Source organism: Hoplias malabaricus, chromosome Y (genome assembly GCF_029633855.1).
Source record: "Hoplias malabaricus isolate fHopMal1 chromosome Y, fHopMal1.hap1, whole genome shotgun sequence".
Lineage (NCBI taxonomy): Eukaryota > Metazoa > Chordata > Actinopteri > Characiformes > Erythrinidae > Hoplias > Hoplias malabaricus.
The window spans coordinates 12,506,698-12,631,320 of NC_089820.1; the positions used below are offsets into that span (position 1 = coordinate 12,506,698).

Genomic DNA, 124,623 nt, shown 5'->3' on the forward strand with positions numbered 1-124,623 from the left:
AAAAACATGGGAGCAATGAGGGGAAAGGAAGGAGAGAAAAATTAAAACAAAAAGAGTGAAGAGAGAGACAGATAAAATAATAGTACGGTGTGGAAGAAAATAGGGATTGGAAGTAGGGATAGATATTAAAGGAAGATATTAAAGGGGATGAATGGGGAAAAAAGAGGGTAGGAAAGAGAGTGACAGAGACAGTGAGAGTGCATATGAGCAGAGCAGTGGGAGAAGCAGAAAAACTGAGGAAGAAAAGTGAGAAACCAAAGAAGGAATGATAAATGTGAAGGAAAAGAAGAGATGAAAGAAAGGACAGACTGCACAAAAAAGAACAAGAAAATGAAATTAAATAAAGGTGAGAGAGAGAGAGAGAGAGAAGAAAGAAAGGGATACAGGAAAGAAATAAAATAAATGGTAGAGTCTATTGTGTGTGTGTGTGTGAGAGAGAGAGAGAGAGAGAGAGAGAGAGAGAGAGATGTGTGTGCCTTGAAGAGGAACTGCTCTTTAAAACTCTCCAGTACGTAGTCTAGGGAAATAAGATGGAGAAGAGGGAACAGAATGGTGAAGGGAACAAGAGAAGTATAAAAAAAAAAGTGGTACGAATCCTCTGGCCCTTGCCAGAGGCTTTAGACGTCTGTCTACTGCTCTAAGAAAAAGACAGATAAACACAGCGGGTGGGAAATCTCCCGTATAAGCATGTCCTACACTACTGTCTGGAATCCGTGAGGAATCAGCTTCGTCTTTACTCATTTCCAACCAACCTACCAACTCTTTGGATAATGATAGGGTTAGATTAGTTTAGTGGTGTGTGTGTGTGTGTGTATATCATTTATAATTATTTTAATATTATGCTTGTACTCAGATAATGAGACTGTATTAAAATGAAATGTTGCTCAACAGTTTACAGCAATTAAGCCCCATCCATTCACACTGAAGTTATAAGGAGTGTTTCAACGTTGACTGTTTATTATTAATGAGGCACGAGTATGGAGGTACAGAGTGGTGCATACAGCAGGTCCATGGAAGTATGGTAGAGATTGTATATGATTGTGCGTGTATGTGTGTGTGTGTGTGTGTTAGAGCACATGGGTGTATAATAACTCTCCACTTGTCAGCCTGCGAATAAGTTCTTTCCAGAGCAGCTCTCTCTCGGCCTGAGCTCCCTTCATCACACCTCGGTTCTCTTGAGCTCTCCTGGACAGGTACGGGATCACCTCATTGACTGGTCCATACGGGACGTACTTATACACCGGGAAACCCGCCTGACCTACACACACACACAAAACACACATTTGTTTTTATATATTTTGGGGCCAGTACGTAGATTTCCACTAATTTTGTGTAGAATTACCTTTACATTATTGATAAATACTATTAGCCAAACCCTAACCCTTACCTTACAATATGTTTTCACCATAAAACAAGTATGATTTAGTCTGTGGAAACAATCTTGTGGGATATGTGATCTGTGGTCATTTTTGGATGCAAAGTACCTTAATGATTTGGTTTGTGATTCACCTGCTCACTCACATTTATAAAATGCTCCACAAGGGGCACTATTCAGTATTTCACATTAACGACACTCTTTGTCCTGGTGCTTAGTAGTGAAGTGTATGGCTTTGACTGAATCGGCTGGATGCTCTACTTTATTACTAAGTGATGATAAAGCAAAACAAACTTAATTGGCATATATTATGTAAAACATTATGTAAAATACTAATCTGCATATTCATTCATTCATTGATTGTCTGTAACTGCTTATCCAGTTCAAGGTCGCGGTGGGTCGGGAGCCTACCCGGAATCACTGGGTGCAAGGCGGGAACACACCCTGGAGGGGGTACCAGTTCTTCACAGGGCGACACACACTCAAACCCTCACTCACACCTAGGGGCACTTTTGAGTCGCCAATCCACCTACCAACCTTTGTTTTTGGACCGTGGGAGGAAACCTGAGCACCCGGAGGAAACCCACACAGACACAGGGAGAACACACCAAACTCCTCACACACAGTCACCCGGAGTGGGACTTAAACCCACAATCTCCAGGTCCCTGGAGCTGTGTGACTGCGACACTACCTGCTGCACCACCGTGCTGCCATAATCTGCATATGCTGTGAACTAATAAAGGGGCAAGTCTAGAGATTTGAGAAGGAAATACAACACCCACTACCAGATACGGCATATTCCCGTATCTGTATGTTTCTGTAGTTTAAGGCAGCATTTGATATCTTGAAATGTCTAATTTACACAGTTTGAAAATTGATGGTTCATGATGGCTACTATTTTACTCTAGCTGTAACCATACTCTTGAAAGCAAAAGGGTGCCAATATATTCAAAAGGGTTCTTTTGGAAGCAATGACACAGATGGACCTCTTTTATCTCACAGAAGAACCTTTAAATGAGCTTTTCTCAAAAGAGATTTCATCACTTTAGTTACATTTGCATCACAGCTCAGTGGAAAACTGAAAATGTTACCTTCAGGCCCCAAAATATGTCTTGGCTTATAAACTGAAATTGGAATAAATGATGAAATAGATGACAAAATTCTTTTGCCTGCTTTTGCCTGTACATTTCATACCCAGTGGAAAGCTGATTTGGTCACACATTCCCAGAAGCTGACCAAAGTAGATGTTCTTATCAGATGGCGAAAGGCCCATTTCATTCATCCTATAAAAGGCACCATCAAATAACAAAATTAGATAATATCACACAATTAAAATACTGTAACAATAAAATTAATATCTTAATGAAATTAATATATTGTCACTGTCAAAAACATGTTTTTTCATCATCTGTAACTGCTTATCCAATTCGGGGTCGCGGTGGGTCCAGAGCCTACCTGGAATCATTGGGCGCAAGGCAGGAATACACCCTGGAGGGGGCGCCAGTCCTTCACAGGGCAACACACACACACACACATTCACTCACACACTCACATCTATGGACACTTTTGAGTTGCCAATCCACCTACCAACGTGTGTTTTTGGACTGTGGGAGGAAACCGGAGCGTCTAAAACATGAATCTCCCAAAATAGTATCTTTACAGGAAAAACCTTCTTAGCTTTCATGGAAGTCAATGTATACAGGTTTAATTCCAAGTCATTTTGTTGCATTTCTATTGGTCCATTCATCATGAAATATTAACACAACCTGAAGGGTATCTCCATAGAAGGGTAGCTGCTGTGTTCAAATTTAGTAAACTAAAAATCCACAACAATTGATATACATGTTTTTAATCAGACAGACAATATAGCAAATTCATTGTTATATATATATATATATACACAGAATATATATTAAAATAAATAATAAATAAATAAATAAACACTAAAGAAATCTAACCACTCCCAAGTATCAACCTCAAGACACATCATCAGAAGGAGGTGTTTTAGTCTTTAAAGGAACACTAGGTAGTATTTTTACCTTAAAATTGCAGCTTTAACATGATTGTGAAGATTCACTGAAATGCAATTGGGAGAATAAGATGTTTGTTGTTGCTATTAACTTTTACTATGTAACTTTTGTGGGTGGGTAGGAAACCACCTCCTCTCACTCCCCATTGATTTCAGGGCAATGCTGTAAAAGTGAATTAATTCATTCATTGTTTGTAACCCTTATCCAGTTTAGTGGAGCAGTGGGTCTGGAGCCCACCTGAAATCACTAGGCACAAATCTGGGACACAACCTGGAGGGGACGCCAGTCCTTCACAGGGAAAGACACACTCACACATTCATTCACACTCTCACACCTAGGAACATTTTCAGTTGCCAATCCACCTACCAACATGTCTTTTTTGGACCGTAGGAGGAAACCGGAGCACCCATGGAGTGTAAAAGTGAATTACACTCTACAATTCTAGGGGGAGGCCAGGAGCAAAAATACAAAATCCTAACTAGTGTTCCTTTAAATAGGGAAAGCCAGTTTGGACATGATTGAAACAGCTGTAAGAGGTTGAGTAAACATGTTTACCAAAGGGGTAACAGGTTTAGATCTTTCATTTTTGGCCTGAGTGCCCATTTAATACACACTCATAATGGCTTAATTAAAGAGTAGTGACATTGTAATAGACGCGCACTGTGGTAAATGAGGTGTTAGCCCAAAGCAGTGATTGCACCATGTTAAATAAGATTAGATTTTGGCGCTCATTTGTACGGACTATAACTCACTCATCTGGGGCATCAATCATGGATCTGCTTTTTGGAAACTGTTTGATCTAATAGCTGCCGCCTGTGATGCATTGTTGGATGTGATGGCTAAGACTGAGGCTTAACTACTTAGCTTTGGGCGTGAGTCATGTTCTATTAGTGGCGGGCAGTGAGAGAAAGAGTGTGTAGTGTAGCGTGTAATTCTGATATGGGGTCAGGTCATCAGCCCATAATGCTACACCTCTCTTCCTTTTCTCACAAACGAGTGTGTACTGTGTCTGTGTATATGTGTGTGAGTCAGAGATTTTCGATCTCTGGGGTGTGTGTTTAATGTTTCAGTGTGACGGTGTTGTGTGCGTGAGTCAGAAAGGACTCCCACCTTCGGAGTGTATGCTTGATGGTGTCCATGTTGTGTGACGCCACCATGACATTAGCCTTCCTGTTCCTTTCAATCTCCTCCAACACATGGTCCAGACACCTCCACAAAACAGCAATAGCTCAGTGAGAGGAGGCACAGGTAAGCAATCACACATTCAGACACAAACCTATGTTTTCTTCATGTGATGACGCACAACACATGTCCAAATGTTTGTTGAAACCACATCTACTTACTTTGATGTACACATATAGAATACACAAAACCCCTAAAATACCTATGACTGATTATTAACAAAAAACTCACAGAAATATTCAAAAATTTACTCCAAAGCCTTCTCAAAAGGGTGTGAGGTGCTATTGCAGCATGGATGGACAGTCCTTGATTTAAAAAACTCTTCGTAAGCAGCAGTCCACAAACATTTGGCCTTTAAGTATATATCCAAAAATCCCCATCTACCATTCAAACATCTGGAATAGGCTTAATGTTTTCAATACAAGCCTTGTATATGCTCTGAGGGAGTCGCCTTGCTCACTTGAGGCTAGGACCTGGAATTTATTAAAGCTGCTTTGTGAAACCAATCGTAAAGAGCTCTCTATAAATAAAACTGAACTGAATGGAATTTTATATATAATCCTATAATATAATGTGTTTGCAGATACACAGTCCATCTTTTTTCTGATGCCTGTAATGTTAGGGTTAGTGATTACCAAGTGATTTCAATGACAAATGGTTCCACAATGATACAATGATATAATTATCAACACAGTAAAATACAAATACATTAGGTTTACATTCTGTAGGAGTCTGCACTTTCCTTTTAATCTTTTTTTTTTCTAAAAATACTGCACTGCCCTGCACTGATACGCTTTACTGCTTCACTGCGTCAGCTGTTGAAGTGGCCAGAGACGCTCTCACCTGTGGTACATGTGGTTAGTGGACTCGTAGTCAGGGTTGATTGGGTCTTCATAACTAAGATCTTCTGCTCTGCTTCTCTCCTGGTTTAAATACGCCCCCCGAACCAGCTTAGCCCCGAAACACCAGCCCTCTCTCTTCGACAACTCCACATCCATACATACGTTCTCATAGGCTTCCTTGAATACCAAATAACACAACATATAATCTGTCAAACATATCAGTGAAACAAATATAAATAGCTAATAATATACTTATTTTGTTTTTCTATTGATTTACTATGAAATTCCTTAATCAAATAAATGACCAGGTGGTCGTTACCCAATAATCAGGTCTAAGAGATTTCTAGAAGTTAATCTTCAAAAGTCTGAAGAAATAAAAACTGAGTGTTTGATTGACAGATAACGGAATAGAATAATACCTTTCCTGTGGAAGCAAAACACCAAATTGATAATGTTTCAAAGGTAAAATCCTTCTTAACTTTGATTGAAAGTGAATGGAAAAGTATTTTTCTATTAGTCTATTCATTATGACGTTGTCACAAAATGATGAAGCACTGTTGGAATTTCATGTCAAAAAGGATACAAATGAGAAATAATATGGCAATAACTGTAGACATTAAGTGATTTTCTGAGAGTCATTACAAGACAAATACAATAGCCTTAAAAAAGTAAGCTGTACCTACTGTAAATTCATAATCTGGGGACTCTAATATAATTAACATATAATAAACACTACAATACCAATGCCCAGAAAGCACAGTTTGGCTAATTCATAGTAGAATTTTAACAATGTTGAATTCAGGTTATTTCAGTTTAACAATAGCATTGCATGCTATTGCGACAGCATCTGCTACAACACATTGTCTCCTTCAGTTGTAAAAACTGTGTGCTGTGTGTGATCGTCTCACCTTGAGGTAACACTGGTAGGTGTTGAAGATGACAGGTTTTTGTGTGTTAAAGATTCTCTGTGTCTCCAGCGTAAGGCGACTGATTGCTGGCTGGAAATACGTCTGTTCTGCATCCACCATTAGCCTCACACGGTTCTCTTCAGCACACTGCACACACATATACACTCTATATATCACTCCCTGCAGGGTATATAGCACTACATGTGACATACTGAATGAAACATCAATAGAATGAATGAACCCCATACACTCAAAATGTGATATGTTATGCAGCAACACAAATACGTGTCATTATAACTGTTCAGATGTGTGTGTGTGTGTGTAAATAACAACCGAAAATATCTGAGTAGCTTAGCTTTCTATATATATAGTACACACGTATAAAATGAGAACCTGAGAAACCCTGATATATCAAATTAAAACCTGACAATATTGCACATATAATATTAAATCCTGAAAATATGAAATAAAATAAGCAATATAAATAATTAAATCCTGGGAATACTGAATTATGTACAAAATCCTGATATAATGACCTTAAACTCAAATAAATAATGAGATTACTAAATGAAACCTGAAAATATAAAATATAAATCTGACCTTCATTATCCCTTTAAAACATCTTTTATCCACATAATGGTGTCCCAAGCAGCTTGCCACTAAATTTCCATATACACATTATACTTCCAAAAATGTTTAGAAATGTGTGCCTTCGTGTGTGTGTGTGTGTGTGTGTGTGTGTGTGTGTGTGCATGCATGTGCATTTCCACTATGTATCAAGTCATGCTTTTATCATCATAAAGGACTCAAAAGGGATAAAACTAATGGTGTTTCAGACAGACGGTGAACTAAAGACCAGGTTTAGGGTCAGTTCCAACTCATTCGAGTTCAATCTGAGGTCAGCGAGTTCAGCAAAGAGAAAGATATTTGTCTCATAGCACATCTTCACTCACAGATTATTAAGCCATTTTTTTTATTATTATATAAGTCTTGTAAATTGAATTTACTGATTGAACTGGAGCCCTGTCTAAAGAAAGCCCAGTGTAATTCTGTTTGGACAGAGGCAGAGGGCTGACTCCTGCTGACCTTGTCTTGGTCTATTAAGGCAGTGCACCCTGACCCTGTGACTTTCTCGAAAAGCCTTCATGTCTTGTTTGACCTTAATGCACTTTTCCTGTGTAAAAATAACAGAGAAAGTCTATGTAATAGCTAAAGGTTGCAAGACTGCCCTTCTGTTCCTTTCTTGTCCTCAGAGTACAGCCACCAGACCATGACCTGCTGACCCAGAGCAGGGGTATAATGTAGGACAGTGATGTGTTGAACATGAATGACAAAATCTTTTGAATGGACCTTTAAAGATTTTTTTAGCGTTCTGAATCATTTTTTTCCCTTTTCCCCATTCCCATTCATTCTAAACAAACAGAACTATGTAGTATTTGAGAAGCCCCTCCTAATTCTTTTTATGTCCATGTGGATTTAGAACTTGATATCCAACAACTCAGAGGTGTGATGGTCTGGTGTCAACATACTCTTGGCCATGTACTGCATCTATGATATCATAAAGTCTACATAGCTATGATACTATAAAACAGTATAACTAATGATAGTGTAATACATTGAAACATATTATATTTATTGTACAGGCGGCACGGTGGCGCAGCAGGTAGTGTCGCCGTCACACAGCTCCAGGAACCTGGAGGTTGTGGGTTCAATTCCCGCTCCGGGTGACTTTCTGTGAGGAGTTTGGTGTGTTCTCCCCGTCTCCGCGTGGGTTTCCTCTGGGTGCTCCGGTTTCCTCCCACAGTCCAAAAACACACGTTGGTAGGTGGATTGGCGACTCAAAAGTGTCCGTAGGCGTGAGTGTGTGACTGAATGTGTGAGTGTGTGTGTTGCCCTGTGAAGGACTGGCGCCCCCTCCAGGGTGTATTCCTGCCTTGCACCCAATGATTCCAGGTAGGCTCTGGACCCACCATGACCCTGAATTGGATAAGCGGTTACAGATAATGAATGAATGAATGAATATTTATTGTACATTATTTAAAATATTTATTTAACTATAATAGCTATTTAAATGTCATAATATTTAGTTTGTATATGCTGTTCTGCCTAGCGACAGACTAATAACTGTCTGGACTGTTTGGATTAACATGGTAAACATGAAAATCAAATATAACTACTCACTAATTAATATATTATATACAAACTATCAACAGATTAAAAATGAAAAAAGTCATAAGCCAGAAACTTGAATTTCTTTAGTGTACTGCACAACTAGCGCCACTATTCACCAGGTTTCCTCCATACTCACCTTAGCCAGCACTTCCATCCTCTGCAAAATTCTCTTCATTTGCTTCTCCTCTTCCTCAGTAAATTTCCTCAGAAGGGGCTCCAGACACCCCGTCTGTTCAATCAGAAAGAAGAAAACAGGACAGGAAAACAGAGAATGCATCTGTTAAAGTAAAGGAATTGGTTTTGTTATGTAAAAATGTGTTTCTAAGGGAGGTCTTCTTACACACGCAGGTTTACGTAATGAAAAATTTAAGTAGGTCAGGAAATTCAAAACTGAACACTTTACAAAGAAATGACAGAAATACAGGATAAACAAAACCAGGACACTGAATATTTATTGCTGTATCTCCCCTAAAACTGAAGAGCAGTTTTACTTTCAGTGCAGAAGCTGAATAAATGTCTGTCAACATATCTGATAATCAGAATGAATCCCCATGATGTTTTCTCTTATTAGGGGCCATTTGTCTGCCAATTACACACAGAATGTTATTAACAAAATGTGACCATATTTGTCCAGCACTTGACCACTTATCATCAGGAGATCCTTCATCAGGAGTTCAATCTCTGGTGATGCTTCAGCCATGAGTCCTGGGGAGCAAAATAAGCCTGATACTTCTTTGCTCTTAATGCTAGAGGACAGGGGTATCTGTGAGCTGATGTGACAGATCCGGGCAGTCTGCATTGCAATAAGCTTTTCAGTGTAGTTCCAACACTTCACATATCTCAGAGGAAGCACATGCTCACCCCGACCAACCTCAGGCAGGTGGCAATGAAATCAGGGGAGACTCACTGATGAGTGGATCTGGCAAAAACAAATAACTGGGGGGAAAACTGTTATGTTGTGGAGGCCATTTTGTGGGCATTGTTTGGTTCCTTAGAGAGAGGGTTCACTGTAAGTCAGTACAATGTTATTCTGACTGACAACTCTGTGCTGGACTGTAATACAGTGATAATGCTTTAATCCATTATGTCTAAGGTGCCACAAACCTAAAAAAATGTTTCAATGAGTGAGAATATGAGAGTGAAGATTGAAACATGAGCAATTTGAATTGATGTATCAGACAGCACTCTCCACTGCCATCATTAAATTACTAATTGAAGAGATCTGTTAGAATGAGAGGCTTACAGAGACTTAAAGTTTTATCTATGCCTTTGTCGTCACACAATATCTAACTGAATTACTTTATTTTATTGTATATTTAACACAGCTAGTATATATTTTGTTATTTACACCCTATATCTTTAGCTGAGACTTCAAATACTTCAATAAAATGATCATTTGCATTTAATAACACAGTCTGAGCTTGCAGTCTGGAGTTATCCAGTAATCAAACCTGGAAGACTGCTTTATCAATATAAATGACTTAATGTAACTAATAACGCGTTTTGCTGTGTTTGCGGGGCAACAAAATCAAGTTGACTCAGACTTAACCAGTCTATCATCACAAAGTAAACAAAAATTATATCATGTTATTTTCCATTTGCTCTTTTGGATTACCTGTATAAAATGTACAGCCCTGTTTGGACAGTTTTACTTGGGTAAGTGGGGTAATGTTATTATATCTCCTGGATGTTTATGACTAATTTGTATGAGATAGGATATCTCAGTATAAATGGTAGAGATGGGCAAGACCAGGCAATTAACTAAGTGCTTTCACTCCAAGAAAAGCGTATAAAAAAACAAAAACAAACAAAAATACATTTAACAGTACATTTCTTACCATAAACATGCTACATTAGTGATAGCATTGTTTTATATAACTTTTTAGTGATATGATTGATGAAGATATGAAACAATACTGCACTTATAAGGGCGCTCTTAATATACGCAATGTGTGTGGTTCGAAGTTAGTGCTTGAAGTCCATTTGAAGGCCATATAAGGTGTCGGTGCTTGTTCCATACCTCAAGATTGGGCACCACCAGAAGATCAGATGACTTCATTCGCTCATCAATTAGATTGTTCCAGTCCAATATATCGATAGTGCTTACATGAGCAAAAAAAGGATCAGTTATTATCATTATTTTGTACATTGTTTAAACAGAAAATTGTGTATACGGCACAGGCATTTCGTAAGAGTTCATTAAATAGTACATGTCAATACTTGGGTAATCTGGACAATAAATAATTCATTAAATGAATAACATCTTGGGTGGCACGGTGGAGCAGAGTGTTGCAGTCACACAGCTCCAGGGACCTGGAGGCTGTGGGTTTGAGTCCCGCTCTGGGTGACTGTCTGTGAGGAGTCCTCCGGTTTCCTCCCACAGTCCAAAAACACACATTCTTAATTGGCTTGGTGATTCAAAAGTGTCGGTAGGTGTGAGTGAATGTGTGAGTGTGTGTCGCCCTGTGAAGGACTGGCGCCCCCTCCAGGGTGTGTTCCTGCGTTGCGCCCAGTGATTCCGTAGGTTCCGGACCCACCGCGACCCTGAACCGGATAAGTGGTTACAGAAAATGAATGAATGAATGAATAACATTTGTAAAAACCTATTGTTTATTATCTGTACATTTTACATAGGCCATCATAATGCACACCTGAAATATAGTGTGAATCACTGTGATGTACATGACAAGTGCTTCGGAAAATGCTTAATTTACATTAGTCATTTGTTAATACTGTAGTTTTGATGACTAATTTACCTACCATCAGCTAGAATGATAGATATTTACCAGATACTAGAATGACTTAATAACAGCATTACAGGTGCACTGTAATATTTACGTGTTTGAAAGGCGTACTTATTTTATCGGTATTTTTGCAACATAACATTCAGAACTATGCAGACATGAAAAAAATATATATAAAATACTCGTTACAAGAAACATACATTCTAATCTGATCCTAAAATAGCGTGTAACCTAATTTTTAATTAAAAGAAGAGACTTTAGATGTATGGCTGAATACGGTGAATTACCTAAAAACTTTTTTTCTTTCATCACATCTACAACTATTAAATTAACTCAATTATAAAGAAGATTTCCACTTGTAAAGTGGTACAGTCTCTGAGCCCATTTAAAAGTTTCAGGTATGATAATCTGACGACACGGATACAGCTGACCCTCATTTTTATAAAGTTTTAACAGATATTTCAGACTTGAAGAGCTGGTCTTACCGTGACGAGTGCAGTTTCTCACAAGTGAACCAGCTGTGGATGTTGCCTTTGGCACCAAACTCAGTCAAAAATGCCTGGAAGAGATAACACATGCCTCGGCTGAGATAGCAACACACTGGGAGAGCTTTACAGAAGCTACGGCGTGTCGCACTGAATTTTAATTAATGCATTCTTAAAAGGAAAAAGCTCCTGGTCAAAGCAGGTTCCTCTCACTGACATCAGTGTCTGTTTGTGGCAAGGCTCTGTTTAAATTGATTTCAGACTCGTAAGTACAAGCTGCAAAAACAAGAGCATAAATAGAGTGAAGATCAATAAAAACTGTACAGAATTATTTGGGAAAAAAACACTCCCATTACAAGCTAATGAAGTTCATTATTTCATACTCAGTTATCAGCAACAGAGGATCTCATGAGTGAGCGAATGTGTTCTTTTGACATAAAAACTCTGGTATATTTGTAGCTGCTTCTTGGCTTCTTTTTTTTTTTGTATTGGGTGTGGTGTGTTTATGATTTGTTTATAACTTGGCTTGGGACTGAGACACCGCTGAGAGACTTTCCATCAAGGTAGTGGACTTTGACTGGGCTGCAGAGTTGATAGCCTGAGCCAGGGACCTTCCTACTAAAGTAACTAAAGTACTAAAGTTGATGTCCACACAGCAGCAAAGTTCACAGTGGCAGCAGAGTTGACAGCCATAAGCCAGGGAATTTCTCTCTCTTGGTTGAAACATTGATTGCCAGCCGGGGACATTTTTTCCATGATGACAAAGGTGACAGCCACAAGGTGAGGACTTTTGGACTACAGCAAGGAGCTGATAGCCATGGCCCAGGGACCTTCTTGCAAACTTGGGAATTAATAGGCAAAGACTGGGGAATTTCCCAAAAAGGACTTTTTTTTTTCTTTTTAACTGTGTTGATGGTGTTGATTCTCTGGGATCTAGACTTTTTCACTGTGACAGGGGAGTCTAACTGAGGTGCGGACTTGTATTTTGATCAAGAGTTTTATTTTTTCCCCTCTGTGAGCTGGGGAATTGTTTGTTTGTGGGTCTTGTTTGCTCTACCTTTGTTGTTGTAAAGCAATTTTGAATGAGCTTGCAAAGGGACATTATATAAAAAATGTATTAACACAGCTATGGCAGTGATTACATAAATGTATTTAAACAGCATAGCAAAAATAAGTTTTAATTCCTAACTTCTATGGCTTATACTTTTATCTCTTTGGATAAATGTCTTGGATACTGAAGAGGCTGAGGTTTCAGGTAACGGAACTGAAATATAACTCGCGTTGTGAACCTGAACGCCCTAAAACCAAGTCAGTCGCCCTTATTCCCTCCCTATAACTGATGTGGAGACATTGCTATGCTGAAGTTAAGCCCTAAAGCAGTTCTACACTGATGGGATTACTTCTTTATAGAGCACACATACACAGTGCAGTCATCTCCAACCTTCTGCCTGGAGATCTACCTCCTTGCAAACAACTCATAACTCTGACACAGCTGAGTGTTTTTTTGTTTTTTTTTTAAGATGTTCCCCAAGACCCTGATGAGCTGGAAGATTATACTATAGCATATCATTAAAAAGGACCTTATTTTGCAATCACCACATTGCCTTTTTAATACAGATTCCCACAGAGCCAATCAGTCAATTGGATCTTTTGACCTGATTCCAGTGGCACCCCTGAGGCTCAGCTAAAATGGTATCACATTAGGATTTAATCAGCATGAAATCATTTTTGGGTGTGCCAATATTCACACTCCTGAATCAAAATGGATGATTCCAGGGCTTATCTTGTGGACTATTAGGGTTAGAGCTCTATTACTCTCAAAGACTTGTATACATTATATGTCCAAAATTAAGTACACCTCTTCTAATTTGGGAATTCAGCTATGTTTAGTTGTCCCCCGGCATTTAATTGTATAAACACAGCTTGAACAATCACAGAAAAGAACTGACCAATAGAACGAGAATAAGATCATCAAGCCCAAAGCAAAGCACTGGATAAAGGGGCATAAAAGCCCTCCCCAGCATTGGGCTATGAAACTGCTCTTTGAAGTAATGATACTCCACATAATACCTCTGGGTTCGAGTAGGAGTGACATTTGTGATCCAGAATTAATCATCCAACAGCAGTGTCTGACCTCAGTAAAGTTTATGTGGGCTGTAGAGCAGTGGAACTACATTCTCTGGAGTGATGAAACTCCAAAACCATTTGAGAGGAGTGAACAAAAACTGAACATTCAAACTAACAGAAATGTTCCAACATCTAGCCTTAAGCCTTCCCAGAAGATTAGAGGCTGTTACTGAAGCAAAGGCAGATAAACTTCCCATTAATTCATCTAGTGTCAAAAGAAACACTTGGTGAATAAACCATATCCTGCATCTTAATGAATATATGTTTCTCTAATTTCAGAAATAATGTGCCTGCATCGGCAGAGATGAAGCTGCTCTAGACTGTGAGCCTTAAGAAAAGTCTATGAGCTGTAATGTTTCCGGATCTACAGTAGTCACTGGGGATATGAATTCTGTTTTAGCAAACCTACAGAATGCAATGGATTGTATGCATGCATGAGCAGTAATACTAATCTTCAAACAGAATGTGTCAATTACACATGAGCATAACAGTATTTCTTTAAACTGGATTTTCAGAGCTTACTCAAGAATACTGTATATTAGACACAAATATGTGTCTTTACAATTGTATTGACCACAGAGAGAACTCCAAACGTTGAAAAACACAAACCGTGATGAGGCCATTGCCCTATTCCTGCTCCATCGGTGGGAAATATTGCTTAAATCACTTAAGCTAAAAATGTCTCCAAACTCTATAGATGGCTAACTAAATTACCAAGCGTGCTACAAAACTAAACAACTCGAGTTACAAATGAGTTTCTGTGGTAATACAATGTACAAACCCCCCTCAAACACATCGCTCCACGTTCTGAATGTAAACAACCAGAGAGAACTGCATTTCTCCACAATTATAGACATTCCCTTTAATACTGAATGATATATACAATTTTGGGGGCAACATGCTGCTTATTTCAGTAAGACAAGACCAATCCACATGTTCTACATGGATTACAACAGCATGGCACCTTAGTAAAAGAGTCCAGGTGCTAAACTAGTCTAGACCTGTCACCCACTGAAAAATATTTGTTTCATTATGAAAGGAGAAACACTATAATGGAGACCTGGGGCTGTTGAGCAGCTGAAATCTAATAACAAGCAAGAATGGGAAAACATTTAACTTTCAAAACTACAGCAATTGTGTCTTGAACGTGAGTTAATGTAAATAAATGACCATGTGTAATTGTATCCTGTGTTTTTAAGCTTATTGTTTTGTTCATTTATGATGAAATACTTACGCAATGTAGAAAGCACACGTGAATGTGACCTGAGAACATAAAGACATGTGACATGGCCAAAAAACTCCAGCAAAAACCTCCTAGACCACTCTAATTTTAGGATTCATATATTAGGCTTTGCAGGGATGGTCACAGGCACATTCAAAAATGTCCCTACACACTCAGGAATACTTTTAATTTAAAAAAAATCGTAAGGATTTCTTCTTTAAATACATTTGTGTGTGAATCTACAGAAAGTACTCTAGAGCATCTGGTTCTTCAGAGCTCGTGTTATCCTCTTCTACAGAATATGCTCTGCCCTGGGATTGACCCCCTTCCTCTACCTGCAGCTGCTCCAGATCCAGTTTCTGCTCCAGCACCTCTCGGTCATCTTTCCCCAGTTTAGCAGCGAGGAAACTGAAGAAACGTCTCCATTTCACCAGCACCTCTGAAAACCGCACCTTGAGAGCAAGCAGGGAACAAGAAATGACAAGCTGTGACCAGGCGCCGTGTTAAATTTGGTGCTGCCAAGCTGTTTCCAGACAAATGCCTGGAACATCCGAACCCTTTCTGAACCTCGTCCAAAGGCTCAAATCTCTCTCTTACCAGGAACTTTGGACGTCCCAGTGCAGTCATCTTAATGGCAGCGAAACCATCTTCAGAGCTTCCACCTGAGTGAACAAGCGTGTTTCAGAACAGCTGTGGTAATCCGTTAAGAGTGCTACAAGCTAAATTGGCTTCTCTCTTCAGAGTCACAGGGACTGTTTTTAGAAGTTTGTTAAAATTTAACCTCCTCCACAAACAACATGCGAGACCTAGCATTCACCCTGGAATCAACATGAAAACCTAACCAGCAGTCAGCCAAAAGAGTCTATGGTTTCTATTAATCTTTATCAGTTTTTCCCACACTGCAAACCTTATAATAATTTCAGATCACGTGTAAAGCTGTTGAGGAATTTTAGTATTGCCCAGAATGTTAAGCAATAAATGGATTTCATGATATATATTAGAAAGCTGTGATTATATGAAGTTAAATAACAAATCTCAGTACATTATAAACATATATACACACACTATATGACCAAACATGTGTAGATACTACTTATAACTGGTGTTTTTTCCCCAGAATCTGAAACTTCCAGTTACCCTTTAATTTTCAAAGAAGTTGAACTCTTTTTCATGTACTTCATATTGGCCCTGACCTCAAAGTCACTGATGCGCTGTCCATTTGCAATGGGTCTCATCAAAATTTAAAGCCAGGCGAAAAAAACAAGGCTTGTGTTGTGTGGTAAAATGACTGTTTTGTTCACATAGTTCCCACCTGATGCTCTTATGCACTTCATGAACGTCTCCATGTGCTGGTCACATTTGGCTTCATCGCTGTAAAAGAATGTTTGAGGGCTCCCCACGCCATCCTGGTGATCTTTAAAATGACCCCGGGGCATAAAGTTCCTGCCACTGTGCACTGTTCCTGAAAAAGGAAAGATTTATTCTCTCAGTGTCCTTCATTTATGATTAATTCATTTTAATTTACATGTGTCATTTGTCAGACACTCTTATCCAGACCTATATACAGATGTAGGTCAGAGCAGCTTTAGAAGTCTTGCCCAGTGACTGGTATAGTGCTGTCTTCCTGCTTAAACTAAAAATTCAACCCCAGCTGAATTATCCACTATTCTTTACCAGCATAAGCTACACCAGCCTTTCAATTGCAGTCTTACATTATAGTCACTGAATTATTCAACAAAATGGAGATACTCACCAAGAGTTTCTTCTTCTGCCAATGACACGTCTGACCTAACAAAGAAAGAAATATAATATGAAACTGATGATATCATTCTCTGAATCAACACAGAAGTAAATGTATTCAATTTAAGTCAACTTTACCACTATGTCATAACACCACAGAAGAATACGAAACTAAATTCCTAAGCGCAGTACTTGTCTGTGCTGTCAGTCTTTCAGATTTATACTGTTGTGTGTACTCAACTTAATCTACATGTATAAGCCTAAATGTTTGTCTCCTTTGTTGCAGAGGACCATTATTCTTCTAGATATGCATTACTCTAGATGCTGGAACATTTGGAACATTGTGGTTACGCACTTATAGGCGGTTGTACACAATGTTATGATATCAAGAAAACTGTATTCTGTACATATTCTGTACCTTTAATTAGTGAATATTATTATTTTATTACTGTATGTTTTAAAATTCTGTTGATTTCATACACCCCATCTCCAGGACGTATGTTCTTTTATTTCACCCCTCTCCTTCTGGAGAAGAGAATGTAATGTACCTTTAGGGAGCACAACTGGACGTGAACATCACTTTTGTACTTTTAAAGGTACATTTACATTGTTTGTACCTACAGTGACAATGATGTACCTCTACTGTACCTTTTTTCTGAAAGTATGGAGTGCATTGTCACAATTCCTTTGTCACCCCTCATTACTCACTAACTGCTCAACACAGACAAAACATTACAGTGTTATACACAGAAAGTAAACAGTGTTCTAGCTGCCGGAGAAAAATATAGCCTTAACACTGTTACAATAAAAATGATGTTAATCAACCAATTTTTAAATTATATCTATAGATACTCAACAGGATGCTATCCAAATGCCTCCATTCATTCATCTTCGGCAACCCTTCAATCCTGTTCACGGCTGCAGTGAGTCCAGAACCCATCCAGAATCACTGAACACAAGATGGGTCCACAGCCCAGTCAGATTCATTGAACACAAGGCAGGAACCCACCCTGGACAATGTACCAGCCCATCACATGGCATCACACACTCACCCTCCCACTCACTCACACATTCATACATATGTACATTCTGGTATCATGTGTTTTTGGATTATAGGAGGAAACCTGCTCCGACACATGGAGAACACATGAAACTCCTCACAAACATTGACCTGAAGCGAGGACTGACCTGCTACCCCAGGACCCTGGAGCTTTGTTGCTTTACTGTCCATAAAAGCCATTAAACACTACGTTGTGAAAAGTAATTTTCAGAAAAAAGGTTTTAAACACATTACAGGTGTTGTCGTAATTTAAGCCCCACTGCACCAAACCCAACTCTTTCCAGTCCATTTGTATTCCACAGAGATAGACAGGCGACACTAGTGTTACACATATCGTAGCTAATGGGCTTCATGCCAAACCCAAATGGATAATCCAATCCCCATTCTGCACTTTCACTTACACTCACTGCCTGCATTCTGACACACTCAAAAGTTTAACTGGAAGATATAAAATATTTAGGGTGGAAGTGGTTCCCTTGACTCTAGTAAGGAAACCACAAGCACTCAGACCCCTGTGGTTCCTGTTTTGACATCTGTGAACATGAAGGAAATATGGGAAAACTGTTCATTAGTGGCTATGCTCCACTGGAAAAGGCTTTGAGTGCTTGGCTAACACCTGGGCTCTCTTGTGCTAAGCATGTGCAGAGCAAAAAAACAAAAAAAAACAAACCAACAGACAAACAAACACAAGTGCAGATTCTGCTACAGAATAATTAACAGTTCAGTTTGTTTTTGGCTCTAAATTCACAAACATATATCCAAAGGCTTTCTGAATTTGCAGATGTGCACTAAAACTGGTAAATATGACCAGGAAGCAGAAAGTGGGTTCTAAGTGGGCTGCAGCATACAGAGAATCTTCTAGATTACAAATTATGTTTTTATATTTTGCACTCTGTTTGTGTGTGTATACTGTGTTATATTAAACTGTAATATTACATAGCACAAATCACCAAGTCATTTATTAAGCTCCTATGCTGTGGATGAAATATATTCCTCTTTTAAATCACAGATGGCTTACATTTGGCCTTTATCTGTGGACAATTAATTATTTTCTAAATAAAAGTCTCCCTTAAATATCCTTGGTCAGAGTTATTAACCCACATAAGAAAATGCCACAATTGTTTGTGTACGCCAGTGAGCACTGCTCAATCAATTAATATATAAAAATGAGAACTCTATTATAGCACCCAGTCACAGCCTATACAAAGCCATCCCTCAAAACTCACTACAAGGGCAAGGAGGAGACTTGTGATGGCTAAAGAAGCCATAGAGAGGCCAACAGTCATTCTGAAGCAGCTACAGAGCACTGAAAGCCGAGCTTTGTAAACAGCTGGCTAAAAAAAGGCTTTACTTAATAAAATCCACCTCAAAGCACATCCTGTGCTTGCCAAAAAGCACTAGACTAACTCTGCAAAATATTGGGGTAAGGATTTCTGTGGTCAGATGTGAAAAAACGTGTATGCGCATAATGTGGCAAAATGAACTCTGCCCGTTCCTCAGCAAATACCATCACAAAGCATCCTCCCAGCATGATGGTCGTGTTGTCAGGATGATTTACTACAGGCACTTTGTTAAAATGAAGGGCAGATAGATGCTGCAAAATGAAAGGATTGTCCAGCTCAACAAACTGATTCTGTCTGCTAAATAAAACCTAAACCTCTTGATCAATTCGGGGAACATCCTGAACAAGCTTGAGCAGAGCCCGGGTAAAATGGATGAAAATCACTAACAAATACAGGGCTAAGTGAGTACAAAACATGACATTATATTTACACCATTTAAAAATATATATTTATTTAATGGCGTAATAATAATGTTATATAAATATATAAATCAGCACGAGTATGTTATTAATTAATACTGCAAATAGTTCTAAAAAATAATGCCACATTTTGCACCTCAAATTTATTTTTAAAATATTACAATTTAATTCTCAAAATGTTCTGAATATTGTGTTTGCTGTTGTGATTCTGTAAACTATCTTGGCTCAGTTACATCATAAATCCTCAAAACCTATACTCTCTAAGATAGTGCTGTTACTAACATATTTAAGTTACTCTCCTACCAAACACCTAGGAACAATCTATTTATTGTTATTAATATATTAAACTCAGAAAGGGTGACAGACAGGGCTGGAATGTCCGGTTGACCAGTAGAAATGTCTGCGTATCGGATGCCGACTAATACTCGGATGGCCACATCCTCCGTTTCTTTTTATTGCACTCTGGGTAATGCTGAAAAGCTGAGCACTCACTTCTGCGTAACGTTGTTAGTGCGTCCACCGGGGTGGACAGTAATGCAATACTGATAGAGGCAGAGCCTCTAAAACACATACACATGATGAACATAAATTAGCTTTTATTAGCCAGTGGCCAGCCTGGGTCTTCTGCGGTCGTAAAAAGCATTTCCAATAAATGCTCCATTTCAAGCTTTAGCCCCTGGACAGAGGCATGTGTTGCTACGGTGCCCCCTTCAGGTCCGAGGTGGGTACTGCAGGGGCATTTTTTTAAGACGCCACGGGATTGATCTGCCCGCGTGTAACCTTAGCGGACACTCTCTAAAGTGACTTAGATGTCTGACAGCTGTGTCTAATGTGAGAAGCGGTGACAAGGAAAGAGTAGATTTATTGGAACTCCCTTTATGTTGGGCCTCTTTTTCTTCATGTCACTAAGTGCAAGTCATCTCTCTTTGTCCATCTCATTCCTTCTCTCTCTCTCTCTCTCTCTCTCTCTCTCTGTGTGTGTGTGTGTGGGGGGGGGGGGGGTGTTTTCCATTATATTTCAGCCAGCAGACCTTTAAGGACCGGACTGCATGCTCTCCTATTTGGAAAAGGTCAATAGCTACAATAAATGGTACAATTTACCAGAACCAAATGTCATAATATTGACACCGCAGTGACATAAAGGTGTCGTAAGCCATGATATAATGGTGTTATCGTATTAGAAGCCGAAGCATCCCTGAGGTATTAAAGGAAGAGGTTGTAAGTGTGTTAAACAAATGCCTGTGCAAGCTCTAGCTACTGTATATCATGTGTAACACTCTCCTGAATTCAATAGGGCAGTACACAACTCCTAAACCATTTTCTATTACACTGCTTTTTCTGCTCTTCACCTTACTCTTCCCCTTAAACTACATGATGTTTCAGCATTATTGTTGCATTTACACTGCATGTCCTAAAGTTTTAGTGAGCTCAGCTTTAAAGTTGAATTGTGTATATTCAGTAAGGGACACACAGCTTTTATAAACTCCATACAAAAGCATAAAAACGAGCCAAAGGCCTATTGTCGTCTAGAAAGCTCCCAAGCTCTTGGCTGTGTTGGCTGTCACTGTTTTCTCTGGAGTAACAGAGCACCACTTTATACCCTTGGGAGAAGTGGGAGTGGTGTTTCTAATCAGTTTCAAAACTAGACCTCACTAAGGACCTCGTGGCTTAAAGTTAATACATTTTCATAGAAATGTTTCAAAACCTAAAGTCTTCCCAGAAGATTAGTGACATATTATTAATGATAAATGAATGACACATATATAGCACTGTTCTAATCCTTCAGTGTTTTATATTATTTGGAATATTAGAGAGTCACCTCAATCCCCGCCATTATACAGCATCCACCTTGATTATGTAACGACAGCCGATCCACACCGGTACACTCACCACATAATGAGAAGAGTAGAGGAATGAGAGGGGATGATTAGGAGACAGTGGGAGATACAGCAGGACATTTTGTTAACAGCTGTACACATTCAAAGTAAATGCCACAGGGTCTTTAATGACCTTAGAATAACAGGACCTGTGCTATTTGTTCAGTAAGGTGTCCATTGGGCTCCACACAGGCCACAGGGACAGCACCCCCCTGTTGGCCCCACCAACACAACTTGAAGGATCCACTTTTCCCTGAAGGTCTCCCATCCAAGTACTGGCCAGGCCCAAACCTGCCTAGCTTGAGTGGATTTGTGTGTTCAGGTGTTTGGGTGTTATGGCTACTAGCCATCAGTGGTTATTAATTAATATTAAGATCAAAAGACCAACTTCGGACTTCCCAGACGTATACAAACTCTGAAATGAGGCACGGAAACATAAACGTCTCACTCCAAGTAACAACAGTGGCCTCTGTGAAAATGCTGTGACAAAATTCCCCCAAGAGTGAGCGAGTTGATTGCCCCCATTTCAGCCAATGAGGTGCATTAGGCCTTGATGCATGTGACCAATGGGAAAAGAGCTTTCTATTTTCTGTAATCCTGTTTCTGAATGAGATATTACTGCTCAACCACCAGGGGTTAAACACAGAGACTCCTGATGCAAACCACGTCTCAGGCAGTCACTCAGCTGAAAGAATGATTGCCCATCTGCAGTGCCATTGCTACTGGCAAGTGACTCTGTTTGTGTGCATTCAAAAACAGAGGGGAGCCATCATAATAGTGCATAACTGCTGGGGTTGTGGCCACTAGGGCTTGCAAAATGTCCACATTTGCTGCGAATTACCATTCAGTGAAGTGTTCAAACATTCGCGGAGGGAGATGGAGTAGTTCTTAATGCCCAGCCCCAGGGCTCTAAACAAACTGCACCCGATTTGCACACCTATTTCCTAGATATAAAACGCCATTTCCCTGCCTCCTTGTTTCACTGCAGCTGGGATGCAACAAGCTAGACTAGTATGAAAATTGTTCAGTTCTGCACCAGCAAGATCTTCACAAATCTGCGTGTGCAACAATGCTCATAAACCGTTCACTTTGCTTCGGGGTGCCACACACTGCAAGCGGAGTTCATGTTATCCAAGACACTGGCTTTCTTTTTTAGGTATACAATGAATCTGATGCACAGCATGAAGCCCATGCACAACTATTAAATTTACAGTGCTTTTGCAAAGCCCCGTGTGTAAAAACTGAATTTTAGAAACAAAAGAAGCTGAAGTATTATTTAGCATTGTTAAAAATGCCAAGCTGTGCCGTTCTCAGTTCATGAACAGAAACTAATCTATAAATACCCATTCTGAAATCCTCATGATTGTGATGTCACTAAAGCCACCACAACTCATTTGCATGTGTGAAAGTTTCATGATGACCAATAGAAATGCTCCACAATTGCATGGAATATTTTTTTTTTACATTGATTGCCATTGAAGTTGAAGGTTTTTCCTTCTCTTTTAATGTTACTATATTGGAGATACATGTTTTTCTTTGGCCAATGATGTTATTCAGGCCATTACTAGAACGAACACAGAATGATTTGTACCGCTTTAAAAATGAGGCACAGAAAAGGCAGCCAATCAAAACAGGGGTTTCTACACACACACACACACACACACACACACACACACACACACACACATATATACATATCCCCATTTTGCTGAAGCATCTGCTTCTTTACACTGCACACTAGAAACTTTCTGTCAGGTTTTGATTGCATTCAGTGAAGAGAGCATGAGTGAGGTCAGGTACTGATGTTGCATGATTATTTCTGCATCATAAAACTCCACTCCTTGTCTCTTGTCTATTTGGCAAAATATACACAACATATATGGCTCAGCCAATCAGAATTTAGAATCTGATTGTGTCGCTTTCACATAGCTCCAGGGTCCTGTGGGTCCGAGTCCAGCTCTGTGTGACTGTCTGTGAGGAGTTTGGTGTGTTCTCCCTGTGTCTGCGTGGGTTTCCTCCGGGTGCTCCGGTTTCCTCCCATGGTCCAAAAACACACGTTGGTAGGTGGGTTCCTGCCTTGCGACCAGTGATTCCAGATAGGCTGCAGACCCACAGCGAGCCTTAACTGGATAAACGGTTACAGACAATAAACGAGGTAATTTTAACATAAGTACCTCATTTCTTTCCTCCTAGTTCCTTCCTGAGAGATGTCTTCCTCTACACTGTAGTCAAGCACACTTCCCACTCCAAATGTCCTGTTCTTCTGAATCAAAGGCTTGATAGACTGGTGGTCCTCTCCAGCCACAAACTGACCATAGAATGTCATTTTCATCAGCTGCTCGAAGGCCTTCTGACCCAGAAGCATTTTGCTCAGGTCCATTATCTGTGGAGGGGAACAAGAGGCACTTACACAGTACAGGTATAGGACGGCTTGCTGCTCACACCTGCTCCTCAGAGATAACAATAGCACACAGTTATAAGACAGTGTTATGGCTGTCAAGATAAATGACATCATAATACACTTTTCTGAGAGCAATTTGGTAATAAACACCAGATGTGTAACACTGAACAAGTACAAAATACAAAGGACAGAGTTAGACCATCACAGAGTGTAAACAACAAAACTATGTGTAGTAGCAGTGTATAGCTACGCAAAGTACACAGTTACAAACAGATGATGACACGACAGCCCATTTACTTATTACATGTTTGTTTTTGCAAGTCATTATTTGACAATGTATTCTAGTTCATTCATTTGTTCAGACGATTTTTAACATAGCATTATAATTTCTGCCAAAACAAGGCCACACCAAAAGGTCATCACGCCTCACTAAACCACTATGGCACCTATTACAGTGGAACAAAGAACATGATAGGTCATACTGATATTGTGATTTTTAAACAATTATCTTTTACAATAAATTAAACGACAATGCTGACCTGACCAGAATATCTATGCTACTTTTCTGGCCTGAGCTAGACTGCCAGTAATGACTGTGTTATCACCTACGAGGCACATGGTCGTCGGTTCCTTTTGTTTAGTCTATTCTACAGGCAGATTAAATTCTGTTTAATGTTCCAATTTGTTTCACTTAAAGGTAGTTCAATGAAAGGTATATAAGGTAAATAAGTTTGACATTGCAACTTCAGCTAAATGACTATAATATGTATTTTTTTTTCTAATTCTGTAGCAGAAAAGCAACAAAAGGTAACAACGAGTACACATCATACAGGAGGCAAGTTGTATATTTCATTAGATCAGCAGACCTTTGGTGTTTTGAGCCTGAGTTTTAATTAAATAGCACATATTCATTCTGTTGTCATTTAAATGTACATATTAAAAAAATATTTTAATGAATAACTGTACTAGATAGATAGATAGATAGATAGATAGATAGATAGATAGATAGATAGATATCAACATGAGCGTGTGTATCTAGGTTTGCATATTTGAACATAAGTAGTTTGTTCACTTCAAGCCATCTACATCAGTTTGGTAATGCTACGCTGGACATGGGACTGGTGTGATGTGCACCACAGATCAAAGGAAATTTCTGGAAATCCACAGGCAGTCCTGAATGACAGGTTTGCTTGATGTTCAAATGGGAAATGTGTTTACATCCTTTTAATTTTGTCAATATACCCATTTGGACTCCAGCTTAAGTTAAAGTTAGACATGGAGACAGAAGCGGGAATATCCATAGGGCAGCCATGGCCTAATGGCTAGAGAAGAAGACTTAGGATTGATAGATTGTTGGTTCGATTCCCACAACTGGCAGAAAAGTTGGGGCTGGTGGGAGTGAAGGAACAGCACTGTCCTCCCTCAATCCATGGCTGAGCTGCTCTTGAGCAAGGCACCTACCCACAACTGCTCCCTGCTGCTCTAGTGTGTGTTCATGGCCGCTAGTGCACTAGTGTGTGTGTGTGTGTGTGTGTGTGTGTTCATGGCCGCTAGTGCACTAGTGTGTGTGTGTTCACTGTCGCTGATGGTTTAAATGGAAACAACACATATAGGTTGCACAATGACATATAACATTTATATGTGCATTTTTTAAATTTAATTTAATTTCATACTGAATGAAACTGAAGGTGTATATCAATGTCTGTCTTATCACTGTCATAAGGTGATTTTTTTATATTTATTATACTTATGTATAATTAAGTTCACACCATTTCTATAGAATTATATTATGATGCCAACATACCAAAAAAAATTAACCTTTTTAAATACCTTACCTCTTTACTATTATCAACCAAAGCGTCATATGAGCAGAGCTTTAAAACCAAGAGGTTTCTGAGCAGCTCCAGGGTGGCTTTGCTCTTGTAGGCATCTTTGGTCTGGTCAAAGTCAACAGAAAATGCAGGGTCAGAAGCATGTCGCCCATAGTCTACAAAACGACGGCTGAGGGGCGAGGCTCCTCTAAAACACGGGCGAAAACAGACATAAACGCTTCTACCGAGCGACATTTGTTTCACTAGTCAACTAGATCCACACACAGACTGCCAAGAACGAACCAAGTCGACCTAGCGGTGTCCAGAACTACTACAAACAGCAACTCTTGTTTCTCCTCTGTTTGCTGGGCAGTGTCCAATAAGCAGCACGCTCATTGGTCTAAAAGTGCGTGACGTCGATGTTTAGTAACATAGCCGTGCACGTGCTGTTATTTTGAGGCACTAAAACTTATATATATCATTTTTTTTGTTACGAAACCATATTCTAATGCATGTATCCACTTCAAACGTGCAGATATGTTGACGCCGTACAAGTAGAAAGAGACCAGAAAGAGCCACGAGGCGTATTTATAAACAACAACGTATTTAGACGTTGTCAGTGCTTCTTCGCAAAGAATTGTGGTTAATTTTAGTTTCGCGTCGACTTTTCCAGGATTTAATTTCGACCCATTTCTCTTAGCACATTGTCCAGATATTTGTGTTATACTATATTAAATCTAATGAAATGTTTGTTATACAAATAAACATGAAAAACATGCTACCCCTTAGTGTGATCAGTAAACTGGAGGACACACCAGCTAATACATTTAATATAAAGCTTCTGAGAACAGAAAGATAGGCTATTTAATTAATTTGATATGTGTGCTAGGTCAAGAGATTATCACATCAGTTTACCACCAGTTTACCAAGTATTTGGAACACCTTGTTCTTTTGAGGTCCAATGAGATTTAGGCCTTGTTAGCAATGTACAGAGATTTAAAATGTTTATGTTTGTTTATTTAATACAGATTAATATCATAATGCACAGTCATCACACATTCTTAAGGTTCCTGTGAGCAGCCTGCACTTCATTTGCTTATCTGTGTGTTGTGTAAGTCCTGAAAGTCAAACGGAGGAGGGCGCTGTTGAGTTGCAGTTGTTTTTCCTTCTTTGGGGTTGGGGGGGATCACTAATGGTTCTTTTGATGTATGAAATTTTCATATCATCCCTGCATCATACAAATAACTTTTTCCATTCGGTATTATTTTGGTGGTGACCCGGGTACCCAGGAGGAAGGCAAGTCATGTCATAACTATAAATAAAAATAAATAAATATAATAAATAAATAATGTAAAAATAAAGAAAGTAACAACGAAGAGAAGCATACGTTTAATTAAAACTGAAAATGTTGCTTACTTATAAATAAAATAACAATGTGTGTGTGTGTGTGTGTGTGTGTGTGTCCCAGTAAACAAGGAACGTCCCTGGACGTTCAAAATAGGTCTAAAAGTAGTCTGTCCGTCAAGGACATGTTTTAAACGTCAATGGACGTCCAAAATCCATCTTAATAAGTTAGTTAAGTGGTGACCAATCGATAACGTCAGTGGACGTCCAAAATGCGTTTTATACAAGTAAGTTATTTCGGGACCAATTAATAACGTCAATGGACGTCCAAAATACGTCTAATAGTCGTCTTTTCAATGTCTGTGTTTGGACGTCTTTTCAACCTTCATTCTCAACCTTAAGAGAACGTTGATTAGACGGCAGTCATTGCGTTATTTCAACGTTGGATCAACGGCTAAAGGTTTACTGGTGTGTGTGTGTGTGGGTGTTATCTGTAATACTAGCAAATAAATAGAAATTCTAGTAAAGTAAGCTAGGATTTGCTATATTTAAGTTCTTTTTTGAGGATGTGTAATTTTTTTGCCAAGTGTTTTTCATACGTTTACATATTACTTTTTTGTATATAAATCATGCATGCATGCATAACAATTTAATATTTCAAGGTACATTTCTGGCTGCAGTACTAAAACTGAGACAAGTATCTGGACGTAGACAAGAAACTGGAACAGGAACTTGTCAGAGAACACAATTCCACTGCCCCACAGCATCGTGCTGAGGGTCTGTACCCTTCTAGTCCACACACACTGAGCATGGGGGGTCACTAACGCAGCCCAGAAGTATCAACTGGCGCCCCGTCTTTCAAGGGACTGAAGAGGGCAGTTCTTCAGCTGCGTTAGAACTTTGGACACACCCACACACTTTTACGTGTGGCTTCAGCCAAAAGTGAGAAAAGTCTCAGACTCGAAGGAAAAGCTTAGCTGAAGTCTGTGGACAGCACAAGCCAGAAGCAGCGAACTTTATTTTCTGCGGGCCTGAAAATGAAAATACCCACGCGAATGGAGCCATTTTGAACTCGCGCGACTTGGACTGGCGGGAATATTTTACTCTTCAAGACTTCGTCCAGTGGGTTCAGGTTTTCTGGAGTTTACTGACCAAACTAGACGGAAAAACGATTTTTTTTTACTTTTGTGATTTTCCTCCGAGATGTTGAATTTACAAGACTGTGAGAACGTTCCTCCTTTTGACACGATTTAGATTTTTTAAGGACAAACTCTGGTTATCGCTTGGTTCTTCCAAGATACGTCTCTCTCTCTCTCTCTCTCTCTCTCTATCTCAGATGGTGTCGTAGCCCATTTTTCATACACAAACAAAAAGAAAAGTCGACCTTTTCTGGATAAAACATCTTCTGAAGTACGTCGTTAAAAGTTAAAAGCCAAAAGTAACTGGACACGACCCTCGCCCTGTAGACGGACTTCCACTTGTGGCCTCTGACTGAAAGGAATGCTCAGTGTAAGGGCCTGGAAGGATGCTGTCTCTGAAGGGCACTTTAGCAGCTGGGGCTTTGGTTTTGCTTCTCCTCTTTTGTCCTGCATTTTGCCAGGAACTCAACCCAAAGGGCAGGAATGTGTGCAGAGTGCCGGGGTAAGTGTTCATTTGTTCACCAGGCGTGTGTGGTGCTTTATGTCTAAAAGTTCCCAAACTGTCCTTTTGTATTTTAATTTCGTTCCCCAGTATTTTTTAATAGTAAATAAACCCAACAGTAACGTCTTACTATTTTAACCAGAGCAGTTCAGTATCTGATAAAACAGCCAGATGTTCACATCTGGAGCGGCACTGTCGCGAGTGAACGCTAGAAGGTGCCGCTAAGACCTGGGAGCAGGACTGAAGTCGTGGCACTAAACCTGCACATTCGAACTTGAGCTAAATGCAACTTTTATTTTCATTTAGTTGAAGTGTTTTATTCCGTTTTTAGTTTTTAAGGTGTAAGATAAGCCGTTTTTTTACTTGAAAGTTCTAAACTCTGAATTTTCACTGTGGTGGTGATAGGAACCAGACATCTTGTGAATTAAAAAAAATTAGATGAGGTTTGGACTACAAAAGCCACTCCAGTTCATCACACTGGTAATAGACGATGCTCCATCACTCCAGAGAACAGCGTTCATCTCCCCTAGGCCTGTGGGTCACTCCAGCACATCCCAAGGTTGTTAAGTGGAGCTCCATCACTCAGGAGACAATGGACGGGACAGTGCTTCTGCTGCATTAGGAAAAGTGTTTGGTCAAACCCACACAGAATTGTAATGAACACATTGTATGATATCTAAAATAAGGTTTATGATAGGTTTGACATGAGCCTTTGGACTATATTTTCAAATTTTATTGTATTTTAATATTGTTGACATTACACCAAATACCCAAGACACATGCATGTTCATGAGTGGATTAAAGGTTATATTTGTAATACACACATTCCGATCACCACATCTGTGGGTAAGTTTCTCTACACAGAAATATAAACATACCACTCGGAACAAGTTTGTTTACATCTCATTGAATTATATAGAAATGTAGATCAATGAAATTTCCCTTAAAGCTTTAATATCATTGATTTAATAACAAATGTTCTCTGTGTAGTTCACTAGGCTTTAGTTTACTGTGCAAAAATTGTAACTGAGAAAACGATCCGTGAACCTACTTGACTGGGCAGTAGTTTTTAATTAATTTTAGAAAAAAAAACATTAATCACAGAGTAAATTCACATAAATGTTTGCTTGTTCAGCTTTTCCATTTCCTGAGCTGTATTTAAAGATGTCCAGTGTTTAGAGTAGACTTACTTACCAATATATAGTATATTTAACACCCACTTACTGCAGGGATAAATAGTTTTTACCATTGACTGCGCAGTGTATTAAAAACTGACCCTGTTGTTCTAGATATATTTTAAAGACCACTGGACTTTGAAGCTCTAACTTAGCCCTTATAATTATGTTTTGTTGAGCAGGAAGTGGTTGTGTGGGTGTGTGCCTTGTGTTTGTGGAGGATTTGCAACTGTTCTGCTAAAAATCTCTGAAACAGGCTAGGGGTCAGCTAAAAAAAAGTCATTTTGGTGACCTAGCTATTGTAGTGCAGTTTGAATAATTGATGGCCAGTGATTGTATGATCACAACCACGTGGGATAATGGTTAAAAGCAAGCATTTGTTCTACTACCCATTCTGCCGCAGGACACTGAAATGTTTGGGTTTGTCCAATAGGAAAAGCCCCTTCGCTCTCCTCCTAGCGAAATCTAATGACTTGGGTTTAAGTTGTCAGGCTAACTGCTTATTTGTGGAATAAAACCGACAAACATATTTTTAAAATAATAAAAAAAATGTTTTCAGTGGGTGGAAGGATGTTTTGTTTTTAATCTCTAGTTTTCAGTGCTTTACCCTTCAGGACAGGAATGAGCTTTCTTTGTTTTTCCTTGAGAAAGTTGTTTTGCATTTTGTTTGTGGTCTTAACCCACTTTCAAATCTGCCTCCAACTTACATGATTTAAAGAAGTCATTTGGTAATTTGAGTTTTTTTTTTTTAAATACACACCCCATTTCCAGAAAAGCTGGGACATTTTGTAAAATGCAGTGTAAACATGAATCTGTGATTTGTTCAATGTCAAGAGTGGACAAATATACAAAGAATATATTTCCAGTGTTTTCACTGACCAACTTGATTGTGCTTCGTAAACATAAACACATTTAGAATCTGGTGCCTTCTACACATTCCAAAGATGCTGGGAAAGGGCAAAATAAGAGTGAAAATATAATAGGAAATTCATGTAACACTGTTCTGAAGTGGGTGAAAGAAGCTCTCAATAAAGACTCAGTTTTGCAAGCATTTAGATTTAGCATGCCAGCATTTAGATACCTGGTACCTAATTCAGTTTTACACTACCACAGCTCCCCCCTGAACTGTAGCTAAAACACTGTCAATTACAGGAACAACATGCTTTGGAAACCACAACAATGCTAGTTACCTCTGTGTTTCCATTGTGTATTTTTGCATGTTGTTTTTATTTGTTGGGAGTAGTTCAGACAGACCATTGTTTTTTGTTAGTTAGTTTGTTTGTTTTTGTTACACAATCCAGCCACCAATCCAAACAACATTTGAACCTGTGTAATACACCTCAGCCTAACTATGTGAGCTGCTGTTTGCCGGATAAAAACACGTTATCACTTTTGTGCCATGGGGATATTACAAATAGATATTTTACAGTCTATATTTTCTAGTGTAGCGTGATGATTCTCTCTGGAGAGTATGGCTCACATGGAACCAGGAGTGAGCAGGCACTAAAAAAGGTACCCAGTTCTAGTTACTGAATTTGCCTAATGGACAAGCAAACATGCTTGAGTAGAGTCAAGAAGAGTAAGTACAATTCACTGTAAAAGTGATAAAAATTGTTAATTATTCCTCACTTTTTTAAGGTTTGAGGGAGAGTTTGCAACCATTGAAAACAGAACATATGTTAATTCAAGATTCCAGACGATTTATGTCTTTCACCATCTACAGTTAATAATATTACTAAAAGATTCAAGGGCTCGAGGGGAATATCTGTGTATAAAGGTGAATGTTGGAAACTGCTGCTGAATGTTCATGACCATCGAGCCCTCAGACAGTGTTTTTTGGCAAACTGTCATGCTACAGTAATGGACAATGCCACACACTTATAAATATATAGGTGCTATGAAAGGTTCTTTGAGCGATGTTAAAGACCATCCAGACTGTTCCCAAGGAAAAGTGTGAAAACCAGGTTCTGATGACATGGGAGACATCAGGAGGACAATGTCAAGCCTCATTCTGTGTAAGGTACAACAGCATGGCTTTGTAGCAGAATCTGTGTGCTTGACTGTCCTGCCTTCAGTCCAAATCTGTCTCCTATTGAAAATGTATGGCGCATCATGAAGTGGAGAATTACCCAACGGCCACAGACACCTAGCAGCTCAAGTCTTGTATACAGCAAGAACGGGTAAAATTTCAATTTGCAAAACCGCAACAATTAGTGTCTTCAAAAGTACAAATGAAAAAATGTAGATGAGAGCTACAATAAAAAAAGTGATGTGTGGAAAGTCTGCCTCTGTCCCAGCATTTTTATTTGTTGTGAAATAAATGGTTGACTGAATTTTAAAAACTACAGATTGCAACTTTTGTTGCATTTTTCAAAATGTCCCAACGTTTCTGGAAATGGGTTTATATAAGTAACCTAAAGCAAACTGGGTTGAAGTAACACAAGTTTCCTGTTCTCGTTTGACACATTTGGGTTAATTTATTTTAAGGCAGTGCTGAGCATTTTCTCCGGACATGTTTATTTTTAATACTTCCAGTGACAAACTGGAACAGTGAATTAGAAATGAAGAAACAGGAGCAACATACAGATACAGACATGGTATACACCCTCGTTCACGATGGTAAAATATCTAAACTGCATGCATATTTACTATAATAGAAGCTTATATATAATATGTGTTATTCAGGTTATTAGCAGTAATATTAGCTAAGGCCCCGGTGTTTGTCAGTCCCAAGAAGATTAGCGCACAAAAACAAATCCAGTGTATAGTTATTTGTAGTCAGATAATCTAAGTCTGGACCCAAATATTTGGCTGTTCATTTATTGGGTAGGTATTCGATTTTTAATTTTCAGATTTGGATGTGGGTTTTTTGGGAAAAAAAATAAATAAATAAACAAAAAAAAAATGTTCTCCTCACACAGCATTCCACCCGTATTCAGCCTCGTCAACATGAAAGTCCCAAATGGAGTGTAAAAGACCATAACAATCTATTTACAATGAAGTGTGATGAAGCTACAGTTCATTATATCAGCTTTATACCTCGATTTAGACCTGACCACCTTCACAAAGCTCTGGTTAATTTGTGTACTCTGTGACCTTAGCTGCACAGTGTATGTGTAACGTAGAGGGAGGTGCAGGATTTTCTGAACGACAACCCCCCCCCCTATGCTTGCATACAGAATATTCGAATATTTGCCGAATTATGCGACTGAAGCTCCGAAGCCCAGAAAATGGTATTTGGGACAGCCGTAAAATAATCACTCATAGAATCCAAAATAGTTGGAATTCTGTGTAACAAAAGACCACAGTAACATGTGAGGTGGAAATTTTTGGATGTAATCAAAAGTGTAATTTAATGGATTAATGCAAAGCGTGACTTAGCAACACGAAAGAAATAGAGGAAAATAATAAAATACAGAATAAATCAGATATAATACAGTTCAAGTTTAACTTCTAGTAATTATTATTTGGGGGTATATGCCCATGCTATATTTATTAAGGGAGTGTAATCCCCTTCAAATATATATGTATTTTTATGTGTGTAACTCCATAGCATTACATTGTTCTTTCCCAAATAATTTAAAATCATATTCAAGTAAAATACAGAGTGAGTCAAAAGTCTCAGGGCACCCTTTTATTTCAGAAACAAAAGGGAAAATGACATATCTGAATACCCCAGCAAGTAATGGGTGAGGGGACTGATCTCTTAGACTATATCCGGAACACGGCTGCCATCTTGAAATTCGCCATAGTGGATCAAGAGATGGAAAAGTGGAAAAGTGGTCATGTAGCATATCATGTAGCATACCAAAATTTCCTCAGAAAATGACTGCTTCAATCAGATTTCGGTCTGTGTCCGTTTCTCAGTAAGGGTTTCTTGACAACTCCCCATCCTTTCAGATGTCTTTCAGCTTGTCCTTCAGATTGAACAGAAACACATGGCTTTTTAAAGCTGTAAATAAGTGCTGAGCTGCAGTCTCTCTAGGATAAGACCTCTGCCAGGTCTTGCATTTCTTAACTACAGTTTCACAAATGTCTGTATTTTACTGAATTTCCTCTGAACTTCATATTATACATCCCACAACTCAGGCCAGATTTTTAGGGGAATTTTGACCTAAGCATTTGTTTCTGAAAAAGCCAAGCCTGTTGTTTTGAAGCTTATTTACTTTGGGTAGATAATATATTCGTCATTGTAGATAGATATCAGTGTACTTGAATGGGAACACAGTTCCCCAAAAATATTCTGGTGTGGGAACAAAAAATCAATAAATAAATAAATAAAGTGCGCTGGCAGGAAGTTGGCTCTGGTTTTGTGGATTACTCAGACTTTCCACTTAGTTCTCGATTGTTGCTGAATCAAGTTGAACCCTGTTAGATGATTGATGTTCAATTTCCATTCACTTCAGCTTTTATCCCTCTAAAAGCATCAAACAAATGCGGTTTTGAATATACTCTCCTTCTCTGTCTGTCTGTCTGTCTCTCTCTCTCTCTCTCTCTCTCTCTCTCTCTCTCTCTCTCTCTCTCTCTCTTTCTTTCTCGATGGGGCATGTGTAGTTTGACATACAGCAGGGATGTCAAGGTTGTGGTGGGACATACACACACATACACAACCCCCCTCATCCACACACAGATCCTAAACAAACTTTGACTAAAGGCAGAGCAGAACCCGATGCTCTGCAGGAAGCAAATGTGTGGACAGGGCCTCACAGGGGTCACATGTGGTGGAGGATGAGGTGCAGCATCTGTGTCCCATCCAACCAGATTAAGGGGGAGACATAGGCCAGCGAGATCCAAGCCTGGATTCCCTGCGTTCTGCAGTAGTAACAGAGAGCTAGTACTTAACCTCCTGTGGTGTAAACCAGCAGCGCACACAAAATGAAAGAGAAGGACTTATTAAGAGCCTTTGGGTGGAACCGATTGACACTGACGGACACCCAAAATCTGTGGGATGAACAGTGTCCCAAAACTTTTGCTTTTCTTTTTAGTTATTTTTGGCTAAGACTGAAAAAAGCTGCAGTCACTGAAAATAATAATAACATTGACCATTCCATGGTTGGCCCACAAATAGTGACTGTCGCTAGGTTGGACAAGCTTTTAAACGCAATTCAGCCCAAGATTTGAGGTTAAATTTTAGAGTCACTGTGTAATGATGAGTTCCCAATTTAAGATTCTTAGCCACCATGACAAACAGGGACATTACAATAAGCTGAAAATGGCATGTCTCACTTTACTTTTCTTTAGAAAGGGCTTTATTTTCCTCAGGTGTTATTGAAGATTAATAAGTGTCCATCTAAATAACATCAACAGTGTTATTGTGCTCATACAAGACCAGGCTTCTGTCTCTTTGAACAGGCTGAGACCTTTAAACTAATCTGAAACTACTGGTAAAATCTCATACATTTCAAAAACACATACATATATTGTAGCATAGTGCACAGCTCAACATCCATGAGATGTAAACACTTCAGACCTCTACCTTTGTGAACAGTTCTGACTGTATTTATTTTCATCATCATTATTATTATTATTATTATTATCCTTTTTTAACTACTAATAGAATTGTTCACTTTACTAATTGCAACTTAATAAAAATAATAAAAAAATACATGGCCTGGCAAATGTTTGGCCTGTCCTCTGAAAAGCAGCATTTGAAGCAGCTAAATTAATACGTTTATCATCATAGTTCAATGCCATTATTGTCAACCTTTGGCTAGAGGTCAGTAAAGCATGTCAAAAACTTCAGACAGGGGAGGTGAGGTCTGAGAAGTTTGGGTGTAGTTCTGTGTGGTTACAATGTCAACTGATTGTAGTGGGTATGTGGGAAATATCGATGTGGGTGCACTTTGCTGTGTTCGTCCTGAGACATAGTAGAGGTGTCCTTGTCACGGGGCTGAAGATGCTCTAAAAGGAAGACCAGAAAAACGGCCAATTACTGAGGGGATCTGTCACAGATGAGTATGAAACAGTGGTGTGAGATGTTCCATCTGGTTTCTGTGGTGAAGAGCCTATGTGGTGAGTGTGCTGAGACTTTGAGTCATAGGAGGTCAACGTGAGGTTCATAATGACTGAAAGGTGATTGTAATTTGAATGAGTAGAATAGACTTTCCAAATTGTTGTCTTGGTTCATTAGATAATGAAGAATGGTAAGGTCAGAAATTAAATGGAGAAATGGAATGAATGTGGTGTGTAGTCTGAACATCTGAGGAAGCTGAAGGATGTGAGGAGAACCATGGCTTGCAGGGTGATGGGATTTGCAGGTGAGCAGTATCCATTGTAAAGAAACATCTGAATTTATAGGTAAATGTTGTAATGGAAGACAGGGTTCACTTTTGTAATCATTTAAAGGGGATGTTCCCAATATTAATTCAATATGTTTATTTTAATTCAGAGACGGTTTTCTCACCCTTTGGTTCACCACTAGCTCTTTGGTTTTGTTAGTGCACTGGAAAAAATGTCTGGTGTTTGTATGGAGCCCTGGCTCTGTAATAGTCCTTTTTTGTGGTTGATATATTGTCCCATAAATAATGACAATAAATTATATCACATGTGTAACTCCATAGCATTACATTGTTCTTTCCCAAATAATTTAAAATCATATTCAAGTAAAATACAGAGTGAGTCAAAAGTCTCAGGGCACCCTTTTATTTCAGAAACAAAAGGGAAAATGACATATCTGAATACCCCAGCAAGTAATGGGTGAGGGGACTGATCTCTTAGACTATATCCGGAACACGGCTGCCATCTTGAAATTCGCCATAGTGGATCAAGAGATGGAAAAGTGGAAAAGTGGTCATGTAGCATATCATGTAGCATACCAAAATTTCCTCAGAAAATGACTGCTTCAATCAGATTTCGGTCTGTGTCCGTTTCTCAGTAAGGGTTTCTTGACAACTCCCCATCCTTTCAGATGTCTTTCAGCTTGTCCTTCAGATTGAACAGAAACACATGGCTTTTTAAAGCTGTAAATAAGTGCTGAGCTGCAGTCTCTCTAGGATAAGACCTCTGCCAGGTCTTGCATTTCTTAACTACAGTTTCACAAATGTCTGTATTTTACAGGTGCAGGTGAGCAGTATCCATTGTCATTTTAAGAAAATATATTTGCCAACTTCTAAAAACACATTAAGAATATTCAGAAATTGGATTTGCTATATAAAAGAACAATATTAGTTTCAATATCCTAAATAAGTAAAACCACTCTTTTCAAACAAATCGATATAACAGCCCCAGAATAGAGAGACCAGAGAAAACCAGGGAAGAAAACAATGTGACCGGCTAAAACATTGGTGATTTTCTTCTTATGTAAACAAACATGCATATAAACACAATGGACAATATTGAAATCACCTAAAATTATTAAGAAAATTCTCATATATTGTACAGTATGTTGATAATATTATTATTGTGAGAGGCCTCCTTGGTATATAGGGCCCAAACTAAATACCTTGGTCCAAATTGGCAGTTCCCTCTTTGTTGCCCACTGGGTATCTGAAGCGTGAAAAGAGATGAGGATGTTGCACTATTCCTGCTCCATGGGTGGGTAAAACTAACTTATTTTTGCTGTTACACTAGCATTAGTTAAGGAGGAACTGATTCCAAATTCAGGAGATCACTGGAGTGTGCGATATGATGATATCACATCGTGAAGTATAAGAATTTGTCCATGATACACCATCACAAGGAGATGGTTGGATCGTGCCAATGCACATTCAGTCCACTGCAGTTCTTATAAGATGTTTACGTACTGTGTACATATTACACATCAGTCGAATGGGCAGACTATCAAATACCGATAATGTAAGTCAATACTCTAAAATGTATGACTAATGAATTAAAACAAAAAGAATTCCTTATTCCATACATGAGATCTCACAAAAATTTAAACAAAACTGTGGCGCCATGAAGCCTGAAGAGCCCACTAGCGATTCACACATACACACAAAGCACACCAGCACTTACATAGCTTGTCCCCTTCAAACAAGGCCTAATTAGAGTCTTTCCATCAGTCCACTCGTTAGTAATCCTCATGTATGTGTAAAGAGTACTTGTAAAAGAAAAAAAAGCAACAGTTCAAATTAAGTACAACAAATTAAAAAATAATTAAAATACGTTCCCCGTGGAGCTCTGCTCACGTCAGTTTGTAGACCAATCAGGGCTGATGCTCAACCAATGAGGCAGGGAAGCAACTGTTTTCGGCGCCTAACCGACGCGTACCGCAAAAGACGATGCAGACAGTTTTATATGGCAACCACAGTAAACAACAATCAAAACAATAAATACGTTTTCATCCCTTTCCCTGTCTGTCCTTTCCCTACTGAGACCATTTAAACACAGGAGGGGAGTGAGTAAGGCGGCCTCACTCTACAGCCAATCAGGGAAAGCTCCCTCCTTCCAGCATGTCTGGCCTTAAAGGGTACTGGGTTAGAAACATGACTAAATATCAGAATAAATCTAAGTGAGTCAGAAAGTTTCCTGTTTGCTGAAGGTAAAAAGCCATTTGGAGATGTGCATGACTTTGTCATGGACTTCTGTCATGTCATATATAATTTATAACTTTCCTTATGGAGAGGTCGGGGTCTTTGAAGATTCCAAAGGATGATTTCAAAGAAGGTCCCGAATTAAATGGAGTGCCTAAAATGTTTTGTTGTTTTGATCACATTTTGACAACTAAAGATTTATTTCAGAAAATGGAAAAAAAAACACCTGTTAAGAGTGTTAAGAAGTTAAAAACCAGCATGGAAAAAGTAATAGAGATAAAATCAAGATTGTGACCCTGCAAAAAAACAAAAAACAATTATTTTTGCCTTATCGCCCAAGGAGAGTGTTGATAGCAGTTTAGGACTGACCAATAGAAGATAGGGATTGAGAAGGGATTGCATTTAAAATCACTTGTTCATTGTAGTAGGAGCTGACAGCCATGGGTTTAGTAGATGGTTTGAGAAAATGGTGTTTAATGCAGTTCTTCTTGAGGAGCCAAGGCTCTGAATTTCTGAAGTTTGAGATAAGATTTTCCTTTCATGCCCCAAAAGAAGTACAGTGGCAATGACGTTATAGAGCAGCAAAAAAGTGGCCAAACCCAGGCGAATGATGAAGTTCAAGGTGAAGTTGCCAAGCCATGGGGAAGCAAACTATGGCAGAAGCCACCAAACCTGACAGGAAGAACCACGTCAAGCAGTAGGTGGGCACTGCAGGGGGCAGGTGCGGATGGGCCATGGGTCGAGGAAGGAAGAGTGAATATTGAGCAGGAAGAGGCCAGTAACTTAAAGGACGTACTAAAGGACATACACAATGCATAAGTTCCAGGTCTGGGCCCTGTGTTAAATTCCGCTGTGAAAGCAGAGCGATGATACCAACGGAGAACAGGGGTTGATACTTTGAGATCAAAACAGAAAATGGCAATGTGATGGTTCTTCGGTTCCTGGGGCTGGACCATGGTCCAGTATGATAAGCTTGGGAGCTAAGAGTTTCAACCACACTCATGCAAACATGTAGGAGCAGTGGTGACCATGGGAGCAACTGTAGTCACAGGCACAGAGTCTGGGTGTATGGTGCTGGAGAGATGAGACCCAGTTCTGATGGCGCTGTAGACTAAGCAGGAAAAGTGAAAATAGATCTGGGCCAAGGGGGAGCAGGGCTTCCACCTGTGAGTAAGTCATTGTCCATAGCGATGATATCAAGTCCAGGGCAGGATAAGCAAAACAGGAAACATGAAGGCTGCAACTTGATCTGTTTGAGGCTTTTGAGAATGTGATATTAAACAGAAATGTAATTAACTAATATAATCCATATAATGTGTAGGACAAGGGGCTTTGAGAGTGGACCTTTGCCTAAACATTAAGGCATCGTAGATGATTCTGGAGAACTACTGTCTCACAACAAAACAAACTCCCCCACTGTTTGTGTTCATTCAGAAGCTCTGTATCTTTTAATGTGGAAGAAAAGGTACAGTAGAGGTACATTATTGGTCACTAAAGGTACAAACATTGTAAATGTACCTTTAAAGGTACAACAGTGTTTAAAAGTTCAGATGTGTTCCCTAAAGGTACATTACATTCTCTTCTCGAAGGAGAGGTGAATTTTTGTTTTTCATTATAGAACTTTGTCAAATAAAAAACCATAATATAAGTCTTGGAGATGAAATGGGGTCTATCAACATAACTTTATAATCTACAACTGTAGCACCGTAAGGTACAATTATGAGGGTACCACCTCAGAGACAAATGTTCTGACAGTGTACGTGACTAAAGTGTAACTTATCTGCACATTTTAGTCACTGCTTCAGTTACCACAGAAAGCTGTTTAGTTTTGTAGCACATTCTGTATGTGTTTACTTTCATGCAGTTGGTGGTCTCTATCATTCAGAGTCCTCTCTTTAAGTATTTACCTATGGGGTAGGAATAATATCCTCAGCACTTTCCTGCTTTTCAGTGTTCTAACGTCTCTCTAAAATACAGACACATCCAGCCTGAGCTATTTCAGAGAGAGACCCTTAAATTTGTCCCTATTTACCAAGCTAGGACTGCTCATAAACACCAGAACCTCTGTAAATTTTTTGGAATAAAATAGCAAACATGCATAAATCTATTTGATAAACATTCACTTTAGTAAATAGTATTTGCAATTGTCTGGCTATAAGGTGTTAACATTGTCATAACACACTACTTACTGTGTGTATGTCCATGTTTTAATGTCATAATTTTGCTGTATCAACTACTCTTAGATTTGGAACTCCAACAAGTACGATACAGTACAAGAATAATGACATAAAGAGAGATTTGACAGAGAGAGAAGGAAGGATTCCATGTAGAGTTCCAGAGTTTTCTTCAAGAAACTTTGCTTTCACTGTCCTCACCCTCTGTGTTCTGTCTCCTACCGAACTCTTTACTTATTTCCCTTTGAGCCAGTCTTTTCGGAATCAAGGTTTTGGGACAGAGTGTGGTGGGACTAATCTCATCAGTATGTGGCCTTCTTCTGAACCACTCTGTCACTGTGACTCCATGTCACATGATCTCCGGAGGCCTTGGCTTCAAACGCAGTGTTTAGTTTGCATGTCAGCTGCTTAACAGACAGTGAGCGCTTAGTGGAACAGCCGTTTAGTGTGTGTGTGTGTGTGTGTGTGTATGTGTATGTGTGTATATACACTTCTCTATTAGCATCTGTGTTTGTGTGTGATTGTATGTGGGTGATATTCAAAGCATCTGCCGCCGTGTTTGAGGAAAGCTGCAGATGGTGCCCAGACATCTCAAATATTCCGTGCGAACAACATGAATGATCAGACCTACAGCAAGATCACTCAGGGACAAAAGGAATTTAGGTCAGAGGCACCGCAACATCTGCTGATGCTAGCTAGCATTTAATTGTGTTTGCTAGTCAATGGCGCTAAAGGCAAATGTCTCAGTACCAATTAATAAAGTCTGCCATATTGAATTTCATGGATTGGTGCATTTTATGTTGAGGGAAATATTGTGGAATTCAGAGTTTTCTTCTCGTCTTTAAACAGCATTAAAGCTCAATTTTCTAATTGTGTTAAGATTGTAGGAACTCAAAGTATTTCTTAAAAATAAGATTTCAATGTTTACAAAATGGCTGATTGAGTTTACAGTTCACTATGTGAATTGGGGATCAATACCAAGCATTGTTAATGATAAAATGTCATATGATGAAACAACATTAATTCTGAAATTAACTTTCTTACGAAAAGAAGGATATTTATAAGCGTTTAGGGTGAATCCCATTTCTTACTTTTATACCTACCCCTTGTTTTTGAGTGTTATCATGAGTTACAATATGTAGTGATTAAGCTTTTGTCAGTCCTATGTTACCACCCACACCTAATTCTCTGTGATGAAGCTGAATTCAGCTGATTATTTAGTGGCTTTCTGTTCAGAACTTCATATGTCAGAATGTTACTGCTTTTACTACATTTAAGGTGGAACTGGAAATTTACTAGCTAACTACCAAGCCATTGTGATTCTACTAGTGATGTTTATCACAGTTTTTAAAGGAAAAATACTGACATTTGCCAGTGATTTACAAGGCATTTGTAGCTCTTGGTTTGAATTGTGCTCCTGAAAAATCTCTAGTTTAAGGGTTATGTAGCCCTACCCCTTGACCCTACAACTCTTTCACAACAAGAATTGAGACACCCTACGCCTAGGCAAAACAGAGGACTAGGGCTAAGTGGTAAAATTGGGATTTATCTCCTTTAGCTGCAGCAATTTTTTTTTTTTCTGGGAAGGCTCCGGGATAGATATTAGACTTAGATAGATATTATTACTCTGAGGATGTACTGCATTTAATCTCAAGGACATTAGCACGGTCAGGTACTGATATTGGACAATTAGTTCTGAAACACAAAAGCTACTCCAGCTCTTTCTGGAAGACATAAAACGATATTAAATCAGTCCAGAGGATGAGCTTACATTTTTCCACAGCCCAGTGATGGTGGAGTTTTATATCCCTCTAGCTATTTCTAGGCATCAAGCATGATAAACTTGGGCTCATATGTGGGTGCTCCAGAGCACGTTCTATTGGCAGTGCTTTTCTATAGATTATTATAGTATTAGATTTACAAGGTGTGCAGCTTAAATTCTTTTTTGCACAATTGGTGCTGACTTTACTAATTACAAGGGGTGTTCTCAATGTTTTTTCTGAAATTGTATTCTCTCAAAATAGAGAATATGGGATTAAAGTATGATTTTTTATGTATTTCTTTCCCCTTACATTAGTAGAAATATTAACACATGCTCTTTTTGTAGGACACCAGGGTTTGTGTGCTGCAGTGGTTGGGGACAACTAGGAGATGAGTGTTTAACACGTAAGAAACACTTTTCCTACTTACTTTCCTTTACACTTATGAACAAGAAGGTTTAGAAATGCTTCTTAAAATGGATATAAAGGTTTAAGACAGCCTTTAATGTTGATGGGAGACAAATGGTGTTCTTTCATTACATCAACAAAGAAATCTGTCTTTTCTGATAAACGTTTGTGTCTACAAATGTGGACAAAATTAAAGTTTCAAGATGGCTGCTTTTTAAATACTTTTTATAGGTAACAATGTTCTGATCAGACTAACAGAACTGTGTTTTCAAAACAGCTGCTGAAAATGTCATGGTCAATGTTCCAGGATAACTTGGAAACATCCTGTTCCAATGATTTTTTCCTCCTGTTAAGTTGCTATTTTGGAGATACAATGTCTTTTGTCAGTTGGATAAAGGTCTGTTTTAGTAAGTGTGAACTGTCAGAAATGCCACTTTAGTCTATTTTACGGACAGGTGTTACAACAACTGACACTTTATATCAGTCACCGTGCAAAGCTTATATATGTGTCTCATTGTTAAATGAATGGTGCCCTTCAGTAAAAACTTACCGCTACGTTTATTTTTCAGAACAGAGTTTGTTAAGGATTTTCTTATACACATCTTATTAAAAATCACATTTGTTGAGTCTTTCTCCCATAACCTTTGTATTTATTTATTTGCCAGCGCTTTGTGAAGGCAATTTCACCTGCAAGGAGAACGAGGTGTGTGTCCGACCTAATGAATGCCGCTGCCGTCATGGATATTTTGGAGCCAGCTGTGACACCAGTAAGCGGCACTTTTGTGTGGGCACTTCCTTCCTTACTGACATTTTTGGCATTCCTTATAAATTAGTATGGATATGTCAGCTGCGTAATTCATGATTGCATCTAAATCCGCCTGAATACATTTCTTTGTATATTTACATACAAAAAGGCTACAGAAACTTTTAAGGATAGCTATTTTGGATGGGTTACAGTCCGTAAGGTCACTGAAGAAATATTTGATGCTACATTTTTAGTTATAATTATTTAATCAAAATAAAAATCTGAGGTTTCAGTTTATTAGATCCACACTAGCCACAGAATTACAGACCTCTTTCTTCCCCTTCTGTCAATGAGGCCACTGGTGATTACCCATGGAAACAGTAAAGGCACATTATATATCATATATCAGTAATTGTAAACTTAAAATCTACACCAATATACTTCTGAATACATAATTTTTTTTCTGTTGGACATAAGTGGATCAGTGCATTACATCGGTGGTTCTCAAACTGTGGTACACGTACAGCAAGAGGTGCAATGTCAGAACAAGGAATTTATTAATAACTGAAAATCTGAAGTTTTCATGTGTAAATTACATAATATTTCACAGTTTTCATAATTACGCTTTAATGAAATTGATTTGTGTTCAAAAAAATACAACATGGGCTACGCATACACCGTAGTTCGTTATGTCTGGAAGGGAATGTGGAGAGGGACAGCTTTTTTCCAGGAACGGAATGCTATGCCCTAGTATTCCGAGTTATGTAAAGTGTTATGGCAGTTGTTTAAGTGCCACCAGGAATTAAGACCGTGATTCAAAATGACTCCAGGCCCAAGGAGAAATCAGAGGAATAAAGACACAGAGTCAAGCATTCTCTCCAATCTCTAGTTTACTCTAGTTACTCTTACATCATCTCTTAGATTACAGTATTGTTCTGTCAGCGCATTCCATAAATTAGACCATACCTCTGTTCTGTTACCATCTACAGTCTCACTTCTCCCTAGTTCCCCATCTCGTCTTGAAGATCAGGTCAGATCAGGTCACCCTCTTCAGAACAGGATGCACAGTGACATTGCGGTTATGTTTGCATAAATCTAACTAAAAATAATACTTCCCTAAATCTAAATTTAAGAATCAAATAAAGAAAGTGCACTTTCAGCTGCTTACTTTCTGGGGGTAAGTAAAGGCAATTTGGATTTTATCACAAAAAGAGCAAGCAGAAAATGAGAAAAAACCTGCTGAGGCTAAGTCCAAGAAATACTTCAGAAGGGCAAAATCCAAAGGCAAACATACAGACAAATAAAGCAAGAACTCTGTAGACCTGAAGACACAATAGAAGAAAACGCTCAACTAAAGGAAAAACAAAGTGGACAATCTTCGCATCACAGTCCTTAAACACTGTTTAACACTACAAGCGCTATGCCTCCTTGACCTACTGAGAGAGCACGAGAGCCGCTGTGAGCATCTGCTCCAAGCGCCATGCTGTTTTCACTTAGCCAATTATTCTCCAGTCTAACAATAGCTTATTAAAGCACTTAACTGATGTTAAATTCACTTCTTTTAATTTTGTTTCTTGCAAAACGCTTATTTCCAATAATTTTTAGTACAGTATATTTCTTCATTAAAACAAAAAACATGACATTATCAAAAATAAAACTCATGCACCTATGAATATATTAATAATATCAATATTAATATTTTTAAACTAAATTTAGGGTTTTAGTGAAATGAACTGGGGGTGGCACGGTGGCGCAGCAGGTTAGTGTCGCAGTCACACAGCTCCAGGGACCTGGAGGTTGTGGGTTCAATTCCTGCTCCAGGTGCTCCGGTTTCCTCCCACAGTCCAAAAACACACGTTGGTAGGTGGATTGGCGACTCAAAAGTGTCCGTAGGTGTGAGTGAATGTGTGTGTGTCTGTGTTGCCCTGTGAAGGACTGGTGCCCCCTCCAGGGTGTATTCCCGCCTTGCGCCCAATGATTCCAGTTAGGCTCTGGACCCACCACGCTTACAGATAATGAATGAATGAAATGAACTGACAGCAGTGCCCTCTAATGAATGTCAGTCAGTGAGAGATGCTGTGAATTATGTGTATTAATATATTGAAATTTGTTAAAATCATATCATTGTTATTGGAACATTTTAGATAGTGATATATACTAATACTGAATTATTCTAAACTTGTAATATTATTTTTCATCACAAGAGATAGAAGCAGTAAAACATGTATATCCTACATTTCCCTGTCTTCCCCTCCAGAGTGCCCTCCTCAGTTCTGGGGTCCCGACTGCAAGGGCAAGTGCACGTGCCACCCCAATGGAAAGTGCGACGATGTAACGGGCAAGTGCACATGCCACCCGAACCGCTGGGGCGAGAACTGCGAGAAGGCCTGCCCATGCCAGAAGGGCAAGTGTGACCAGGAGACGGGCAAGTGCACATGCCACACAGGCTTCTGGGGGCCGCACTGCAGCAACAACTGCTACTGCAGCATCAACTCTGTGTGCGACCAGAGCACTGGCCGCTGCACATGCAGCCCTGGCTGGTATGGACGCAACTGCGGTGCTCAATGCAGCTGCAACAATTCACCCTGTGAGCAGTTTACAGGCCGCTGCCAGTGCCGGGAAAGGCTTTGGGGAACCAACTGCGAGCGCTATTGCCAGTGTGTCCATGGAAAATGCAACCAAGTTGATGGATCATGCACCTGCAAGCCCGGCTACAGAGGAAAGTTCTGTAGGGAACCCTGTCCAGCTGGCTTCTATGGGCAGAACTGCAGGAACAAGTAAGGCAGAGCAATGTCATAACTTCAAGTGCACTTGCATATACAAGTAATTGTCTAATGAAATTAATTTTAATGGTAAATACCAAATATGAATGGCAAATTAAAGCATACAAATAATGTTTTTGGGGGTGGAAATAACAATAAGTCTTTAATATGAAACAGTGACCTTTTAATAGCTAAAGGTGCCCGCTTGTGGATATGTGTAGTTTGCTAAATGTGAGTGAGTTACAAGGCAGTTTACATTTACATTACAGTTAGCATTCTCGAATTTGACACGAGTTCCACCTTAAGTTATCAGAGAAAGCAAATGTGAGTCAATTTTACCCACCATATGGAGCAGGAATATACAATATCCTCATCTCGGTTAGTGCTTTTGAACATTTGGAGTTCACTCCATTGTCAAAAAAACCTCAGATGCCTTTTCTGTGCCATGAGCAGAGAGAGGAAGCCTAGCTGGACTGAGAATTAGTTTTTTTTTTACCAATTTACAGACACTGGGGCTTCGTAAACACATTAGACCGGTTTCGATCAAGCAAACATAGCGAATGATGAGGAAACATCCTCAGAATTTTATAAAAAGTGATTTTAAAATTGTGAATGTCACCTTTTAATGATAAAACTAGACTCAGTGTTTGAAGACATTGGGACTGTTTTTCATTCCCTAACACAGCTGATGAAAGATCTTCAAGATCTTCCAGGTACATTCACCCCTGTTTTCTTCTGACACTAGGTGTGGTCACTGTAAGGGTCAGCAGCCTTGTAAGGTCACAGAAGGACGCTGCGTTACATGTGAGAAAGGCTGGAATGGCACCAAATGTGACCAGATGTGTGCTCCAGGCTTTTTCGGGGAGAACTGCAAAGATGAGTGTCCACCATGCAAAGATGGTCATTACTGTGACCGCGTTGATGGGAAATGTTCTCACTGCAATCCTGGCTGGACCGGAGATAGGTAGGAGTCTAACAAGGCTTTTATTGTTTGTTTATTGTTTATTGTTTTACTGTTTAATGACTTCTGTTGTGATACAAATAAAAATGCAACCTAATCCATGACCTAATCCATCTCTGTCTCTCTCTCTCTCTCTCTCTTTCTCTCTCTCTCTCTGTAGCTGTAAAGATCGCTGTACCAATGGCACGTATGGAGATAACTGTGCAAATGACTGTAGTCACTGCTTTAATGGAGACTGCCACTTTGCTACAGGAGAGTGCTTATGTGTCCCAGGCTTTCATGGGACCTTGTAAGTCTGCTACTGTCTTTCTGAGTTCAAGGCTTGCACATGCTTGACTGGAGCTTGCAGTTGTGACACAGATATGATCAGAAATGGTGGAAATTAAATCTTTAAAAAGACATGCCTTTTATTATCTGCACTTCTAGAATCCCTTAATGGTTTGACCCTTCTGAAATCCCTTACTGTCGTTGTAGTTCTGGAATCTCTATAAGGGTTTCACCATTTTGGAATTTCTGAAGGTCTTTGAAATATCAGGGGCCGGTTGCACAAAACACCTAAGGTATGACACTTAAGGCCTAATTTCTCCAAATCAGTGAGTTATTCGTGCGATGATTGCATAGAATGAAAGCTCCAGTAATTGTGTTATTTTACTGGTGATTTGGTTTTTTTGGGTGTAAGAGAATACAGGCACATGCAACATATTGTTTTGTCTTATTTTTTTCCCGCTGTTTATAGGGTAAATAATCAGAATAATGTTTTATTACGACTGTCTGCGTTCATAACATCTCTGATTTGGCTTAAAGTTTAATAAAGTAGCTCTCCTTTTCTGAATATGTAATTTATTTTCGAAAGCCAAGCCTAAATCCCAAATGTCTCCTTAAACCCTCTGTAGGGCACAGTGTAGGTCATAATATAATGCACTCACATAGTGTTGAAAATCATTTTCAGTCAGCTGTAAATGTTTTCCTGTTAAATAAGTGTCTAATTACTGTTTTGGTGCAGTATTTTTTAGGTTTACTCTGATGTGCACTATGTAGGGAGTGTGGTGCTATTTAGGACCACTCCTTGCTGCTTTTACGGTCTTTATTAACTGTTTACAAACGTGACACGGGTAAATGCTTTGACCTTTTTAGAATCCAAGAAGGTCTTTGCGGTTCTGTAATCAATAAAACTTGACATTTCCAGAATCCCTGAAATTATTTGGGAATCTGTTAATGAACCTTTCAGAGTTGCCATGGGTGTGTCAAAGCAGTTAAACTTCTAAAGTGTGCAGGGCAGGGTATGTCCAGGACCAGGGTTGAGAAAAACTGCACTAGTCCAATCCCAAAATTGCAATTTACACTTACCCAGAATCGTTGGCTTTATTTTGACACTATATTGTCCCTGAAGTCTTTTGCCTTTCTAGGATCTTTGAAGTTATTTGCCTTTCTAGAATTCCCAAAGTTCAGAAAGCTTTTAGTATTTTGGAATGTGTGTTGACTTCCAGAGGCGTGGAGCCCTGCATTCCAGGAAGAGCTGCAGATGCTTGTGGTTTTAATGCAACTCAGCACATAATAAACCGATTAAGGCCTTGATCTGGATGGTTTTGGATAAATTAAACCTGAACATAGTTAAACATTTTTTTGTCTATAAATTCATAACTGAAACCAGCACCAAAGCTTTGCAGATGGAAAACAGGTCAAAGATAAATACCAGATGAAATGGAGTCGATCCAGTACCAGTCAGCTGTGAGATAAATGAAATGTGAAAATGCAAAAGAGGTTCAAACAAAGTCCTGACAAAGACTTCTATCAACAGTTTGGTTTTTTATGCTCTTTGTTGGAATGATTTTAGAATTCATTTTAAAACATGCCAGTTTTTACATCTATGTGTATCTGCAGAAATGCTCATTTGGCACAAATCACGCACTAGAGCCACACAGGTTTTCATAATGGAAAGCGTATTCTAAACGTTAGGGAACGGTAACAGAGGCTCTCTCTTGCCAAGGAACATTTTTCCCGAGAGGCCACAGCCCAAGCAAAGGATTTTGAGTAGAACGGCTCTTAAATTCCATCGCTCAAGTCATAAAACACTTTTGAAGCTGAATTCACACTTGGGTCATGTAAAAAGACAGAAGGAATGTTTTCTTTACTCACTGTGTAGTTCCATTTATTTCACTGACTTTGTATTTCCTAAGTTCACATTTAACTTAAGGTTCATTTGAGAAATCCTTAAATACCACAGTGTTAATACAATAGACCTAAAAAGTTGTGGACACCTGTTCATTGAACATTTCTTCTTAAACGAAGAGTGATCCGTTCCACAGAGATCTGCTCCCCTTCTGCAGCTGAAAGTCACTACGTATCTGAGAAGGTGCTAGACGTAGTGGAACAGTACTATGAGTAATTGATAGCATTCAACCATGAGAATATTAATGAGGCCTTGTTATTATATTTTATCTGATATATGTGTGGGTGGCACGGTGGTGCAGCAGGTAGTGCCGCAGTCACACAGCTCCAGGGGCCTGGAGGTTGTGGATTTGATTCCCGCTCTGGGTGACTGTCTGTGAGGAGTTTGGTGTGTTCTCCCTGTGTCTGCGTGGCTTTCCTCCCACAGTCCAAAAACACACATTATTAGTGTCCGTAGGTGTGAGAGTGTGTGTTGCCCTGTGAAGGACTGGCGCCCCCTCCAGGGTGTATTCCTGCCTTGCGCCAGGTATGATTCCAGGTAGGCTCTGGACCCACCGTGACCCTGAACTGGATAAGCAGTTACAGATAATGAATGATATATGTGTATTGGTTGCCATAGTTTGGTTTGTAGATTTAAATATCATTAATTATTCCACTCATTATTATACGTGTTATGGAAATTATATGCACTATAATTTTTTTATCATTCTGTCTTCACAGTTGTAATCTGACCTGTGAGTTTGGCCAGTATGGTGTGAATTGTGCACAAACCTGTTCATGTCACGACAAAAACTGCAACCCAGTGTCTGGAGAATGCAATCTATGTAAGTGAAAAACCTTCTCTATTTCTCTCTTCTTTCTCTCTGTTTCTCTCTCTCTGTCTGTCTCTCTCTCTCTCTCTGTCTCTCTCTCTCTCTCTCTCTCTCTCTCTCTGTGTCTCTCTCTCTCTCTCTGTCTCTCTCTCTCTCTCTCTCTCTCTCTCTCTCTCTCTCTCTCTCTCTCTCTCTCTCTCTCTATCTGTCTCTGTCTCTGGTAGGCTTTGGACCTTGTTATGTAATTTGTTTTGGAGAGACATAAAGATTCTCAGACTGCTAAGGCATACTTGTAGAGCCTTTATCCATCATATTTTCCATTGCGTCAAAGTCAAGTGATTATGATACAATATAAAGAGCGGGGTGTGTCATCTGCAGAAACACTCAGCTGTTTTAAAAGTAAACACTTGAAGACAGAGATGCTAAAGTGTCCTTTGGAGTGATGCCAACTTAGGAACATAAGGAATACTTAAACGTCGTAATCCCAGATGAGCCCCCAGATGTTATGATGCTTCACCTGGCTTTATACTTGTAAACTGCTGAAGGAAGGAATGAGAGAGGAACAAATAGAAACATTTTTCCACAGTGTTGCTGTTGGAACAAAACCTTGTTTTGAGGGTTTGCTCTGTGGGTTTGACAGTATTCAGCCACTACCACATTAGTGAGACCAGGTACTGATTTTGGATGATTAGTTTGAACCCCATCATTCCAGAGAACACAGTTTCACTGCCAAACAGCCCAGTTTTTGGAGGATTTATACATTCTGGCTCACACTTGACTACGTTTGAAAGCATTACGGTCAAATGCAGGTGCTCCACAGTATTCTAGTCTAATGGCACCTCCTTTAAATAGAGACTATACTAGCTCCACTTGCCCATAATGAGTGCACCTACCAGTAGCTGAAGTAACAAATCGTAACTCCAAAGATAGGGACATATATGTTTTGTGTATATTAAATTTCATTCTAAAGTGCAGAAATGGAGTAGAGTATATAAAACCATGTATTAATTTGTGCATAATCACTTCAAACAATAAAACTTCAAACAATCTCATTTTCAATGCAATTATGAGTCCTTTATCATTAGACACTACCATGTTGGGCCTCCGTGTTTGTGAAGTAGTCCAGAACAGAAAAACCGAACACAGGTTCTAAAGATATCATTCATTTATTTAAGTAGAGACTTGGAATCGAAGGAGTAGGCCTGGGCAATAAAACGATAGCAATATTTATCGTAATATACATGTCATAGAGAACATTAAGAAAAAAGTTTGATAGAACGTTCGATAGTGTCACGTAAATGTGTTAAATGCGAACATTTTACAAACACACCCGAAGTGTGCTTCCTCCCTGGCTCTTTATCAGATCCCTTCATAAGGGACTATACTATAAATGACACGCAAACAGTCAATCATATGTAGCATCCTATTTAAAAGTGTGGAGTGAGAATGCAGACAGTGAGAGAACTCTGGATAAAAAGCACTGATCAGATCACCAGTTGGGCAGTTTTTTATTAGAGCATGCACTGTCCCAATTGAGAGTGGGAATAGAGTGTTGCACACTGATTTTTGTGAATAAAGGGTGTATAGCTGATGTATTTGTCATCGTGCAGTGGAAAGATCTGTCTGGAGATTGGGTCTGTGAGCTGCCATACAGTGCTACAGGCTAAATAAAATCATTAAAGTGTTTGTAGCTGGCAAAGTTGAGCCCTGTGGCGCGATTGTGTATTCAGTTTTAGCAGCCAAAGAGCTAACTAGCGGATTAGCCTGAGGTAAAAACAAAAACAAAATGAACACAGATATAAATATGATTTTACATTTCCCCAACAGAGTGCGTAACCTGTTGTCTGAACAATACTCACACTTGCTAGATGCTGATAAATCTTAAACACCGCACCTTTAATGAACAGGGTATGTTTTGCTATGTAGGCTAATCTGGCACAACAATAACTCCAACAGTCCTAAGTACTAAGATGTCTCTTAGCTAACAATGTATTGATTTTTGCTGATGTGGAACACTGGATTTCATCTGATCATTTACCTTTCAGTATACTTTCTTTATATAACCCACACCCTGAGTCGTAACTGCTACTGCATCACCTATAAGATGATAGTTTATATATATATATATATATTCCGTAACACTGAAAACAGACCAAAGAGACAGTTGTTATTGTGAACCTGCGTTGTTAGGAGTGTCCGTGGTTTTGTGTGTGTGTGTGTGTGTGTGTGTGTGTGTGTGTGTTTGTGTGTGTGTGTGTGAGTGGTTCTATGTAGGTCACTGTAGTAGACAGCTGCAGTTTTTACCCTGATGGTGTTTCCAGAGTGGTGTCTGATTTTTACGGCTGTGTTTTTTGGCCCTTTTCCTGCTGTGCTCAGAGTGTTAGTGCGAGCTTCTCACAGAGAAGAGAAATACTACAGGAAGAGAGTGAGAGAGAGAGAGAGCATAGAAAAGCAAGAGGAAAAGAAAGGGAGGGAAAGAGAAACACAACAGAAAGGAAGACAAAAAGAAAGTAAGGAAGCACAGAAAAGCAAGATAAAAGTAGAGTGAAAGTACGTGTGTAAAGACGAGTAGAGAATGTAGAAAAGCAAGAAAAAAATGAAAGAAAAATAAATCCATCACAAAAAGAGAGAAAGAGAGTTAGAATATAGAACACAGAGCAAAAAGGACAGGGAGGGAATCGACAGAATGGCAGAAGGGTAGAAAAAGTGCAGGGGGTGAGACCGAAAAAGCAAATGGGAAAAAGACAGGAAGAGAAAGTCAACATGGGTGGTAAAGGTCAGCAGAAATTTTTGCCCGTAATGATGTCACCATCTCAACCCTCTACACAGCTGTGTTCAGAGAAGATGCATGACCCCAGTCTCTGACTCTCCACTCATCTCTCACACCACACTACACACAGCTAAAGCCGCTAAATCACAACAGATGGGAAACCTCCCCCTAGACTGCAGACCGTTTAGACAGATTAGACAATTTGGCCAAGTAGATAAATCACTTAATCGTGCATGTGCACTCGTGGGCACTTGGGCCGTTTTTATCCGATATTTCTGCGTATCTGATTTGAGCATGGAGACATTCTGCAATCTGAATGGCAAACAGGCACGTGAAATCTACCTTTCCCCAACCAAGGCACAAAATCACATGTGGTTTCAAATCAGATTCAGATCTCATCTCAGAACACGTGGCTCAGTTTGACTGGTCAGTCTGAGATTCAAGAATTCCGCTTGCCTTCCTGCCGTGAGCTTTCTTAGGCCTGCATCCAAGTCAAAGACGGCTTTATTGTCAATTCTTCACATGTACCAGACATACAAAGGAATCAAAACTCCGTTTATCACTATCCCTGCTTTGTATCATTGCTATGACAACTAATGTGACTAACACAAGGAAGTGTGACTAAACAAATCGGATTTGTTCATCTGTAACTTGCAATGTGGACACAAACAATCTGATTTCAGAAATAAATCTACATACATGATTGAAATTGACATTCCCAAATTGGCAGTGGATCAGTTGGAAGTGTACATTATAGTGTATGTAAATTCCTATTTGACTTTTCCTGACTGTAATAAATGTAATAAAATAAATAAAATGAAGTATTGCAGAATCCATGTAAAGGATGTACATGTCAATTTTAGCCCATTAAAAAAAAGGAAAAAACAGTTTAAACAGTTGATTACTAGACTGCCTCAAAATCTTGGGTTAATTGAATTTCTAACAGCAATTTAACAGAGCAAAAGACACACTATCTTCATACTATCTTTCCTATCTTTAAACTAGATGTTAAATTAATTCAGAATTGGAAGGCAGACGTACTGCATGCCTTTTAAAGTTTCAACATAGCATTTGTTTATTATGTACCTGTCAAAATTCAGTAGGGTCCTCAGTTACTAAGGCCATTGGTAATGACAGCTTTATACTCAATACTTTTGGGCTCTAAATGGTTTTCTTGCTATCCACTCTCGAGTTATTGTGTGTTATGCTGAAATTGGCTGCTGACAGCTTTAGCCTGAATTGATTCTGATCAGCTCTTTCAAAACTTTGTTTTACTTTGTGGTTTCCTCAGATCCTAACCAGCGGATGGGTGTGATAGCTGCAGGGATGCTGGTGTCCTTTCTGCTGCTTGTCCTTCTCTCTCTGCTCTGCTGCTGCTTCCTCTGCAGCAACAAGAACCGCAATAGGTGAGTCAGCAAAGTTCCAAACTGCCTTAATTGCTCACACAGACCCAATATATCAACTCTTCACTTCGGTCTAGTTATACTCTTCAGTCTGTTTTCAGTTTCTCTCTGGAACCGAACGCTCCAAGCTCCACCCAAAAAAATAGGCTATTATATCACAACCGTTTCTGTGTTGGACAGACTTTACAGACTGTTGTTTAAAATACCATCACAAAATGTTCTAACAAACTTGTTAGATCAGTTCTCTGTCAGTTGTCTGTTAGAAATTGTAGAGCTATAACATAATATTAGATATTATTTATTGTTGGAAAGAACCAGCTGCACTACTCCCACAGTCCAAACCTCACTTTGGTAAGTGGACTGGCCATGCACAACTGTCTATAGCTGTGGTGTGTCCCTGCCTTGCACCCGGTGATTCTGAAATTGTTATGCCATTACAAACTCTCTTTTATATATTTCAGAACAACAGATAGTGCTATTCTTCATTCCATCAAAAAGGAATGGAATGGACTAAGTCAATCTCAGCCACCTCAGAATGGTGTTATGTCCAACTTTACAGTTTGTAAAGGCTCTAAATTTGCATTCTGACTTTTAACATTAGTGTGTAAAGTGGAGGGTTTTGTAGCTCTTAACCCACTCAGACAGATCCAGAACACATGTTGGCCAAAGTGTGGATGTGCTCTTTGATCTAATCCCCTCCTCCTGCTTTCAGTCAAGACCAGGACAGCTCTACTAACAGTAAGAAGGCCAAGAGAATCCTGTGTGGACGATTTAGCCGAATCAGCACCAAGCTACCCAGAATCCCCCTCCGGAGACAGAAGCTCCCCAAAGTTGTTGGTATGTCGACATTTGTGAGCTTACAAAACAGCATTACTAGGCTGGACAAGCATCAGTGAAGTGATGGATGTTATTCTTTAGGGTATTGGCACATCTGTTTATTGAAACCATGTTCATAGTTTTCATTTTTGAAGTGTATTTTTATGAATGTTAGTAGTCTTCATTTTCTTTTTCTTACTTGTTCGCCCTTATGCATCATATATAGCGCAGTTATTTTCCTCTCGTTTTCTTGTTTACTTTTTTATAGTGACTTTTCATGGCTGTGTTCTTGAGGGCTATGTTGCATTACATCTCCTTGGGTTTAAGTACAGTGGGCTACGTTTAATAATGTTTATTCCCAGTAGTTTCCTTCTTCATTGCTCTGGGCAGGCAGAATTCACAATTTCATATTATTTTCATTCAAGCAATATAAAGTTTCCATCAAGTTTCCATTCACACTGCAGTTCCCAGCGTGCATCACACAAGCATTAGGAATCCCTGCAGGGTCAGGTAGTCCTGACAGTTGGCTTAGCCACTGATCTAATTACCAATAACTTGCCAACTGAATGTGGAAAATATGAAGAAGCAAATGCTAAAGCTAGTCTACTGGATAACACACTAATGCTGCATATTTGTAGTTTTCCAGAGTCCCCTTGAACCTCAAGATATGATATCTGGAGGGGATTTTCCTAGTGTTTAACCAGAAAAGCTCACCCTAAAGGAAGAAGCAGCATTACCGTAAGATATGAGAAGGTATTTTTACAACAGATATGTTTAAAGGATCAGATTCTCCTTTTAAAGATCACTGATTAAAGAAAGGTTGTACCAGGCGTTTACAAATAGCTTCGCTGTCTAAAGCCCTATTTGGACAAGCTTAGTTTTACATGGGGAGATGGGCTATTGTAATGTTATTACATGTAATGTAATATTTATGGGCAAATCACACAGGAGAAGAATCTTAGTTTAAGTTACTGAGATGAATGTTAACACATGTCAGTATGTCAGTACGCATAATATAACCTATGGTTATATCCACAGCTCATTTTATAGCTGGCTATAGGCCCTGGAATCTTTCCATATATGGGAGGACACTGACTGACACGGTACATTCGTAGGACTAAAATAACCAAGATACTATGGTGATATTTACATTATCCAATCTATAATCCCACCTAAATTTGATTTAATATTTTGCATATTGCTAGAGGAACATGACTTTGAATCCTGAAAAGCGAGTATAACTAGCCCAACATAACTGGATGTAGTGGAAAGCTTGGTTCTCGAAGCTTTTAATATTATTTTGGAAACATGCCTCTTCCAACCTCAAAAAGTGAAATAATACAGCTTCAAAGGTCTTTGTGCATCATGGTGTTATAGTTTCAATAAATTGCAGACCCATAGTAGGGTTTGTTGTTGATGTTCTGCCGAGCGTCGCCATGACACTGAGCACATCATGTCATCTTGGGTAATAGCTGCCTACTGTAGTCTCCTCTTCCTCGGTTTGGTCTGAGCTCAGCGGTAAAGTGCTGTAGTTGAGCTGAAAGTGAGCTGCTGCTACCCAATTGGGCTCTTGTTGCTTTCATTTGAATGGAATGCTCTGGGTAGTGGCTGTATTGCTCTTGGCTCCCTGTAGGGCTGTGTGTCTGTATTATTCTGAACCCAAAACAGACGTTTTTCCCCTCCAGTTTCTGCTCTCATTTCCCTATTTCTTATTAAAACTCCCGTGGAGGAGGGCTCAGTGTGGTGAGTGATCCTCAATCAAAGGCTCCTCTGTTTTTGCCAGGATGCGACCCCTGTGCAATGCTCTTGTGGTCAGCAGTGCGATATTGGCCGGTGCACTGTTAGGAGGCATGTTTTTGGGAGAATATAAAAGGGAAGCATAAACATATTAATCTTGTAGTGCAGTTGATTGGTACAGTGTTCCCATTTAATACGGAGCATATGCCGTTGTCGGTTGTAGGCTTTTCCAAGGAAACATCACCTCAGTGAACCTTTTCTGGTTCCTTGGTTGATGTGTATTTTTTTGTTTTTAATCTCACTCTGTCCAGTGAATTTTTAATTTTAAGTTGAACTGTCCACAGGTGTGAGAGTGTGAGCGACTGGGTGAGAGTGTAGTGTTCTGTGATTGACTACTACCCTGTCTACTGTGTGTTTTTGCGCTGCCCTCAATGATTCAGGTAGCCACCGTCTGCATCACAACCGTGATTAGGTTGAAGTGCTAACAGAATGTGAATGAAAGAATAATTGAAATGGTCAATTCGCCAAATTACAAGGATTTAAATAATCACTGATTATAAACCATAGCAACCCCTTGTGTAGCAGTCCCTAAATATGAGTGATTATGTGTGAAATAACATCTGGTCCTAACCGATTGTGAATGAGTATGTATCTGGGTAAAGGCCAATTTATACTTCTGCATTGACTCAGCACAGAGCCTACACACTGTACGTTATGCAAGAGCCCTATGCCATTGTTAGCGTTTACACTTGATGTCTGCAGTGCTCTGCAGTTACACCTCCACACCAGTAGAGTGTGGAGTTCCGATTCTGAATCGGAATCCTCGCCACTATGTAGTACACAGTTTAGTGGTGTAGTAGAATTGTTTTTTTTATAAATCTATAAGGTGCACTATTTAGGGATTATATTGTTGTTTGGGACAGAGCATAAACATGAGGTGCCCGAAAAGAAACAAATTAAAAGTCGGCATGTTTTTCCCACGTGGTCCCAAATAACTCTCGTTGAATTATTTTTTCCCAGGGATGTCTGTATTTTTCCTTTGTTTTCCTTTGTTTTTATTCATCCCTGACATTCACACCATGTCTGAGGAAATCCCTCGCCATGAATCTGCTGCTGTCTACAGTCTCTGTTTGTGAAGAAGGGGAGTTCACGTTCTTGTACTTTGGTTCACCTTAAACAATGTCCGTCCAACTACTGACCAACATTTCTGGAGAGGTGTGCATCAGGGTACGGCGTAGGGTTCACACTGGGTTTAAGTTACAAGCCAGTTTCATGAGGTGTTTCATATCTGACAAAAACTTGTCCTGAGTTTTGGAGATGTTGGAGAAGTAATTTCTTAACATTCAGAGGCAAATCACAGGACAACCCTCCATAATACAAGCATGAGCATCTGCAGACACGAGGATATTTAGTTGCAATGCTACTTCATAACTTAAAAGGACATTCCTGAATAATTTTAACATAGCAGGTCATGTTGTGAACTTTATAAACATTGCCACTATATCTGTGAAAAGCTCAGTCTATGCTATGAACAACAGATAACTACGTACAAGTGTTTGTTTCCCGCCTGCCTGATAAAACCTTCTGCAAGGAAGTGAGTCATTGAGATATGACAGCCATTAGAACTGGAATTATCTGTGTCTCGATAGTTCACACAATGTTTATTTAAAACAAAATACTAGGACAGATCCCATTCTTGTTGGTCATTGCTGAGTTACTTAAACTATTTCCTTAAAACTGTTAAGGAATGCCCCTATCCTGTGACACACCATCTTTTGGTACATTTATCAATTTTTAACATTTGTTATTTTCTGAGAAAGCTATTCCATAAAAAAATCACATTATACTTTCATTAAGTTTCTTAATGGTTAATAAACATTTAAACATATTTAAATGATTAAATGAGCTGTCTTTATTAAATGTTTATATCAGTACGTGACCTATAGACAATCACAGAGGCTACACTCACAGAGGTGTCTTGCCCCAAGCCATTCGGTCCCTATGAGAGACATGTGCTTTCTCGCTAATTTGCCACATCATATAAGTCAAAGTGTTGTGTTCATGAGGCCAGCATAAAAAACCCACACTGAAACAATAACATCTTTGTCCACTTGGGTGAGGATGAACTCCAGAGCATTTCAATAAAAGCCCTGGAGCTGCAAAAACGGAGGAAAAAATACAACTTAAACAAATAAGGAGCCGAAAGCAATAAAAGATGGCATTTTTTGGGAGTGTGACCGCCGTTTTGGAGCGAGGATTCTTAACGTCAGCGGTTCAGCTGGCAAATCAAAGTAGAGTGAAACTAAATAATGTTCGGCCAAATTCAAAACACAAAACCATGTTTATTTTATCAGCCAGTGCAGAATAAAACCATGTGGAAGCTGGAATAAGGATATGGACTAGCGAAGCCTAGACAAAGCCCTAGACAGCTTTCTTTCCTTTATTTCCCCCCTCGCTCTCTCTGTCACACTCTCTCTCTCTCTCTCACTCACTTTGCTCTCCCCCTTTCCTTCTTATTTTCTGTCTTTCTTCCATCCCCCCATTTCTTTTTGCTGGCCACTTGCTCTGCTATCCTCATTGGCCGCTGGCCGCACTGAGGTCTGCCACTATTTTCCCCTCGTTTTCTCTCTCTCTCTCTCTCTCTCTCTCTCTCTCTCGTTCTCGCTCTCTCTCTCTTGCTCTTTCCTTTTTCCCTCTCTTCTTTTTGTAACTCTATCCTCAGAGGGGCTCCAGCAGCTTGAGCATTCCAGGAGAGTGGGGGGTTGGGGCAGCCTGAAACAGGAAGTGACCAAATTTACCTCAGCCTGTTTGGGAGCAGTGATTTATCCACACAGAACTCAGGCGATTTGGCACAGAGCAGAACAGAGGAAAGAGAGCTATAGCCAGGCCTCAAAAGAGAGAGCGAGAAAGGGGGTGGGGGTCTTCTGTAATAGTATTCTTCATATTTGACCTGTTTACACATTTTTGATGTCTTTTCATGGCTTGAACCTTGAAGAATGTTATGCAAATTGGCACCTAAAATGTAAATGTACCTTTAAAGGCATAACAGTGATGTTTAAGTCCAGTTGTGTTCCCTAAAAGTACATTACATTCCCTTCTACAGAATATTTCATTGTAGAACTGTGTAAAATACATGAACATTATATAAGACCTGGGGATGGAAATAACACGATTTTAAAATAAAGTTTATATAAGATAAGGTACAATTATGTTCTCTTACTGGAGATACAACTGTGTACCGTTGAGGGTACCACCACAGTGACAGTTTTTCTGTGTACAGTGTAGACTGACTGTGCCCCATGTCTATTATTCCCTTATAGAACCACATGCTGACTTATTATCATATCTTTTTATATATGTCTGGTTTTTAACTACAGAAGTCACTGTTAAACTGGTACATACAGGGCATAGTATATGTAAACAAATTTCAACAAATCATGTGATATTTTTACCAGCTCCATATACCCATGCTAAGTATAGGATGGACACACAATGCAATGGTCATGAGCATGACCTTTAGCTTAGCCCTAAATTACATTGATGTTTATTATAAATTTTAAACCAGACCTGGCATACAAGCAGGTCTGCTGTCTCTGTGCAGACTCTGCTTCTCGCAGCTGTGGGGGACAGTATAGCTGGATGTGGCAGGAATGCACGTCTGTCTGACACTCATGGCTGAGTATGGGTTTGTAGTGGCGTCAAGGCAAGTCCAGTCAGACTCAGTGCTGTCTGTCAGTGACCAAAACTGAACAGTTGTCAGCTTCTCACTAAACCCACAGCAACAAAGCCCTCAGTCTTCTGGAACTCATTTCTCAGCTGCATGTTGAACCAGTTTACCATGTGGTACTGGCATGTGTTTGTGTGATTAGCATGCTTGCTAGGTGACAAGGGCTTGTTAGTCTGAAGAGCAGAGCCTTTATTCTTTGAATTATTCGGTGTTTATTCCGGGTTTATTCGTTTCCAGTTGTGCATGAACAAAGGTATAAAAGTTTCCACGTTCAGCCCTTGTTTTCTCTAAATATTTTACTTTTATTTGTTTTGCTGTATGTGGTAATAGAGTTTACATTTTTCATAAATCCCTTTCACACATGCACAGCAACCCAGAATTGTTCTGGAGTTTAACTGGAGAAGCTCAATGTGTGTGAAAGCAAACACCCGCAACATTTGTGCCGGACTTTACCCAGACTTTATCCTCCTAGCACCCTAGTAAATCTCTGGGTAAGGTCAGAGTCAGTTCATGGGTGAACACAGCCACTGATGTCCTGGAGAATTTGAGTCTGAGTGTAGGAAGGACCCTCTCCGGGAACAGTCCAGACTCAGTACTGTGTAGTTTCTCTAGATTTTCTCAGAAGTTCATATGTGAAAGAGGCTATAGTGTAGTAACCGAGTCAAAAAATAATCAAATATCACATTAAGTTGCCATTTTGGCAGCATGGTAGCGCTGCTTGTGCAGTTAAACAAAAGAGACAAATAAGTTGTTAATTGTTAAATATATTTTTTTATTTTTAATTATTTTTCCTCTGTGGCGACATGGTGGTGAAACAGGTAGTGTCACTATCACACAGCTCCAGGGTCCTGGAGTTCTGGGTTCCCAACTCCACAGAAGGTCACTGTCTGTGTGGATTTTGATGTGTTCTCCTTGGCTCTGCGTGGGTTTCAACCAGATGTTTCAGTTTCCTCCAACAATTCAAAGACACATGTTGGTAGGTGGAATGGCTGTGTGAAACTGTCCACTGGTGTGAGTGACTGGGTGAGTATGTGAAGCCCTGCGATGGACAACCGTGTGTGTTATTGTTATATGGGGACCCTCTGAGACTCTGAATCAAAAGGCAGTGATTGTGATTTAACGTAAATGGAAGTCCTTGTTTTCATAATGCAATAAATCATAAAAACGGATTAGTTTTTGGCTTTGTCCATGAGATGTAAATGTTAATGTGAAAATGAAAGCTCTTAATGGTCTTTAGACTGTCTTTCAGCCTTTCTGTATGAGTTTGTGTATTGAGTAAAATGAGATGATAGTCTCTAACAATCCTTTCAGAAAGTCATGTGCCTCCTCAGAAGGGAAAAGAGCTTCCTAGGAAAGTTTAGTTAAAAAGCCAAATAGCCTGTACCACGTGTCGGTGAGCTGTAAACAGGCCAGGCTTGTGTGGTTAGCGCCTACTCCAGCCTTAACTGGCCGAAAGCAGATGTGAAGGATAAACCACAGGCATCCCACAGCTGTCCGTCTCCTGTAGGTCAGCAGAAACAATATTGGCCAGTCCTGGTCTTGAAAAAACAAGGTGACCTACATTAGGTCTGGAGGCCCATCCTAAACCAAATATTTTCCAATGAAAACGCAAGTTATCTTCACATATCTCATCTCATGTAATTACACTGCATTTTGTTTGAGCGTAAGCTGGAGATTTACAGGGAGTACAGTTTATAATGTACTGTATCTTATGTCTACAAAGTTATGTGACACAAGCATAAGCATTTAGTAATTGTATCATATGTTTAATTATTTTGGAATGGCTTTTCATTACAGTCATAGATGGAGCAAAATCCTTCATTTTTTTGTCAGTACAGCCCCACCAAACACCAGACGTCATATGACTGTTGTCTTTTGGGCTAAACCTGGTCAATAAGTCATGGCCTAAAAATAGACATTGAAATTTGGGCTCTGTTGGGTACGTCTGATTTCGTCCACATTTTAACCAGTTTTTAGACAAAGAGTGATATTGTTTTGTAGACTTTTTTTTTTTTTTATCAACCAAATATAAACACTGTTCAGACGGCTGAGACGCCTGGCCAAATCATTGTCAATGTCTTTTCAACAAGTATTTCCTGGGTGGGGTGCCATTTACTTTATAAAACATCAATATCAACTTGGGATTATTGACATAAAGTTGATCTTGTTCTTTGTTTTCCAAATATTACTTTATAACAGGGTTAATCTTTCTTTATGTTAAGATCATTTTCAAATACAGTGTTGCCATGAGTATGACATGAGTAATATAACATTTAAAAAGAAGCAAAAGAAATATCTCTTCCCTCTGATATCTGTAAGGCCTTCAGGACAAAAATGTCCTATCTCCTTGTGAAACAGAATAAAACAAGTATTAATTTATTTAAGCACTTAGAAACTCATTTACTTTCATTCTTACTACTTATCTGCACTTATTCCTTGCAGGGTGTCTGCCCCTGTCTCCTGTGTGGGCTGGAAGTCCTACTGTTTCACTAAGAATGGTCAAAGAGCCTTTGTTTCTGGCAGATACCTTGGAACTCTCCTGTGCTTGCTGGCCCTGACCCCTGTGTTTGTTTTTCCTCTTTCCAAATGTCCAGTAGCCCACCACGACCCAGAGAACACCTTCAACTGCAGCTTCATCGAGCCCCCCTCAGTGGCCGAGCATCCGACCCCGTCCTGGTCATCTCAAGAGTCCTTCTCCTCCTTTGAGACGAGCGAAGACGGCCCTGTTTACTGCGTACCCCACGAAGGTGAGTCACTGTGGAAACCACCGCAGATAAGCCATCTGTTTAGCCAATAGGGAGAGGCGATTGGGGACTTGAGCAGTCTCAGAACAATTTTTTCTTTGCGCTGACCCAATTTGATGGAGAGTGATTGTGGATACAGGCTTACTGGAATGGTAATGCCAGGCCTTTAGGCGTGCACACTGTATGTGTGTGTGCAATGCAAAAATACAAACAGGAAAAGGCACAAATGGCAGCGTCAGCAGTGGGAATGTTACCAAGTCATGAATCACTTTTTTCAGAAATGCTTGAGCAGGAGGGGAATAACGATTGGTGTTTTCTGAGCAATTTTGGTTTGCAGAAAAAAAAATTTAAAAACACAGAAACACTCAAAGAATCGCCTTGGGCAGTGTTTAGAACTGTAATGTATGATGTTTTCTTAAATCGGGCCCTGACAACCAGCAATGTGTGCTGTGAGAAAGAGCCAAGGGCTGTTTTAAAAGTATTTTTAAGTTGCACCAATTACAGTAAAAGAGATAAACCTTACTTGCTTCAAGGTGTTTCTTTCTCATTGCCTTAAAATACTATTTCAACAGCTTGTACATGTTTATCTACGGTGTTTTTGCATTAGTTGGTCCAAAGAACACATTTTTCTTATGCTTAGAGGAATAGTTTGGTGTAAGCCTTCTTGATATGAATAATTTGATACTGTGATGACTTTGTATTTTATTCTGTTATAGAGCATTGGGTAATAGGAAATATGACTTTTTATTACTTTTTTGCTTTCATAAACCATTTTCCTTTTCCTAACCACCATTTTCTGTTTGTTTCAGATACCATAAACGAGAGTAATGCAAAGCCTAGCCCTAACCCCACTCTAGAGAATGCTGTGTCTATGACTGAGGACGATGCTGGAGAATACACATCTCTCAAAGACACGAGACCCGCCACTAAGCAGCCTGCCAATGATGGCAGTGAGCAGCCACTACTGAAATCTTCCGACAGCGAGGGCTCCACCAGTGGCTCTGAATCAGCCATGGGGGCTCTGTATGCCCGAATCGCTCGCCTCTCCAAACATTCCAAAGAGGAGGAGGACAGTGCAGCTGACACCAAAGTCAATGACAAGGCTCCATCTCCAGAGAGGACCAAACCACGTCCACCGGACCCCTCTACCAAGCCCAAAGTGTCCTGGATTCATGGATCATCCAACCAACCTGAGAAGGGCCAGGCACCATCTCCACCTAAAGAAAAGAAAAAGAGCTCTATTGAAGGCTCTGGGAAAAGTGAGGAGAAGCAGCGATCCAAGGCAAAATCAAGTAAGAAAGGTGAGCAAAAGAATGCTGATGCTAAAAAGGGTGACGGAAATGAATCTCCAAGCAAGATCAAAACCCACAAAGCTTCAGACCCCATTGAACACATCAACGGAGCGGTCCAGAATGCCTTAAAGAAGATCGGAAACTTCCACTCTGAAAGGAAAGGTGGGGATACACCCAAAGAACCACCCAAAAGCCCAAAGATCATGCACCCTCATATGAACTCGGAGGCAGCCACTCTTTTAGCTGCTCAACTGAAGGAGAAGACCCAGAGCCTGAACCGTAACGAAGGGCTTTCCATTGGCATCAAACCCAATGGAGTGTCCACCCCCCAGGCCAATAGGGAGAAGCCCACACCACCCCAGAAGGCCAAGCGCTCAGTGACCGCAGCCAATAAACCGCTCCTTCCCACGTCCAGTAACCTTCAGAAGATGGTGGCTCCTGTAACGGACTCCACGACCCCTGAGCCCAAAAGCCCAGAAAAGCAGGCCTTAAATGGGACCAAAATAGGGGATGCAGGAGATGCAACACCAAAGAAAACACCCATTAAAAAACCACCAAGAAAGAAAGGCAAGGAGGGAACAACAGAGACAGAACCTAAGGCCACTCCAAAAACGGCCATTATGCCACCTCAAATGGTCAAATAGACGCTGCGTTTGGAAATAACTGGGCAGTGTCTGCCCATAGTGAATTTAACCTTTCACCTAATGCTCTCATGTTTCATGCTTATGATAAACAAATGGAAGAGCTGCATACCGGATTTATTCTTCTGAAGGATTTATAGGATTTATACTTTTTTTGGTTTTGTTTTGTTTTGTTTTTGAGGTCCAGGATGAACATGGAGAAGGAACAATCACTGGTGAACATGCGTGCCTTGAAAGATTTCCAGTTTGTACAGTTTTGAAAGGAATTCTGCAGTATTATAAGGTTAAATGGACGTATTGTAATAAGCTTATTTTATATTCCAGCATTTTTACATTAACCAAAAGTGCATTGAGCAATATTTCAGGTCATCCTGTGTTCTAACATTATGACCACAAAAAGCTTTCTTCTGCCTATCAACAACTTAGTATCCCTCTCAGTGTAAACAAAATGGTACAATGGTTAATGCAAACATTTCCCACCAGTACAGATACACATACCAGATGCTGACATGGACACACTGCTCTGTGTTTATATTCACAACCATTGAGCCCCTGTGTGGCGGTGCGTAATTACATCAGAAAAGCCTAGCAAGAGGCTTTTTAATATACAAAAGTTGGCAGTTGTTGCTATTTACATTTTTTCAGGTTAGTTCATGAATCACTTTTCTCGGGGTGGTTTGCCAGACGAGGATTAAGCCTAGTCTTGTACTATATCCTCCTTTAAATGGCAAATCACAGCACAAATTGTTGTGTAGTCTAGGGTTAGGCGTAATCCCTGGTCTGGAGACCAATTCACATGTTCCAGTTTGAGTCTACGTTGTTAGAGTTATACATGTTCTGAATTGTGGAGAGGGTTCCTTTCCAGCTGTTTATAAGTGAAAGGGGTCCAAAGATACTAGAATGCTGCTTTAATACACAGTGATTTTATCTGCTTATTAGCAAATATTGCATAGTGGAGAATTGTTTAACACTTGTCCTTGTGCCTAGACCCGGGGTGTACAAATGCAGCTAAAAGTTCTGGTTCTTCTACATCACTTTTGGAGTGGTTCTTAAAATCAATGCTTGTGAAAATGTTTAAAATCTCAGGCTCTTTGACTCCAGGAAGTCAATGTCTTCAATACAGTTCTCAATACTATACATGCAAACCCCATTTCCAAAAAAGTTGGGATGTTGTGCAAATAAAAATACTGCTTAATAAAAAGTAAAGAAGAAGAATGATGTACAAATCTGAACCCTTTATATATAATTAATAATAGCACAAAGATAATATTTTAAAATGTTGAAACTGAGAAAATGTACTGTTTTTTTGAAAAATATTTGCAGATTTTTATATTATGCCAGCAATTTCCCATTCTTCATTTCAGCTGCTCAACATCTTGGGGTCTCCATTATAGTATTTTTTTTTTTTTTCATTTTTTAACGAACCAATTTTTTTCAATGAGTGACAAATCTGGACGGGTTTAGCACACAGACTTTTTTACTGAGGAGCCATACTGCAGTAATGTGAGCAGAATGTGGATTGGCTTTTTCTTACTGAAATAAGCAAATCTTCCCAGAAAAAAGATTGTCTGGATTGCAGCATGTTGCTCCAAATACTGTATATATCATTCAGCATTAACGGTGCCTTCACAGCCATGTGCATTAAAGCACCGCATACCATCAGGGATGGTGGCTTTTGAACTGTGCATTTATAAAAAGTCAGATGGTCTCTTTCTTCTGTAGCCCAGAGGATGCAGCATTTATTATTTCCAAAAGTAATTCAAAATTTTGATATGTTGGACCATAGGACACTTTTTCACTTGGTCTCAGTCCATCGTAAATTAGCCCAGAGGGTGTGTTTTGGATCCTGTTTATATATTGTTTCTTCTTTGCATTTTTTTCTTCTTTGAGTTTTAACTTGCATTTGTGGAGACAGTGTGGGGATAGGGAAGTGTTTCTGAGTCCATGCAGTGAGTTCTGCTAGAGAAACATGAGTGTTTTTTAATTCAATGCCACCTTAGAGCCCAAAGACCACAGCCAGACAATATTGATTTTGAGCCTCATCCCTTGCATATAAACATTTCTCTGGATTTTCTGAATCTTTAATGATATTTTGTATCTTAGATGATGAAATCCCCAAGTTCTTTCCTTGAGATGAGAAACGTTTCAATATTTGTGCACACTGTCTTTCATTTCATTTAAATAGATGTAAACAAAGATAGAGTATCATTGATTGAGAGCACTTCTCTTATAAAGCACCAAAAGCTATTTAAGATATAGTAGTGCCCCCTTTTGGAAAATCTAGAAAATATTCTCATTTACTGCTAAATGTGAGTGAGTGAGTTATAAGTCCAATATTAGCAGAAAGACATTTAGATTGTATGATAGATTCATACCGAAGTCACATGGGTCCAGGGACTGTCAATGAGGAGTTTGGTGTGCTCTCCTTGTGGGTTTCCTCCGGTTGCTTCAGTTTCCTCCCACGGTCCGAAAACACACGTTGGCAGGTGAATTGGCGACTCAAAAGTGTCCATAGATGTGAGTGTGTGAGTGAATGTGTGAGTGTGTTGCCCTGTGAAGGACTGGCGCCCCCTCCAGGGTGTGTTCCTGCATTCCACCCAGTGATTCTGGGTAGGCTCCGGACCCACCGCAACCCTGAACTGGATAAGCGGTTACAGATAATGAATGAATGAATGATTTTGACTATCAGGTGATCAGTTTTAAACACAGGTGGTATAAAAGTAATTATATCAATGTGGAACACTGAAGTGTTGATAATCATAATCCTAACCCTAGCCCATGCTGTGCGCTCAGTATATTTTAAAAAGTCATTTGGAATTGGTATAATATATTACAATTGAATTATAGTGAAGTTTGGCATTACATGATGCATTGAATAATTTCCTAAAGAATCCTATTTGAAATGAATTACTGTAATGTTTACACCCCTGGTCTAGTCTTCTGTAGTTTGTTTTCCTTCTAGTTTTTGAAGGCGCTAGGGGCAGTGACGGAGCTGTTTGTCACCTTGGCTCCAATCAGAGCATGTGGACAACAGACCTCAGACTGATGAGATACTGATAGATGCTGTGGTTTTACAGTTACATAAACAATGTCTGGTGCTGCTTTTATGGAAGGGACAGACAGAGAGAATTAACAACTAACAAATGGAGCTAGTGCTCATTTTTACCACCCCTGGCATAAATGACGAAAACATCAAATTTAGAAGATGTTCACCCGGATTATTACTTCAAAGCAAGTAAACAAATCAGAGATATGACACTTTTTTTTCCAAGGGCTGATAATGCTGGCTTTGTGAAACATCTGAAAATAATTCAAACAAATTATTATAATTAATGGCAATTGGGGAAAATGATGGAACACCTTGTAATTTGTAATAACAAGCATGAGTCTAAAATGCAAATTAGTCTGCAGTTAAAAGGGAGTGCTTACCAAACTTACCAAGCTGCTAGACTAAATGAAAAAACATGGCCCCAATGTGGGAGCTGTCATCTGAACAAATGGAAATGGATATAAAATTCCTTCAAGAAGGAAATCCAGCCAGGAGTGTGGCAAAAATTTGTTGGAGGTTCACACTCAGCTTTGTCCAAGATTTGGTGTATGTATAAACAACATGGGAAACATAGGGGTAGACAAAAGAAAACAGCAATGGTTCAGTTTAGAAAACTCTAAATGTGAAAAAATGTAATGTATAAAATATATATAAAAAATAGAAAACTGTGGAAATGGATCAGTGGCTGTGAACCGTCACCTGAACGAAATGAGTTACGTTTTTTTTTGTTTTTTTTTCACAAAGCCCAAATATTCAGTGTATAAATGAAAATAGCTTTGTGTCATATCTATGATGTGTGTATATTCTGCGAGTAAATCTGGGTGAACATACTTGATGCTTGTTGATTCCATCATTGTTGCCAGGGGTAGTAAGTCTGAGGCCTTTTGGTGTGTAGGTTTCTGTACTTGACTTTAAATGAGGCCTGAAATTTCAGTCTAAATCTCAGCAGAGCTGAAGAAAGTTCAAACCCAACCGTATCCTGAAAGAATTCACTCCAGATTCACTCCAGACTTGACCACCACCACTGAATAATGCCCTACATTACTGATTACAGCACCTGGATGCTTCAGAGCAAATGCTCCACCAAGCCCAGTGTCAACTGTCAGCTAGATAGACGTTGAGCTCTCCACCTCTGAGGGAACTTCATTCACTAGCTTTGGGGTGAGTTAGAACGCCTGACTTTACTAAAGTTTGTGGCCGAATTCAGTCAGATACTCACAGCAGTGTTATAACAGTTAGTAAAAAAAAAAAAATAAATCTTCCCAGAATTGTAAAGCACTGACCCTGAGAGATGTCATATTTGTAACAGAATTGTTGTGGTGTTCTCCTCCAAGCGTGCTGAGCTTTCAGTGACATTTCACAGCAGGATGAAAATATTCAGTTGCTCCTCTTTTCTCTGAGGAAGCTTGTGCTAGTCTTCCTCTTCCCAGCTTGGTGGCATCACTATCTAAGAGTGGGTGGAATTGGCAACTACTAAATTTGGGGGAAAATAAAGCAGGAGTTAATGTAGGCCAACATCAGCTGAATGGAGGAGGAAAGAACAGGATTGTTTTGGGTTTGAACAAATATCTCAAGTGTGTGTGTGTGTTTATTTTTATTTTTTTTTTCATTGTGAATTCTCAGTGTGCCTCGGCTGAATTCTCCAGATTGTTAGCCATTATCCATGAGTGCAGTTCATTGTGCTTTATATGTCAAATGAAGATGGGGATGATGACGAGGCCAGAAGTGACCACAGTGCTAGATTTAGCAGGACATCAGGGTAACAGCCCTGTCCGGGGAACTTTAATGACCCCAGAGAGTCAGGACCTCGTTTTTAAAACTAATCCAAAGGTCAGTGCCATTTAGTCCAGTACAGTGTCCCTGTCACTTCACATGGGCATTGGGATCCACACTGACCACAGGGACAACACCCCATGTTGACCCCAAGCTTTCTTAGGAGGTCCCCCATCCAAATACTGGCCAGGCCCAAATCTGCTAAGCTTCAGTGGATTTGTACGATGTGTTACCAATGTGTATAACCACGTGACTAATAGTAATAATTCAGAAGTGCACTTCCACAGCTGTACAGCTCTATAGTGCCTGCATACATTAGCATTACTGTTTTATACGCAGCTTTTTTTACACTTTCATAGCTTTCTCATCTGTACACTTCTCCTAGTTACCACCGCAAGACAAGCACATAATCCTGATGACCTGCTTTTTTAAGGACACCATTCATGGACAAGTTCCATCCAGCTAGTTCCCACAAGCTCACCCATAACAAGCTGACCACATAAACGCTAGCTAAAATAAACCAACCAAGCTTTTCTCATCAAAACTAATGAATACGTTTGAGGAGCTATTTGTAGAGAGGATCACATCTTTAAGCTTTAAAGCACTTGCAGGTTATTCTCGGATCGAACTGGGAATACACCATCCGGAAAACAAAGATGGTGACAGGAAAACTGGACAGTAAAGGCATTTGAAGATAATTGTGGCTCAGTGTTATTGAATTTGATGTACAATCTTCCTTTTATGGTACAACAAATGTCCCTTTTTATAATGGTTATTTTTCTACATACCAAGATATTTTGTAATAATAATATTGATAATAATAATTTTATCTGTGTTTGTAAGCTGTGCTTATACAACTTGTCTTTTGCTTGTCTTATTGGTGTCAGAGGAACTGGCTTTCAGATCTGAGCTCCCACCCCCACCCCACCCCAACCCCTCCTTGTTTTTCTCATTCAAACATCAGGTACAAATGTATGTGTATGTACGTTTTAACCGCCTACTCCATGTCCTTTTTCACGTTTCTCTGTGGAAGGTATTGTTTTTTTCTACGAACAGTAAGTCGTATGATGCAGAGGTCAGTGGGAGGTCAGCTCTATCTACTCGTATAACCCGTAACGTCCTGTGTTTTTACTCCGTTCTCTCTTGTTGGATCTATGACAAAGAACAGATTTTCATGTTTTTGCACAGACGCTGAAACAGAATAAGGTATTGATAGGATTTTAAGGACTGAAGGACTGTATTCTGCTCTGACCGAGGCCTGACCTGGCCCCTACCTGAAGAGACTCACTGTGGCCTTGGAGTTGTTTTGTTTCATTTCTTTTCTTTTGGTTTGTGTCTGTTTGTTCATTATCTTCTTTTGAAATAAAAATGAAACCTGTAGCTCCTGAACCTGGAGGCGTGGATTACATCAGAATTTCTCTATAGGTCATATATTAATGTGTCTGTCTGTTTATCTGTCTCTGCCTCTCCCTGCCCCACCCCCATTCTCTTAATTGATATTTTATATTTCACAGTGTCCGTTGACTCCTGGCTGGCTCTGAGCTGCGAGTGGAGGCCGACCGTGGCTTTAGTGGCTGCTGCAGTGGTCATGCACTCATCAAAGAGCAGAGGGCCCTGAGGAGCTGCCTGGCAAACTGCAGCAGCCACACAACAGCCTCTTTCATGCAGGAACAGTTGGGCGTCTGTTTGAAGCCCAGAAGTTAAAGCATCATGTGCTCTGTACAGCTACTCGTTTTTCTTACCTTCCCTTTTTATGATGGGGGGATGGTGGGGGAGCCAAAGCATCATGGGAAGAGGTCTTGGGGGGGGGGTCATGTACTGAAAAAAGGTACAAATGCAATTGACTTGATTTCCACATTAATAACAATAATGACATTAGTTCAGTTGACCTTCTGTATGCAATAACAATGAATAATATAATACAATAGAATGTAATAGTTAGATATGCCCTACCCCACAGTATAACAACTGATCCTGTTACATACCACATTACAGAATGGCACTGTTAGCATATAACCTCTTAAAATTCAGTAGTTAATATGAAAACCCTCATTCCAAGTAACATGGTGCGAAGACTGACGTGGGGTTTGTTATCTAGAACTAATCAGCCAGCATCAGTACCTGACCTTAGCTAATGCTCATGTGCTCGGATGCCCTCAGTTGTGCACATGAAACCTCCAGCGTACAGTGTAATCCTACCCTGAATAAAAGCTGTTATTGCATGGAAAGGGGTGAAGCACCTATTGGTATCATTCACCAAGCAGGCATCCATAAACCTTTGAATAAATATTGACATTTTGTAGTGTTTTTGGAGGTTTTCAACTCCTCAGACGTCTGGTTCCTAACTCTCCAGCTCTGTATGTTTCTCTGAAACAGAGCACTTCACATTAAACACCTCTGAATGAATTTGTTTACATATTAATGACCTCATTTTGCATTTATGAACCTCAGTGGAATTCACCTTTAACTATATAGATAATTATTTGCATAGGTTATTTGCATATGACTACAGTTTGATGCTTAATTGCTTTCCAACTGCATGGATGTCTATGAGATAAATTAAAGGCAGCAAAAGCTGCATAATACTGTAAATGAAAGCAGAAGTTTTATAATATGCAAATAGGCACTGCTGATGTCAGTCTATAATTAGAGCTTATAATTAGAAGCAGTGTGGGGTAAACACAGTGATTAATTGTATATATGAGTGTCCTATATGTGTTCTATCCATTTGACCTCACCTCAGCAACAGACTCTTAGGGACTGAGCTTGTTTGCAAACTAGTCAAATTAGACAACTGTACACATGCACACACACACACACACACACACACTCTCACACACACACCAATAAAACAAAACACCAGGACCACACAAGCCATGGGAGTAAGTTATCTGCATGCACAGAGAGAGAGAGAGAGAGAGAGAGATGTATGACATATTGAAAGCTACTCTAGACATCTCTAGATTTTGGAGTAGACTCCAGCTCCAGGTCGTCACAAACAGCCTCCCCCCATATCTAGGAGCACTATTCAGGACCCGGCCATCACTATGGCAACAAGAACAGATTGCTTCCACATCTGGTAGCTATTTCAGCCCCTGTGGAAGGAAAAAAAGAGAGAGAGAGAAAAAGAAATTTATGAGTGAAGGGGAAAAAGACAAATATTTTCTGCAATGCAAAGCAGAAAGAAATCCGGGGTAGAGTTACGTCTGACTCTGACCCCCGCTTTTCTGTAGGATTTTATGTTTCTCCAAGTTACGAGCATGAGATCAAACTCTGTGTGTGTGTGAGAGAGAGAGATGTTGACCCTACTAGACATACACACCACTCACAGAGTGTGTGAAGGAGCAGAATTTGGCAGGAACTGTGGAGCATAAGGATACGGACTATGGATAAGACTATGGGTTACGTAGTCCAAATCATGCAAATTAAACCAAACAAGCCAAACCAACAGAAAATAAAAGAACAGAGATTAATTCAAACAAATAAATTCCCAGGACAAACGTTTCAAACCACACCAGGGGCTGGAACACAGTCAAATCCTTAAAGGCTAAACTTCGCAAACCAGACACAAGTTTAAATCAAACAAATAAAACAATACAAACCAGACCAGAGACTAAACGATATACAGTCCCATCCAAACCAGACCAGAGACTAAACCATACACAGTCCCATCAGAACCAAACCAGAGACTAAACCATACACAGTCCCATCCAAACCAGACCAGAGACTAAACGATATACAGTCCCATCCAAACCAGACCAGAGACTAAACCATACACAGTCCCATCAGAACCAAACCAGAGACTAAACCATACACAGTCCCATCCAAACCAGGCCAGAGACTAAACCATACAGAGAGTCCCATCCAAACCAGACCAGAGACTAAACCATATACAGTCCCATCCAAACCAGACCAGAGACTAAACCATACACAGTCCCATCAGAACCAAACCAGAGACTAAACCATACACAGTCCCATCCAAACCAGACCAGAGACTAAACCATACAGAGAGTCCCATCCAAACCAGACCAGAGACTAAACCATATACAGTCCCATCCAAACCAGACCAGAGACTAAACCATACACAGTCCCATCAGAACCAAACCAGAGACTAAACCTTACAGAGAGTCCCATCCAAACCAGACCAGAGACTAAACCATACAGAGAGTCCCTTCCAAACCAAACCAGAGACTAAACCTTACAGAGAGTCCCATCCAAACCAGACCAGAGACTAAACCATACACAGTCCCGTCAGAACCAAACCAGAGACTAAACCTTACAGAGAGTCCCATCCAAACCAGACCAGAGACTAAACCATACACAGTCCCATCAGAACCAAACCAGATACTAAACCTTAAAGAGAGTCCCATCCAAACCAGACCAGAGACTAAACCATACAGAGAGTCCCTTCCAAACCAGGCCAGAGACTAAACCATATACAGTCCCATCCAAACCAGACCAGAGACTAAACCATACACAGTCCCATCAGAACCAAACCAGAGACTAAACCATACACAGTCCCATCCAAACCAGACCAGAGACTAAACCATACAGAGAGTCCCTTCCAAACCAGGCCAGAGACTAAACCATATACAGTCCCATCCAAACCAGACCAGAGACTAAACCATACAGAGAGTCCCTTCCAAACCAGGCCAGAGACTAAACCATATACAGTCCCATCCAAACCAGACCAGAGACTAAACCATACACAGTCCCATCAGAACCAAACCAGAGACTAAACCATACACAGTCCCTTCCAAACCAGGCCATAGACTAAACCATATACAGTCCCATCCAAACCAGACCAGAGACTAAACCATACACAGTCCCATCAGAACCAAACCAGAGACTAAACCTTACAGAGAGTTCCATCCAAACCAGACCAGAAACTAAACCATAAACAGTCCCATCAGAACCAAACCAGAGACTAAACCTTACAGAGAGTCCCATCCAAACCAGACCAGAGACTAAACCATTCAGAGAGTCCCATCCAAACCAGACCAGAGACTAAACCATACACAGTCCCATCCAAACCAGACCAGAGACTAAACCATACAGAGAGTCCCATCCAAACCAGACCAGAGACTAAACCATACAGAGAGTCCCATCCAAACCAGACCAGAGACTAAACCACACAGAGAGTCCCATTTGAACCAAACCAGAGACTAAACTCAACCATCTAAACCAGACCAGAGACTAAACCATACACAGTCCCATCAGAACCAAACCAGAGACTTAACCATACAGAGAGTCCCATCAGAACCAGACCACAGACTAAACCATACAGAGAGTCCCATCCAAACCAGACCAGAGACTAAACCATAGAGTCCCATCCAAACCAGACCAGAGACTAAACCATACAGAGAGTCCCATCTAAACCATACAGAGAGTCCCTTCCAAACCAGGCCAGAGACTAAACCATACACAGTCCCATCAGAACCAAACCAGAGACTAAACCTTACAGAGAGTTCCATCCAAACCAGACCAGAAACTAAACCATAAACAGTCCCATCAGAACCAAACCAGAGACTAAACCTTACAGAGAGTCCCATCCAAACCAGACCAGAGACTAAACCATTCAGAGAGTCCCATCCAAACCAGACCAGAGACTAAACCATACACAGTCCCATCCAAACCAGACCAGAGACTAAACCATACAGAGAGTCCCATCCAAACCAGACCAGAGACTAAACCATACAGAGAGTCCCATCCAAACCAGACCAGAGACTAAACCACACAGAGAGTCCCATTTGAACCAAACCAGAGACTAAACTCAACCATCTAAACCAGACCAGAGACTAAACCATACACAGTCCCATCAGAACCAAACCAGAGACTTAACCATACAGAGAGTCCCATCAGAACCAGACCACAGACTAAACCATACAGAGAGTCCCATCCAAACCAGACCAGAGACTAAACCATAGAGTCCCATCCAAACCAGACCAGAGACTAAACCATACAGAGAGTCCCATCTAAACCATACAGAGAGTCCCTTCCAAACCAGGCCAGAGACTAAACTCAAACATCTACACCAGACCAGACACTAAACCATACAGAGAGTCCCATTGGAACCAAATCAGAGACTAAACTCAACCATTTAACCTAGACTAGAGAAGAAACCATACAGAGAGTCCCATCCAAACAAGACCAGAGACTAAACACACTTATCCAAACCAGACCAGAGAGTAAACCATACACAGTCCCATCAGAATAAGACCAGAGACTAAACCATACAGAGTCCCATCAGAACCAGACCAGAGACTAAACACAACAATCCGAACCAGACCAGAGACTAAACCATACAGTGATTCACATCCGAACCAGACCAGAGAAAAAACATGCAGACAAAACCACCCAAACCAAAGAAAAAAAGAACCCTACAGACTTTTCCAAAGAAACCAGACCAGAGACAAAGGCAAAATTCCATTTCTTATTTTTACACCAACAACTTGTTTTTGAGTGGCAATTTGCTCCTTGGAACTGAGTTGCAATTTGTAGTAATTAGAATTTTCCCAGTTGAAATGGGACAACCCTTCAAGAGGAGTGCTACAGTGCTTCACTCCTGGATCTTAGATAAAGGTTTATACAAACCATGTGATTTAGTCTCTGGACTGATGGTATTGTCTGTATGGTTTAGTGCAGTGCTTCCCAAATGCTTTGCACTGCAGTGACACTCTGTTGTAGAAGACTATATGATGAGTCCCCACACTCTGACACACACACACACACACACACACACATACATCTTTAGCTTCCAGACTCCACCAGAATTTATTTCAAATATTGTAACTCATTGACAATAAAATAAAGTGACACATCACATTTAGAGTGGGATTTTGACATGACATGCATTAGGTATCTCATTCATTTGCCATGCCCTCCCACATGAAGCTGAATTCAGGAGAGTGGATGAAAATATATGCTCATCAAATGCTTCTAAAGGCTTAGGATGCCCTAAATTTAACTAAGGCTAATCCTGATAGTACATCAAATGAGCCGCATAGGTTTATACAGTGTTGGTTCATAAGGGCTACACATGCTAAACAAGATTAAACCACATGAGCTACATAGGCTGAACCATGCAGACTGAACTGGAGACTAAGACGTATGAGCTACAGTATGTAGACCAGATCATACCGGTTACATACTGTAGATTGACCATGCGGTCTAAACATGAACTTAAACTTTATTTAAAGGCTTATTTTGAATTCTTGGGCAAAACCATGGAGGTTAAATCACAGGCGAAACTATGTGGCTATAAATAATAAGCCCTGGTCTTATTTCCTCTGGTCAAATACAGCGACGTTCTAGAGATTTCCATCCTTTTATTATCGTTTGACCATTGTGTGAGGTACGGGCTGTGGATCTCCGGTGTGTGTGTGTGTGTGTGTGTGTGTGTAGAACAGTCGACGTGTCCGTGCCCTCAGCATCAGAGACTTTTACTGGAAGGCGTTTGGCCCTGGATCGGGCCTCTCACCACTAAACGCTGAGATCAGCACTTTACCATACAGAGTAACAGCAGTGAGCTCACGCGTTGTGTGTGTGTGTGTGTGTGAGTGTGTGTCTGTGTGCGTAGCATATCATTACCAGCCAAAACTACTGAACTCACACTATGATTTAAAATGTACTGATTTAGCTTTAAGCGTGCCCTAATTAAAAGCAGAAGCCAATTCGACCAATAAAAGCCTTCCATTTCAGAAGCTTCTGAGCCGCAGGATTGGGAGCGTGAGTCACGAAAACGGTCCGGGAGCTGTTTTTCAAAGAAATGTCAAAATATAACATGAGAAAATAGAGCAGTTAAAATGCAAAGGCTCATGCTGCCATCGCACAGTCTTCTGGATTCTACAGACGCTGTGATATTCTCCTGAAAGTTACACAGTAGGTTACAGATGCAGAGGAAAACTACTACAAAGTTTTATTCCATTCTTAATCAAATACTATTTGGAAAAGCAGTCTCAGACGACACAGTATACAATCCCTAAACTATACATCATTTAAAATAGTACAATTCATTTTGGAACATTGCTGTGAGGATTTGATGGCATTTAGCCACATAAAGCTTAATATGGTCAGGTATTGAGGATGGAATCTGATTGGTTTTGGAGTGTCAATGCAACTCCAGCTCATTCCAGATGCAGTGGATAGTGCTCTGTCATTTGGGGGTGGGGTGAGGAGGGGCGAGGGGGGGAGGGGGGTGTTGGTCTGTGGAACAGTGGAAGTGGGATGGAGCATCATTCGATTCCTTTGGTGCGACCCGGAGTGGTGTTTATGTCTCAGCTGATCGACTACATTTAGGGCAGAGGGAATAAACTGCGGACACTTGAATATTTTTCTATCCAGATCTACATTATCCTTTTAAGTGAAGAGGATAAACACATTCTGCAAACAGTCGTCTGCACCTCCTGATCGCTCTCCTGTTTTTCCCTTTTGTCAGCATAATTCTGTGCCGCGTTTATTAAAGAGGATCTGGCTCTAACGGAAAACAGACTTTTCCCCCTTTATCCCTCCCTCTCTCTCTCCAGCCCCCACCTCTCTCTCTCTCTCTCTCTCTCTCTCTCTCTCTCTCTCTCTCTCTCCCTCTCTCTCCCTCTCTCCCCCTCTCTCTCTCCCTCTCTCTCCCTCTCTCTCCCTCTCTCTCCCTCTCTCTGAAAAGGAAGTTGTGTGGCTGATTCAGGTTTCAAGTTTCAAATATTCAGAGGAAATCTAGGTCTGAGAAAGAAAGAGTGTGAGAGAGAGACAGTGAGAGAGAAAGAGAGAGAGAGAGAGAGAGAGAGAGAGAGTGGTGTGTAAATAGTGAGAGAGGAGACAGAGTGTTAAAGGAAAAAAGTGGGGGAAGAAAGAGAGAGAGAGGAGACAGTTAAAAGAGAGACATGGAAAAACGGAGACAGACGAGAGAGAGATAGAGAGAGAGTGAGATCTGTCAGAGAGACCTAAGTGAGAGATGCAGAGACCCGTTGCCCTTGCCACAACACTGGACCTCAGTGAGGTCAAGCAGCGCAGGACAGAACCCTGTCCAGGTCAACTCAAGCGTAAATTATCACCAAGATTTATTGGGACTTTTATTTTCCTTCTGAAACCCTGCAGGACTGTCTCAAAAAACCTGTCAGCGCTAACACTGTGTGTTTCAGTGTGAAAAGGGTTAGACCTCTCATCCCTTTCCTTACTTATCCCCCACCCCCTGTCTCTCATTCATTCTCCTATTACCCCCCCCCCTCTCTCTTTCTCTCTCTCTCTGTCTCTCGGTCTCACACACACAGACACGCACACTCTTTCTCCCTGCTGAGTGAGAGAGCATGTGTTTTTAATTAGGAGTGTTAGATTAGAGCTGTGGCAATGCTGCAGTAGTCCACTCTTCTCAGCTCTCTGCAAATCACCTCTGCTGTGGTCAGCACTAGTTGGCCTGTGTGTGTGTGTGTGTGTGTGTGTGTGTGTGTGTGTGTGTGTGTGTGTGTGTGTGTGTGTGTGTGTGTGTGTGTGTTGGACATTTTTTTGGACAAAAAGGGAGGAAAGCTACGGCAGAGCAGGAGTTTTATACTAAGGATAACTGCTTGTGTAAAGATAATGGAGGGCCTGTAAGACCCAAATGGATATATCCTTTGGGCTGTTATACAGTACTTCAGTGTGTAACTTCAATGTGATCAACAGCTCTCTATTACATCACGTAATATTATTATGATACATATTTCATAATCTATTTTATTACAGAGGTAATGTTTGTGATCTAAACAAACAGTGTGTGTGTGTGTGTGTGTGTTTGTGTGTGAGCTCTTTTTCTTCTATCACATTAGTCCTATGGCCTCAGTCATATATTGTATATATGGCTTGTGTATATTGAAACACTGTAATGTAAGGTTCACATTTAAGGGAACTTGGATACATGGGGTTTGCTGCTAGTGAGTGAAACAGACACAATCATCACAGAGCTGCTGACTTTAACTTGATACATGACAGTCAGGGGGTTATGGAGTGTTGGCCAATGTGTTGCCTTCCCTAATACCCCACAGTGGATCAGACACAGCAGTGCTGCTGGAGTTTTAATATACTCTAAGGGTCATTTCTGGACTGAGAATTGTCCACCAACCAAAATACCCAGTTAGTAGCACCCTGTGGGCAGCGTCCAGTGTTCACTGTTGAAGGACTAGTGGGCGACCAACAAGGTGTGTGTGTCGAATGGAATGGACAGTGAGTGGACACAGTGTTTAAAAAGTCCAGAAGCACTGCTGTGTTTGATCCACTCTACTCTTGTGCAACAGATGGATGAGTCTATAAGAGATGGAAATGGTGAGGTGGTCATAATGTTATGGCTGATCAATATGTAGTTAGTATATATACATTTTATTTAAACTATATATAAATAACCCCTTGACAAAGCATGAAAACAAACCTTGTGTGTGTGTGTGTGTGTGTGTGTGTGAGTGTGCACTTACATTAATGATAGTGTGTGTGTGTGTGTGTGTGTGTGACCAGGATCAAACAGTCAGCATTTGTTGGAAGCTGGAGGAAGTCATACCTAAATTGCTGAGTGTGGGGAAAACCGAAGGGTTTTGTTGGAGAAGAGGAGGAGGAGGAGGAGAAGAAGCAAAGAGAGCGAAGGAGAGAAGACAAGAGCCTGGAGCCAGAGATGGCTTCCGCTTGTTATGCATGCAGGAGAACAGAGGATGACAGGGAGGTTGTGTGTGTGTGTGTGTATTTGAGGGAGAGACCGGATGAGCCTGATAAAGGTTCTGCTTGATCTTAGACCAGATACTGCTGGCTTTAGGAGGATTTGCAATGTTTACAGTACCACACACACACACACACACACACACACACACACACAGAGAGTTTTTCATAATGTTTTTTATGCTTAAAAATAAGCAAACCCATTTCCAAGACCTATTCCAAGATAAAAGCTGATACTGGGCATTTCTCTTGGAGCTTACTCTTGGTGGTCCCCGTGGTCCACTTTAACATTTGTTTGGGGTTTGTTTACCAATAAGTAGACACTCTTCTGTTTTACATAACCATTTATTAACTTCTCTTTAGTTCTTAGAATTAAACCAGTTCCTTTCTGATTGGCTATTGGCTGTCTATTCTGATTGGCTCTCTGTGCTGAAACACTTTTGTGGTGGGAAAATGCAATATGACATTGTAATGAGATAATAATGATGAATATCCACCAATATGCTCTATAATGATTGTTATACACAGACACATGATTGAAGTATAGAACATATTGTGCTTAAGTTCATGACCTTAAAGTGCTTATTACATGATGTACTCAGGACACGACCCTGGAGTGGGAAGGGAAAGTGATTAACACTGCCCTTCTGTAGTTAAATTAGAGAAGAAAGATTTCTAGATAGATTAGAGTCTAATAAATATGTTGAAGGACATCCTGAGGGGAAAACTTGACCTAGCCGTCTGCAAGCATTATACTGACGAGAAAACAAGACAACAGAAATATGTATAGCATAAGATGCCATTTTGGGAGTGTTTGTGGTTTGAGCATTGAGACATGATGTAATAATGAAAGCAACAAATGTTTGAATAAACTATAGAATGGAGTGAATACTTGACTTTATTCCTGTGATTTCTCCTCAGGCCTGAGAATCATTTTGGAACTTGGTCTTCCTTCCTGGTGGCACTTAGACAATGGCCAAAACAATTTGGGGGCTTGTCCGGAACAAAAATGAAGGGGGCTATGGGCCCTTTAACAAATTAGTTCTTAGACAGATTGAGGTTGTAGTATATGGAATGCTTTCAAAAGCAGCCAATGGGTGACAAGATCATTTATATATATATCAGCCTTAAAGACGAAGCAACAAAACCTACCTGTTTAATAATATACAAAGAGACAGGTGGTGAAACTATACCCACAATCAAAGTGGTCTTGGAACAGGTTGAGGACAAACATAGGCTGCGTTACAATTTTGTACTACACAATAATGCTATGTAGGCGGCACTGCGGTGCAGCAGGCAGTCACACAGCTCCAGGGACCTGGAGGTTGTGGGTTCAAGTCCTGCTCCGGGTGACTGTCTGTGAGGAGTTTGGTGTGTTCTCCCTGTGTCCGCGTGGGTTTCCTCCGGGTGCTCCGGTTGCCTCCCACGATCCAAAAACACATGTTGGTAGTTGGATTGGTGACTCAAAAGTGTCCATAGGTGTGACTGAATGTGTGTGTATGTCACCCTGTGACAGACTGGTGCCCCCTCCAGTGTGTGTTCCTGCCCTGCGCCCAGTGATTCCGGGTAGGCTCCAGACCCACCGTGACCCTGAACTGGATAAGCGGTTTGAGTTTGAGTTTGGCAGGCTACTACACAAAATATAACCTACTACACATTTTCATACTAACAGAATGTGATGAACTATTGCTATGACAATGTGTGTCATACCATGTTGTAGCTACAACACTGTCTGTCTGCCATTTTTTTCAAAGGCAGAAACTCAGATATCTCCCTCCAGACATGAGAAGCTCCTCCCTTTTTGTTCCTCAATGAACTATGGGGCAATAGTCTCCATCATTACCATACACAGAAATCAACTAGTTGTACGTACACATTGGATTTTGTCAGTATACTCAACTTTGACATTTGTAAATACAATACATACTACATATTGAAACAGTAGTTAGGATTAGCATTAAATGTGAAATTGGGACGCAACTATTGACTGTGTCTCTCTCCATGATTTTCTGCTTCTGAGAACTTGTGAATACACAATGAGTAAACAGCACCTAACGTTACCACTGCTGTTGTTATGGTTTTTTTTAAAGCCCACTGATTCTGTTAGGGGGCGGCACGGTGGCGCAGCAGGTAGTGTCGCAGTCACACAGCTCCAGGGGTCTGGAGGTTGTGGGTTCAATTCCCGCTCCAGGTGACTGTCTGTGAGGAGTTTGGTGTGTTCTCCCTGTGCCTGCGTGGGTTTCCTCCGGGTGCTCCGATTTCCTCCCACGGTCCAAAAACACACGTTGGTAGGTGGATTGGCGACTCAAAAGTGTCCGTAGGTGAGAGTGTGTGAGTGTGTGTGTTGCCCTGTGAAGGACTGGCGCCCCCTCCAGTGTGTATTCCTGCCTTGCGCCCAATGATTCCAGGTAGGCTCTGGACCCACCTTGACCCTGAACTGGATAAGCGATTACAGATAATGAATGAATAAATGAATGAATGATTCTGTTAGGTTTTTGCAACTTCACTGTGAGCTGGGAAAAGCGGGTTGAGCCGTACCGAGCCGAGTCGAGCTGATGCCAGGCAGTGGAAAAACACCATAAGCCAACTCCCTCGTTTCGAACTGGAGCTAAAACAACACTGTCGAACAGCTCAGTATGGTTGAAGGAGGACACTTAATACCCAAACCTGTTACGTTAGCTAACACTTTGCTGAATGATTATGCGATGGTGACATCTAACTCAAAGCTACAACAGGGGCCTTTATGTCAATGTAACAGAGTACCCAAACTTCTGCTGGTCAGTGTATGAGGAGCTGTGAGGTCAGCTGTAAACACTGAGTCTGTTCAGCTCGGAACACTCAATCACTTTCACAGATGTGGACTACACACAGGAACAGCTGCGTAACATAGACTGGAGAAAAACTCAATCTCTACCCCTCTCCCTCGCTTACATTCCTTTTTTCTGTTTTTTGGACTTTCTCTCTGTTTTCCTCTTGTATTTTATACCCTTTTTTCTTTCTGCCATTCATATCTATTCCTGTCTTTCTCAGAATCTATAGTCTCTTTTCCTTTCTTGATTTTTGTTCATGTCATTCTCTCTTGTCCCCCCCCCCTCTCTCTCTAAAGTCCACAGTATAGATTGTCTCTCGATTTTTTTCTTTCCCTTTATGTATCCTGCCCTTCTGACGTGGTTTCTGTTCTTTCTTAGTTATTCTATTTTTCAGTCTCGTACTCTTGCAGATGTTTTCTCTCTCTCTCTCTCTCTCTCTCTCTCTCTCTCTCTCTCTCTCTCTCTCTCTCTCTCTCCCTAAAGTCCATAGTATAGAAAGTTAAAAACAAATATATCAATGTAGAGAAATAGGCAACTTTTTCATGTGACTCATCGAGACAGAGAGGTGGGGGGGGTGATGATGATGATGATGATGATGATGATGATGATGATGGTGATGGTAGCGGTGGGCTGTTTCGACTGCAGCATTCCTATGGAGAGTGGTTTATTTTCACTGGAAACAAAATTGTCTGTGGCAAAACTTTGGAAGTTCTTCTGACAACTTTTTATGTTGATCACAATTTACACACTGGAGCACTGGCTCCCTCTGTTGGTGACCTGGTGTACATGCACTTCTGTACAATACTGGCTCTCACATTAGATTATGTAAGTGCTATGTAAGAGAATTCAGAGCAGCAGGACCAGAGAGGCGGCGTGTTAGTTATATCGCCCGAATTAGTGTTTAATTAAATCATACTCGTTTACTGCTAACACCGTTCTCGCTGCAGGTGTCTCTGAGTTTTTCCATCACTTGGGCAATCGTGATTGGCTGAGAGGAATGTTAATAAGTTCTCTGCAAATGGCGAGCTGTAGTTTGTTCAGAGCAGGATACCTTTCATTTATACATTGTATGTAAGGGCTTCTGTTCAGGGTCACAGTGTGTTTAGAGTGTAGCGAAAGTAGCGTTAGTACCTGACATCATTAATGTTTTCATGGCTGAATGCAATTAAACCCTCATAGGATCATATCAAATCTAAAATCCTTACAAAGAGTATACCCAGTAAACCTTTAGCCGTTGATCCAACGTTGAAACAACGTAATGACTGACGTCTAATCAACGTTCTCTTAAGGTTGAAAATGAAAGTTGAAAAGACGTCCAAACACAGACATTGAAAAGACGACTATTAGACGTATTTTGGACGTCCATTGACGTTATTAATTAGTCCCGAAATAAATTACTTGTATAAAACGCATTTTGGACGTCCACTGACGTTATCGATTGGTCACCACTTAACTAACTTATTAAGATGGAATTTGGACGTCCATTGACGTTTAAAATATGTCCTTGACGGACAGACTACTTTTAGACCTATTTTGGACGTCCATAGACGTTCCTTGTTTACTGGGTAAGCTGCTATTGCAGCAAAGCAGTGCAAACTAACCTGTTAATAACCTTCATTCCAGAGGAAATCCTGGATAAACCCGTGTCTAAAAGTTTTTAAGGCAGTTTAAAAAAACATAGACTTGTATATTGTAGTTAAGTCAAACTGAAGGCTAACACTGATCAGTGTCGTTTAGGCTGTTAGCATATCAGCTTGATTACACTGATTTTCTGATTGTATTGTCATAAAAATAATTAGTCAATTCCTCTCTTATACATTTTACAACATGGACTTTGTGTAATAAGTCATTATATAACAAATGAACTGATAAATACATTACATTTAATAAATACACAAAATTAGCTTCTATATTTTCTGAGCCATGGCCTTACTGCAGGCCCCCTAGTGGTCAGCCTGCTGTTAGATTTAAAATCAACAGGCACAAATATGCTTTCTGCTTGTCAAAATCTGTGGATAGTTAAGTGCTAGTGCATAACTGTTCATGCGGTGCAGGGTAAAATAAATCGCAGTAGAGTCATTCAGCACAGAGTGTGGAGCGGTGTTTGATCAGAGGAATGATTAACGCAGTCAATATGTTGATCATGTTCCTGTTCATGTTCTCTGCTATTCAAAATGAATGTTACTGACCACAACAAAATAAACATCTAGGAATGTCTGGCTTTGCTCAGTCACAGTCATTACACATCAACCACACAAACAACTTCAGCCACATGTTATGCTGTTAACAGATGATAGGATGAAATCAATGCCACTTGCACCACAGCTCTAAAGGTTGAAGAATCCATGGGCACTAGCTACACTTTTGAGTGAGAATCTAGATAGATTTGGGCCCAACTTTTGGCTTTTAGAGCTAAATTGTGGAACTGGCAAGTGCTGTGTGGCCTGGACTTGTCCCAACTGTCATGAGCCGGGCTTGACCTGGTTTATAGCAAATGTGATGTGGGCCAAATATTAACGTGGTCCAGATTTGGTCGAAAGACCCCAACATCTGGCCCAAATAAGGTGGACCTGTGGCTGAGTTGGAGACAGACTCACCCTGAGTCAACATTGTCATTAAAGGCCAAATGTGGCTATAAGAGAACTGCAGATGTGCCTCACCACCGAAGGCAGCACGAAGCCCTAGGGCTCCCTGACCTTGTGAACATTATTTTTCTTTGAAAAATTTGGAATGAACAAAATATCCAGAATCAATCTCTTAAATTGGGGCAGCACGGTGTCGCAGTCACACAGCTCCAGGGACCTGGAGGTTGTGGGTTTGATTCCCACTCCGGGTGACTGTCTGTGAGGAGTTGGTGTGTTCTCCCAGTGTCCGTGTGGGTTTCCTGGATAACTGGATAAGCGCTTACAGATTAATGAATGAATGAATGAATGAATCTCTTATATTGAAGCTGAGCTCAGACATCATTCATGGTGAGTTAAAAAAAATAAACCTTAGCAGTGTCACATGACTGTCCATGAATCACTTAGACACACCCATGATTTGACTAGCCACTCCAGAACAGAGAGTGACCTCTGATAACCATCTGAACTCTGTATCTGAAATAGGACACCACAGATCTCTATTCTTCTTATTCATGGTGACTCACTTAAATAAATAAATACATAAATAAAAAATAAAAAAAAAAAACTAGCCACTCAAAGTCAGAGAGTGACCTCTGATAACCATCTGAACTCTGTATCTGAAATAGGACACCACAGATCTCTATTCTTCTTATTCATTGTGACTCACTTAAATAAATAAATACATAAATAAAAAAAAAAAAAAAAAAATAGCCACTCAAAGTCAGAGAGTGACCTCTGATGGCCGTCTGAATTCTGTGTCTTTAATAGGACCACAGATCTCTATTCACCTTATTCATAGTGACTAAAAAAAACAAGGTGTTAGGAGAAACAATTACCTTTGGGTACTTGTACCATATCGGTAATACAATGAGGTCCGTTAAAGTGGAACTACTCAATACCACCTTAACCAATTTAGGGGAAAACATTTCCTTTGGGTCCTGGTACCACATCAGTAAAACAATGGGTTTCATTGGGAACCATTAAGGTGGATCTACCTTGTTCCACATTAAATTTATGTGGGACTTAGAGCTTACATCTTTTCTTCACCATCTTTGAGAACTTTAGTCATCTGATAGGAAATGTTATATTACAATTGGCGGCCTCTTTTTCTTAGTGTGATTTGGGAGAGCTTTCTGGCTCGCATGCTTTAAACATTAACTTCAGAGTGGTGTGCTGCTCTGTGGGAAATTAAGATTAACCTGCAGCTGAGCACTACTTTACTTTGAACTTTCATAGTGTTGATTCACATAAAACAACACAACCCTCCAGATCAACAGACACCCAACTTTTTAATGTTTTTTTTCTGCAGAAAATAATAAGTTTCTTGACTTTTTTTAATTTTTTTTTTTTTTTTAATTCAGCCAGAAATATTTGGTGTGTGTAGTAACTATTTATTCTTTACTTTTGTACTGGGTTAATATACCAATGTATTTCTGGAAAAGTTGCTGCAAATTATATAAAGCAATACAAACATAATCTGATTTATTAATCCTCTTGAACCTTTGTTTAACTGCCAAATGGAGAAAGAAAACAAATCCCATGATTTTAATTGATCCTTCAGATTTTATTTTGTAAATTTGAATATGATTTCTGAAACACACTCAAACATATGGCACCCTGACATTTTAACCAGTGTAACATCACCTTTGTTTCTATTACACTCCTTAGACGTTTGGGATACAAATTGTTTACACATGTTTAATAAAATTCTCGAGCTGCTCAACAGTCTGTAGTCACCACTGTCTGCTTTCCTCTTCTTGTTGCGCCACAGGAGGTCTGGACTGATGTACACTTTGTGCTGTCATCTTCTAATATTTCATTAGTGGTCACAAGACACTGCCCATAGGATTCTAATAGATGGATAGTTTTGGTTGATGGACTATTCCTGATCCTGCAGTCACACTGCTGTGTCTGATCCACTCATGCAGTAACACACCACCACCATCATGTTGGTGTTACTGCAGCACTGAGAATGATCCACCAGCCAAACAGTACCTGCTGTGGGGTGGTCTGTTGGGGTGCTGAGCATCGAAAGTTAAAAATGACCTTTGAAAAAGGTCAGTCTATAACTGTAAAACTACAACGGAGCTGATAAAAGGCACAGTGAGTGTAGAAACAAGGACATGGAAATAATGTCATGGCTGAGGTCCTACCCTCGTCCAAAAGTTGCATAGTGCAGTTTCTGTAGTGCTGGGCCAACAGCAGCAACAATGTAGGCTCTATTCTCACTATTACAGATCAGTGAAGCCTTACAATGATTTTGAAGCTGTAATTGTAATATAAAAATACTACCTAGTGTTCCTTTAAGTGTGTGAATAAGTATTTAGTAATATAGGCATTGAATAGTTCCTTTGTAATGAAGGGTATCATTAGGGAGATCTTGAACCTTGAACCTCTCCTATTCTCTCAAGGCTTTACACTAGTTGTTTTGAGAAGTTGACAGCATTCTACAGAGGAAAGGACAAACATCATTAGATTCTGACTTTGAATGATCAACTCATGTTCAACTAAAAGCCACTCCTACACCATCTCTTCAAAACCGCTACAATTCTGTCTGATGTCTTCACACTGTGGCCGCTGAAAGGGGACCAATGGCTTTTCGCCACATGCCCACCCACAGTGGTTTATCAGTCCACCTGTACTTCACCTGAAGCCCCACACACAGCTGCATTACTGTGGGATCTCAGCATGTGGCTCTCTCTGCTGACCACGCTGATCCTCTGTGCCATGGGCAGAGCATCCGAGAACATTTCCCAGACTCCAGCTGGGCAGGAAAAACTCATTATAGCCAGAGGCAAACTGCTGGTGAGTGTTAGAGGATTTGTTGTCGCTTTCACAGCTGAAGCCAGGTGAAAAAGCTCTCCGTAAACTTTCACAGTCTGCTATGGTTCAGAGTGTAATTTATAAACTGTATTAAAAGTAATGTGAGTAATAGAACAATGCACTGAAGCTAATTGCTGTAACAAAGTAGCATGATGTTACAGGGTAAATCACTGAAATCACAGTTACTAACTTAATGCTGCTTCATATGTATATTACATTTTATGTGTATACCTATTTATTTATACACACTGCCATACCTTGCTGCTATTATTTAATTTCATAGATATGGTGCCTTATTCTGGGTAGTTGTATTGTCTATAGTTGATTGTGAGTATGTCTATTTAAATTACGTATTGTCTTATTTTGCATAGCACATTGGAGTTTAGAAAAACAGAATCTCGTTTAGCTGTGCACTGCTGTGTGTTGTCTAAATGACAATAAAGTTCACTTTGACTTTGAATTAAAGGACGTTTTGCATGCAAAGGTTTGAGCACACCTGGTCTGAGTATTTACAATATTTAACACATTATTAATATACACTATGTCATAATGTGTTGTGCTTTTTACTCCATTTATTAAATTTAGCCAATATATATATATATTTTTTTTTTTAATGTAAAAATACTTATTTCTTATGTCCACTTATGTCTGGTCAGCTAAAGAAATATAAATACACTACTACTAGCAATCATCATCTTCATCATTATCATCATCATTTTTTAACATCATTAAAAATGCAACCATGTGAATTTTTAATGTTATAATTATATGTGACATATTTCACTGTATACTAACAATGCATCTAAAGAAAGGCACTGTTTAAGCCTGTTGAAAATGTTGATAGCATGTATTGTTTTGTATTGTAACAGCTTCATCATGTTCCAGGTCGGAGCATGTTTACAGTGTGGCGTCCCACATGGTCCCATGCTGTTAAAGGCTACATAGGTTAAACAATAGTAACAACTTCCTAGACCTGTCTTTATTTTCCTGGCTGTCCCACAGTTGTCCTCTGTCTGTTTCTTTTGTATTGTTCTGCTTGACCCTTCTACTGTATAACACACCATGTCATTCGAAAGCTCATGCTGTCTGTAATTCAGTAATTATACTTACTATCCAACTGATGGGATATTTCTTTTTTTGAAGGCCCCCAGTTTGGTGGGATGATCCATAAAGAAGGTGCCTGAGCTCTATAACTTCCTAATGGAGCGCTGGGCCCTATAGTATCCTCCCATTAACTTCAGATTAGCATGGAACTGCCTGAAGATCCCTGGAGCTGTGTGACTGTGACACTACCTGCTGCACCACTGTGCTGCCTTATTATTATTATTATTATTAAAAATGTATTAATTATTAAACACACTATTGCAAAGAATTGGTTATTAGTAGTATTAGTATTAGTATTAGTATTATTGCATTCATATGCAATTTGAATTATTGTATACGAGATCCCAACTGAAAAAATGCACATGAACATTCCCTCAAGTCATAATTTCTGGCGGGAAACTCTGAGATCATTTTGATACCTGAGTTGATTTGACCTTCAGTCTTTTAACATGATGGGGCTGAAAACAGAATTTTACATTAGATGCCACTGAAGATGCAATGTTTACATTGTGTACAGATTTGCTCCTGCAACAAAGCACCTGAACATGACTTGATCGTTCAACATCTTTACTGAAAAGACTATACCGAAAGAAACACTGTAAAACTGCAGCTTACGAGGTCCAGGGAATATATATATAATGTAGTTGACCAGCTTCAGATTTAAAAAAAATATAATCATCATCATCTTCTTTGCCGTTTAATTCATTTCAGTAATATAATATAACATTTCTGTAATATAAAATCTCATATAGTTATTAGATTGAATGTATACCAGCTCTGTGCATGTGTTTATCCAGCTATAGTTTCTTGCTGGTTTTTAAAACAGTAGTGTATTATAAGTCAACAATGACATAATGCTCTATTACCTAAAGTTAATTGTGCAGATTATTATTATTATTATTATTATTATTATTATGAATGTTTTGGGCAGCACGAGGTACTGTCACAGTCACACAGCTCCAGGGACCGGGATGTTGTGGGTTTAAGTCCCGCTCCGGGTGCTCCGGTTTCCTCCCACGGTCCAAAAGCACACGTTGGTAGGTGGACTGACAACTCAAAAGTGTCCATAGGTGTGAGTGTGTGTGTGTATGTATGTATGTGTGTGTGTATGTGTCACCCTGTGAAGGACTGGTGCCCCCTCCAGGGTGTGTGCCTGCCTTGCGCCCAATGATTCCAGGTAGGCTCTGGACCCACCGTGACCATGAACTGGATAAGCGCTTACAGACAATGAATTTATGTCTTTTGACTGACATATATATAATTTAAGGATTTTTTTGTTTCTTACCTAAATATGCTTTTAGCAGTCGTGCTTAGGCACGGAATCAAACCTGAGTTTGCTCTATGGAGAGCAGCTGTGTTATCTGTTTGCTATAGTTCATGCTCTTTTAGTGGATGCTTTCTTTAACCTGTTTGTAAAAGTCACAATCTGGAGTATGATTCAGGAGAAGATAAGAATCCCCGTCTCATCTTCTACAATGACAAGGATGAGGAGGTGAAGGTAAGACATCCTTTACTCATTCTGCACTGTGTTGTGGTCCTTGCACACTGCTGACAGAAAATCTACAAACAGAATCAATTTCTTTAGCTCAGCGTGACCCACTTCCATGAAGCTGAAACTGAATCGAGTTTGTCTGATGCAGCAGAGTGCAACACTGCCTAGTTAACATATAAACATTGTATGCTGTAGTTGTGGAAACCTGCACACACTGAACACACACACACACACACTCCCAGTGCGCCGGGAGCAGTTGGGTGATTAGGTGCCATGTTTGATTCCAAGTCCACTTTTCCAACCATTAACCCATGACTGCCCCAAAAGATACTCATACATTTCAGTGAGGATTAGATGAGATTCCCCCATGAGAACATTAGTGAGGTCAGGTACTGGATGGTGCTCCATCACACAGAGAAATGACTCAACCTCAACTGCTCTATAGCTTAGCAGTAGAGGTCTTAATACCCCTCATGCCCACACTATTCAAAGGGCTTCCACAGATGTTAGGACTCTAATACAATGGCTAGACTCATTATGAAGAGCAATATAATTAACATCTACAATACCTACTCAGCACCAGTGGTGTACACAATAGTGTTGTAAGGGAAAACACAACATTAAACACTCATCTGTCTTGTGCTTTATTTTTTTTATTGTACTATTTTTTTTTGTATGTGCTCAGACAGTCCCAGTGAAGAAGATGAAGGCAGCTGAGATCAGTGATCTCCTGGACTCTCTGGGATTTTATAAGAGGTCAAAGAAAGGCGAGGAAGTCCCTGAAGAATTTCAGAACTTCCCTCTGAGGGCACCACGAGACGAACTGTGACCTCTGCTGGATACATGCTGTAACTGCACTCAGTAAATAATGACGTCCAGGGCCTCAAGGCCTTTAAGCCAGGCCAGGCTCTGGGCCGAGACACTCACGACTTGGTGCAGATAATCACTTCAGCACAGTATTCATTTTTCAATAAACATTTTGGAAATGAATAGCTGCGTTCCACTTTTTCTCAAAGACATTTCTTTGTAAAGCTTCCCTGGAAAATGATAACGTCACTGAATACACCAAATACACTGAATATAACGGGTGTCTACAAACGTTCGGACATTACATATACCCACCCATCTATGCTCCGAGGAGGGTTTTCGACTAGGATGCTTTGTGATATGTGTGTATATATATATATATATTAGTTGGCCAAAAGTTTATGGACAATATTGGGTGGCACAACAGGTGTTGTCACACAAATCAACGGGAAAATGTGTGTGTGTGTGTGTGGTGTGTTCTACATGTGTCTAAAAAAATGAAAATGCATGCCAGTAGTTGGATTGGCTTTTCGAAAATGTCCATAGCTGTGAGTGTGTGTGTGACTGTGTGAGTGTGTAACGTCCAGTGATTGACTGGCGCTACATCCAGGGTGTGTTCCTACCTTCAGCCCAATAATTTCAGGTTTGCTCTGGACCCTCAAAGACCATGAACAGGATAAAGCAGTTATAGGAAATGAATTTAAAAAATGAATAATAATAGCAGCAGTATCAGCTTCTACTCATCTTCTACAAGACTTTACACTAGATGCTGAAACACTGCTGTGAGGATTTGAAGGCATAAAGCCATAGCCACTTTAGTGAGAATGGCTCCATCTCTTCAGAGACGCTGCTCTACACCACATTGTTAGAAATTCAGACATTTCTGTCTGACACTTGCCACCGAGCCTATAGTGGCCTTATGTTTAGTTGCATCAGAGCATCACATATCACTCACTATGCATAACAATGGTGATCGCACAAGCTGTATTCAATAATTATAACAGGTGTCTGCCAGGTTTTAACCATGCAGTGTATCGTTCACTAAAAGTTGGTGCTTGGAATGTAAATGAGTCGAGCAGGCTTCTTTCGAGGAACAAATGAAGTGACTGCCGTCTCCGGAAAGCAGCTTCGTCTTAGCACCCTGAAGATAATGAGAAATCCTTAACAACCTACTGATTCTGTCAGATCTAATGACAGGTCTAATGGAGAGAATTTTGTCCCAAAACAAAGTGTGTGATAAGCAGTGTCCAGGAAGCGCTTGGCTAATTGTTAAGTAGCCGTCATATTTGACACATTTAATTAGAGCCCAGACGCTGGGGTGGAGGAGTGGAGGCAGATGCGTGGCTAGCGCTAATCCGCTGTCAGACGGCCTGCCTCCTCAGATTTAATCTGGTTAGCGCTCAGCCGCTTGCTGCTAATCTTGGCCGACACAAAGCTAGGCACGGCTGCCTCTGAGGTACTAAGCAAGGAGATGGTGGAGCACTTGCGGCTAGGCTAAAAAAAAAAATGCCTGTGTTTTACACCCCCATACCCCAGAACCTGAGAGTGGGGCTCGCCCATGCTAGCAGCTCTGTCTTCATTAATAACAGGACGAGGGACAGTGCGGACCTGAGGGAGCACACTCTGGAGGATGAAGGTGAGGTCAAACTTGTGCTAAGCTAACATACCACATTTAGTTATAGTCCTTGGTATAATGTCCTGGACTGGGGGTCCTTAAAGTATCTTAGCACAATGTTGATTCTTAAATAGTACAGGGGGCATTACTCTCTCTCTCTCTCACTCTCTCTCTCTCTCTCTCTCTCTTTCTCTCTCTCTCTCTCTCTGTATAATTTAAGTAGATTTTAGCACTAGGCTGCTTTTAGGAAACTGGACCTAGCTTTATAAATATTTCTGCAATGCAGAATTGTTGAAGATAAATGGCAACATTTCACACTTTAGCTAATAATAGTGTGACCAGACGTCCCCTTTTACCTGGACATGTCCCCTTTTTTTAGACTTAAAAAAATGTCCGGCCGGAATTTCACAAACGTCCGTGATTTAGTTTTTCTAGAACTTACATAGAATTTAGAGAAGCGTTTCGTTCACAAACTAGTCCCGCACTCCCCTACTCCGATTGGTTCACTTGAGTGAGAAGGGGGCGTGGTGAAGTAGCCTAAAATCTTCTGATTGGACGGTCTGACCATAGAGCTACCGTTATTGGTCGATAAACTTCTCTGTAAACATTTAATTGGTCAGTCTGCACGTCAGTAGTCGTCCCCCCCCCGTAGACTTGTCCTCCTTTTCACCATCTCAGATCTGGTCACCCTGGCTAATAATTTTATAATAATAGTTTTATAAGAAACCCCCAGCAGATACACTGATCTTCATTCTGGTTTCCCCTCTGGCCTCACCCAGCCTCTTTTTGTTTTAGAAAGCCTTCTCCCACTGTGTGCCATTCTTTGTTTAGCAGTGCAAACAGTTGTACTCCTCTCTGCCATTACTCTTACACAGGCTGGAGTCTGGGGACAGAGTGATGTAGTAGACAGGCAGTTAAGCCTTCAATGGTTTTGTTTGGTCCGAGTGAAATGATGGGATGGGTGTTTTACAGTGTGGCTTATTACAAAAACAAATCTTTTTATTTATGTTGTCAGAGGGTTTGATTTATCATTTGCTCTCGGGATGTAAAGAGCATTTAAAAAAATCCAACAAAAATTGTTTTGAAGATAATTCACCGTGTTTCAAAATAAGCACAAGCAAGGTTTGTTTACTTTTTTCTTTTATCAAAGCAATATTTAAATAGAGGGACAACAAATATTTTTATTTGTTTCTTGTGCAATTGTTTTCAATTTAATTTGTTTTTCAGACCTTTCTCAGTGAAAAACAAGAGTTTAACCTCGTTAATTTCTGAAAACATTAAAACTACAGGGTTTTAAAAGGAGAAACACAGACCGTCAGGTTTTCTTACATCATAAACTTATGTAACCAATTTCGGTGGAGGTGGATAGAGGTATATACGTATTTATTTATCAAAGACTGCAACTGCCCTCTCAATAGTCCCCATTGCGCATCTTACTGTAATTATATAAATGTAAATGTACTGAAGAAAATAAATCCTTTTGCTGACCTTCAGCTACAGCTGCTCATGTTTTACTTTCCAGTGTGTGGTGAAATGTCATCTCATCTGCCTCTGCAGATGCTTCTCTACTTTAACATGTTCTTCTTCCCCTTCTGGTGGATCTCTGAGATCGTCATGCTGGACCTAAAGGTGGGTATGGTCAGATATGGTCAGATGGGATGATATTCCATGGTTGTAGCCTCAAAAGACTTACAGTGTGCAACAGATTTGGTATATTAAAGACTCCCTCGAGTGAAAACTGTGTATGCTAAAGTGTAACAATAATAATAATAATAAAGATGTTTGTAGTCTTCCAAAGATAGTCACAAATAGGCGTATGTCATAAACCTAAGGAACTAAACTTCAAGCTGAATGTGAGCAGCAGAGGGGTGGGTTGAGGTTAAATTGGGAACTAATTTCATATTTATATATCTGCACATAGTGAAGTCCAAGGTGTAGAGTTACACCTAATTCACTTTAAAGGTATTAATATAACAATGAAAGTCAAATTAATGCAGCGCTTTAATAAGTTTTACTCATTTGGGGCAAGATGAATTTGATCAAACTGCATTTGAATAATGAATGCAACATGCAGCATGTGAGCAGCTGAACTTCAGCCTGCAGTAATATAGATAGTTTTAAGGGTAAAAAACAATAAAGTGTGTTAGTGTTTAGTGCTATTAATGTGTTTGATATTATAGACATGTTACATGTTTGACAGCTTTGCTTTAATACTTATTTGGATTATATTAAAGTTTTAGCTCTCTTTAAAGTAATGCTCAGTAACAAATGTATTTAATAAATAAATAAATAAATAACTTGTGGATGTTGTTGTTTTTTCACCCAGTTTTCATTGCTGCCAGGATACTACCAGTGTCTGATGGTGACAGGGATGGTACTAATGAGCTTTTTTGAGGTGCTCCGTGTCTACTTGGGTTATGTTGGGAATCTGAAAGAAAAGGTAATTCATGGAAGAGTCAATAATAAGGATGTATAAAATACACTGCATGTCCAAAGTTTGCCAATGCCTCTTAAAAGAGTGAATATAACTTATTTAAAAAGCTCTCATTACTGACACACGTATAGTTACATCTCCTTCAACAAGCATGAGGAAATTAGGACATTCTGTAGCAGCTGCACATGAGCAAAGCTCACCATTCCCAGTGCCAAATGTTGGTTAGCGGGTTATATATCCCCAGGGCATTGGGCTGTGGCGCAGTGGAACTGTGTTCTCTGGAATGATGGGGCAATAGCTAGTACCTTTTGTATGAGTTAAAGTGGGGTTTGTGATTCAGAACAAATCATCCAGTGTCAGAACCTCTCATGGCTGCCATGTCTCAGCATCTAATGTAATTATGTTCTAGACGAAATAGTAAAAAAAAAACAGGAAGTGGATAAATGACTTATTACTACAAATTATTTCAAAGGAAAACATTGGGTTTTGGCAGAAACCAAGTAAATACATTTACACACACACACACACACACACACACACATAATGTATTTGTACTCTGCCCTTTTTTATGTGAGGTCCCGGAGCTGGCGGGTTTCTGGCTGATCACCTTCCTTTTCCAGCTGCCCATGCTGCTCTTCTTCCTCAGTGATGAAGGCCTGCTGATCGTGGCTCCAGAGCGTGCAGTTCACTATGTGTACCTTGTTTTTCTGCTGGGGGAAGTGTGCTCAGCCCTGATGGCTCTAAGGGTCATGACTCGGAAGCTGGCCCTTCAGTTTCACCAGCGGCAGTTTGGCCTCCACACTGCAGACACACTCTCCATGTTTGGAGCCAGGAGTGTGTTGCCCATCCTGCCTGTCAGAGACATCCAACCTCAGTGATGAGAGAGAGAGAGAGAGAGAGAGAGAGAGAGAGAGAGAGAGAGAGAGAGAGAGAGAGTTTGTACTAAGAATCCCATTGTGGGTTCCAAAACTGATTTGCAGATTCATGTTGTGGGGATTCTCTTCCTTTAGGGCAGTACAAGGTGACCACAAGTCTGTTTTATGGTTACACTTCTAGTAAGGGTTAAACTAGTACAACATATGGTTAAGGTATGCACAAGTCGCCACAGAATACAAGTTTATGTAATGACCCGACAATATACGAAAAGAAATGTGTACAGATGTTGGTCATAAAATTAGAATATCATGAAAAAGTTTATTTATTTCTGTAATTCCATTCAGAAAGTGAAACTTGTATATTACACTCATTCATTACACACAGACTGATGTATTTCAAGTGTTTATTTCAAAATGTGTTGGATTCACAAAGACTGGATTGCAGCTGGAGTCAGTGCTTCAAGAACCACCACGCACAGACATATGCAAGACATGGGTTTCAGCTGTCGCATTCCTTGTGTCAAGCCACTCTTGAACAAGAGACAGCGTCAGAAGCTTCTCGCTTCCAAAAAGGACAGGACTGATGCTGAGTGGTCCAAAGTTATGTGCTCTGATGAAAGTAAATCCTGCATTTTCTTTGAAAATCAAGGTCCCAAAGTCTGGAGGAAGAGAGGGGAGGCACAGAGTCCATGTTGCTTAAGGTCCAATATAAAGTTTCCACAGTCAGTGATGGTTTGGGGTGCCGTGTCATCTGCTGGTGTTGGTCCACTGTGTTTTCTTAGGTCCAAGGTCAAAGCAGCCATCTACCAGGAAATTTTGGAGCACTTCATGCTTCCTGCTGCTGACCAGCTTTATGGAGATGCAGATTTCATTTTCCAACAGGACTTGGCACCTGCACACAGTGCCAAAGCTACCAGTACCTGGTTTAAGGACCATGGTCTCCCTGTTCTTAATTGGCCAGCAAACTCGCCTGACCATAACCCCATAGAAAATCTATGTGGTATTGTGAGGAGGAAGATGCAATACACCAGACCCAACAATGCAGAAGAGCTGAAGGCCACTATCAGAGCAACCTGGGCTCTCATAACACCTGAGCAGTGCCACAGACTCCAGATCGACTCCATGCCACGTCACATTGCTGCAGTAATTCAGGCAAAAGGAGCCCCAACTAAGTATTGTGTGCTGTACATGCTCATACTTTTCAGTTGGCCAGCGTTTCTAAAAATCCTTTTTTGTGTTGGTCTTAAGTAATATTCTAATTTTTGGAGATAGTGAATTTGGGGTTTTCATTAGTTGTCAGTTATAATCATCAAATTAAAAGAAATAATCACTTGAAATATACCAGTCTGTGTGCAATGAATGAGTATAATATAGAAGTTTCACCTTTTGAATGGAATTACTGAAATAAATCAACTTTTCATGATATTCTAATTGTATGACTAGCACCTGTATGTGCAAATGTTACATTACATAATTGCTACATCTGAAAAATACTGATATCCACCATTTTTACAGTGTAGAATACAACTTTTTCTCTGGATTTTCTAAAAAAAAAAGAAATTACACATTTCAGTGACAGTTAAAGGGAACATCTACAGTTCTCCCTGGTTGTTTACATTCAGAAACTAAGCGTATTTTGAGGCGGAACTGCGACCGACTGCCCTGTGAAGGACTGGCGCCCCCTCCAGGGTGTATTCCCGCCTTGCGCCCGATGATTCCAGGTAGGCTCTGGACCCCCCGCGACCCTAAATTGGATAAGCGGTTACAGATAATGGATGGATGGAACTGCGACCGACTGTTGTTTGTAAGTGGCTGACGTTTAATGTGTTTGCAAGTTTTCATTCACTGTTTGAATTACCACAGAAACTCGAGTCTGAATCTGAAGATTGTTGAGTTTTGTAGCACTTTTGGTAATGCAGTTAGCCATCTCCCGAATTTGGAGACATTTCCACCTTAAGTGATCTGAAACGGCAAAAATAAACCAATATTACCCACCTATGGAAATATCCTCATTCCAGCTGGTGCTTTTCAAGCTTGGGAGTTCTGTCTGTTGACAAAAGATACTCCAGATGCCTCTTCCATGAGCATGGGCAGACTGCAGACCAGCAAACGGTGAGGAAACATATGAATTTTACAAAAAAGTGGGGTTTATTTTGCTTGTTTTATTTATTTATTTATTGTTTAATTACCATAAAAAATAAATACCAATATCATGAATCTTTCTTGATTTTTTCCCAATGCTGATATCAATATTTAGACCTTTATTGCCGAAAAAAAACATACTTTATGCTGTTTCAGGGTAGATTTGTTAAATAACTTGGCCCCAATAGCTGATGCTGGACATTCTGATGATATTGGCTCAATATAAATACAGATAATAATTTATATGCCATTGCTGTTTCCAAACTTTTGAACGTGAGGGTGCATTTATATTATTATATGCTACAAACAGATTTCAGTGTCAGTTTAGTGAGCAGCAGTGTTAGCTCGCATACAGCAATATTCATTCATTCATCTTCCATAACACCTTGGTCCGGATCATGGTCTCGCTGTGTACAGTAGTCAGTGGCCACAAGGCACAAACACACCATGGACAGGGCACTACAAAGTCCCTCAAACTCTCACACCTGTGGCCAGTTTCGCACACTCACTGTGGACAGTTTAACACAGCCAATACACCTACCACCATGTCTTTGGATTGTGTGAGAAAACCTGTGCCCAATGAAGAAACCAGTGCAGACCTGAGAACACAGTGAAACCAGGGTGAGTATCTATCACAGGACTGCAAGACCATAGAGCTGTGCTGCAGCGACCAATGGCTGCAGTGATTTACTGAACTCAAACTTCAGGGGATCCAATCATGACAAAAAATAAAATAAAAAAAATCGATTCCCTTATATGGCTATGTCCTTAAAAGAGTACAAGAGATAAAACTCTACTTATTTGTGTCCGAAATATTCAAGTAGAGCGTCTGATTGTTCACTGTACTGTGATTCAGATTCTAAGCAGTGTAACTCACCTCCTGGCCACTTGGTGGTGCAGTAAGTCTGTAGCAATTGCAAGCAGTACCCAGAGTCATTAAACATTCTGGGGATGACTCATCAAGCCAGATCCCATGCGGCACACACACACACACACACACACTGCAGTGGGAAATACCAGAACCCCTGTTTTAATGAGTGAGAGATTTTCAGTGCTGTATGAGAGTGTTTCAAATTGCAGTGTTGACTTTATGCCACTTGTGCCTTTTTCATTTACTTTAAATTACGATGTTTTGTCAGAGAAATGTCAGAATATTGTCATCTCCTTTAGGAATCCAATATTATAAATTAACACTCTGCTTTTTAAAAGGCAGAATTGTGATTATTTCCAATGCTGGATGGAAACACCAATGTTTTGAGCATGGCCTGTCAGATTTTACATTACGATAAAAGTGTTTGTGTCAGTGCTATCAGCTTAGAAATCAGAAATCCGACTGGACTGTGTGTGAGAGAGTGTGTGTGTGCACACGTTTTAAAGACAGAAATGCAGGTGCTAATAGAACTGGTAAGAAGAAACCAACAACAACATGCTGTGTGCTGTTTCAGGACAGATTTGTTACAGCAGTGGATCATGGATATGGAAATTAAATCTGTCTTGTTGATATTGGCTTGATACCAATATCACTCAGTATTTCGTATGCAAAAGTATCTCTGGTTACAAACATTTGGCTTTTAATGTGTATATTTATTTATTTTTAAATTGCCTGAAATAAACTGGATGTCGTTGGGTCATGTGAATGATAGAATGGTCAGTAATCAAAACCCAAACATTGCTCCATGTCAGTTAAAGGCAATGTCTACGATTGTGGAGAAGTGCTGTTCTATTGTTTGTTTACATTCAGAAGTTCAGCATTTGAGGAGAAAAATGACTGTTGTTTGCATGTGGCCAAAGTTAAATTTTCTGTAAATTTTTATTCACGGTTTGAATTACTACAGAAACTCATTTGTAACTTGAGTGGTTAAGTTTTGTAGCACTTTAAGTCTGTGTTTTCTTCTGACCCACTGCGAACCTGAAATGGACAAGCGGTTACAGACAGTGAATGAATGAATGAATTACCCACCCATGGAGCAGGAATAGAGCAAAACTCTCATCTCAGTTCATGCGTTCAGTGTTTGGAAGTCTATTCATTGTCTAGTAACCTCGAGAGGCACTTCTTCTGCCATGAGCAGAGGGAAAAAGGAGAGCCTAGCCTACAGGAGTGAGACCCTTTTGTTTTTTTACCCACTGACCCACACTGGGGCTTCGTAAACACATTAGACCCATTTCCAGTGCACAAACAGACTAGGCAGCAGCAAATGGTGAGGAAACATCCTCAGAATTTTATAAAAATGCTTTTTTTTTTATTAAAATCATGATCATCTTTATTTATTCATTCATTCATTCATCCATCCATATTCTGTAACCACTTCATACTGATCAGGGTCCTGGTTTCTTCCAGAGCCTACCTGGAATCATTGGGCACAAGGCAGGAATACACCCTGGAGGGGGCGCCAGTCCTTCACAGGGCAACACAGACACTCACACTTTTGAGTCGCCAATCCCCCTACCAATGTGTGTTTTTGGACTGTGGGAGGAAACCAGAGCACCTGGAGGAAACCCACGCGGACACGGAGAGAACACACCAACTCCTCACAGACAGTCACCCGGAGCGGGAATCGAACCCACAACCTCCAGGCCCCTGGAGCCTTGTGACTGCGACACTACCTGCTGCGCCACCGTGCCGCCTCAATGTAATCATTACTGTGTTAATACTTTTTGGTCCCCACAATGTGATATATATATGTAGTGTGTGTGTGTATATGAGAAAAGAGAAGGCAACACATGGCATTGCATTGTGCTAATAGATTTCATTAATGCAAAGCTGATACTCATCTGAATACTACGACAGATGGTGCTGCTATCAGTGTGTGTGTGACATATTCAGTTATAAAGAAACCCTCCTTTGTTGTTGTATTTGAAACCTATACAACACACACTGATTGGCAGAGTCTTGTTTTATTGTGGACAGTAAAAGAAAAGATCAACCCTATTGCACCAAATGTTTTGGACACCTGATTGTCCAGCACCTATTCTCTGGTTCATAGTTTCAGAGAATGTAGTCCTGGCTTTATGATGCCCTCTTTTTATAGCTTGGGGCATAGTGAACTAAAGCTCATGTGCAGCTGCTCTAGAGCATTTCATTTAGTAATAAGACGATGTTTTTAAATGTTTGGAAATATAGTGCAGAATAAAAACAACAGGTAGATTCAATACATCACTCTGCTCTCGGTGCAGAAGTCACCTTATTTTGGAAGAGTGGCACATTTACAGAGGTGCACTCTTGGCAGGCTCAGCAGCTGCTCCAGATGTTCTGCCATATTTCATTCGCAGCGGCAGGAGCAACTGAATCACAGCAAATAAAGAAGTCACAGAGATCACTCCCTGAGTCAGTGGAGACAGCAAAACAGCCATAGCAACACACTTCCTCCATTTTCCTCCCAGTTTTCAGTGAAGGAGATGGTTTGTCTGTGTCTGGAATGTGGGCTAATGCCGTAATTCCAAGCGGAACAGTGCGGAACATCTCGGCATGCCACAGCCGCAGAAGCTGTGAATGTGTTTTTTATATATATATATTTACACCCACACAGGAGCAGGAATTAGAATCAGGGGTCATTTTAAACTAAGGTCTCTCACTCTCTCTCTCTCTCTCTCACTCTCTCTCTCTCTCTCTCTCTCTCTTTCTCTCACCTTATTAACCTTACTTTCACTCTATTTTCTTGGTTCTCTAAACCACATTTTTATTTCCATTTCCTCATTATTTCTTTGTGTTTTTATTCTTTCATTCTCTCCATGCTTCTCCTCTCTCTTTGAGAATTTCTCTCTCTCTCTCTCTCTGCCCTTTTTCTCCTTTCCTATTTTCTGCCCCTCTCTCCTCTCACTCTCACTCTGTCATTTTTTTTGTTTCTCTCTTTATTTCTCTCTCTCTCTCTCTCGATTTACTTTCAGTCTCTGTGTCTCTCTCTCTCTAGCCACCCTCTCTCGGGATGAATGTGTGTAATAAATCCTGGCTAATTACAATACTAAAGCTCTCCCAGCCTGTGGTTATGACTCCTCAGAGGTTTTAATGAGCACTTTGGGGGCTTTCCTCAACCTGCTGCAGCACCTGAACCACCACGAGCTCCGTGTCATGTTCTGTTCAAACTGCTGCGAGGAACAATGGAGGCGACAGGTGCTTTAATGTTACATAATAGAAAAGAACCACAAATCTATAGAGCTGATGGCTGCTGGAAGAGTAAAAGGTCTATTTATATCTCTGGAGCAGCAAAAGAGCTTTGACATTTCCATTCACTGGCCACTTTATTAGAAACACCTACCTTAGAGAGCATGTGTTGATGTAATGTGGTTTAGGCTCTTCTAGTCTTTCATCAGTGACCACTCTGCTCTCATCTGGACCACTTTCTACATATATATATATATATATATATATATATATACATACAGGGGTTGGACAATGAAACTGAACCTGGTTTTAGACCACAATAATTTATTAGTATGGTGTAGGGCCTCCTTTTGCGGCCAATACAGCGTCAATTCGTCTTGGGAATGACATACACAAGTCCTGCACAGTGGTCTTGCAGTGGCCAGGTCACTACGTGATGCTGGTGGAGGAAAACGCTTCCTGACTCGCTCCTCCAAAACACCCCAAAGTGGCTCAATAATATTTAGATCTGGTGACTGTGCAGGCTATGGGAGATGTTCAACTTCACTTTCATGTTCATCAAACCAATCTTTCACCAGTCTTGCTGTGTGTATTGGTGCATTGTCGTCCTGATACACGGCACCGCCTTCAGGACACAATGTTTGAACCATTGGATGCACATGGTCCTCCAGAATGGTTCGGTAGTCCTTGGCAGTGACGCGCCCATCTAGCACAAGTATTGGGCCAAGGGAATGCCATGATATGACAGCCCAAACCATCACTGATCCACCCCCATGCAACATTTAATTCTGCCGTGATTTGGGCAGCCGTGGTTTTATGTTTTTTGGATACAATCCGAGTCAGCACCCGAACATCCCTTTCAGACAGCTTCCTCTTGCGTCCACAGTTAATCCTGTTGGATGTATTTCGTCCTTCTTGGTGGTATGCTGACATTACCCTGGATACCGTGGCTCTTGATACATAACAAAGACTTGCTGTCTTGGTCACAGATGCGCCAGCAAGACGTGCACCAACAATTTGTCCTCTTTTGAACTCTGGTATGTCACTCATAATGTTGTGTGCATTGCAATATTTTGAGCAAAACTCTGCTCTTACCCTCTGCTAATTGAACCTTCACACTCTGCTCTTACTGGTGCAATGTGGAATTAATGAAGATTGGCCACCAGGCTGCCCCATTTTAGCCATGAAACCTCCCACACTAAAATGACAGGTGTTTCAGTTTCATTGTCCAACCCCTGTATATGTATATATATATATACCAAACTAATTATTATTACATTATAGTCTCAGTCAAACTAAGGTAACAAAACTTACTTTTGGAAGTAAATGATTGATGACGTTCCTTCTTCCCAAAACCTAATCTGTAGTCATCACATTAAAGTAGCTGAATATAAACCTGCAACATCCATTTAATCCATTTTTATTATTAAATGTGAAAACATAATAGTACCATTTCAATCTGCCTTCAAAACACAAAGTATCAACTTAAGCTGTCATGGATAATCAATGAGAGGGTCACATTTCCTAGTGCTGCCTGTGACAGCACAAACAGACTCAAAAAAAGGACTACAACTTCCAGAATGGACCAGAGCCAGCCAATCTCAACAGACAATGGATATCAGTGTCTCACTAATTCTTCTTCTAGTTTCTTATTCTTCTTTTAAAGCTTTTTATAAAAACGTCATTAAGTTTTTAACATTAACACTTAACATTTCAACATTAAGTTTTTTTTTTTTTTTGTGAAATATACTTAACTTATACTTAACTGACAACTATCTTATTCTGCGGTGCCCGTTACAGAGAAGAGCATTAACTTGTTTTTCTGGGTTAGCGAGTCTGAGAGCAGATTTTATTTAACCATGTTTAAATGGATTGTTGTTTTCTAATAGCAATGTAAATTTTTCATTTTCTAATTAACGTTACTTCACACAGATGCTCTGGAGTTGGCTGGTCTCAGCAACGTTTTCCAACACCGTCTCACCCTGAGACCAAGACAAGACTCAGTCCAAATGCCTGAGAGCGTTAGCTTATGGTCTCGAGAGTCCTACAGCCCTAAATATTTGTACAAGTTTTACAGATAATTAGCACACATTGTGTGAATCCTGGAATTGGCCTTTTAGTAAAATATGTACAAATTCACCCTGACAACAGCTTGCAACAGTGTCCTCAGGCTCTGTGCCATGTTTGACATAAAGGAGATAACAATTTTCTGATTTAATCTAATTAAATGAAGGCATTTTCATTACTTTTGAAGAGAATGGTGACCATTGCCAGCCGTACATGGAATGCCAATTATAATTCATTTATTAATAATAGGAAAATGATGGATGACAGACTTTATGGTTTCATAATAGTTCCCATTGAGGACTGATTGCTGCCATTCAATGCCACATCCATAATGTTGATCAAAAAACTCTTTTTATAAAATTTAGAATATTAGTGAGTAAAATGACAAACTTTCTGCTAGGAATGCTAGGCTCTCTCTCTCTCTCTCTCTCTCTCTCTCTCTCTCTCTCTCTCTGCTCATGGCAGAGGCATTTGTAGTTTTATAGACATTAAAGAGAACTCCACATTTTGAAAAGCTTGAAACAAAATGAGGATTGCTCTGTTCCAAAGGTGGGTAACATTGACATATGTTTGCTGTTTTGGATCACAGTGGAAATGTCTACAAACTCCAAATCACTTTTTGTGGTAATTCAAATTTGATAAAAACATACAGAAAAATGTATCTTCAAACACGTACAAACAACAGTTGTTATTCCTCTCAAACACAACATTCTACTTAGGTGGCACGGAGGCACATATGCCTTCAAGTCCCATCTGTGTGGAGTTTTCATGTCCTTTCCGTGTCCACGTGGGTTTCCTCCATGGTCTCTGGTTTCCTCCCACAGTCCAAAAACTCACGGTGGTAATTGCCCCTAGGTGTGAGTGAATGTGTGTGTGTGTCACCCTGGAGGTTATGTGAATTGGCTTTTTTAATAACTGACCTGGGCGGCACGGTGGCACAGTCTCACAGCTCCAGGGACCTGGAGGTTGTGGGTTCAAGTCCCTCTCCAGGTGAATGTGTGTGAGGAGTTTGGTGTGTTATCCCAGTGTCATGCTTGGGTTTCCTCCGGGTGCTCCTGTTTCCTCTAACAGTCCAAAAACACACGTTGGTAAGTGTCCCTAGGTGTGAGTGAATGTGTGTGTGTGTGTGTGTCACCCTGTGAAAGACTGGAGCCCCCAGGGTGTGTTGAATAAATGGATACAGACAATGAATGAATGAATGAATAACTATCCTGGTGTGAGTGAATGAGTGTGTATGTGAATGGGTGGGTGAAGCCCTAGTGCCCAATGTAGTCTTCCAGGTGGACGGTTGTTCTTGGTTGAGAGCACGCTGTGCATGTTTGTCTTCTGCTTCTTGCCAGTGTGTCTTAAATTAATTAATTATTGAGTTAATTAATTAAGAGACACACAGCTTCAGAATATAAATAACCACAGAGAACTGTGTTTCCCCACAATTACAGATTACAGTTCCCTTTAAGGACTGATTGCTGCAGTCCTTGGGCCAGACGCTTTGTATGCCTATAGCTGTAACATTATTTAAACTATAGAACTATATAAAAATATATCCCCAATGTCATAAAAGTAAATGTAAGATTCCATCCCAAATATAAAAAATAAAACAGATGAAGAACTTTATCTTTCCAAACAAGTGCAGGTTTCAGATCGACCAAAGGGAACAACGCCAACTTACTCCTGAATCGTTAAAGGATGAAAAACGCTCTCTGTGGGGATGGGGAAATCTATAGGACTTTGAGCCGTGTTACAGAAATAAAGTGGAGTGTAATCATATTTTGTGCTGTTCGCACTTATCTGACGAGTGAGTCACGAAGAGACCTCATCCTCTCTGGCCTCTGGTGACCAATGCTTAATGACTTTGCCCTCCGCTGGTCAGGAGGAGAGATAGAAGCTCTAAGGAGAAAAAGGGGAGAACAGGACAGGAGAAATTAAAGCTAGGGGAGAAAAGACAGATGAGGAGAGTGAGAAGCTCGCAGGGAAGAGAGGGACAGAAAGTGGAGAGGGAAAGTAGAGGAGCAGGCAGGGGGGAGGAATGGAAGTGCACTCTGGAGACTGGGGCACTTTTGAAGCAGAGGCTCTTCAATGCCTGGGTCCGGGTGAGCTTGGAGAGCAAGGTGAATTAATAGCTCTGGGAAAAATGAGAGGGATGAATCTATCGGTGCTAACATGCTGCTCCACCCTGGCCTCTGTTCTGCTCAGCTCCAAACAAGCAACCAGCACTGGCAATACTATATAAAATATAAGGTTCCCTTATTTTAGTGAAATCATTTAAAATCTCAGTTAGTATACCTCATATTTCTAATAGTATTGATGTGTAGGGCATTCCACCGCGCCCCTACTGCCCACATGATCCTCCCACGATGTCATTTTGGGCTGAGCCCAGCTGGGTTACATGGGCTGGATGGCCACCAGGCACTCGCCATCAGACACTACCCTCAGGCCTGGCTCCAGAGGTGGGTCCTAGTAACCCTCTCCCAGGCAGGGTACACTGGGTTCTAAAGGTTGTACTCATAGGGATGCTTCTTGAATCATGTTTGTCTGGATCTTCAATCCAGACCTGTTCACCATGGGACGACATAGCCCTGGAGGTCATGAGACCACACAAGCCCTTCTGCCACAAAAAGGCCCTGAAATTGCTTGCCCTGTTGCCACCGTGACCCTGAAATGGACAAGATGATGATGATGATGATGATGATTGATGTGTAGATGTTTGAATGTTTTAATTATGACACGAATGATGGAAGGAAATCTATCTCTGTAAGTTTACTACAAAAATCTGATCACGCTACAGCCAACCCTCAAACACTGTATTCATCATATGTGCAAATTTATGTCAGTGGTGTGGCCCTGGAGGGGTTAAGCTATCCATACACTTCAGCTGATTGTTGGGAATTACAGTTTGCAAATACATCTATATAAGTTTGTAAATACTAAAAAGTGATTTATAGTACTTCTATGATATGAACCATATAAGGTGTTATCAACAGAATTAAAATTAGAATCACTTCATTAGCCACTGTGCTTGTACATGGAGGAATTTGTTCTCCGCATTTAGCCCAATCCGTGCAGTGAAACACACATTTACACACACACTAATGAACACTAGGGGGTAGTGAGCACACATGCCCAAGCAATGACACCTGGGGAGCAGCTGGGGATTAGGTGCCTTGCTCAGGGACACTTCAGTCATGACCTGCCGGCTCTAGGGATTGAATTGGCAAACTTTTGGTTAAAAGCTCACTTTCCTAACCATTGACTTTCACTGTGTTTATTTTTTATACTCCTATTTTTTGTAGACTTGTATAGTCCTAGCACTTAAAATTCAAGGTACTGTTTGTTCATTTTACCACTTTTTTTTTTAATATTCCAGAGTTCAATATCCCTCAGACAGAGATTGACTGATTAAATCACTGTGGGTAAATGAGATCGTCAGCCTATACTGGGAATTCAGCCATTTTGGTTTCTTTTGGAAAGAGTGGTGCCTATTTCCAATCTCCATCGTTACATGGTGTGTAAAATATGATTCCTTCATTGCAAATGGGAAAATGATGGATGTCACTGGACAGATGGCTTCATTACATGTTGACACTTTGCTGATAGATTTTCCTTTGAGGACTGATTGCTGCTGGTAGACTGATGGATGTTATCAGTTCTTGAAGAAATGCCATTGTTAGCTGAGGCATCTGTTTATGCAGAGGAATGGAAGGAGAAGAGGGTGGGGGCTTTATCATTCTCTAGAATGTTTGTATCCTTGCTTTGGGACAAAAAAAAGAGCTACACTGGATTTTTTTATTGATTAAGTGCATCTGATAAGAATGAATAAAGAGTAGGAGGTCCACAAACAAACCAGGTAATGCTCCATTGAGTGGGTCCCCCACATGTGGACAGCCATATTTCTAGTATAGTTGTTAAGAAACACACATTCATCCAAGCCACTTGGCGTCTGCATAGTGGTTGATTCCTAACCTGAAGAAGAATGTAGGACCTGTGAATAGTTGCCTAATCCCCAGCCAACTTCTTCAGCTGTGGATTTCTTGTAAGATTTCAATCTCGGCTCAATCTCGAGTCCATATCTCAAAATGCAGTGTGTGTGCTCCAACTAAAATTTCAGCAAAGCAATGTGGAGATGTTTTCCTTCCGACCCTGACAGACTTCATTTTATTTAGCATGAGGAGTATTTGCTCTCATTTTTCTTGCTCTATACTCGTGCCCTCACTGGCTGGCCCTCAATTTAGTGAATCACATTTTCAATTTGTCTGACTGCTGCGGTTGGTGGGGGGTGGATGCTGGACTGAGAAACTACAGGTGGTGAAAATGCAGCTTGGGACGTTGATGAATATGGCCCAGCAGAGCTACGTCTTTAATCTGGGGCTTTTGTGACAGCAGCTAGCGCTGGCCTGTTAGCGAGCAGGAGCTTGCCACTAATGACTTAAGCTCCAGTGTGGATCCGAAGTTTAATACAGGGCTGCACTCCAATTTCACCACAGGATGAGGTTTGCGTACAGGGATTTTGCTCAGTTCCCATTAAAAGTTTACTCAGTGACGCTGGCTAGGATGATTTGTTACAGGATCATGGGAATACAGTTGTTTGGATGTGGGACAAGGGCCTGGTACAAGAACTGGGAGCAGTTAATGAAAGAGCAGAAGGAGCTTCAGTGTGATGTAGTTGATGGTAGTAAAAACAGAAACACAGAAGAGGCATTTCAAAAAACTGTAAAAACAGAGCAAAGAATTGTAAATGACTTTCGAGTTTTACAATTAAAACAATACAAAAAAATAATAATTTTATGTGTGAGCTTGTTAACTATGTTTTCTTCTTCTTCTTTTTAATGTAGTATTTGTAGCTCTAAAATGTTTATTTATCTCATTGGCAATAACACAATGCCATACCAGTACAGTCACTGCTGGATCTACTTGCTGTGCACCAGTATAGATGTAATATGCGGCTGCTTTGCATAGTAGAGTTGTACTGACAAGGGATTTGGGAGGTATTCCAGAGCTCATGCATTTCTTACAGAAGTATTCAGGTTTTTAATGCAGTGGTGACTGAGGTGAGAAAGGACATACATTTTCAGGTAACAATTTAGTTTTACATTTTATGGACAGAGAAAACTCATAGCTGGCACTGTAGAGTGTAAAATACCTAAAATACATTTTTTGGAACATTGCAGATATCAAATATTTATAAGTCATTCATTCATTGTCTGTAAGCGCTTATCCAGTTCAGGGTCGTGGTGGGTCCAGAGCCTACCTGGAATCATTGGGCGAAAGGCAGGAATACACCAGTCCTTCACAGGGCAACACAGACAAACACACTTTTGAGTCACCAATCCACGTGTGTTTTTGGACTGTGGGAGGAAACCGGAGCACCCGGAGGAAACCCACGCGGACACAGGGAGAACACACCAACTCCTCACAGAGAGTCACCCGGAGTGGGAATCGAACCCACAACCTCCAGGTCCCTGGAGCTGTGACACTACCTGCTGCGCTACCTTGCCGCACATATTTATAATCGAGTTTGTATATTAATATGTTTAGCCAATCTTTAACAAAGATAAAGAACATAATTTTCTTTGGGTGTCATCTCTGTGCATTGATAAAATTCTGTATTTACCCTCTATGTGGAATTTATATTAAACTTTTTTATCAGCTTTTTTTTTTTTGGCTATTTGTGCTTCCAAAAAATGTCAGTTTTTATTCATGCGCTGTATAAAAATGCATTTGACACCAATAGACTGTGTATGATACATTCAGCAAGTCCAGGAGAGATCAGCGATTCAGTCTCAAATAAATTCAAAACAGCCATTCAAACACCCATTCTATTCCACATTAGACTAGAGAGGGAGTGCAGAGGGACTGACTGCCTGAAGCGAATTCAGTCCTTCATTTCTCTGCTGGTTCTCTCCTGGGAAGACCAGGACTAGGATTACAAGTCAAGAAGAGCTGTTTTGCAAATGCGGTAACCATTTAGATTGCAGAGAAAGAGCGTAGGCTTGGGTTTCAGTCTCTGTCATATTTTCATACATTAACTCAGCTATCACCAAAAAACACAGCTTCTGCATGTCTTATCATAGATTCTGCTCGTCTCTGGAAGTGTGCTGGAAGGATGGAACATTCTCTCTTGATGTCAAAACCATAGGCAGTCATCTACAGAGAGACGGAAAAAGTGAGATGAATCTTCTCTCACCATTTTCTCCATACATTCTGACTGATCTCTTATATCCAAAAAATATCTATCCTCATAGGAGTGACCATATCCCCCCGTCACAAGGTGTCACTAAATGGTTTGATGAGAACGGAAACCCATTGGACAACAGGTATTTATTAGTGTTTTGTCCCTTCAGTGGTTGAAGGATTTTATATCACTGTAGCCCACCAGTAGCATAGAGCATGTTGACCTGAGGCCCATATGTGGCTGCTCTACTGCATACCATTATGTTTTATGCATTTCTTTGAAGGTTATATAAGCTAAACTTTTCTTGTCAGTCATGTTTGCACATGAAAGTAGCTGAACTCACTAATTAGGAATATCCCCAGACCCTTGAATTCATATCCATGGAAGTAAACAGATTCAAGCACCGATAATTCAAGCACCAATAATGCACTGCAGTTCAGAACAGGAGCAATAACACAAAATGAACACCGGTGCAGTGCAAAGAGGAGATCTGAACAGGAGTCGTCACTGCAGTCATCACATACATCCGTCGGTTTTCTGGAGATGCATCGTTACGGCTTGAGCTTTAAATATATTCTCCCCCTTAGCTAGATTCACTGGGGCTCTTTTATTTATTTATTTATTTATTTTGCTTTTTGGGAGTGTTTGCAGTCGCTCTTGTCAACATGTTAGAAGATTCTCCTGAGCGTGTTCCGGGGCATTTTTACCCTAGATCCGCCCTGTGACATGTTCACTCTCAAGAGCTGCTCAAATTGTGCTTTGCATCTCTTTTTTAACGTCTGGAAAAGAAGAAATGGAGAGGGTGGAAAATAGGTCATCCCCTAAAAATAACTCGGACTAATATACCCAAGTGTTCTCGGTGAGAAGCGCGGAAGAAAACAAGATGTTAATATTTCAGAGGGTGCACAGCCATTATAATTCACCCCATTAGGCCACGATTTGACAGTATTATGGCTTTCTTAGCCTAATTGCCTTACACAAAAAAATCTGTCATTAGCATTTTCTGTCACACACACGCCACATTATTCACCGCTGCTGTATTATTTCATTAATTAGCCACTTCCCTTGCTTTGTAATGAATGCAAATATTATATGTTGCTGAGATTCTGAGAACCGTCCTCATTTACCATGTGGCGTGATATTCAAAGCCCTGGTGAAAACAACACCAGTGAAAAGTGAACAACAGTTTCGAAGTTATGAGTAGATGTGTATACTGGTTTTTAGTCTTGGGAGTAAAAGCAATGTACTTTTTACATATGTACAGTGTCTCAGTGCTTAAAGAGCATTTTATTTCCATTTGATTTACCTCAGACATAAACCAGAGACAGTAACTTCTCAGCACTGTTTGTGTTGGTCATACTCTAGTCCTTCATCTGTGGACGCAGGACACCGTCAGCTGGAGGGTGGACTATTTAGTTCAGCAGCAATACTGAGATGTTAAAAAACTTCAGTATTCACTGCTGTGTCTGATCCATGTGTACTGGCACCACACAAACTATCACACACCAGCACAATAGTGTTACTGCAGCACTAAGGATGATATTTCTGCAGCCACGCAAATGTGTATTTTCAGGTTTGTGATTAAACATCATCCAAACAGAACAACCCCTCACTATTCATGAGTTCTTTACTGTGTTCTTTGCAAGAGAGACAGGCTCGAAAGCTTGTCATTTCTAAGAACCTTCAATGCTTCAGTCAAGCACTCTTCATTTCCAATGCAGAGGCTCTGAGGGCAATTAATTAGGGCATTAATTGTCTGCTGTTGCTATGGCAACTAGGTAAATTAGGAAATACAAGGAGACAAACTCTCAAACATTGCAGAGCAACTTTAAATGAAGCTATGCTGAAATTCCACACAAACAAAAGACAAATGACTTCTGAACTGGCCGTTTGTACTAGAACACCGCCACCCACTACATCAGACACTGAAGACAAAGAACATAGACTCAAGACAAGAGAAGCTACTGTACACCAAAGGAACTTAACTATAACTCTGAGCACTAAAAAGAAAACGTCCAAGCTCTGAGCTGAGCAGCAGCAACTGATTTCTCTGGAGTAATGACCTGAGTAATGCCTAAAGCAACAGTAGGTAGTATTTACCTTAAAATGAATAGCTGCAGAATCGTTGTGATGTTTGTTTTACATGTAAAAGAGCCTCTGTCATTGTTACTCGGCTCTCAGCACTGCAGAAATGCACTATGTAAATGCACAATGTATGAAATAAACTACGCTAATGTACAGAAACAGAAACTTACAATTCTGAACTTTGACAAAGTTGTCTGCCACAGGGTGTGAACCCTCCACTTGGTTACTCCATTATTCCTCGGTAGGTGAAGGAGACTGAGCCTGAATCAGCAAACGTTCAGGGCCAATCCAAACTTGGATGTGTCCTAAAACTTTTAATTACTTTACAGAGGAGGGCGGAGTGAGCCCGGCGAAACTTCCTGATGCCTGAATGTCAGAAAAGTTGTGAGGAATTATCTTCCGCTGCGCCATAAGGAGAACGCCGTTCAGTCCTCCAGATGAACCATGTCTAATTTGACACTTCCCTCTGAGAGAGGCAGGAAACTAATGCCTCACAAAATTTCAGACTGTCATCTCTGAGCCAGGAGCCCAAGGCAGCGGAGATTAAAAAAAAAGCACACCGTTTTATTTCTGCTGAATATTACCGTAACTTTTGTTTAGACTTGTGAGTGTGATTTCTTTTTTGTACATTTAAGGAACAAATACCCCGAGCTATCCTGGGTGGCATGGAGGAAAAATCCTGAAAAAAAGGACTATCTGATATTGTGAAGTGCTCTCTATATATATTTAGTTTATATATATATACAGCCCCAGAGGTGGGGAATTGAGACAAAGTAATACTGCTAAAATATGTCAAAATGACCCCACAACAGTCCCCAAACAGTCTACGAGGAGTCTTAAGGTATTGTCCAGCATCTGCCACAATTCATTTTACAGTCAAATGTTTATTGGAGCATTTCTCTGAGTATTTCAATGCATTTAACCTCATAAACCTTACTGAGGTCAGATACTGTGGTTGGATGATTAGTTCTGAATCACAAACACCACTCCAACTCATCCCAAAGGAAACGGACAGCACAACACAGAGTTCCACTGTTCCACAGCCCAAGGCTGGGGTGACTTATTACCCTCTAGCTGACTCTTAGCATTGAGCATTGTGAATTTGTGCGACAACTGCTCCAGTTTTCCTCTGGAGGTTTTACAAAGTGCATGGGGGCACGAAATGGACAAAACCCCTCCCTAGATGATGACAGTCTTCAAATCCCGATCCATGCTTTGAGCCCGTTGAGCTTCAAGCAAAGCACAGTTTGATGTCACATAGAAGACATGCACCAAGTCTCTTCTCTGTCCTGGCTCCCAGAGGGTTGATTGAACTTCCATTTGCCCTTACTGTCTGAACCGCAGAGGCCCATGTGGTCTTCGAATGCAGAATGAAGACCCCTCTCTTGAGCAGAATTTCAATAACCACTCATCCTGCACTGTCAAATGTCTTAGTCTTGAAATGTCTTGAATTGCACTGAATTTTCTTTCCCAGGGATAAGCACTGATTGTTGTTTGATTATTATTTTTTTAACTTATGACATGTTTATATTCTGCTTCTCTTTTTAGGTATCAGCAATAACTCCTATGTCACGTGATATTTCATTTCAAAAGTATTTCACTCTACCTTATTTGTAATTCTCAACAGATATAGAACATCTTAAGTAGCTTTTGATAAGAGCACTGAATATAAATTAATGTCCCATGTATAAATGCAATGTATAGATTACAGGTGCATATACGTGTAGTACATATGGGACATGATACTGGGGGTTCCTGCTCATCCCTCATGGAGCCAGCTGCATGTACCACAATGTTTCAACTTCACCATTATTAACTGATGGCTGAGACTGCTAACACTCATTTGGGGCTAGGACACAGAACTCTGTACAGCTGTTTTGTGACAACACCTGTTATAAATAGTGCTCTGTGAATACATTGAACTGTATGAAATATGTCTGTGTGTGTAATCTGCAGTAGTAACCCATGGGCAGAATTAGATAATGGACTAAAGTTTCCATCAGCAAGTTCTCTGTGCCCTTTCAGTAAAAGATACTCAACCTCCCTCTAATGTATGTTTATTTAATGTGGGAAATGTTTCTGAACTTCACTTAGGGCTGATGTGCTCTGTGCTTTGTATTGTCGGTCATTATGAGCCCAGTCATAAAGACTCTTTCAACATTAGCATTTAGTGGTGCGCTTCAACAAAACAAGCATCTGCTCTGAAATCAGTGTCATCCTTCTCAGCACTGGTCTAATTAATGCTGTTCACGTCCATGGAGGGGGAGAGAGAAAGAAGAAAAATAGGAAAAAAGAAGGGAGGGAGGGAGAGAGAAGGGAGAAAGAATAAACCATTTAAGGAAGTGGAAATGGAAAAAGATAGAAGGATACAAATAATAACAGAAAGAGAAAAGGGAGACAAAATGAGGGTAGACGAAAAAGTGGGAGAGAGAGAGAGAGTGAGAGACAGAGGAATATGTCAGTTTCTGCAGTATTATGGGAGAAAGTTTACAGTCCACTTATTGATTCCTGGACTTTGGGCTCTGTCCAACCAGTCACCTCCACTATGACACACACTCTCCAGGCTCCCATAAAAATTCATAAACACTGTAAATAATTGAACAATAATGAGACAAAACTTGTGTCCATAATTCAGACTCACAGACTGTGAGAAGAGCTACTGCAAGGAGCATGTCATTCACCCTGAGTGATGGAACATTAGACGGTGTAGTGAGCCCCGGTATAAACCAAATTATTTATACACTGACGGCTGTCTTTTCCTCACTATTTTGGTACTGCTTCCCCAGACACTGTATTTACAATGACAAAATAACTGTGGAGCTCTCACATGCATCCACTCTAATACCCTGAACAAACTTATCAATAAATCAGTGGTTCTCTAAATGTAATTACATTTGGACAACTTCAAGGCTGAATTATGATTTGATGTAAAACATTCAGTACAAGCCGACGGATGACACCTACGACAAACTGAACAGAACTCACCAAACCCTTGGGTTGTCACCTCTCCCAATGCCAAGTGTTTGCTGGAGGGGTATTGGGTTGTGATCTGATCTCTGGATCAGTTTTCTTTGGAGTAAGGAAGCACCATCTAGTTGGAATGAGATAAAGATGGACTCCATAATGCTCTAGTGGCTGAATGCAATGAATTCACCAGCAGAAATGTTTCAGTATCGAGTTTATAGCTTTTTCAGAACAATAGAACTATTACTGCAGCAAACTGCAATTGATTTCAGAAAAAAAATAACAAACGTTTGGCCATGTAATGTAGTTACCAAGCTAAATAACTACCACAAACGTTAAGCATGCTTCTGTCCACTGATGGCACTGTTTATTTAAATCTACACAAACTCTGTGTTATGCATCTAAAGAAGAATTACAGAAACAGTGCTGTAAACGATTGTAGGAGAAAATCCTGCTATTTCAAATTTTTCTTGAGCTTTGGGTCAGGCTTAAGGCTACGTTTATGTTTAGGGACAGTGGGCAGTGAGTGAGAGTGGGCAGACTTTTGGTTGAAGGATGGACACTCCGGATTTACAGCAGTGTCTGGACAGATGTTTTAATAGTCCTCCTTTTTGGAGTGAAACATTTTACTTTGTATATGTATTATGTTTTTATTGGCTCACGCAAATATCAAAAGAATCACCTGATGTTTAATTGGTTTAACTGTGATATGTGACATTGCACCTCACCCACTGATGACTGCTGAAGCTCCGTTCTCACTGTGTGGGTTTTTTGGGGTCCTGGAAATGGCCTGAATTATGTTTAGGGTTATGATTATGGTTAGTATTAGACTTACGGGCACATGCTTGTTGTACACATTATACAAATGGGAACGCAATTTTGTACACTTTTTATTAATCCTGTTAATGGTATTTTAGTAAAGTACTAGCTATGTTTTTAGAATGCTTTATTTAGTTGATTACAATCACAGCTTCTGCTTAATAATAGTGTTTCTGAATTATGAAATTTAATGTTTCTGTCATTTAATAAAAGACATGTGTTGCAGTGATTTTTCTCTTTGTTAGAGGGTTTAATTGTGGCTTGAATCAGAATAGACTTCCAGGTACACACAGCCTCTTGTGGTTTATTGCTATATTTAATTATACCACACATATTCATTCAATTAAAGACCCTGTGTATCCTGAATTTATTACCTCAGTTTAAAACATGATTGAAATTTATATGAATATATTTTCAGTTTCTAGGCCAAACCCTTGGGAGTAATAACACGTGATCCTAAAAAATAAATATATAAATAAAATTAAATTGAAAAGGTCATTAACTCAATGGCAACTGTCAACCTGTCGTGTGTGTTGATCACGTCAGAAGTAAAATGGCTAGAGCAGCTACTCTACAAAATTCAAGAGCCCCCTTCTAACTGAGGCTTTACCCATTACCATCACTCACTCCTTTACTGCAGCCCCAGAAACATCTCCAAATAAATGACAGAAACACAAACAGTGCTGGGTAAACGATGCTGCATGGCAACAACACTGACGATACAAAGTGTCATATTGAATTGAGTCATAAAACGATTGTCACAAAACTGTCAGAGATAACTTCATAAAAATGTTCAGCTATGTTGGCATTGCTTTGTTTATTATGGCGGCATTTTATAGTAAAGGAAAAAGGGCTCATAAAGTACAAGATGTAATATTACCTTATCACTCTGACCTTCTCTTGTGGCCTTCATGGATCATTTTCTGGGATCTTCTTTGTTGGTAAATGCAGGGAATATAAACCTCCATTTCAGAAAAATGGAGGCAGTATATTTAATGCAGATATACACAGAAATAAGATGCCATTTAAAGGGGACATAGAAAGTAATCACATGTTCAGTGAATGTTCACAATCGTTTAAGGATCTATCAATCAAACTAAAATTAAACCATTCAGATGTTTGTGTCTCATTCTGAAAACATGGGCCAAAAAGAGGCGTTCTGATTTTGCACTGGTTCCTATGCAGAGTAGGGAAAGTTAAGGTTCACCCTCCTTCTTGTCTGAGTCTGTTCAATCACAGTGCTGGTCCCAGGTTTATGTGAGAGCACAGTGACTAGGTTAAACTGAGCAAAACCAACACAAAAAGTACATAGAAATAGGAGCACTGAACAAATATGGAGAAATAGAGCATAACTAGCTTACAACAAGAGCCTCTGCTCGCTTTTCACTCCTGGGCTCTCACTCTGAACTGAGCTGTGGCTCATTCTCATTTAAAAGAAGAGGCACTGGAACCAATCTTTCTTAACAGGGCTGTTTAGACAGGGGGAGAATGCTGAAGGCTTTATGCTAGATATTGGTTCATCGCCTGTAACTGCCCATCCAGTTCAGGGTCATGGTGGGTCCAGAGCCTATCCGGAATCACTGGACGCAAGGGGGGAGCACACCTTGAATGGAGCACCAGTCCCTCGCAGGGCAACACACACTCACACATTCACTCACACCTATGGACACTTTTGAGTAGCCAATTCACCTACCAACTTGTGTTTTTGGACTGTACCATTCATTCATTCATTCATTCATTCATTATCTGTAACAGCTTATCCAATTCAGGGTCACGGTGAGTCCAGAGCCTACCTGGAATCATTGGGCGCAAGGTGGGAATACACCCTGAAGGAGGCGCCAGTCCTTCACAGGGCAACACAGACACACACACACACACACACACACATTCACTCACACACTCACAACTACGGACAGTTTTGAGTAGCCAATCCACCTACCAATTTGTGTTTTTGGATTGTAGCAGGCAACGTTAAAGTCTGTGCCAGCGAAGTAAAATATAAGGAATGGTTCAGTAGAAGCACCATTAAGCCATGACTGGATTTGATTATTTACACTACCACAATCTAAAAGGCCATTAGATGGGCCTTTGTTATACCAAGCCCTTTTTTACCAGCTTGTTACATCCAGGCCCTGCAGTGACCACATTGTGGCACAGAACATGTTATAAATACTGAAGTGTGTGTGAGCAGGCCTTGAACTCAAACCACCCCCCCCACACACACACACACACACTACAATGATGGAATTAAACCTTCCAGGCTCCCTTACAGCACAAATCCAATCTCTCCTCTCAGGTCAAATCGAGTGCCATTTCTCTGGTGGTCCCCGCTGGGCTTTCTCACTAACCTACTGTCACCATTGGCCTTTAGTTCACTGAACCACAGCAAAAGTTCACCAAGGCGACATGTGTGTGGCTTTCAGGGTAAGGTGTTTGAAGAATATTCTGGGTAATGGTATATTGGACCCACTGATGTCAGCCTATTGGAGCAATGAGTTGATCTGTATGCATGTGGTATCACAGCCAGTGTACACTTGTACCACCAATGTCCTTCATACAGCTTTGTAGCCTAGAGTAATGTTTCACCGGACACCCTTTTTGTTTAATGTCTATCAAGACCACCAGTAAATACACATTATCCATTGTTAATAGCTTCTTTTATGCATTGTTAATAGAAATCTACAGATTTGTTATTTGTTTATTATTTTTTTAGTGTATTAAAGCTAAAATAATAGCTTTCAGTTTTCAAATGAATGTACAGAGGTATTTTTAAAACCCCCAAAGTTTAGTCTCAGAATTTGTTTTCATTTTCTGCTCCTCACAATCCATTTCTTAGAAGCTTAGACATGTTTTGATTTATTTGGAAATCTTCTATGTCCTTTATCCTTTGCTTGACAGAAGGCAAAAGAAAAACCTGTCATTTTTAACATTTTGAACCCTAGAGTAGGGTTAGGCTGATGGTCTTGTTTGGGCTGATATTAGGCATCAGAATTTAACATGCACATTGCTATTCATTGGCAGCACAGTTGCAAAAAATTAGTTTTACTCTTACACACCTACAATATTTTGGACTTGTGGGTCCAAACACGCATTGGGTCACTGCTGTGTTCTCTCAGTGTCAGTGAGGGTTTCCTCTGAGTGCTCCGCTTTCCTCCCAGTGAGCAAAAGCACATGTTGGTAGGTGGAGTAACCCTATGATTCTAGCTAGATGAATGAATAATCTCTTCATAATAATCTCAGAAATAAATAGAAGCTTTCAAGAAAATTTCAAGAAAATTCAATAAAAATTAATAGATTGATATCTGACTTGTTACAAAGCTTTGTTACTGTCTGTTTGCATTCCTTATAGTTTATGTTTTTGTACTGTACCAGTTCCACTGCACTCTTGCATCCGGCTCATCCCTCATTATAGTGTCACACTTACTGGTCACTTCCATCCATTGCTATTCTGACAGAACTGGTTGTGGCTGGATATTTTGGGGAGGCGAACCACTCACAACCCAGCAATCACACATGACTGTGATGCACAGTCACAAACACCACCATTCTGCTACTGCATTAGTGTCATTGCTATGATTGGTCCACCACACCAGTAACATTAGAAAAAACATGTTTCTGGTATCACAAACTGACCAATGAGAGTTGATGTTGATTTGGGAAACAGTAGATTATACAGCTGTATGTACAGGCTGATGTTATAATAAAGTGACCAGTCAGTGGACGACAAGTAGGCACCTAATGAAAATGCCCTGCTGCTGTGGTGTTACTATAATAAACATGCAGTTTATTATTCTCATTAGTTTGGCACTATGCTGTGCTCACTGAAGGTACTGACACATCTTGTCTTTGCTTTGCTACATCTGAGGGATCATGATTTGTACCACAGCTTCAGCATCCAAGGGACCCTTGCATGCGTTTAAAGAGCTGTGATCATTGCTTACCACATGCTGTAACTTCCCAATAAATCGTCCAAATAAACTCTGACCGTCTTTAGGGACTTAGGGGCTGTATTTGCTGCTGCTGTAGTCTGCAGCAGTCAATTACAAACCCCCTCCGGCTGGCCTGGCAGAAGGCACTTGAAAACTAATTGAGTCATGTTTAAGATGGAAGCGACCCCTTGTGAATGATTAATAAAGTCCAGAGTCTGATTCCTGGATCATTATTGGTGCGGATGGGAAGAGACCTGTATGGTTACACTGCAGAGAGATAGAGAAAAAAAGAGAGAGAGAGAGAGAGAGAGAAGGAAAGAGAAAGGAGAGAGAGAGCGAGAGAAGGAAAGAGGAAAGGAGGATAGTAGGGAGGGAGAAAGAATGAAAAAGAGAGAGAAAAGCAGTAAGTCTGACAAAAAGCAATACTTGGTCAAGATGTGTGCTGATGTACACACTTAAAAACGATGGTTCTCCTAGGGTTCTTTGGCAAAGAAAATTGTTCTACATAAAACCATGAACACTTGAGGAACATTTTCCATGATTAAATGGTTCTTTGCATCTCATAGAAACATAGCACAATCCTCATCAATCTGAAGAGCCCTTTAATCATGCAAAAGTGTTCAGGGATCTATATAGAACCATTTCCTTTAATAAAGAACCCTTGTAGAACCATCTTTTTTAAGTGTGTAGTATTTTGTAAACTGAATCTACAATATAAATATGAAACTCAAACACATTAGAATTCTATCCCTATAGATATGATCAAATAAAGTATTCACATTTCAGCAACCGACATATTTCTAAATATAACACTTCTTTAGCCCATATTAGCCTCTAATTAATGTTGATTAAGAATGTTCATTTGAACATGAAACATGCCTTGAAGCACTGGTAAATAAAGTGATACCTCCAGAAGTCGCCAGACCTTCCCTAAAGCGTGTCAATATGATGTGCTGCCAAATAGATCTAGAAAAGGAGGCCATAGCTCATACTTAATAGTTGGGATAACAAAGGGTTAATTATGCAATTTGAATGATGTAATAAAATATGATATAACAAATATAGCTTAATAAGCAATGAATAAACAGTTTATTAATGTGTAATTGGACCTTAACTAAGCCAGCAATAGGTGCTTAATAAACACCAAATATCTGTTCTTGGTGCTTTTTACAATCAATGTCACATGCTACACATAAAAACTAATCACTATCATATCACAAATAGTAGCAGTAGTAACAGCTGTATTTAAAGTATTTGAAAACTCTCAGTCCTTTACATTATATTCATACCTTAGCATTGTATATTAACCATTTGAATTCATTCATTATCTGTAACTGTTTATCCAGTTCAGGGTCGCGGTGGGTCCAGAGCCTACCTGGAATCATTGGGCGCAAGGCAGGAATACACCCTGGAGGGGGCGCCAATCCTTCACAGGGCAACACAGACACACAGATACACATTCACTCACACCTATGGACACTTTGGAGTCACCAATCCACCTACCAACGTGTGTTTTTGGACTGTGGGAGGAAACCCACGCGGACACAGGGGAAGAACACACCAACTCCTCACAGACAGTCACCCGGAGCGGGAATCGAACCCACAACCTCCAGGCCCCTGGAGCTGTGTGACTGCGACACTACCTGCTGCACCACCGTGCCGCAGACCATTTGAATTATTATTTTTTATTTATTTATTTAATGGACCAATAGAAATGTCTCACATTAAATAAGAACCTAATGATTAGTTATTATGTAAAATATTTTTCCTTCCTCACATAATGACAACACAACAACAACAACTGCACTGAGTGCATAATCACTCCAAACAAAGACAAGAAAATATCAAAGTCAGCAGGATGAGGGTTTAGTGCTGGGCTTTGAAGGACGAGATGGATGAGCAGATTTAAAGGACAGTGAATTACAGAACTGTAGTTACGAGCTCATAATAATGTACAACTCAGAAAACCCAGATTAAAGCTACTGTCCACTCATGTTCATACGTTCTTCTGATCTTTATCTGTGTGTAATATTAGTGATGTGCTCTGTAAAATAATACAGACTTTTGTCCTTAAAGGATTTAAATAATTTTTCCATGTTCTTATATGTTCTTCTGTTGGATTGTAGTTGGGCAGGACTAAATTTGGCTTTGGTGATGTGGTGATGCGAGGCCTGCCAAAGAACCAATTAGAGTTAATGATATATTGATGTCACCCCCTCCACCCGCACACATTCCCCCCACCCAACATTAGCGGCAGTACATCGCCAGCAATCAAGCCTTTAGCAGTGGCACATGGGCCTTCCTGCTGCCTGCCACTGATAGGTATCTTTTGTCCAGTCGATGTCTGGTGTACTGAGTCAGTGTAGTACACAGTGTATTCTCTATATCAGTGGTTCTCAAACTGTGGTACGTGAAGCAGCAAGATGTGGAAGAACAATCTGTAGAAGAATACAATGTGCTACACATACACCATAGTTGATTACGTCTGTAAGGCAACGGTTGGTGGGGGACAGCGTTCCAACACTTTTTTTTCCAGGGATGGAATGTGATCCCACAGTCTTTTGAGAAATCCGTGTAAAGACAGCTCAGTTTCAGTTGCTTACTGGACCTAAGCAAAGGCTAGAGACAGACATGAGCAATTTGGATTTCATTAAAAGAAAGTACAAAGCAAAAATGAGAAAAACAAGCTGAGACCAAGCCCTGGAAATACTCCGAAGCCCAGAAGGACTAAATCCAGAGGCAAAAGTAGAGAAAAACTTAAAAAAAGACAAAATAGAAGAAAACACTCGTCTGAAGGAAAAAGTGGCCGAAGGAAAAATGGCAGCTGCTGTCAGCACCTGCCCCAAGCCCCAGCTGCGCTGTTTTCACCTGTAGCCTATTAAAGCACATAACTGATATTAAAATGACCTCTTGCCTCTCAGCTCTTGTCCATTGCAGGGGCAGCCAAACTCAGGCTAGCTTCAGGGTTTATGCACAGAGGGTCTT

At 40.2% G+C, this 124,623-nt stretch overlaps 3 protein-coding genes and 1 pseudogene across 3 annotated transcripts; 3 read left to right on the forward strand and 1 right to left on the reverse strand.

Moving 5' to 3' along the window:
* Nucleotides 1–802: 802 nt before the first annotated feature.
* On the reverse strand, nucleotides 803–26,093 carry LOC136679152 (proline dehydrogenase 1, mitochondrial-like). Its single transcript, XM_066657491.1, has 14 exons — nucleotides 25,763–26,093; nucleotides 23,701–23,909; nucleotides 16,841–16,875; nucleotides 16,400–16,549; nucleotides 15,685–15,749; nucleotides 15,423–15,539; nucleotides 11,739–11,812; nucleotides 10,530–10,611; nucleotides 8,646–8,738; nucleotides 6,338–6,484; nucleotides 5,431–5,606; nucleotides 4,516–4,614; nucleotides 2,570–2,658; nucleotides 803–1,258 (listed from the first exon to the last, which is right to left on the reverse strand). Exons 1-14 carry the CDS (start codon nucleotides 25,991–25,993, stop codon nucleotides 1,068–1,070), a joined length of 1,758 nt encoding a protein of 585 aa, XP_066513588.1. The 5' UTR covers nucleotides 25,994–26,093; the 3' UTR covers nucleotides 803–1,067.
* A 2,484-nt stretch (nucleotides 26,094–28,577) lies between these two features.
* On the forward strand, nucleotides 28,578–71,491 carry LOC136679734 (scavenger receptor class F member 2-like). Its single transcript, XM_066658403.1, has 11 exons — nucleotides 28,578–28,723; nucleotides 42,654–42,712; nucleotides 43,380–43,481; nucleotides 45,717–46,236; nucleotides 46,967–47,185; nucleotides 47,343–47,471; nucleotides 50,072–50,175; nucleotides 54,225–54,339; nucleotides 55,049–55,173; nucleotides 63,211–63,363; nucleotides 64,170–71,491. The coding sequence occupies exons 1-11, from the start codon at nucleotides 28,608–28,610 to the stop codon at nucleotides 65,294–65,296; spliced, it is 2,769 nt and encodes a 922-aa protein (XP_066514500.1). The 5' UTR covers nucleotides 28,578–28,607; the 3' UTR covers nucleotides 65,297–71,491.
* A 17,411-nt stretch (nucleotides 71,492–88,902) lies between these two features.
* On the forward strand, nucleotides 88,903–92,462 carry LOC136677678 (selenoprotein M-like; annotated as a pseudogene).
* Nucleotides 92,463–93,946: 1,484 nt separating this feature from the next.
* On the forward strand, nucleotides 93,947–97,367 carry LOC136677653 (transmembrane protein 17A-like). Its single transcript, XM_066655242.1, has 3 exons — nucleotides 93,947–94,076; nucleotides 95,578–95,684; nucleotides 97,065–97,367. The coding sequence occupies exons 1-3, from the start codon at nucleotides 93,947–93,949 to the stop codon at nucleotides 97,365–97,367; spliced, it is 540 nt and encodes a 179-aa protein (XP_066511339.1).
* Nucleotides 97,368–124,623: the final 27,256 nt, after the last annotated feature.

What these genes read in the sequence shown, in the direction of transcription:
- LOC136679152 (XM_066657491.1), bottom strand. Translation starts at nt 25,993, where the DNA reads ATGTCGCTCGGTAGAAGCGTTTATGTCTGTTTTCGCCCGTGTTTTAGA. An exon ending in TGGTTGATAATAGTAAAGAG is followed by an intron (nt 23,910 to 25,762) that starts GTAAGGTATTTA and finishes TCCCCTCCACAG; the next exon opens with ATAATGGACCTGAGCAAAAT. An exon ending in TGGTGGTGCCCAATCTTGAG is followed by an intron (nt 8,739 to 10,529) that starts GTATGGAACAAG and finishes CTGATTGAACAG; the next exon opens with ACGGGGTGTCTGGAGCCCCT.
- LOC136677653 (XM_066655242.1), top strand. Translation starts at nt 93,947, where the DNA reads ATGCCTGTGTTTTACACCCCCATACCCCAGAACCTGAGAGTGGGGCTC. An exon ending in GCACACTCTGGAGGATGAAG is followed by an intron (nt 94,077 to 95,577) that starts GTGAGGTCAAAC and finishes TTTACTTTCCAG; the next exon opens with TGTGTGGTGAAATGTCATCT. An exon ending in TCGTCATGCTGGACCTAAAG is followed by an intron (nt 95,685 to 97,064) that starts GTGGGTATGGTC and finishes TTTTTATGTGAG; the next exon opens with GTCCCGGAGCTGGCGGGTTT.
- LOC136679734 (XM_066658403.1), top strand. Translation starts at nt 28,608, where the DNA reads ATGCTGTCTCTGAAGGGCACTTTAGCAGCTGGGGCTTTGGTTTTGCTT. An exon ending in TGGAGCCAGCTGTGACACCA is followed by an intron (nt 43,482 to 45,716) that starts GTAAGCGGCACT and finishes CTTCCCCTCCAG; the next exon opens with AGTGCCCTCCTCAGTTCTGG. An exon ending in GAAGCTCCCCAAAGTTGTTG is followed by an intron (nt 55,174 to 63,210) that starts GTATGTCGACAT and finishes CCAAATGTCCAG; the next exon opens with TAGCCCACCACGACCCAGAG.